The sequence below is a fragment of the Drosophila eugracilis genome, unplaced genomic scaffold (genome assembly GCF_018153835.1).
Source record: "Drosophila eugracilis isolate 14026-0451.02 unplaced genomic scaffold, ASM1815383v1 contig_1197, whole genome shotgun sequence".
Classification (NCBI taxonomy): domain Eukaryota; kingdom Metazoa; phylum Arthropoda; class Insecta; order Diptera; family Drosophilidae; genus Drosophila; species Drosophila eugracilis.
The window spans coordinates 2,627,386-2,768,659 of NW_024571981.1; the positions used below are offsets into that span (position 1 = coordinate 2,627,386).

The following is a 141,274-nucleotide window of genomic DNA, read 5'->3' on the forward strand; positions in this document are numbered from 1 at the left end:
ACTAACTAGATAGCCACCTTACTTGTCATTAAAAATACATAATTAATATGTGCTGATTTCATAAATTCCGTAAACATATTTACCTTGTTCTCATGGTGCACATGTAAAAGGCCAAATACCAAGGTGTGTAGAGCATCCCATGAGGAAGAAACCAGAGTAAACAAAAGGCAATTACGTGACAGTGGCAGGAAAAACGACGATGACGATGCCAACTCATCCTAGAGAGGCAGGATAAGCTACGCCAACTACACAAATACCAAGGACAGCAACACCAAATGGACAACAGCTGAAGTGGCACGTAATCTGCCAATGGGGCGTGGCCAATGTACAGTGGCAGACACTTTTATTGCAAATCATTTCAAATGCTGCAAATGCTAGCAACAGTACAAGACGACAACAACGAATGCCAACAAATAATGGCAGCCGGCGACATGGCATTGTGTGTGGATTGTGTGACCCCCTCCCAGCATATACCCTTTATATCCCTCAAGTTGCATGGAAATCGATTCAAGGTGCAATCATCCTGTCTGTCTGCCTTCGATAATATAACCTGATCGGATAATGGATTAACCATTTGGATAGTTGTGGAAAAGATTGAAGATGATTTGAGGAATCTTCGTTGTGATTGAAGGACTTTCGCTGACGGATTCATTTGATAATTTTAAATAAAAATTTAAAACCATTTATCCAAATAGGGGAAGGCCAATATCCCCCAATATAAAACCCCTCTACCAAATTGACTATCTTATCAAAAACAATTAGCCCACAAAGGGAAGTCATTCATCCAAAGACATCTCCCAACAAAATGTCTCTCAAACTCACACCCCAATTGGCACATTCATTCCAACTGAACGAGCCCAATTAAACTTTCGGGCATATCGGCATCAGTTTTTAACAGCTTTTCCTCGCCCACTTCAGTAACTCTCTGCCCACCGATTTGTATGAGCAGCTTAACCAATCATTGTCTGTGTGCGTTTGTGAATGGGTGTGTCAGGTGAGGGGGGCAATCAAAAAGTTTACCTGTGCCGCAAATTGATGCCTTCTTATCTGTGCGAAATCAAACATGAAACTTTTAAGCCCCAGACAATTGGGCTAAATATGCCAAAAGTATCTTTCAGATACCAGGCGATGACATCCCGAGCTACGTACTACAGATTAAGTGAAGCTGAAATTATGGCAACCAAAATACGGAATTAACCTCGATGTGGACTAGACTTCCTGTATTAGTATTTCCTGGGAAATCTGGATGTTGTTTTCATTAGATGACAAATCTGATTTATGTGACGTTTGATGGCGAAGATAGCAGGTGGGCACTTCTTTCCGTCTGCTCATTTGCGGCCATTTGTCGGCTAGCTAATAAATCTGCGAAGTCATCTCCTGTTATCCCTATATTCCTTATCTTGTATCTTCCATCCTCGGCACTTATAATTTGTTTGGCTTTGTCCTCGGTATTTATCAAATGCTCTTACTTCGTTGGCAGCTTATTAGTGAGGTCCAGCGAGGGCGAGGCTAAGGTGCGACTTACGGATAAGTCCTCAGATATTTTCTATTTCTTTTCCGGCTTTGTGGGTCTTGAACTTTTCTTTGGGGTTTAGCTTGTTGATGTCTACAAAAAATATCTTTAGAAAATGTGGGGAAAATGTTAAAGCTGATTTCATCTTTTTCGCCAATTTTAAATAGATACATTTACTTATATTGACAAGAACATTCTGAATTATATAAAAAACTACCCAAGGAACCCTAGAATTATTTTAAGCTTTTAATATTTTGCTTTAGTTGACTTCTTAATTTCCACGCCTTTTTTTTAAGCTTTGTACGCATATCGAAGCATTGCGTCTTTTGACCGTTTTTTCAGCATTTCTACTTTTTGGGTAACTGCTCCTTTTTTACTGCTAAATGTTTTGTACGATGTTCCCTTCTTCTGTCTCGATTACTTTTTTATTTGTCGTCGAAGGTTGTTGTCACGTTCGGCGAGAACATTTTCACGTATTTGAAATATTTTCTTAAAATTACCCAATTTTCTTTGTGTTGCATCTAACAAAAATAAAAAGGAATACAGAAAAAGTATCTTCTTACAACCGGACAGGTTATCCTGCCATGGTTTTGCGAAATAATTGAAGCTGGCTTAATGTGGAGTTACATAAATAAAAAGACAAATTCCAAGGAAGGTAAAAATAATATATATGAGTTGGAGAAGGTAAACAATATGAACATCCCTCTTCTTAAGATAATGAAATAAGGAGTCTGTCTTTTGATTTTGAAACAAATATGTTTTATTAATGAATTTCCACTCGTTTACTTCACAATTCTTCTTTCAGTTTTTGGATCGCCTGCGAATAAGGTTCGCACATTGAATGAGGCTTAAAGATATTTACAGAGACTTCTCATCTTCGTCTGGCATTTAAATTCAGTTGAAGTTACTTTATGGCATTTGATTTGAGTTGAGTTGTAAATAATTCCTATCAGCTTACGTGGCAGCTTGTTAGGTTTGAATTGTTTACGGTTTCACATAGAGTTTATCGTATAGATTCGAATGCATTATACTTTTTACTTTTATTTTCTTGCCCATTTTATACATCTAAAAGTTGTTATTTAAATACACAAATAATTTACACTTACAATTACCACACATTTATGTTTTGTTTTTCGAATTAACGTTAATGCAATTTATAGTTTTTTATTTTTGTTTAGTACATTTGCATTGTTTTTAAATTTTATTTTTAGTAATTTTCGTTTTAATTGCAGTTAATGGCATTGATATTAAATAAGACTTAAAAAACAGTTACAGTTGACAACAATGCAGATTTATATAAGTGTGTGGGTGTACAATATATACTATATCTATGCTTTAATTGCCATTCATACACGCACTCACCAGTTCAGGCGTTCACAATTGTACTCAATTAGCATTTGAATGTTCGCTCATCGATATTTAAATGTATAATTAATATTTTTTCATTTGTTTTTCGCTTATTATTAAAATTGGCTCTGGCTTTTTGTTTTGTTTCCTCTCTTGTGATTTTTGTTTTGCTGCTGCTACTATCTTCTTAACTCTAATTTAGTTAGCTCATAATCATATTTACACACAGAATTTATGGACATCAATGGGGAAAATAGTATGGAATCCATGGACAAAGCGCCTTTCTATTTACACAATAAAATCCATTTCATTTCATTTGATTTCGTTTCATTTCACTTAATTTAACATCTGAATTGAGTTCAACTTTGTTATTAAGGCTTCATCACAATCATTTCGCTATTGTTTAAATTTGCTTTTTTTTTATGCTCCTTTGACTTTTGCTATTGTTTCTAACATTTGGCTAACTAAACGGTTTACATTTCCTCTGGATGATGGCTTAGTCGAACCCGGAATGTTATTAGTTTTTCCTTTTTTTCAATAAAGGATCAAACACACACAGAAGCACGCACTCGCTTTTAGTTAATACCCATTAAGACTTTGGCAATTCATATAAATGTACGATATGTTTTTGTTAGTTTTAAGACTTTTCCAACAGTCACCAAGTTGTAATTTCTAACTTTGATTAGTTTTTCTCTTCTTCCGAGTTTTTTTTTTATTTTTTTTTGTTTTTTAAATTAAGTGCTTTTTTGGTTTGTGTTTATGTGATTTCTTATCTGTAGCATTATTCATTATTAAATAATTACAATTTTACAACTTTTAATTCATGCTCACCGAACAACGAAAATTTTATAGAAAAATCATCTATTTAGAGAAGACATCTTTTTTTATTTTGGATGAACTTGCGTGGTTTTACAGTACTTAACGAAAGACCAGTTATTACAGATTTTTTATCATAATTTTTTTTTATCTTTTATTAAACTGCTAACGTTTATTTTAGACACATATTATAAATTATACTTTCATTAAGGACTGTAAAACATACACTTAATTCAGCCTGTATATTTTCTTAAAACCTTTCTTAATCTCCACTTAGCTAAGATATTCTTACCAATACTTTTCCTACAAAGTTATAATTATTTTCATTTTTCTTTTAAACTCGTATTTTGCCTTGACCAACTTTTCTTGAAGGATTTTCCATTCATTTTCCCTTCTATTCCGTTCTGGTGATATTTAAATTCTGTTTTTTTTGTGAGTGAGCTTAACAATTAATAACATACAATACAGTTACATAAATATATATATTAAACATTAACTATTTACAGTTGGTTTATTCTTTCGACACGAATTTTAACATTTCCGTAGAGAGTTAAAACATTTGCACGCTTTTCCACATACAATTTTCCTCGTTCTCACACAAGTAATTGTAATTTATGCTCTAGATAGTATTTGTTTTCCTTTGTTAAAAATTAAATTCATGAAAGCTTTTGTTAACGGCATAAATAAATAAGCTGAATTTCTTTCGATTTGCTTGATTTTCATATATATTTTTTTGTTCATTTCCTGTTTTTGATTTTCAGTGAGTTTCTTTTGTTTGTTTTTCTATGCAAAGCGAAGACGGAAAAATCGGTGAAAAGTGTGTGTGTATTGTGGAGGGAAATAGTCGCCTTGTGGCTTAATGCAGCTACCGTACAGTCAATGCCATTTTTTCCAGCTGCGTCGCGGATTTTCCTGCTCTCGTCCTGTAAATTTCCTCCTCGCGGTCAGCCAGCAACTCATTAGCCTCCTGGGTTCCTCCCGTTATCCCAATCCCTCCAGTTGCTGTCCGATCCAACGATATCTTATCTATATCTTTGGCGTTATCCTTCGCCAGGGATGCCACCACCACCGCTAACGCCACCAACAAAAGAAGGAGGGGCGCAGGAGTCGACTGCGGCGGAGCCGTGGAACTGGCTGCATTTGGATGGACGAACAAGAGCGATAAGATTTTGGTCACAAATAATTCCCGGTAAGACGTACCTTGGACGGGATCGGCGCGCGAGTTGCTGGCATAGACCGTTTCCCGGGACTCGAGCGCGGGCGCCTTCTGCGGCCGGTCGCCCTCCACGGACTCCTCATTGCTTCGCCAGTACAAGGTCGACAACTCGGCTACGCACTGCAAGATCCAACAAATTCTGGTTAGCTAACTATTGGAATGGAATACTGTCGAACTTTCTAGACTTCCAAAGTGCCAAAAACAATTACAATCCGGTCATACAAAAAAAAAGTATACGAAGTCTTAATATTTATTTTTAGAATTATTTCTAGGTATAAGGCAATTAAAAGCCTTTTTTCTGGAATATAATAAAACTTATACATTTTTAAAGATTTAAAAATTCTGAAAACATAATTATAATTTTTAACTGAAAATAAGAAAATATGAATAATGAAACACCAATTAAGCAAAACAAAACTTTAATAACATTACAAATTAAAATAAAATTACAAAATTTGGTTATTTTTTTTAAATCTTCACAAACTGTATACTAAATTGATTTTGTGATTGTTATGAGCCAAAAAAGTTCGACAGTTAAATATAAAAAATTATACTACTCACCTTAAGTTTCATATCGCCATTGCGGAAATGTTTCTGCTCCACCCGGAATTGTAGTCCCAGTATAGAGGTCTCCAGACCCTCTCGACCCGATACAATGTTGTCATATTTGCGAAGTTTCTGCAGTTCAACTGGTTCTCCATTTACTTTCCAGGATAGTTTAACGGCGGGCTTAGAGCGTCCAGCGGTGCAATTTAGTCGTACATAGTCACCGATCTGGTAACGCGGTCGTCCGCCACTGATTTTTGGTTCGGAGTCCGGAAGTGCTAGAAATCAAATTGAAATAAGTAAAAAACATCAGTTTTAAGGCAGCCAACAAAATCAGACCAAGGGAAATTTCATTTACGGCCGCCGGCATTTCGCGGTGACTGTGGCCGGGCGGGAGATTGTAACTGAATTTTGCAATAAACCTAAGCCACCACAGAAACAACAAGGGAGCAGGGACCGCTCCAAAGGGACAACAAACTCAACGGAGCGCAGCCGGAAATTCAATAAAAGTTCCAGCCGCTGATGCACTGACGGACTCTGGACAAAATGGCAAAGAGGCAAAAACGAATGAAAAGTACGATAAAAATAGAGGAATACCAATAAAAACGGTCTGGCTGAAGTGTCAACACTCTGAAAAATACAGTAAAATAAATTAAAGATGTTTACAAGAATGGGTTTAACATTTTCTTGCTTATTTTGGTAAAAGTTTAAAAACTTTAAATGTTGTTTTGACAATTATAAAATTATTAAAACAAATCAAGAGTCCTTCTTTAAGTAGTAATTTAATTAGTTTATATTCAGATTTTTTTTTATGGACGGGACAACTTTTCCTGCTAAATTTATATACAGCAGAGCCTGAAGCCCCAAAACAAATCTAAGTCTAACCAAACAGTTAAAACGACCATAACGAGAGATCCCTAGGAATCTCTATGGATCTCCGGGCTCTGCAAACGGAAACGGAAATGGTTTCGACTTGTTGTTGCTTGGCAAAGCGGCCCCCGAAAAAGGCATCTGTGGGTGAATTCCGGAATGGGTGGGCTGTGGGCGGTGAGTTGTGAGCAATGCCATATGCCCGGCTCGTTCTGTTGCCGAAGCTTTTAAAAACTTTGATTGAAAGCCAAACAGAACCAGCCGGGACGGGACCGCAGTATGAGCAGCAACAAAACAACCGAAAGCCAGAAAACAAAAGCACAACAAAGCCCCCGGTTAGAACAAAGACACAGTCCACGTTAAACAATAAAAGGGAGACAGCCATTGCAAAAAAGGGGGGCGCTCTGGTAGGGAGAAGGGGCGTGTTGGCACGCCCACGCAAAAGTTTTATAATTGAACAAACGAAATGTCAACGCCAGTTCAAAGCGCTTCGCACTGCACGTGTAATGGTGAGTGGGGATACAGGAGGTTTGAAATACACTGTCAAAAGTGATTGGTTTTTGAAACTATTTTTTATATTAGTGGAAATAATATTAAAAGTAGCCATCAATGATATAGATGGTTTCATCTCAACAACAAGATAGCCAAAATTTTAAAACATTTAAAACAAATTATTTAATATTCATCATCCATAATATGAAAAACTTTGTCAGTGGCAGATTGCATGTGTACTTCTATTTCAAGCTATTTAATTTTATTAAAAATGTTCAAATTAATAAATATATCTTTCTCTCTGTGCATAAAATGGGATGGAGAGATAATAACTCGTACCTATAAGCTCATACTTTAGTTTTTGTTTTGTTTGCATTTTCATTTGTGTGGCGGCGTCTTGAGGAAATTTTTGGCATTGCCCTGCAGGAATTTTGGCCAAGACAAGAGCCAATGGACCCGGGGACAGACAACTTCCAAAATTGAGTTAAACTGTTAAGCTCTGACAAGTTTTGCCTGGGGTGAATGTGGGTGTTTGAAGGAAGTTCAGTAAGCTTATTTGGCATTAGAAGCATGAAATCAAATGAAGCCTGTCAAATGCACTGCGAATGCTTTTTGACTAAGTAAACACAATTCCGATTGAATAAAGCTGATTGGGTCAGGCTGCTGGAATCAGGTGAAGTTACAGCTACAGTTCGGGGCAAAAGTAAGTTAACGGGGCCAAGGCCAAGCTTAAGTCAATGGCTCGGCATGGAAATCTATTGGTCGGCGATTAACGGGCTTCAGTGTGTTTACCCGATTAGTTTCTTAGCTTAAAAGACAAACTTTTGTCGGCGATTTTATGGCTTAGGTGTTAAACAAAGCGTAAAATTTTCGATTTCCTTCAATTCATTTTTTTAAGGCAAAATATTCAAATTAAAGTTTTCCTTTCAGAATTTCAATCAACCGTGGCCGAAACACGTTTTCCTTTTATTTATCCCAGCTTTTTAATTACTTTCCATCAGCAGGATTAACCTTAAAGTGATTATTGAGCTTGGAATTCGTTTTTTCATTACGAAAAGCCGTTTAATAGAGATTTTCTTTTTTTACAATAAAGAGTCAGAATTCAAAATTCTGTCTTAAAATATTAAGAATTAAAAGAAAATAAAAAGAGATAAAATTAATGAAATAAAAAAATTCAATAGAAATGTTAAAATTGACATCATTCATACGAAATGAAAAACACTTTGGAACATTTTCAGAATCCTAAATACCCTAATTTATACATGCGCTTATAGGGTTAATCGTGACTGCTGCCATTCTGTGACAACTTTCAGGAGTAAAAGTCAAAGTCAGCGTCAGTTACCCACCGACAGGACCCCCTTTTCCCACTTTTAGCCACAGCATCTGGGCCAGGAACAGTCAGCGCCAAATGGCCGCAATTTCTAATTAGAGTTATAAGTTTTCGCCCGATTCTCCTTTATATAGACTGTAGTGGTAGGGAGAAATGTGGGGATATATATACATGCTACTTACACACAACAGTCATGTCGCCGTGCTCGGTGACCGTTTGGAAGGAGGGTGCCTCGCCAGAAACCTCGCACCGAAAGCGGCCCGCCGACTGCAGATTGACGTTGCGCAGCGTAACAGTCGCGTCGCTCGAGTTGTGCAACTGCAATTAAAAACGAGAGCAGAAAATAACGGTCAGAAGGTGGGGGAATATCAGATGGGGAAATATAGTTAGTGAATCGGAATATTGAATGCCCTAGGCACTAAGAGATTCAATCAAAAAATTCGTAAGTTAATGTAAAATTTATTTGGGGAAGTTTATAGTACTCTTAGAAGTTAACTTATTTTAACATTTATCTACTAAGAATCTGCATTGTTTTCTGAAATATTAATAATAATAAGGAAAGAATAATAACATTAATATAAGTAGTTGTCTAAATAATGCTAAAACAAGAGGAAACGCTATAGTCGAGTGCCGCGACTATAAGATACCCGTTACTGTTTTACACAATTTTAAAATATAAATTTTGCTAGTGGAAATTCACAAGGCGCCACCTATTGTCAGAGGAAGTATGTTGAGTATGCTTATAGTGACGTCACTGCCCATGTGGAGCCTTATAACCTTAATTTCTTCATAAATAGCGAAATAATGTTCCGATTTGAAAAATCTTTTTTGTAAGTCGATAGATATTAACAAAAATAAGTTACACAAAAGGTCAAACGAAGGCATTCATAATAATATTATAGACTCCACAGTTTTCCGCGGTTTGTGGGCGTTAGAGTGGGCGTGGCCGGATGCAACTTCGTGGCAAGTTGCAGAGGCATCTCCTAAATACGTGTTCTTAAGCAAAATTGTGTAGCTTTTATAGTTTTCGAGATTTTTGCATTTTTGGTTTTTCGGGTTTTTGTGGGCGTTCGAGTGGGCGTGGCGTGATTGGAAAAAAACAATTCGCATTGGGAGCATTATAGAAACATACATGCTTGATCCGAACTTTCTATCTCTTATAGTTACCGAGATATCAGCTTTTCTAGAAAATCCGAAAACCGTCTTTTGAGCCTTGTGGGCGTATGGGTGGGTGTGGCCGGATAGTAGTACCACTATAAGAATTTCAACTTTCTAACTGCAATAGTTCCTGAGATTTCAGCAATTTTAGTTTTTTGCGATTTGTGGGCGTTAGAGTGGGCGTGGCAGGATGCTGTAATAAACTTGCGCTGTCCCGGGACCTCAAGAATCTTCATGCTTAATCTCAGCTTTGTATCTGCTATAGTTCCTGAGATCTCAGCGTTCATACGGACGGACGGACGGACGGACGGACGGACGGACGGACGGACGGACGGACGGACGGACGGACGGACGGACGGACGGACGGACGGACGGACAGACGGACATGGCTCAATCGACTTCGCTATTGATCCTGATCAAGAATAAATATACTTTATAGGGTCGCAAAAGCTTCCTTCTATCTGTTACATACTTTTCAACGAATCTAGTATACCCTTTTACTCTACGAGTAACGGGTATAAAAATAAAGAATCTTAAAAAATCTACGATTTTACTCTCAGGAAATCAATTTTAATAAAACAACACGTTCTTTGTAAAATAAAACAACCCGTAATTAGGGTAAAAGAGACGTCGTTGAATCGAGAGAATTTGTTGAGTGATGGCGACGCAGGAGAAGGCTGGTTAAAATTAATGTAACGAAAAGTGGGCAGAAAGTTGCAGTAGCCCCGGACAAACCCCCCTTTTTTACTGGAACTCTTGGCGTTGTCATTGGCAGTTTCAATACCCTGAGCCAAGGGCGTTGGAAAAGGGGGCTTCGAGGGGAAATGGCTCCTGCAGCCACTTTGGACGTTAATGTAACGTAATTGCTTTTGAAAACTGCCGCAGCTTCGGTTGTTTTTCACGTTGGCCTTCTTTTTTTACTTCCCCATCTTGTTTTTTGTTGTCCGTAAATGCCTTTTAAATGTCCGAGATGTCCAACGCCTCCTGCACCTTAAAAAGAAACCCCCTCGAAGGGTCAGCGCTGAATGTCTGACCGACAAAGGGTTAGGCAAATATTTCACTTGAACTTTAAGCCATTAAATCCGGGTCTCAATGTGGGCGGGGATATGGGTGGGTTAAGGAGATCAGCTGCCTGTTGTTTAACCCTCGAAAGCCTCGCTCCGCCCACACTTTGTTATCTGGCCAAGCAGAAAAGTGCACTTTGTTATCTTTTATTGCGCATTCTTTGCCGTCTCAAACACCCCCGCTTCTTGTTGTTTTAACCTAATTTATAGTTTACCACATAAACACACGGACATCAGAGAGAGTTGAGCCCAGGTAAACCGCACGTCTAGATCCTAAGTTGGCCGGAGTAACATCCAACTATTGGCCAACTGCAATAAAACAACCCAAAACAGCAACAGCACTAGGCAGAGGGCTGCCATCCTACATTCATACACACATACTCGTATATCTCCCCACCGCAGTCACTCAAATCGATTATGCTAAAACAATATCCAGCAAACGGAGCTAGAACACACACTCACATCAATTGGTTATCGCTAACTGGCATCTTCTGTAACTCCCATCGTGCTCCCTCCCATCCTTCCCATCCGCAACATCAAAAAGTTTACCGCCAAGCAGCGAAATGAGCAGCGCACTGTGGGTGCATACCTGAATGAAGTGCTTGAAATTGATCTAATTGGCAAATCTGTTTGGGTCGACTTAAAATAACTCTAAACTTTGAATTTAGAAAAAATTCCTGAATGCAGTTATCAGGAAAATTAAATTACGAGCTCAACGAGGTCAAAATCGATTCTCTAAACTTTGTTGAATGTTAATTTTTGATGGGAAAAAAAAACTTTTGGAAAGTCTAATATTGCTAAAAATGGACAAAAATTTCTATTTTAAAGTCTGAATGAAGTTTTATTAGAAATTGAATTACAAGCTCAACGAGGTATAAACATTCCAGATTTCGACCATTTTTGGCTTTACTATGGTAAAAATACTTACTTAAGGCGAAAGATCAGGGTGAACTAGCTTTTAGCCTTTTTTTACTATCATTCATTTTTGTGAACAAAATTTGATTCAGAATCCACTGTAAGACCGAACGGAAATCGTTTAGCGGTAATGTGAAGCATGGATCGCACAGAGTGTGGAATTTTCTGCGGCGATGGCAACGCGCTTTATGGACACTCCGGCGACCACGCCCACTACTGCCAGCAAACGCAAAAGCGCAACTTGAAATATTTATTGCACTTAACGAGCGACAGAGACGGGCTGAGTTGGAGCGGGATGCATGCATGGAAAAGCAGATTTCACTTTTTCGGTAGCCGATTAGAGGAAAATGCGGGGAAACTGTGGAATTTTGCGAAAGGAAAAGGGAGCATGGCATGTCGAATGTAACCATCAACTGGCTGCGATTGTCTGCTCACGTGCTTATCTATAGCTGGCATTTCTCAGCCCCCTTTTTCACCCACAGCATTCCCTTTTCCGCTTCTCCAGCGGTTTCGGGGGGCTTCGGTGGGTTAACGTCTAGTGCATTGTGACGTGCCAAAGTTTTAGTGGCTAAAATAATGGAGCAACGCCAGTAGAAGTGCCCCGAACTCATTCTATTTTTGCGGTCGATTAAACAGTTCGATCTGCGAATGTTTTATCTTTCTTGGCATATGTTTGACATGCCATCTGTATCAGCTCTTAAAACTTTTAACTTGGCTTGAAGCGTTCCACGAAGTGGATGTAAGGTAAGATTGCTAATGCCTAAGACAAAGGAAATTTAAGACATAATAAACTAAAAACTTTGTTAGTTTTTAGGAGGTATATATACCAGTGTATGTGTTGTTTTATTAGTGTGGATCTTTTGCAGAAATATAGTACAACGCACCAAGTAGATAAGTGAAGGTGAAGTTTTGGCATTGAAAAGTTTTTAAGCGATATAATAATCTTAAATAACTAAGCTTCAGGCAGTTTTTAAATATCTTTGTCGTGTTAGTTTCTTGCTATCCACAAACTTGGCACTTGCAATTTATTTAACAGATAACTGGCTTCATTAGGTAATTAGTTTCAAAACGAAAAATAATTTAAAGAAAATTATTTATTTTGCAGCTTCTTTAACATTTTTAAGATGTAATTTAAGGATCTGAAACGAAGGCCAAGTTGCCTGCCTTGCTATCCAAACTCCCAACTAAGAGAACCCAAAGCTTGGTCTGAAACTTCTTTTGTTCTTTAGTTCTTGTTCTTTAGTCTCCTCTCAAAAGATATCGTATTGTCTACTGAGACAAGAACTCACCTATCCTTCCTGCTGCCTTTGCTTTTCTGTCCCCAATCACCTTTACCATAACAACTCGGCTTTCTTTCAACACACATGGAGACCATAGGAGAAGAGGGAAAATATGTACACAGAAAAAATGTATTTTGACAAATCACCAACATTGAAACAAATATATATAAGGACTAAAAAAGAGTTATTTAAGAATTTAAGAATTTAAAAAGAATATTTAAAGAAATATTAAATAAATAAATCTTAAATATATTTAAATGTGTTAATAGTTGAATTTACTTGGTACTATAATTAAATGTTTCTTTCTATGTAAAGATAAAAAGACTTTGGTGTAGGAGAAAAGCTGCCGCACTGCTGTGTTGTTTCGGCAGGCACCACAAAAGTATGCAACGTTGTTTTTAATGTTTAGTTTTAGTACGACACCAGGAAAGGCAGAAACTGTGCTTTTGTTCTTTTTCTCAGTTATAAAAGGGGTGTATATGCAATACTCACATCGACGCTAACACCAGGCAGCAGGAAGGTCTGAGCAGGAGGCATGTCCCGCGGCACATAGCGGTAAAACTCGTTGCCATCCTTATACCATTTAACGGAGTAGAGGGCCTCGCCATCCAGATCGTACAGACACTCCAATTGCGCCGCGGTACCCTTAATCACGTACATCGGTATGCGAACCTCGGTCAGTTTCAGGCCAGCAACGCTGAAATCTGGAATTAAATTAAGGAAATAAGAGTAAATGAATTAAAAGGGCGTTTAACCATATAACTTTACAGGATTCAGGGTATATTTTTTTCATGAAGGGGAATTGTGTATTAGATTACTTTTTAAATAATATTAATATCCAAATACAAGGCCTGATGTTTCAGATTTCACAATTGCAGAAATATTAATAATATTTTTAAAAGCTTTTATAGTCATTTCTACCTTATTTATTTATGTCGTTTTCCACATATATATTTTGATATATTATTTGTTGATACTTCCATCATGTTGAAACACACGAGAGTTGAATTACTTAATTAAATGTTAATGCCTTCGGGAAGAGGACATTCAATAAAAATGAATGCATGAACTCGCTGGCAAGCAAATCGAAAAATGTAAACCTTTTAAATTTTATTTTTGTTTTGTTTTTTCAGGTGCTTAAAAACTTTAATTGGGGTTGGGATTCAGATGGTAGACGCCTGATTGATTTATGTAGCTGGAAATTTTTAATTAATTACCAAAGCTTATTTTCACTCCAGCCCGTGTCAACTGGCCAGCAAAATGAGCGATGGACTCATCCCAAACCCTTTTGTGAATAATATATACTTGATATAATTTAAAATAAACATTTTGCACCGTTTCATTTCGCAACTTTTTTTCGTTTAATGTGTTAAAGTGGTGCGTATCAGTGCGGTCTTGTTACGTTTTATTAAATATATTAATAAGTCAATGCGTTGACAGGAAATGTTGTTTTGCTTCGGCGACATGATTGAAAGGGTCTCCGATTCATATATATTAAGTTGGGCGGGGCGGAAAACTTCTGTAGCTTTTACCACTGGCCCCACGACTCGTTTTGTCGAGTCTTGTTATATTTTATGGCAAACTTGTTTATTGTCAATATTGACAATGAAACAAGCTCACACACTGTGGGCGGGGCTGAGATATATAGTATAAGGAATATGGGACAAATACCCACTCACGCCCACCCACTCTTTTCGGCGTGATCCACATTATTACACCGCCCGAACATGAATTGTCCCTTGGCTTTTCCAGCCCACAGTTTTCCCAGCCAATCGTTGCACATTACAAGTGTAATAAAATGTGAGAGGATATTGTTGTACATACAGGCAAGGAAAAGGCAGAACACACACAAGCTCATATCAATCTGAATGGGTACAAATCCCTATCTTTACCGATATCCATCGCTATGACTTGCAATTGTTGTCGCTCCAGATGAGTTAACTTGAGTTGAGTCGAGTGCAGTGTCATGCCCAGACGATGATAGAAACACTTCTGTGGTCAAAATATGATGAGAGACCTTGTGACATCGACGTTTTCACTGATTTTCAATTAACTTATTGATAAGCTATTCAAAGTGAATGAATTACTCTGCAGGATAAGTAATTTAAAGGGCACGTAAAATGTCAGAAGGTTGAAGGTCAAGGGGATTGGATAAATATATTAACAGAGTTCCATTAAATATAGTAAACAGAGGTCGTTGAAGTTGTACAACCTCTAGCCTTCTTTAAGTTATAATCAACTAATTGGTCTTTTTTTGGTCTATAATATTAGGAAATAAGAAACTACCCAAGTATTTAAATCAGTATAAGTCGAACTCTATTTAAATTATTTAAAAATATAACCATTTATAAATAGATGTTTAACAGCCCAGAAGAATTAAACGTCTTAAAAGGCTTATGTTGAAGCAAACAACAAAGCTGACATCAAGATTGCCAATAAACATGAATTGCACAGCTGCCAGGATATTCGAACTCATGTATGTACCTTTATATAAATGTCTCCCTGTAACCATGGAAATGCACAATGACACACCGACAGGTGAGAGAATACGGAGTACTTTAAGCAGCCACTTGCAGCAAGTACTTTGCCACAATTTGCAGGAAAAGTTGCAACAAATGACAGTCAGCTTGCGAGGGCAAGTCAAAGGAGCAACGGATGGAGAAACCAAAGGACATTAATGAGACTGCATGGGTGAAGTTTTTGGTAGAGATTCTCCCCATAAGCACCATGTCCTCAATGCGAAATGAACTCCTTTGGTGCACGAGCTGGCCGGCATCCAAAAACAAAGAAAAATGCGCACGAAAAAGAGGTAAAATAAATACAGGAGAACGGAAAACAAATAGAAAAACTTTACTTTTATTTGGTTTTCCAGCGAATTTAGGTTACAAACATCCTAACTCCGTGCTCTTCTCTCATTAATTCTGCTTAAGAGTCGATCTGCAAATGGAACTGTGTTCCAAAAGCATTGGCGTAGCCAAAAAATTTACAACAGTCATTTCCCCAGATATAGGAATTTCATTCTAATGTTGTATATAGTATATCTTTTCTAAGGGAACTCTAATGAATTTTGTGTTCACATAGTAGGGAACGTTTTTAGGCATTTGTATTTGGATTTAATATGGTTAAACTAGTAAAAGCCTGTAATTATCTTACAGATAAATATATATTTAAAGGACTCTTATTAGCGATACTGGCGTAATTTTATTATTTAACGAGGCCTTACTGTAAGCAGCAGAAGGAGCATCCTAACATCTGAAGCATCAATAGCGGCAGCAGCAGTTTCAGCGAAAGTTTTGCTTTCGGGTAATTTCAGTAACTTTGTCATTTGGGCGCCTTGACACACTCACCAACACACTTAATATACGCCAACACAGACATATACATAGACACATACACGACCATGCAGAATGTCAACAGGGCACACAATAGCTGTTCCTGTATCCTTTGGTTCTTGCCTGAGTTGAAGTTCGGGTTTGAGTGGAATTAATATGCTCAGGCTGCGACCTTTGCCAAGTCAAAAATCAATTTCCCCATAACCCACACTTTAACAAAAATGTCTAATTAAAGTTAGTATCTTACAATTCAATACTGAATAATGGTTTAATAACACTTTCCTCAAAAAACTTAAAAATCCTAAAGCCAAGGTATGGCAAAGAAGATATAGAAAGAAAAAATATTATATAGTTTTTTCCGATCTAAATAACTACTTCTTTTCCTAGCAGTTGATATATAATACATTTTTTTCTGTGCACTAGCTTTGAGAAAAGTGACTTTCGCTCTTCTTTTTGCTGCTGCTGCTTTTTCTTCTGTCAACTTTTTCTGTGGGCGACAAAAGTTTCCTTTCATACTTCATTGGGGTTAAGTGATTAAATTTGCAAAGGACACAGAAATACCAAGAAATATTCTTCGTTGAAGTAACTAAAAGGGGGTGTGTATAGCAGAATGTGAAAAAGAATGAGCGGTAGAGTAAGTAGAATAAACTTTTGCACATATGACACGAAAATATATGCGGATCCACCGCCTCTTATGCGAACTCATCGCCCCTTGTTATAGGATGACACGCGAGCATAATTGCTAACAAGTCGAAACTTCTGACGGCAAATGGTCTCAGACAGCGTTTTTGGCGTCGTTAAGAAATACCTAAGATGAATATTTGATTTAAGAAAACTAGTCCTTCAGCATGCAATTGGATGTAAATCATGTTATTTATAAAGTAGTCAGTATTGAACAAAACACTTGTTAGCTTTCTTTATTATACTATTCAGTAAATTATATTTAAATTATACAAACTATACAAATTTTCGAATTCCTATTAAAAGTCTAAACCATTTAGACCACTGTGCCTGTTAATAGGCGACAAATCATGTTCGATTCCATTTTGCCTCAGGCGCTTCTCCAAAAAGTGTCCACAGTTCATCTGTTGCTGCAGCGGCCCCTGGCGGTGCTTGTTTAAGCTGTCATCGGTTTTGGGTATCCTGAATTTTCAGATGATGGGCGGGAGAGTTTGGGACCTTGGGGCAGGTCCCTGTATCCGTATCGTTACACTATTGCCGGACATCTTTAATCTTTGGCAAAAAGTTAGCCTCGTTAGGGAGTTGGCCTTTTTCTATGGGCGAGCCGCTTTTTTTTTGGATCCTCGGGGCCGATTCAGTCTTAATATCCGCTGCCAGCGCCATTGTTGTTGTTGCTGCCCGTCTTTGGTTTATTAGTAGTTTGTGCCAGGACACCAAGGAAGCTACGATGCCAGGATACCAGAATAACAGGGCAGTAGATGAAAGGAGCCGGCATCCGAAGCTGTTTGCCTATGTAAATGTCTGCACATGAGCCCGAACTGTGGACCATCCTCATCCGCATTTTCATCCTGCCAGGCAGGACAAACAATGGCAGTGCGTGTGTATGGTCCTGGCTCGACTTCTTCGTTTTCCCCACTGTGGCCAGTGCCCGAGGTAGCAATATTTGCTTTCTCCGCTCTCATCATTTGCATATAATGGCTCTGTAAAAGTTCATAAGGATCTGACCAGGATACGGCGGTCGGGGATGCGGGGCAATGCCTGCAATTCGATTGCGGAATTTAATAAAAACCCGTTGCAGGCTATGCATTCCCTGGGATTGAAAAATAGTACAGTGGAAGCTCGCCAAGAGCGAACAGAGCCAGTGGGGTTTCTATTTGCTTGATTTATCGGTGGGAGTTCCATGAAAAAATATTGTACCTTTTGCCTTTCTAAAAAATTTTTGCAGGGGGAATTTACTTTTAGGGTTAAAATTGATGCAGATACCATAAACATTTTTAAATTTCTAAAATAAATCTCCAAAATCAAAAGGCTAATAGGAATTATGAGAAACATCTTGAGGAATAATTAAAATTAAGAGAAATTTTACTTGGAAGTAAATAAGTTATTATATTATTAAAGACGAAATCGACAATGTAAAGCAAAGTATACGATCAGGCTACAGGCTTGTCCAAATAGGCTTGCGCAGTCTATATTATAAAAATATCACATAAGCAATTAACGATTTCGACTTATTGCATTGTTACTATAACCTAAAGCGATACAAGAAAAACTTCATCCAAGCTAACTGAGCTAAAACTGAAATGGTAAAGAGTTAAGCGTTGAAGGGCAACCAACATTTACTGAAGGAAAAATATTTTGACCGACTCAGATTCTGAACCAGCCAATGCTATCTGTTTGCGGACCCTCTGGGATGGGCAAATATTCGCGATTCTCGCTTGGCCTGACTTTAATGTGTCTGGGGGCCGCGGGGCGGCTTCTGCCTGGAGGGCGTGGCAGGCAGCGCAACAATTACTTCAGCCCTCCCCGGGGCAACATCAAAAACTGGGGTGGGGCTTGAAAAAAAAGCAGAGGGAAAAATTGTATGGAAAATGAAAAGAAAACAAGGCGAAATGATGATTAGGGGGAGGAGATTGGGCAACTGGACCCGGAACTGGGATTGGGATTCCGCAGGGCCTCGGTGCAAATGGAGGTTAAACTGGACCATGACTGTAGTCCCCATCTTCCCCCACTCCGTATATTCCCCAGCCCCTCGGCTGCATAAATATTAAATTGCTGAGACAATAAGATAAGAATACGGCCTGGACTTGATTAGGGCCCGGGAATAAAAGAAAAGGGGCGTGCCATTGTATATCCATAATTTTTGGGGAACGGTAGCTTTTAAATTTGTGTAAAATTTTCGGACGACCCCTGTTTTGTGAGATTTCTCAAAGGGATGAGCAATAGTAGCCCTAATTAGTTTTGGGTGGGATTCAGTTTATTTGGTTTAACTGGCCTTACCGACGAGTATTTTAATTTTGTTTAGACATCTAATTTGGGTTGGAACTTTTGTTTGAATCTATTTTCTATGTACCCCCAGATTTATCACTTACTTATCGCATATCCCAAGTTATCCTATCTTATATAACCAACTTTACCAGAAATCCTTTATTTTTTTGGGTATTCTGATGCTCCATCATCATTTTTATTCACATCCTCCTCCATGAATTTCAATAAACCTATCCCAACACATGAACAACCTATATATCCTTGCCTTTGTCCATATTTATCGATAAACCATGATTTACGCTCATTATTTGCTTTACCCACCCACATGCACACATAGACAAAGTAAGGACGAGTCTATTTGCAATTGTGTTGGTGCTAAGCAATTTTCTCACACATCAATGCCAACAGCCAGTGAATGAGTAGAAGCAACAGAATCAACAAGGAGTACAACAACTGAAACAGGCTGGCCGTCATTTGAGTAACGCCATTATATTCATTAGCAGCACACACTCACTATAGTGCACTGAAAAAAAAGCGACGAACACATTCATGAATGTCAAAATTTAGTATCTTTAAGGGAGAAATTACACGTGGCTTTAAAACATCAAAATCGGACCAGGCATACAAATCATTCATTTTAGGATTTTCGCTTGTTAACTAATAGTTACTTTCTCAGTGCAGAAAACGGCTCAGTAACCAAATTGTTGCTATTGTCATGCATTGCACATTCCACTTTCTATATCTGCCATTTTAGCTTCCCTCTCCTTTGAGCGATTATATTTATACACATGTGTGTGAGCTGGTTTTTCCTTCCTTTGGCTGTGTTTATTTTGGCGCTTTTCCCCAGAAAAGCCCCCGCCCCGAATTTTCCATCCATCCTCCTCAGTTGCTCAGTTGCCGAAGTTTGTTTGCGCTACTGTGTTTTCTTTTTGTTGCTGCTACTGTTGTGTTATTTTCGCTGACTGGCGTTAGTAATTTGCTCCTTATTGAGATGTTTGTTTATTTACCGAGCAATTTGTATTCATTGTGCGGCTGAAAGGGGGGTGGACTTTAGCGGCGGTCTAAGGGGGCTTGTATTCCTCAAGTTTACGATGTGCTTCTGTATTGGCCTTGGTAAGTTATAGTTTCCGCAACTCATTTGACCGCTTTGGTTGGCTAGAATTGATTTTTATGCCGCCATCAGCTGGTCAGCAGTCCTGCCGCGTTCCTTTTTGGCCAATTTAATTGTTTATTTTGGTGGTTATCTCTCAGCGCATAGGAAGAGATTTAGCTTAACCATTAGCCAGCGGAGTTAATTTATTTGCAATTAGTAGGATATTTCGTTTAGGGGTCAAAAAGGATGAGCAAATTGCGGTAGTGTGTTGCCTTTAAATACCTTTTTTACTCAGGAGGATGGCTTGATGAGGAAGCCTTAGTTGCTTAAAATAATTTTGCAAACTCAACTCATGATAACCATCTCATTTTCCTTTAAATTTTCCACCACCCCTCTCATTTTCATTTATATACAAATGAGCTTTGAGCCTTGAGGTAAGCTAAAAGTTTTTACTCGAAATTGTCCAACCAAAAATGGTTCCAACTCTATGTAATATGCAATTCATATAATACAACGCCCAAAACTTTTGCTGCACTTGAACTTTGGTCGGAGTGTGAGAGGAAGAGTGCTACAGGATGGCCGAAAGAGAGGGACTTAGAGGTGTAAAACGAGAGGGGCTGAGTTGCACACGTCGCCTCAGGGCTGAAGCTGAAACATTTTGCTAATGGAGCTTAAAATTTATGTAAGCTATTGTCGAGCTCTAGCCGGGCATCTCCCGATTCCACACACACTCCCCTTTCGCCCACTGCCCATGTCATGCATGCATAAGTGCAGTGGAGCAGTTAAAGGGTTGTGTACAGGGGGTCCACAAAAACATATTGCATACTTTTGTGCATGCAAGCTGAAAATTAAAAGCGCTTACGTTGGCACAAAAAACATGGGGAAAAGCCAAAGAACAGGATGAAACCGAATAACGACAAACGAGAAGCAAATGAAACGAATGCGTAGCCAATGCAAAAGCCCCCCTTTTCACCATCCCCCTCAACCCGCTGGCAGTAAATGAAGCTGTCTTGCAATGCGCTTTTCCACAACCAACCGCTATTTTCTTCATCAGGGAAACCGCAGTTTCTGCGAAAAAGGAGGGAAATTATATTTCGAGGTTATTAATGACGGGCCAAGTCAAACTAAAGGAAATCACAGTGAGGACTGGCTTAAATGTTCTTTAAAATGTTATCACATAATACAATCTTAATTTAAAGAAATTTTATATAAACCATTTCCTCTGCAAATGAGGAATAATATATTTTTAGAAACTATGTTAAATATGTTTAATTTAAAAAAAATATATCTAAATATTTTTAATCCTTTAAATTAACACCCAAATATAAAAGGTAAATGCTTAATTTAATTAATACCAGTTTCATAGCCTTTCTTTTAATGAAAATACTTCTGTGGTAGTAGGAATATAGCTGCTATAATGAGGGTATCTAAAAAACAAAAAAGAAGAAAGAGTCAGAAAGAGGGAAACAGTCTTATAACAGCTTTTGACTTTTGTCAGTATTTTTGCTGTTCTTCTTGTTTTTCTTATGACTTTTGGCACGAACTGCAGCTGTTGGACCTGATGATACTGATGCTGATGACGATGCTGACGATAATGTCGCCGATTTGCCACATGAATACAAATACAACAAAGGAGCCACGGAGACACTGAGCTCATCCCATTTTTCTATAGGGGCAGGAATAATTTAGTGCTTTGTTGGATAAATGTTTCAGTTAAAATTTAGCAATTCGTTGCAGATTCAAGTGAAAAAAAAAGAAGAAGGGAAAGGGTGGAGCCAAGAGGGCAGCAGCCCGGAACCAGTAAAATTGTTGAATTTTTCATTCCGCTTTTCCACTCACACACATATACAGTTAGAGATGGAATCACACACTCACACAGGCACATGGGAGCCTTGGTTATCCCGTCATCTCTCTTTTCGTTCTGGCTTCTTGTTGTAATTACTCTACGGATCTGGCTTAAGCCATTTGTTTGACTTGAAATTTATCTGGATATTTGCCTGATACTTCAATTCCTTCACTCACTTTTTTTGGGTTTACGCAAGTTGTATCTTATTTAATTTGGGAAAAAGAATTAAAAGGAAAGGCCAAAGAGACGAGAAACAATTATTAATCTATCGGAAGCGTCTAATCTGGCAGTTTCCGATCGATAAACACTGAAGCATAAAATTGTGATATCAATATCTAGAAGAAGGTAGAATATTTCTAGATACACTTTAATGTTATTCTAATCTTGTATCCAAAAACAACTTACGACTTTAAATTAATCCGTATCCCTTTATTAAATTTATTATTCTTAATAAAATCTTACTAGTTATCTACCGAAGTAACCAATTGGAATTCCATTTAGAGCAAACCAATCAGAATTGTTGAATCGACTAGATACGATTAAGATTCCTGTTGCTCAGTGTAAGTGGAGGGCATTTTGTGGTAACCTCAAGGCCCCCAGATAGCCATCAGGATTCGGAAAATAGGGTGGGGCCATCGAGGAAGTGCGTCTTGTCGCTGACTGCTTATTGAGGCTTAGATCCGATTTGCCAAAAGACAAGCCGCCCATGAAATTGTTTGTTTATTGAAAAATGATTGTAAGGGGAGTCGCAAGAGGAGACATAAGTCGGAGAAGGAGGTTTTACCAAAAGGAGGATTTGCAAAGGAGCTAAAGACAAGAAACCGAAACCAAAACAGAGAACAAAGGCAACAGTAGCAGGAGTCACAGCAACAACAAACAATCGATACAGTGAGCGGATTATATGGTCTTCTTGGGTTAATGTATGGACATATTCCAGAAATTAGTATAAGTTAATATTATTTTCTTATAGTGAAAGTATAAACATTTTTAGACTAAACTATTATTAATTTAAGCATAATGATATTGTATCAGTAAAAAAATATTTTTTTACGGTGCACGAAGATGGGTGGCTGGCAAGCGATGCGATTAAGCGATAACCCGACAGCGAACCTTAAGCCGCCAAATGGTCTGTGAATGTTGGAATGCTGCCCAAGTCCCCCGATTTCCGATCCCCCCTCGATTTATATCCCTCCGCCTGTTCTTGGCTCAGGGCTTTTGTCGGCTTTTGGGGCCCATTATCATTTTTGAAATCAATCTGTTTACATGGCATAAAACTTTATGCCTACAGATGTATATTTCACTGGCTCTCTCTTGGTTTCTGATTGTATTCTGATTGCTTTGTCGCTGTTTGAAAAATCGTTTGTTGATTTTTCCATTTGGGCCTTAGATTCTTGGGCTGTGTGTGTGTTGTATTTGTTTTTTTTTTTTTGCCCACTTTATCTTTCCCACTATAAATTTGTATTTTTTCTCAGTTGATGAGTGCTTTATGTGTGTGCGTGCTAGCTGAAGTATCTGTGCGAGTATTTGTGTGTTTTTGAGTCGAGTGTTTGTGGCACAAAAGGCGGCGACTGTTGCTGTTTGTGTGCATTGATTGAGTGCATTGAGTTGTTGAAGTTTGTTGCCAACAGTTTTCCCCCGACCATGCCCACAACCTGGCCACCGCCTCTCATAAACAACAGTTGGCCAAAAAAGTTTTCTGCCTTTTTGCGGTTTTGTGATATGGCCAACAAACAAAAGCACACAAAAATAAAAAAAAAAAAACAGAAATCGAGTAGAGTGGGAAAAAAATGTTGACAACAGATTGCATTGGGCCATGTTTAAATGGCTCAAATGGGTAGAAAAGGGGGTGTGCGATGGTAAAAGAGATGGAAAATAGGGCACAGAGAAGGAGAATTTCTGCCTGTTGAACATCTGGCTAAAAACTTTGACGAGGGCTGCTTAATACGTTTTGTCTATAGCAAAGCATATTTTTTACATAGTTTCAGATTAATTAATACACGGATAATAGGGAATTAGTTTAAATTAGTTAGGCGAAGTTAATAATATTTTATAAATAAAATGTTATGAATCAACATTCACACAAAAAACCTGTAGAAGTAGTAGTTTTGGTTCATATATATCCCTTAACAACCATTCTCGTCCTCTCCACTTAAAGCTCTCTTTGACTGTTGTATCAACAAATAAAAGAAGGCCTCTTGAAACGTTTGGAAATGTTTCCAAAAGAGGCAATTCATATTTTTAGTTTTTGCAGGCAGGCAGAGGGTTCAAAATGGTTTGTTAGAGTTAATTGAAGTTTTAGTTGAAACGTAGACCGAACTGTTAAAAAAATATGGCGACAAAAACACCAACTGCGATGGAAACACACACCCAATACCATAAAACACTAAGGTCACACCCATGGTAACGCCTCTTTTGCAGCCACTCCACCACAAATTGCATCAGAAGTTGAAAAGCCTTGGAAAAGAAATGCCTTTGAGGAGGAGACAGTGTCGCACATTAATGTAAATGCGTCGCCAAGAGTCTACGATTACCGCAACCCAACCCGAATCCCCTGACCACCCGATTCCTTTTGTCCGCCTGAAATGACACTTGCTCACCTCTTGACTAATTGTATTAGATAAATTGTGAAACCTTAATCATGTGGACGCCTCCGTCTTTACTTAGCTTCCAACCATTTCCCCCTCGATTCCTGTCATCAAGAAACTGCAGTGGGAGATATATATTTATATGCGGGTATACATAGGGGAAGGGAAAGAAAACCGACTGACTGACATTGCTCCCCTGAGGTGTTTTGGCTGAAAATTTGCCGTGTGCATTGAAAATTATATGTCTTCGGGGCTCATCCATCCAATTCCAGGGTGGCGTTTTCCTTTTTACTTATACTACCTCTGAAGCTCCTTTCTTTTGACCTTTAGCTGTGGGTGAATGGTTTTGAAAGGCAGTCTTGGGTATGCATTCCGTAGGTGTATGTTAATTAAAATAATTTATTGCCTAGAGATATTCGAATACTTTTTTACTATTTTGCTGACTTCAAAGGTATAAATTGTATCCAGATTTCAGTATAAAATAAAGAAATACTTGCTTTAAATTAATTATGCCGCGGTATATTCATTTTTATTACTATGTATTGGCTCAGTGCATATTTGCATCTACTAATCCATTTAAGGGGTATCAATGGATTCATTTTTTTTATAATTTATTTCCACTAGATCTCTTTGCTTTAAGCTTGTCTTGGTTTTATATTGCAGTCAGTCTTCCTTTGTCTTTGGTCCCATTTTCTACCTGAGTCCCACCTCCACCTTCTCCTCCTTTTCCTGAGCCCCCTTCTCCTCTTTCCACCCACACTGTGGCCTTTATTCAATTTCAAGTTTCACTTTACTGCTCTATCCTCCCCATTTCTCCGTTTCGCTTTGGTTTTGTTCTGGGTTTGTCTTTTCCTGTTTTATATTTAACTTCTCGGTTTACCTTTTTTCTTATTTAATTAATTTCACTGTCTGTTTCTGTATGTGTGGGGATGGGTGGAGAGTGGCTCAGTGAGGGCGTGAGTGTGTTGGACCTGGGCAAAAGCCCTATGGCCTATGCCCGGGAATTCTGGGCTGCGGGTCAAAAAATAAATTGTATTTAAGCTACCTTCATTTCTCATTGTCCTTTTTCTTTCGCTCTTTAAAGCTTGTATGTTTCATTGTTTGTAGTTATAATTTCCGTAATTATTCTCTCACATATGATAAAATTTTAATTATGAAATAATATTGTCATATAATCGTATGCAAATTTGTGTTTGGTTTTTTTTGTGCACAACTCCCTTCATTTATCATTAATCGACAGTAGTTTCGCTTGAGGGTATTCAATTTTATCTAATGTTACTGCAAAACTGCCATAAATTATGCAAATTTTTAATGAGCACTAGGAGAAGGATTACGCTCGGATGGAGGTGGCCTTTTCACTGCCAATTAGAGAGTGTCTCAAGGCTTTCGGCTGTCGCAGCTGTGTGGCAGTCAACATCCGCCCACCATTTTGGGGCCACAATCAAAACATAAAAGTCACTCATACGTCATGTAGGCCGCCCGCCTATCAAATGTGCGTTTGTACTGTGTGTGGGTGTGTTTTGTGAGCGTTTATGGCATTTGTGCACAGCAGGAGTCCCGCTGATATGCCACTCCCTTTTCACTAACATCCCTCCCACTTTCTACAAAGCAGTGGTCACAGGCGTAACGGAAATTGTTGCCTACTTTTGTGGGCTGCTCACTGTGGGAAAATATGTAAACGAAAAACGCATCAAATGTTGAATGCAAATGAAGGGCATAAGGAATGTTACACAATATAATTTATGGGTATTTGCCTTGCTCAAATATTCGCTCAACGTTTCTATTTTTGCTGCACCAATTTTTGTGAAATTTTCAGGGAAATAATTAGAGCTAAAAATAATTGTTTTTCTGTTTACCCTGGAAAGTTATTATTCAATTGTAGAATTTTAATTAACCCTTCATTATTTATGCACCTAAGTATTCCCAATTAATATGTTTGTTATTTAATAATCTTTAGCAGGAAAATATGTGGCATTTTATTTTAAAGTCAGAGTATCATAATCCCTTTAAAATGTCGAAAATGTAATTTTACATTAATGTTGGTTAGCAGTCTATCTATCATTAAAATAATGAATATATTGTTAGCCACAAAGCTAAAATCTCAAAAATTAATTTAAAAAAATACCGAACTCAGTTTGTTGCTATAATTGTTCTTTAATCTGAATGATTTAGCAGCTAATTAATTAACAGAAATCATATCTAGCAACATTAGATAGAAATTAGCTTTTATATTTTTCATATCCTTTGAAATAATTTGTGTAGCTTAAATATACATATATATTATTTATTTGTATTTTTGGCCCCAGCCCTAAGCAATTTCAATTATCCATTTGGGTTTTGTGGGTTTTTAATGCATAATTTACACTCCTCTCCCATGGTACCTGTCCCACATTACGATATTTTATTTATACGAGTATGCCAGCATTTTTTCTCCATTTTTTGTTTGTTTATTTGTGATAGCAGCACACGCAATTCTCCTTCCAGTTTTTTAACCCCTCTCGCCATTTGTTTGCCTTTGCCTTACAACGAAATATAATTTGCGCATTTCTCTTCCATTTCTCCTCCTTTTTTTTGTTGTTTCTGGAGGAGCGACAACTTCTTTCACTTCCGCTATGGGACGACACTTTTCCTTGGGAAAAGGAAAGGGGTACAGTGTGTGTTTTACTATGTAAATGTGTGAAATTGCTACGCGCCGTATGAAAATTCCCACATGAGGCGCCACACGAGACTTGGTTGGTAGTCCTCTCCGCTCGCTCTGTTTGCCTTTTGTTATTATTATTTCCCTTTGCCTTCAACCTTTTCACCTTCTATCGTAGGAGTTTCTGAGTGGAAAGCTTCTCTGCACTCAAAAAAATTGTATATTATTGTGTTTAACATCTAAATTTTCAAGAGAACTTAGAGTTATTAATCAAAAGCTTAATTTTTTGATAAATAACTTTTTCATCATCAACTATAAATCTCTGTGTAGCGTCGTTGGTTTTATTTCACTTTTTTTGGTCCTTCTTTGTCCTTTCGCTCTGCGTTCTCTTTTCTTTACTTTATGATTATTATTGTTGGCGCTGCCTTTGCACAGAAGTAAATATGAACGTCTCGCCTCGAGCTAAATATGTTGTAACTATAAAAATGCTCGTTGTTGTCTCGCTGCTGTTGCTGTTGTTTGTGTGTGAATTATTACTGAGGCAAACTTTTAGCAGTCACTGTGCCAAGGGGGTAAACATCGAAATGCGTTTAAGTCGACTGCACGTTTGGCCCGGGGCTTCTTAGATCTTAACTCCTTCTCGGACTTATACCAACCGTGGCGCTTTTCCGAATCCCTTCTTCGACTCCCTTCTTTAGTGCATTCTGCTGTTGGTTCACTTTGAAGCCGTTTCTTCCCTAGTTAATACTCCTTCCGCCGATACTGCTAGCCCTGACAGAAGTCTAAGCGGTTTAGGTTGCAACTGTGGCATTCAAATGAAAGCTGACAACTCGCGACGAGTCAAAGTTCAACAGACTTGGGACGGGATGGGCGGTGAGTAGTGTGGTGGGCGTGGCACATTTGCTTGCTCTTACATTACAGCAAAGCAAACAAAAGATGAGGAGGACGAACAACAGACACTGCAAATCCCTCAGGAAAGTCGCACTCAGAGCTGGGAGGCAGCCACGCCCACTTGATATCCTAAAAACAGGGGCGACAGTGTCTCAAATACTTTTCTAACAATTCTCCCAATGTGTGTGAGGGTGTGTGGCATAACATCAGCTCATCAAGTGTCTAAAAGAGAGCATAGTGAAGTGGCACGGAAAAAAAGAAAATATAAAGGAAACGAACTGGGAGCTCAAAGCGCTGCAGGGCGGCATGAAAATGTTCGAGTGTGTAAAATGTAGAAATTGCATAATATTTTTTCACACACACACACACTCACTCGTAAAAACAAACGGAAGGATAGACAAGGATCTGGCTGCCTTATTGTCGCCAGACGCTTATCGTGTTAAGAAAAGTAATCCCATTGAGGCTTATTTTAGGCACATTGACTATGAGATACCTTCGAAAGGCTTAAAAGTTATAAAACAATATGATAACGCCTATATCATTTTTGTAAAAAAATAATATATATTGTTAAATAAATTACATTACAAAAAAATTATTTAAATGCAATATATTTAGATTTTTAAATGAAAAAGATTTTAGAAGTTTTATGACAAGTATAGGAATCATTTAGTGTTTTCTGAACACATAATCTAGCTTAAACTTAAAATACTGTTTTGATAAAAAAAATTGTTTTTATTGTTTATTTTTAAGAATTTGTTTTCAATTATAGAAATTTAATGCAACTCATATACCTCACTTCGCTTTAAGTGACAATGGATGACTGAGGACAAAATAACTTGCCAGTTCCAAGAACCGCTGCGAGCTGTGCGACATAATCAGATGACACAGACAAAAGAGCGGGGAAAGGGTAAAGGAGGGTCTGGGAAAGCGTTGGTAAGGAGGAGGAAAATTGGGGGGCAGCTGAAGCTCAAGAGCGAAATTGCAGTAAAAAAGGCAACTCAAGTGCGCAGCCCTTAAATGAGGAAAGTTTAATGCTTTCATAAGCACAACAAATCCTAAAACAAGCCCCTCTAACCCGCGTCAAAGCCCTCAGTTCCACCACACCTCTGGGCAATGCTTCCAGCTACCATTTCTTTTTTTTTAGGAGAACAGACCAAGTGAAAAATAGACGAACGCTGCGTGGCGCCTTTTTCCAGGCATATCTTGGCGTTTTATGAGCCAGCTCTATCCTTTTCCCTCCATCTCTTTCTCACACTCACCCTCTCACTTTCACCATTATTTTCTTCATTTTTTTTTTGCTGCGGCTGCTGCAGGTATAAAAATCAAGAGTTTGTTGTCTTTGGCTGCGGGGCAATAATTTTTCCTCCATTTTTGCATTTCTTGCCTCCTCGAAGACCATTCTCTCCATCGTTACTCCCCCCTAGACCCATCTTCATCCTTTTGCAATGAAAGTGCACAAGTTTTGCGCTTAATGGGTCATTTGTCTTTTTTTATAGGGTTTAAGGATGGGGTTTCGGAGTCGGTGAGGTAATGGTAATAGAATAAGGGCCTTGGGTAGGTGGCTTCCTAGAAGAGCACACTGTTTCTGGTCCTTTGCACATGAGCCAATTATTCATTATGACCTTGTGGAATATATCGGCAGTCATTGCATACTTTCTGGCTTACTATATATTATTATGGTAAAATATTATTATATATTTTCTGCATAAATATTCTTTCAAATGAGAAGAATTGGAAAAAATATCAAAAACACCACTAATTTCTATATAATGCATCAGACATTTTAGAACGATTAGGTCATGGGTTCAACTTAAATTTATTTCTATGCTGTTTTAATTTTTGCATTCATCAATACAGGCATTAGCAAGATAATCCTTTTCTCGTTGCCACGGTTATATATTTCATTCATTTTAATTTTGGGGATATTCAGAGAGGAGAATATGCATGCCACAGCTTTTTAAGCCAAATCAATTAGAATCCAGACCTCGTCAACCTAGCCACAAACAATTTGGCCGGGCTTAATGACCAAAAAGGCGTGGCATGAGCGGTGGGTGCATTAGAGTCATGCCACCCACTCGACCACAATTAAACGCACGCAAATTGTGGGGCACACACATAAAACAAAAAAATGCTGAGCAGAAATTATGGTCTCAAGTAAAAATTAAAGGCGAGCTTAACGAGCTCTCCTACCATTTTTTTTTTTGCGTTCACTTTTTCTGGCCAAGCTGGAAAATTGATGCAGCTGACAGCACAAGAAGAAGAGGCAGACGAAGAGCACCATTAAAATGCAGGAGAAGGAAAAGTCGGCGGAAGGAAAAGCGGGAAAGACCGAAGTGGATATTAAAAGTACACGCAGCAAAGAGCAAACGAAATAATCATAATTTCTGCTAATAAATTTTATATATTGCCGGCTTGTGCTTGCTTTTCTCCTCGAACAACTGACCAACGTCAAGTAGGGATACACTTATATAAATACATATATATCTATATATATCCACAAACTGCTGAATCGGCTGAAATGCTACCGCTTATGTGGCCATAAAACTTGAAGAGTTTCCTTCTTTTTCCCCCGTCATGTGTGTATGTTGAGTCTAAGCTGGGAAGAATGCGAACTGAAAAGCAAAAATAAAATTTTAAACATTTTCCTTTGGTCTCTCTGGCACAAAATTAACTGCCATGGAGGAACAACTTGGCTGGGAAACAACAAAATGGAACGAAAAAGCGTTCAAATGGGCATCACAAGGGAAAAATGATCGAGAGAATAGGTCACAAAATACGAACAAAATAAAAAACAGAAAATTCTAAAAAAAAATGTTAAACGGTTGGAGAAAATGTTTAAGAAAGGTTCTATAAAACAATAATAAAAAATGTCCTGTTTTTTTTTAAATTTGATTTTTTAATTTACGATTTAATTTACTACTACTTAGTGATGAGCAAACGTTGTTTATAAACTGGCCAAGCATAAACTTCCCCTATCTGTCGCTGTTCCTGTGCTGGTATTTGTTTATGCTGATGTATTTGTGTTTGTACACGTCGGTGTGTGATTTGCCTTGCTGCACGCCAAAATGCAAAATGTTACGTTTCATAAATTCCGTTGCTTTAATTACAAAATTTGACTTTGCTGCTCTGCTGTTGCACAGATCTCCCATCACCATCTCGTGACGGACTCCTAAAACAGCGGGGAATTCCACGCACACAGAGGCACCAAAAAGTGGGAAAGCGGGTGGATTTCAGACTACTCGGCACTTGGCTGGGCATTCACTCTAACGGCATGTAATTAGTGTGGCTCTATTAAAAGGCACCGCCTGTGCAGCAGCAGCAGAAAAGGAGGAGAATATACTACGTTTTTGCTTCGTTTCATGGAAATTAGTGTTTTAATGTATGCTAAATGTGGCCATTATCCTGTCATATCCCTCGCTAGAAACTCTCAACAACAATTGGCTAGCAGTTCCAATGACATTAGGGATTCAAATCCCAGCAACATTATAAATCCACCCGATGAGCCTCCAATTATCCTTGACTTAGACCGCATTAATCCCAGCTTACTCATTATAAATAATTTTCAATTAGCAGGTACTTCTCTCTCTCTATCTTGAAGGCAATTGTCTGGTAATTGCTTTAGTTGGGCGTGGCATTTTCTAATTAACCCCGGTATTGTAGGGTGAGCTAATTGTCTATTGATTAGGCCACAAAAGTCGAGAGTCACCACTTCTTGCGGTAGTAGGCCACAACTCTATGTGGTAATCGACTAACACGCCAAGACTTAAAGCCTTTTAGCTTTTTGCTATAATAATATGATTAAAGCTTTAAAATAATATTCTTTTAATATACTTTCGTTCCCTTTTTTCTTTAAAACAAATTTGATAATATGAACTCAATGATTATGCAAATCTGTTTATATGAGCATGTGTTTTTTCCTTTTCTTTTTTTTGAATTGCTTAATCCCCTGAAAATCTCAATAGAATTCCCGCTGAATGTCAATGCACATTGCAAATTCAGTGAATTCCGAATTATCTCACAGTCTGATGCTCTATGAAAATGTCACAAAAGAATTTTTTCTTATTTTATGCCAACGTATGACAAGTTGCAAGCGAGCAACAAGCTGCAACAATTGGAGAAGGAATCTGGAGAGGAGTCCTCCAAGGATCGTACAGGAGGGGAATTGTTTTCTCAATGGTTACCATGGAGCCGGTTGGAAACTGGGGACAAACTGTCTGAGCTTGGAAGATGCCCAACTAGCGATAAGCCAGAAAAATCAAGAGAAAAAGCAGGAAAAGCGTGCAGCGGCGTGGCGGTTGTGCTAAATGAAATATTTATGGAAATGGCAAAGGGAGGAGCGAATGAGGAATGTGTGTGTCCACAGCCAAATCGAGATATCCACTGCAGTGTGCACAGTCTCCCTATTTATGGGCAATGCCATGCCACACAGATGCTGCCACAACAAAATAGCGAGCAACAATTTTATTTATGAGCCAAAAGTGCCAAACGGAATTATGGACACTTGGCAGAACGCTTCTGAGACGAGGCAATTGGCCAATAGCTGTCAATATTTAAATGTAAGCATGGCGGAGGAATGGACTTTTGAGGAGAACTACACTTAAAAGAAAATACTGAAAAACTGTAGAGAGATTTACTTGACTAAACTGCATTTTGATTGATAATTATTTATAATTAATGATTTGTTCTGTTGCCTATAGGTATTTTTGTAATCAAAAAGCAATGAAGCTCCTTAAGGAAAGTTCAAATAAATGTAGCCATTTTTTTTATTTTAAGTTTGCTTCTACGAAAATCTTTCTTATAATCATATTTGAGAAACATTTTTGCTCAGTGGCCTAAAATGCAATTCCGACCCTGACTCTGGCTCTGATTTTTGACTTGGTCTCCGGCTTCCCAGTTCTCCGTTCTCAATTCTCCGCCTTTCATGCTCCGTTTGACTGCCTCGCTGTCTGTTGCAGATAAGATACACACACACACTCTCGAATTTGGGGGCATCAACTGCGTTCCCTAAGTAGCAAAAACTTTAGCTCGGATCATTTCCAGCTACTTCATTCATTACGGGTAAAATACATATTTTTTGCGCTGTCTTTTGTCAGTTGAAGAATATTAAGGAAAGGGAAAAAGAGGGAGGCAGTCAATTTTTCTTTTCATTTTTTTGTGAAATCAATTTTAATTGATTTATGGCTTAGAGTGTTTTTTTCGACTCGGGTCAGAGTCAAGTGCTTGGCACCAAAACGGAGACTGCAACTGTGGTTCCTTGATTGACAGGCTTCTCTGTGGGGTCTCGCGGTCACTTGCCCCACTCACGCACTTCCTGAAGCCCCTTTCCCCCATAAGATAAACCGCTGTCTAAACCCCCCTTTCGTCTACCCGTGACAGCTGGTTTCTACCGGAGATTAGTGACGCATAAAGTTGCATCTTAATTGCACTCGGGCACTACGGGTGTTGATACTTGACCTAGCAACGCAGTGAGGGATATGATATAGAGAGTGCCAGAGATATCGCTGGGAGTCTTAAGTGCTCATCGCTTGGTATCTCTTCAAGTTCAAAAGTGTAAAGAATCCATTATGATAAGGAATTCGAGAGTTGAGTTTTTTCTTGTGCTGCGTTCTGTTCGATTTTGAATCAATCAAATAAGTTATTTGTTAAGTGAATTAAGCTTATAATAGTGAAGTTCTGATGTATTCAGATATAGCGATTATGGGATTGAATATTCTATCTATAAACGACTCTTTAGCATAAGCAAAACGTAAATTTCCCCTGACCTATTCCCTTTATTTTTCCAGTGACATAACTTCACACTCCGGACTGGGACATTCCGGACCAAGAAGTGAAGATTTAATCCCAGGACGAAATGCCAGAGATGGTAAATCCCTTAAAATTCCTTGTACTTAGTTAGCAAATCTCTCCAATTGGCCTTCGTTTTAGCCAGCTCTTTTTTTCCGGCATTGTATTTTTCCTTAACCCATGACTGCCAGTCAGTTCCATAAGTTGCTATTGTCGAGGTGGAAGAAGCGAAGAAAACAAAAAACAGATAGAAATAAAGAAAGGAATGAAGAGAAGAAGAGTCCGACATTTCGTCGCATGTTAACTTTGTTGACAACACAAATTAACACTCATAAAAGTTTTTCTCAGCCTGCAAGCCAACATAAACAACAAAGAACAACGAGAATTTATGTGAATACTTTTTGTTCAGAACTACTACAAAAAAGGGGTGAAAAAAGGGGGAAGAGTGGAAAAGGCGTTGTAGCTCTTGCACTTTCCTACATTGCAATTTCGTCTAATTGACGCATTTCGTGGCCTGACAAGCATCCACAAGATACTTTCACACACACACTGGCACGCAACTTGATTTGGGAAATGTCGGAAAAACTAGGCGAAAGGGGGAAAAAACGGAGGGGAAAATGTAAGGGGAGTGAGCGAGATGGAGGCTGGTTAGCGGTCATGCTGGCAACTGTAATTGAAAATGTCTTACGCTTGTCGAACCGCAAGACAGAATACGCATACAAACACAGCCGCACACACACATTGACACAAAAGCGGATCGGATAAACACGGATACAAAGCACACACAGATACACTCAGACAAATACAGATGCACGTACTTCCCTCAGCCATTTGGGGCTTTATTCGTGAGCCGAAACAAGAATGGGTTGAGGACTCAAGGATGGAAGCACTGTGTACCCTAGACTTCTAAGATAAATGTGGATAATACACCAAAATGATGTGGGAAACATATTCAAAAAGACTCCACTAATACGGCAAACATTCCTAATAAATGAAATATTTCCAATTCCAACATTTTCCAGCTGACACTCTGACATTCTGTCTTAAAAAGTTTCTAATGAGGTGAATTGCTTAAGTTCCTCAAAAACTCCTTTGAAATAATTAAGACGGCTTAGAAAACTTCCAAAAGAAAACTTAATACAAATAAAAATAAGTCAATTGATGTCCAAACTTCTCTTAAAGTATACGAAACCGTCTTCAAGGGTAGCAAGTAATCTCCAAAAAAAAAGCCACTAGCGCACCGACGAAGAAGTAAAATCGCTGGGAAAGGCGAAAATGAGCGTAAAGCTTCGAAATGACAGGTCAGAGGCGGAGGAGAACGGGGAAGCCCCTCTGCATGCCACTAGCAGGGCTGCCAACTTGTTTATCTGGCAAATGCACATAGCTCCCGGAAAACCGAAACCGAAAAAGAAGTAGAAATTCGGGAACCCCCATGATGATGACCCGAACACGGACTCCGTCGCTTCGTAATTGCCCCATGGTAAGAGACAATCCCAGGACAGAATCAGAAGCGGATACCCGGGAGCAGCTTTGGCAACTTCATTTGCACCGATCCTAAGCCACCTCCCTGAACGCCTCTTTTCCGACTCCCCCCGCAGCCAGTCACGTCATTTTGATGCCTGCAACAGTTTCTTCCTTGGTTTTTCTGCCAGTTTGGGGATGCAGCTGGCTTCAGAGATGAGGTCAACTAGTTGACACTTTTTGCGCCTTCGCCTTGTGGCGTGTTTTGTGGCAATTTCCTGAATTAGACGAGGAGCATCCAGCGGTCTACCAGAGGGCCAGGGAATCCAGGCCATCTTGACAGACTGGAGACCGTGCAAATATGCGGAACAGTCAAGCCAAGACACCAAATTGATTTCTATCTTAATAAAGTTGAATCGAATAAAAAAAACTACCAAGAATGAAGCAAATTAAAGAGGCGTCAAAGGCGAAACATACAAAAGTGGATGGAAATAGTCCATCGGATGAAAAATTCTTCTGCGAATTAACTTAATGGCTCCACCTCCGATTCTATTTTATTATTCCATGGTGGCTAATTCTTAGAAGAAAATCTAATCATGAATCAACACAAATTCTTCAATATTATTGTTACCCTACAGTCAATCATAGTTGTGGGTGTATAAGTTCTTTAAATTATACAGGTCAAAATATAAACTGAATTAAGTAAGTAGAAGAATTTTTGTTCTGGATGAAACTCAACGTTTTGAAAATGTTTAGTACAGCACTTAATCGAAAAACAATCAAGGGTATCCTAAGGTCTAAAATCTATAAAAAAAAGTTCTCTAAGTTTCTTCCATTGAATTTCATAATTTATTATTAATTGGTTTTGGGTTCTGACCCACAATAGCAATTCATGGGGGAGTTACATGGCCAACGAAACCAGTTCAATGAACATTTCAATTAACAGGAACAATTGGACCGAGGGAAGCCAGGGAGAACAAGAGGAACATATTGATCAAATCACAATCAAAAGCAAATAAAAATCGAAATTGCACATAAAATTTGATGCAATTTTATGGCCCAAAATGAAAGTCCCAGAGGAAATAGAAAACGGGGAAAAGGAAAGAGGAATCCCAGAGATTGGAATTATTGTTGCGTGTGAAAATGAAACAATGAAATGACCGCAAAAGGGACAGGGGATAGTATGGGATTCAGAATAGAATTGACATTTACGCTAAATTCGAATTGGGAAAAAGGGGTTGGGAAACAGGGTTTGGGTACAGGGAAACAGAGTTGTGGGCGTCCAAAACAAACACTGCATTATAGTTTGTAATCGTTTTTCGATTTAATAGCCAAAGTCCTGAGCTCCCAATGGGAACTGGGAATTGCAGAAAGCAGACAGCAGACAGGAATATAGACCAACGGGGTTGCCAACTTCATTTCCAGGGCGGCTTGCCGTGGGGGTGGCAAATAGTGGCTGTAAATAGAAATGTCCGTTGCATGAGACAGCCGAAAAACATTATGGTCGATAAATGCCTTTTGTTTGAAACCGAAAATACCCTTACCAATTAAAAAAGGAGCAATTTTTTTTATATTTACATAGAATATACTGTAAAAATATATTTCACCTTATTTAAAGTCGTTCTGTAAATTAATTTTGTTTACTAGTAAATCAATTCATATTTCAAGGATCATTTTTAATAAATATCTGTTTAAAAAAATTTCATAAAGTCCTCGAAATTTAGGACCAAGTTACACATTTTCTTTTTATCTTCAGTTTGCAAAGGGTATTTTCCCCCTACCAAAACGGTGCGTTCAGTTGACATCCTTTGGGCCAGAAAAGCTCTTTGGGGGATTCCCGTTTTGGGCCTTAAATGAGTTTGCGTGCCTCTGTGTATGCTTCTGTGGGTGGTATTGGCAAGAGGTTGTGTGTCCGGGTATTTTGGGGGTCTAACAAGGTCCACACGCTAATGTATTTCACGCTTGGCTGGACATCATTCAAAGTGGATAAAGGAGGGTTACTAGACGTAGGGAAGGGGGAGTGGCTGACCGGTCAAATAAAGAGAGCAATTAAAGCGTATTGACCATGAGGAATTTATAATTGAAATACAAAAGCGAAAGCCAAATAAGTCACAGCCCAAATCTGGATGAAAGGTCACCAATTAAGGGAAATCGGAGGAAAGGAGGGGAATTTGATCTGCCTCCGGATTTCCCCGCCCTTCTTTCATTCACCCACGGTGTCATCTTCGTCATCAGGGTCACGTGTTTGCTTTATTTAGCCCGACATCGTATATGTTTCGGTTATGGTCATTTCACCCACCCTCTGCTTACTGGACAACCCCTGACCTGTGACCCCTGACCCCTCACCAGATCTCTTAATGCCCTTGGAACAGATGTTTTCAATTCGAATTCGATTCTTTTGTTCTTTCTGTCTAGTGTCGCATCAGCAGATGTGGGAGGCAGAGTTGCAATCGGATGAGCAAATAACTTTTCCCAAAGGTTATTTTCCTAACTTTTTTTCAAACTCTTATTTAAATACTATTTATAAGTTTCCTACTAACTACCTTAGCGAAAGTATTCTATTCCAAAGAGAAAATCCACACCAATTTGCAAATTGTGTAAATTAATATTTAGTTATTCCCAAACATATATTAATAAATAAGCATTCTGTTCATTAATTTAGTACATCTGTGATTTTAACAATTTGGTCCTTGCTCCATCAGTTATCAACTTCCTCGAACGAGACATTTGGTTACCTACCTTTGCAACAATTTCATAAATTTACCTAATTAAACTTGTGCCGTTATACCAAACAAAGGCAAGCCAATATTAGAGAATATCTGAATGTTGAATTGCTCAATTCAGAATCAAACCATCACTGTTTTCAAACGCTGCAGCTGTTTGACTTCTCCAAACTGAGCACAAGACACCTGGAGATGTTGTCCAGGTAGCAGGCCGTCAATTTCTGGCCATATCCCGCTGAGGAAGAGCTAAACAGACAAACAGTCAGACTGACTGGGGCCACGTGCTGATAAATTTATTAAGGATTAATGAGCACGACATGGGAACAGGTTCGATGCAAGACATATATTGAAGAACAGCTGACTTCTGTCAAGCATATGCTGTGCACCCAAATTGTGTAATGCCCAACTAAATTGTTATTTTATGTGGCATCATCATAATAAGCGCATTACCACACAGGCAAAGGGAATATGGCCCGTGCGTTTAAGGATATATATTAGCAGAAGGACGCTCACACGTCACAAAATTCCCAGAGCAGTCATATGGAAAACTACGCACGTCCAACTTGGCAAAGGGCGAAAGGAAAAGGATGTAGACGAAGGATTCTCACAGGTCTCAGTTGTAGCTGTCATTGAGACGATGCCTCGGGGACATTGAACCCTCCTCATTCTCACCAATTCCTAGCAATTCCCATTTTTGGATTCAGTGTTGCCATGGATATGCAATAAAAAGTAGATAAATTGGTATACATAGTAGTAGTTGTAAATAATTCCCTAATTCCTAGTTATAATTATTACCATAAATAAATATTTTCTTATGAAATTCTTCTAAATATGTTCTTAAAAGTGTACTTTACCCCTAGTTGGCTAGAAAATATCTAAACTAACAGCTCTATTAAAGCAACTACATCGGGAAGCGTGCCGAGAGTTCCCAGTCTCAAAGGTGCAGACGTGTGGCTCAACCGAAAATATAGATACTTGGATATATTTCAAAGCTAAGACGAACTTCGACCCTTCGCTAGTCGAGCATCAAAAATTATAAACATTTTTTAAAACACTTGCCGGGGAATTTATAGCCCCAGCTACGTGCTGCGGTCACGCATCAATTTTCTGGTAGCTACATCATCCTCCGAAGACAGTTCGCTTTTAATAAACTCTCCTTGTGTCAGTTTCAATGAAGCCGGTCAAAAGTTCGCCCTTTGTGTCAAGTTTGAGGGGTCGCATTTTATGGAATAAATACATATATGACCAGTTAAACGTGCTTTGAAAGAGGGCACTGTAAAATATATAGGTAGTGGTTCTGTTTAAATATTGTGACTTTAATACGAGTCGTTTTCATTTTGTATACATTGAATATATCAAGCAATTTCAGAAATATTTCAACATTATTTTACCTTTACCAACACCAATTTATCTTTATTCTTCCCCTTTATTCGAATTACTTAAAAGCGGGTCAACAGAACTCTACACGGATTACACATCATTACACGGAATCGATGGCTCAGAATGGATCACGGGACGGACTCAGGTTTATTTACATTAAAACATCATCAACATGTTTATATCAACATCAAACTCATTTTACGCATCACCAAACTTTACGTAATCCTTTGATCCTATGAGGCGCCCGCAAAGAAAAAAAGGTCGCAAAATAAAATCAGAACCAATCCGAAGCCAAAGGCTCATGTGGTGACCAAGGATGAGGGCGGACCTGGATGGCTGAAAAAGGGTTTTATGTGTCCCGACGACCTCCGGTTGTTGTCACAAATCCGAAATAAATCAGTTAACTTCCCAAGTCGAGGGCTTGTTAATTTGAAATTTATACGAAAAACAATTTAAGCATTTCAACCGAAAATGTTGGCCCGAAATTGGATATGAGCCCCAATCCGTCGCCCTTTCCTTTGTCCTATTCGATGGGTCTTTGTGTGTGACCTTGAGTGGTGTGTAAAGTGTTGGGATAGGTCTAGCTCTGATTGGAATCTCTTTCGCACTTGAGATCTTTGATTAAAATGGGTTTAAATTTGTTGCCTTATTGTGGTTGATTTTTTCTTGTTTTCAGGAAGAAATTTGAAGATTAAGGATTAACTTTGATTTATATTAGCACCTTATTCAAATTATGGAATATATATTGAACTTGCTATTACTTCAAATTTGACAATCGTATAGTTCGAATATTAAAATACTTGGAAAAACTTTTTAACTAAGAATTTTTTGATTTATTTGAGACCATAGTTTGGCATCGATATGAGAAAAACTTCTTGACGATTAAGGGAAAATATTTTACCCTTACACCACACAAACAACTGGGAAATTCTCGGAAAAATGTCAAACTTTTGCTTAACCATTTATCTACGGCATTGCACTTTGAGGAGAATTTTGTATTTTGCCAACTGCCACACATTTCCCTAATGAACCGACCCCAAACCCATGGCTGCAAATATTTATCTACGAGATACCAGACGCACATACTCACTGGTACATGACTTGACATTCTGGGGAGACGAACTTTCGAGGCACCTGGTAGTGACTGGAGCCACAAACAGAGCAAACTTGACAGTTTCAATTAGCTCAGCCGTCTCTTTCTGCCCTTCGGTGATTATAAGGATTCAGCAGTCTCATTACGAAATATTTAATCATATTTTAGGGCAGAGAATGCTCAGCCACAGCCACGCTGAACAATGCAAACAAATGTGCAAAACCTCAGATATCAGATGAAAGGATTCAGGGATGCACGGATGCAGGGATGCAGGAATGCAAGATACTTGAATACAGATGCAATGATACACGGATACAATGAAATGGTTCGAGTGTATTTGCCAGTTGGCAATAATATCAAATTGCACTAGACTTGTCTTCCCCGATGAAAGTGTATCCAGGGGATACACAAATATCCTGCAAATGCCAACAAATGTGCAAACATGACAGCCTTCCTCCCTTCCCTGGCAAATATTATCCAAGACTTTTTGCAGTCGGGTTAAGCCCCCTCCACCTCTATATCACTAGATATATATATATATACATTCCAATCCCCTTCTGGCTCAGCATTTTTGCTTCGCTCGTGTTGACAAAGTTTGTTTCTTGTTATTTGATATGCTGCGCGGTTATTTGATAATAACAGCTGTCTGCGGAGGCGGCGAGAAAGGGCGGGGCAATCGGTGTAAGGATCCTCCTGAATAGCTGTCCCATAATATCAATCGAAGTCCTTCGCCTGCTGATGAGGCATTCAATTGTTTGCCAACTGATTGTGCGACTGACTTTGAGTGCGGAAATTCCGCGCGAAAATGGAAATGGAATGGTTGGAATGAATGGGGAAAGTTGTATGTGGATGAAAAAGCGGGAAAATGTAATTCACTTTTGTCTTTGCTTGCAAAAGGGAAAGGTATTTCAGAGATTTTTCTGTCCCAAAAGGAAATCTGAAAGCCATTTTATTACTCTTCTTGTAAAAATGTTTAACCAATTTCGTTCCAGTGAAAGAAGCTACTACGCCGAGAATCCGAAACGGATTGTCATTCAGTTAATGCTTAATTTTAAACTAATCTTAGATCAGTTTTGAAACCATCTTAAATTTGTAATGGATCACACTCAAAGTCGAACCTTAGGTTGTCTGTCAATTAGGTTCAATTGAAATTAATTTAATTTTGAATTTCCCAATTTCCCCATTTTCATCAAAACTCAAAGCTACTCTGATAGAGATGGAGAGAGAGACTAAAGTCACAACTTAGACCAAATATAGAAACCAGGGCAATGGCAATATTCTGGCCAAAATCAATAGGACTCAGCAAAAGCTTGACTTGTCTTAGCCACCAGAAGATGTATCCATTGAAGTCCGATGACCGGTAACAAATTCGTTCTGCTTCGCAGTGAAAGCCAAATCTCATTTGCACTTTCTGTTTTCCTACTGTCGCAACATTAGAAATGCATTTGGGTGGCTTGGTATGTAAATAATTCATGGCTACCACAAGCCAACATACATATGTGCTGTCAGCTTAGCATATGTGTCTGGGGGGACAGTGAAGTCTCCCCCAGATGGACACTTTAGGTGACCGGATCAATCAATTCGTTTCGACTTAAAGTCGACATAAATATAAATAAATTTTTCAGATCTGATTTCTTCTTAAATTACAATACTACAAATTAATAATGTTAATAATGTTTCTTAACGTTTTTTTCTTTTTTTTTTAATTTTCCCTGTTTTCAGTCTGCACTTTAACAGTCTATATTTCGCCCCGGAGCTTTCTTCCCCTGCGCCACTCAATGTTCTTTCATTCTGCCATCGATTGACATAGTTCCACTTCTAATGGATTTTTTCACGCCAACGACAACGACACAGTTGTTCAGAGGGCACAAAGAAGTTGAGTGTTTTCCTTGTTTACCTTATTTCGGAAGATGGTAGAAGTCGATGGGGTAGCGGTCGGAAAAGTTCTCAGCGACTTACCTGAAAGACAAAGAAAAGGGAAAGAATAAGAGAAATGTTGATTAAAGTTGCAGCTAAACTCAAAGTTAGAAATTACATTTAAAGTTTGACATTAAGTTGGAATTCTTTTCATTATATTTTGTAGAGTACTTTTGAAGGAAATCCAATATGAAATTTAATAATTCATACTAGTTCTGAAATAAAATTAATAACACTTTTTCTATTATCGTAAGAGAAAAAAAATACATTTTCTATAGATGTTATTTGTTTTGTATGATTTTCTTTATCACTGACAGTCAGAACTTATACTTAAATATTCTTTGAAGACAAATGGATTATCAGTAGAGCAAGTTCTTAAACTCTTTTTTAGACCCATTTTCTATTTGTGTCTGCCAATGACACATTAAAATGCATATAGGACTTTGATATATTTATGGGCTAGTTGAAATGGAAAAAGTCATATTTAAAATGAAAAGACTTATCAGCTTTGGCTGATTTCTAATTGGAAATGAAACAGAAATAGGTATGGAAACTCTAGTTTATCGCAGCTGTAATCTGTCAGCCGGAAAAGTCAGTTGGGGTCGCCCCAAGATGGTTTAGTTGCCATAAGAAGTGCACTTCTCTATCTTGGGGCTTTCCCAGTTGCTCTTCTTGTTTTATTATTAAAACCGACAGTTTTATTTGTCAGCAGCATGCCCGTCTCGTTTCCGATGAGTTGGGATGCTCTTACCATCCTTATGACACTTTTTCCAGTGCATATATATATTTTATTTTACATTTTCCCCGTTCCCCTTTCTGCTTTTGACACATGTCATGTGTTTGCTACGCCCTCGGGCTGAAAAAAGGGAGAGGCCAGGGATGTTTCAGATGCACAAGTGTGTAAGACAATTGATTTTTTGTTGTCTGCCCTTAAATCTATAAAAATAAACTCCGATTTCACTTCCTGGGAAAGGGGGAAAATGCATGGCGGGCAAAGAGCACGGTGGTTGCTCGGTGAAAAGAGGGAAAAGTGTTGAAAATTGAGTTGAAGTGGTTTCGGTCCGGTTTTTGCTGGGGCGGTCAATATTTTAGCAGTAGTTTTCGGGAAAGTAAAGGTAAGGAAGGTATAGAAGATAAATTAATTTTGTTTTTATATAAGGGGTGCTAAAGAGCATATTTGGCCATATGGATACTTATAAAACAGCTATAACTTAATATCAATTAGTAATTTTTAGGATTTAATAAAAAATTAAATTATTTTTTCAATATAAAAATCTGAAAACTATAGAAGAACTTGCTGACATTTATATTTGTCCCTTCCTTTTTTCATTTATTTTCCGCCTTTCATACAAATTAATTTTGCTCTTAATTAAAGTCAACGCTGCCATTGAGGGATTTTCATTTATAAAAAAGGAAAGAGGGAGTAAGTGCATGAATCAGAGGAGATCTACACTCAATGCTAGAGACTCCTCCCCGCCACTTAGCCACTCTGACAGTCCCCCATGTTTTTATTGTCAGTTTTATGAGCCAAGTTGGACGCCTCTGGAAGGCTGCTGTAGTTTTTAAATGCTTTCGCCGATCAACGGTTAATGCCGCCGGGAAAATTTGGGGAAAACTTTCGAGAGGGGCACCAGCTCTTTTCTCACCTTCCCGTTTCATTTGTGTCTTCTCCCGCTCCGTTTTTCTTTTGCTTTTCTTTTCTAATATTTTTTTTTGGGTCACTGGTGGCCCATTGCCTATTAACTTTTTGTGGTCGACGGCATCCGTTGAACGTTGACAAAATTAGAAAGGCGTTGGAGGGGGCTTGACTTTATGTCAAATCGAATTAATAACATAAAAATGTCAAACCTTAATTATCATAAATAGGCGAATGACAACAAGTATTAGGTGAGCCATTTGTTGTTTCATTTTTGAAAATGCGAAAATGAAGATTCCTCCTCTTAGTTACAAGCCTAATTATATATATGTATTTTCCATATATCTTTTTATGGCTGCTCATTAGTTGGAATTGGCTTGACACTAATTCGCTGGCGTGACAATCAAATTTATGAAATTACAACGCCTCTCGCTTTTTGTCCCCAGTTAGCCACCTTCCGATTTTCCGCTTGCCGGAGTCTTAATTAATTTGTTGTCGTTTTCATGAATTAATTAATAATGGGAAATCAAATAAGGCTGATTGTTGTTCTTATGGTTTTGCTTTGTGAAACAAAAATAAATAGTTCTTTTTGTGGCTTTTACATGCTTTAGTTAAGGGGGAATTTATTGGTGGTTTTCATTTTTATTTAATTATGTTTAACAAGATTTTTATTTTTAGTTTTTGCTTTACTTTAGAGGACTTAAGTTTCCACTTATTTGTTTTCGATTAAATTGGGCATAAAATCGAAAAAAGAACGAAACAACTTTGTTAGTTTTATTTTTATGTGGACTTTATCATTAAAATTCACTTTGCGCCTGCTTTAAAATCAAATTTTCGGAAGCGTAACGAGAAGTGGAAGTTGGGGATCTGAAGGGGTGGTGCCATAGTTGTTCAGCATATGCTGGCTGCTTGTGTAAAATTATGTGGCGCAAAATAATAAGAGAACAAACTAACGCAGGCAAATTTATGCGTTGTGAAAAGTTTTTTCCCTTGCAGTTTGCTGCCAGAAGACACAGCATACTTATGGCACCCACTGTCCAGCCTTTGAATGGAGTTTTTTGGTTTTTTCTCCATCGTTTTTTTTTTTTTGGAGGCCCGGCAAATAAATTTTTTTTTCTCGGCCCCACATCTGCCTTTTATTCCCGCCTTTTCTTCTTCTCCATGGCAAAATGAGGCGCAACGAAGCGTATGACAAACAGATTTTTCTCAAACACAAATCTGTGCGCTGAAAAGAAAAGAAAAGGCGCTGGCGAAGGCAAGAAAAAGTGTAGGAATTTCCATAAAATTAGAATAACAGCAGCCGGAGCTGCGAAGTCGACAGAGGCAGCGGCAGTGATTCTTTACCGCCGACGGACAGTCCCAAAATTTATGAGCAGCGCCGAAAAAGAAAATATGCAAGGAGCAAAAACAACAACGACGACAACGAGACTCAAAAAAAATGTGCAAAGCCTAGAAAGGAACACTGTAAAAATGGTTAGGGAGGTATAAAAATAAGTATATAAAAATATATATTCAAAGGTAAATATTTCTAAAACACTCAGTTTTCATCTACAAATATTATGAAGTAAAAATATCTCATCTAGAGGGCTGTGGTAAATTCAAAACAGTACCTAACAGTCATTTGCTTTCGTAAAACTCAGTACAAAGTTGAACTGTGCAAAGGACACACCTAATATATTTTATATTCATCTACAAAAAAATATTTGGAAAATTTTTAAAATTTTTTAGTTTTAAGTTTAAAGTGATCATTAATTGTTAAGTGTTTTGTGTTAAAGAAAATAATCGATTGACCACATAAAAAATATATAAAAATGTCTAGACAACTACTAAGTCATAAATTTCGTAAATCACTGTTTTCGTCCGTTTTCCATTAAAAATCTGCGGTCTCGTTCGGAAATGTAAGTTCATATCAAATTAGAAAAAATCTTCACTCATTTGAAAATTTTAAATGAAAATTTATTGTAGCTACTTTAAAAATCTACAAATCTGGTTAAATAATAATTATCATTTTAGCTCACAGAAAGAGTTTTAGTGCTTCTGCTACAGTTGAATCAACATTAGTTTATTATTACCATTTTCTGGCTTGTATAAGGATAGAATCTTTATTATTTGGAATTCGAAAATCAAAATTAAGGATGTATGGATAAGGTACCGAAAACCAGTGACCTTGCAACTGCATTCTCTGGTATCTTAAGGTAGCTGTCACTTCCCCAAGGAATCATCACTCGTCGCCGGGATATCTTCGGAATTTATTTTCACCGATCAACTCTGGGTCTATTGGAGTTGGGCTCTTCCACTAATGCAGATGTTTAGGGGTATGTTGGTAACCACATTTAACCATTTAATTTAATCAATTTGCACAACCAACTGATTTTTTTGCAGAGATTAAGGAAGATCTTCTCGTTTACATTCGCATTCTCACTTCCCCCATTTAGCGAATTAATTTTGGCTTTCTACTACTTCAAAATTGTGTGTACAAAATTTCTGGCATACAACTTTCCGATTAGAGACAAAAACTTTCCCAGTACTCTAAAACTTACTTACTTACTATAAAAGCCGGAACAGTTATAAAATATCATAGGATGTATGGAAGTGAGTTCATATTAAATTAATTTAATTAAAAATTAATTTATTTTCGCCCACAGACCGATTTTGGTGTTCTGAAAAAAATCTTCCGTCTTATTTGGAGTTTGAAAATTAAAATTAATAAAGTGCATCTTTGGCCAAATCAAAAATATTGGCTTTTGTCCTTGTTGGGAAAACTGTTGCGATTTTAGACTGGTTTTTCTCAGGTGTACCAAATTTCTCTCAGTGCATCCACACTAGTAAAAATGTTAGCTCAACGCCAAAAGAGACAAGAAAATTGTGTAAAAAATAATTGAAGTCGAATCTGCGACAGATTTTACACACGCACGACTGTTGGGAAAAATCTGGGAGGCGGATAGGGGCCGGGTGCCAAATAAAATATTAGGGCAAAGGCAAAACCCTTTTTTGTCATGTCCGCCATCCCTGGCTCCCACTCATTCTAGTATTTTCGTCTCTGGTGGGTTTTTTTGTTCGCGGAATGCTGAATTTTTTATTTTTCAATTTGTTCAGCGCCAAGTTTTGTGGGAGAACTTACGGTAAGTAATTTATCTTGACGGTGCCGGCTTAGAATCGTGTGCGCTAGAGTGTACGCTTTGTCCAGAAAATAAATTATTATATAAGTTATATAATTTATTTTTTGAGTTTAAGCATTTTTCTAACCAATTAAAATATATGATCCGCTTGGGAAGATTAGCTTAGTAAGACTGATTAGAGAAATATTTTACTAGCTAGAATTATAGCCCGAAAAATAAATATTTCCCAAATGGAATTTAGCACATTAAAAAATTAGTCATTAATACTTTCGATTCATATTTGGATAATTGATGTTTCTTTCCAATATACAGGATATTTTTAAGTTGAGACCTTTATCTGCAATTTATTTATTTGTTTTTGCTTTTCGACATTTCAGCGTTGCACTATTTTCCCTCGAAACGTAGTTTTTCACTCGCTTTCCGATTTATTTTTTTTGGTTTATTTATTTTAAAGGTTTTTTGCTATAGTGCTAGGTTGTTTGTGGTATTTTTTAGTGATATTTGCTGTGGTGCAACTATTTTTCCGCGCTCTATCTTTCCCTTTATTTTTTATAATAATAATTTTTTATTACTTTGCGGGCGACGACTCTTTTTCTCGGTTTTTTAGTTGCCGGTCTTTGGTTTGTACGTGTGTGAGAGAGCTTGTGTGTTTTTTCATAAATCTCCAAATTGAGATTTATGTTAGTTTTGCATATTTTAGCCATGTCCGAGAGCGGTTAGCATGGCCAGCAAAAGGACGAAGCCAGAAGCTTTAAAACTTTTAGTTTTTCGCTGTGAGGTGAAGTGGAAGGGGATTAATAAATTAGTTTGCGGTCGAATTGTCGCTCTTCTGGCTCTTAACTTTTTGATTGCCGTTGGCGGTTAGCTGACAGATGGCCAGCAATTAGCTGTTTTCGGGAAACCAAAGTTGGTTCCATTGTGCAGTGCGATCTTTAAGTGGAAAAACTACAAAAGTGTATTAATAGAGTATTACTAGCTTGATATTAATGGTTGAACTTAAAAATCATAGATGCCAAAATTACATTATTGACCTTGAAAATAATATGTTTTTGGGAATCTCCTAACTACCCTTTATTTATTTTCAAAAGAAACAAATTTATGGAAATTGTTCTACATCGTTTTTACGAGTTCTCCTGTCTATATTTTTGATTTCCAGTTGATGATTTAGATATTCAAACTGTTTTCAATATTTATGCAAATGCCTAATCCACTGTCAGAACTTGAGCTCATCGCATAAACATAAGTATTTCTATTGGGACACGCCCTCTCCCCTGGCAAATCCATAAAATCCTCCAAAAGCTGCCAGATGTTTTCCTGACGCAATGGAAAATCATGGCAAAGAGGGAAATGGGGAGTGAGAGGCCTAATAATCTGTACGATTTGCCTTTTCGCCTTTTGCCAAGAGATTTATTACCGCCTCGTTGCGGATAAGAGAAGTGCAAAGATAGACGGACTGAGATCGGGGGACTGTATAAGATATATATATGACTTGGGGACTTGTCTTCTTGTTTATGAATTTCTGGTGCCGCATCCACTGCAATGAAGTCATTCTGGGGCACTTCTGTTTCGGCTGCTACCGCCTCTGCTGATTTGGTTATTTATCATTATTTCTTTTATGACGCCATGTGATACAATATTTATGTGCTACGAGGGCTGGCCAAAGAGTTATGGCCGGCATTTGACATTGACATAGTTGCATAAATCAGGGGGTCTCTGGGATATCCCAACCCTTTATCAATTACCGAAGAGAAAAATTCAATCTCATTATGAGCTGTCAGTTACGCAGGCCAATCAACGATGCCATTCGTATCTAATTTGATGAGAAACCCACAATCAGTTATCCCGAACCCCCCTTTCTTCCCATATTGATTTAAATATGGGGGAGGGAAAAGACTGATTCAGGCATAAGACAGCTTGACAAATCTGTTAGAAGCTCGAAAAACTATTAGCATACGAGGGCTTACATGTGTGAGCGGTCGTCCCTCGATAAGAACCCATCCCCTGCTCTATCCATCTAAAAGCCCCCCAAGGCGCTGACAAAAAACTTTCAGACAAGTTAATCATTTGCGGGATATTATCAATCCATTTTTGGGTTTTACCAAAACGTTTTTCACTACCCTTAGACAACAATGAAGGGAAAACGAAATGCTTATTCAATTTGTTTGGCATTTTGGAGAAAGAAGTATAACATATGAACATATACCAATTACCTTTAAGTATTTGTAACCACAAATTAATATTAGTAAGTTTTAAAAGTTCTTTCATATTATATAAACTAAAATAATAATAAAGATTTATATTTATTAATATTATAACTATTAATACATTTATACTTTCTTTCATTAAAACAAGTTAGAGTATCTGTACTTTGATATGCTGGAAATGTTAAACAATTTCTTTGTTTTACCCGAACCCCTCTCCGATCCATTCTCATCTCGGCAGATGGAATTTGGATTATAGTTTGCCTCTGCGTGTGCGGGATTTGAGCACATCATTACAGAAAACTCCCAGATGTAAGCTGGGGCTTGGGACCGACCTTTCCTTCTATTTGTGGTTTACATTATATGGGAAGGAACAAAACCAGAGGAGCGGAGGACGAAAAAGATACGGAGGCGGCTGCTATGGCAACCATAATAAAGCTTATAACACTTTGCATTTACTACACTAATGCAAATACAATAGAACGATGTGAGCAATGTCTGTAGGAGGAGGGGATTTTCACTTGAAGAAATACAGTTAGAATGGAAATCCATTTGAAAGTTGTTATAAGGAAAGAAAATGTTAATTATTTTCAAGAGCTAAATATAAAATATTTGTATAAACTGATAAAACTGAAAAGTAGTCTTACCAACTCTTAACATTTTGCCACAGTGTAGAGGCAGAGAGCGTCTGCTCTGCATCCCATTTCGACTTCAATTATGCCCACATATGTCGGTCGAGGCACAAAATTTGTTTAAGCTTCACTCTGGGATTAAAATTTGCAACTCAACGAGCAGGGTGAAGGATCAGGGTTATGGCCGGGAACTGGGACCCAGGAAATGGATTCGCAACTAGGACTAAGGTCCAGGACTTCTGCCTGTGCCTGAGTGTGTATTGGCTTAGATAGCTCTGGTTGGCTTTGGCCATTTGGTTACTGCGGTCTCAAAAGTTTACTGAGGCCTGACTCTGCGGCCCGGTGCTGGGTTAAAAGCTGGTATCAAAGGGGTGGGACCTCCTAACCTCATGTACTGAGAATTGAACTCATTACAGCTAAAGGGATTGAGATTGAAACGGAAGCCTGGGGCCAGGCCTATTGCTTATTGTTCTACGCCAATTCGAGAAACAGGTATCAGTTTAACTACAGTATTTACAAACTGTTTTCATATTCTTTGAAAATTTGCATCAAGGATAATTTCGGAACTGGGTTACTATGGGAAGATTTAATGTGTTTTTCCTATGATTGACAGTTCATAAAATGAGTTTAGTTTTGTGTTTTTACATTCTCAAATTTCGCTGGCAAATTCTTAAAGGTTTTGCTTTTCCCCGTTTTCATATTTTTGCATTCCTCCCACATGCAAGCATGAAATATATAATAATGTGATTTGAATTTGCCGCCGTGTGCTTGGCATATTTTGTTTAACCCACCCACCCCCTTTAACCCCTTTCAGTGGCATTTTGTGCTGATTTAACACTTTAAGCCTTTGCCACAGTGTGGCACTCAACAAGATGATTTATGGCTGGCAAACGAGAGAACAAGAAACGGGAAAATGAACGGCAGCTCGCAAAAGTATGCAACATACAAAAAATAGGTTATAAGTGGGTGAAAGTATAGTGAGAAGGTGTGTACACAGAGAGAAATTTAACTCGTGTTTGTCAATATAACACAATTTTTATCTTAGAACTAAACATTTTGTAAAAAAAACACATTAAAATATTTAATTTTCTCTTTCATATCATTCATTTATCTTCTCTGAAATTTAAAAAAATCTGAGTTTTGTTTTATGTGTATCAGTTTGCGGAATGTCGACAGCAAGTCACTTAAAAATGGCTCAGCAAAAGGTGAAACACACACAGCTGCGGACATGGCCGAAATGCACTTAAAATGCGAGGAAGAAAAGCAGAAAGAATCCAAGAGCGACATCAACTGAAACAACAGAAACAACAAAAACAACAGCCAAGCAAACAGCATCAACAGGAAAAACAACAAAAATTAAAGCAACATGGGAGTAAAGGAAAGGCAGTAGGTGAAAAAAGGCAGCCAAAAGGAGCAGAATCAACACATCTGCAACATGGCTGCAAGTTCCCTTTAAGCAGCAGCACAGTGACAGCTAAAAAAACAGCTACAAGGCCATGGGAATTTATAAAAAAAATCAAAAACGCATTCCAGAAAATGAAAGAATGAGTTGCCAAGAAGAAGACTGAGCCATCTGAGCTGTGGAAGCGACCAAAATAAAGCAAAATATATTAAGGAAAAAATAAATTACTTTAAAAACTTCAACCTGAAGGCAAACTAAACTCAAGTGATATATATATATATATTATCCTCACAAGTGTGGGAGAGAGTGTTGGTTGTATGTGTGTGAGAGTTTGGAGTGCCATAAGCAAACACTTTCAAGTGCATTTAAAGTGCGGCACAAACAGCAGCAGCAGCTACTTCAGAACTCCCCCGGCTTTTCTGACTTTTCCGACCCAGCCACGAACTGTTAGGCCCAGACACCCACTTCATCCGCCCATTGTCAGCCTGCCACGCCCCCTTCTGCCACTCTCAGTGTTTGTTGCCAATAATATTTACACTAAAAAATGTGCAACGCTGCCACCTAACAAAAAGGGAAAATAAGTAAAGTGCAACAGTTTTCTGCCTCAGAGAGAGAGAAAAACGGAAAATACGGGCCACGAAAAGTAGGCAAAAATTCCGGAAACGGATTCCGACTGTGCCAAGTTTTGTGCTCGAGCAACAGTTAGCTGGCATTTTGTGCCTAAATATTTTCCAGCTAAAAGATTTCCGGAAAAGCTGTTACTATCGCCCACTATAACCCTGATCCTGTTGCTGTTGAAAAACTATCTCCTCCGCAAAGCTGGCTAATTTTGAGACCTAATTTGTGTCATCCTCTGTGTATCGTTCTCTCTTTCTGGTTGAGTGGATTTCTGTCTCATGTGGTGAGCCAACGGATAATTCGCCATTGTGTGTGAAAATGGAAATGAAAACCAGTTGAGGAAGAGAGTAATTATCTTATCTTATGGGAAGTATCAAAAGGATAAACTCAATGGTGAAGGCTATAAGGAGGTGTCATTATCTTTTGACATATTCTTGAAATGAATTAAGAAGAACCTATTTAATCAACCTATTAAGTTAAGCAATTTAATGACTAACAAAATTGATCTTGCTTGTCCGATGTATTTCTAACATTTTATCTCTTTATAAAAGAACTGACATGTGTCCCTCATTTTTTCGTAAATATTCATTTATTTTGATATATGTTTGCAAAATGACTTGCTTTGATTTCTTGGCAACTCATACCCAAAATAAAGAATCCCTAGAATTTTTCACACGACATTCGTTTTCAATAAGTTGCAGCTCTTGGAATTAGGGGAGCCCAAACACACATTGATGCACATGGATTGGTACGGAAATATTTTTTTTATAAATGTAAATAAATACGAACATAACCCTCAACTGGAAAGTCACGCTGACTCTGACTAACCCACCCACCAAAAAGAAAAAAGGAAAGAAAAAGAAAAGTTTGTGTAATGCGAGGCGTAAATTGTTCGCAGTCAGCTATGAATATCCAACATTCTCCTGCCATTTTTTTTTACCACCCCCTAGCTAACGAATTGAACTACCAGACAACTCCACCTTTTTCGCGTTTCGGATTCCGGAGCAGCCTCAACAGATTGCGGCAACTTTGTGACGTTGCGGAAAGGCAAAAAATAAAACCCAAATGAAAAAAAAAAAATAAGATCATTGGAGCTGGAAAAACCCCAAGGAAGGTGAAAAAGTTGAGGAAAATATAAGTAAAGTATACTCGCCCATATATGTAGAGGACTCGGTATCATGTGTGAGAGCAGGGGAAGATGTTGGCTGCTATAAAAATTACTTTGTTTGCCAGCAGCTCCTTCGTCGTGCAATTTTATTGAGCCTCGAACAGTGGCTACCAAAAAGTTTGCAACGACAGCGCCGAGTGGAGGGAAGCTCAGTCCATTTACTAGCTGAGATTTCTCAGTTGTATTGGGCTAGTTTCCCATATTATTTTTCCCTCTTTATTGCCATATATACTTATATGGTGAGTATATAAACCAAAATCGTAAAAGTGATTTTGTGACGATTCAGCGATTTTTGGGTACAGGTAAAAGTACAGTCCTCTTTGATGGCAAATGGGGATGGGGCCTTGTTAGTGAAGAGAAATGGTTCAACTACCGCCAGGTGATTGAAGAGAAATGATGCTATTGGGGAGATCGCAGGGAATGTTTTTCGAGTCTCGAATAGTTTGACTTAAAGAGTTTTCAGTTGGGGAGAAATTGAGGCCATAAAGCTGAGATTGTTGGAGTTGCAATGTTTGCTAGGTGAGGAAAATAAGTTCGGTGTATGTTCGATATGTTTCTCAAAAATGGGTACAGAACTACAGCCATTTAACTTTAACCAAAAATTGTATTATTTATTTATTTTAATAAAGTTTACTAATAAGAAAAACCAGTAGCAGTTGGTTTCCGTTGTTTTTAACCCGTTTTGTGGTATTTCTCTGACCTTGACTGGTTTCATTTCAGTTGCCATTTGCCATCTGACTTCACCACGGTCGTCTAATTAACCCGTTCGGGGTTAAGTAAACTTCAATTTAGCCCAAGCCAACTCTTTTTCTCCCCTAATTTTAAACTTTCCCTGTTTCTGGCGTTATGTTTTCCACTCTCTGCGTGCCTTGGGTCATGGCACATATGTTTTTAATTATAACTTGAGCACTCACTCCTCGTCGAACCAACTCAGACATTGCAGAATTCTCCTTGCTTGGCTCACTCAGTTTTTTTGTATGGCTTCTGTGCCAGAGGCTTTGTTCCACATTTTACTCTTTCTCCGGCTTTCTTTTGCGTCCTTTTCTTTTGGCCTGCTATAATTTTTTGCAAATTTATGTTGCGTTACATTCACAACAAACGAGACATTTTATAGCAGATCATCAATCAATTTGTCAGCCTTTCTGGCGAAGTCTTTTGCTCCCACTTCTGATCAGGGTCGGGACCACGCCCTATATGTGTAATTAAACATTTGGGCCCTGCAACCATCCGAACATAAACTTATTTATAATACGGCCGGGAGCAGCAGCCGGAATATGCTATAAAGTATAATTTTATGGCAGTGAAAACCACAGGCGCCTCGAGCCAAAGCCAAAAAAAAAATTAAACAGAAATGTCAAAAACTTTTGGATGATGGGGTATGAAAATACGGGAACAGTTCGTCAGCTCGCTGCAGTTGCCATGCGTTGGCAAACTTTTGCCACATTAATTTCAGCCGCAAAAAAATGCGTCTCGTTGACGGAGTCTGTCAATGTTGGTTCCTGCTGCTGTTGTTGCTGCTGAGCATGTTGCTCGCTGCTGCATGTTGCTTCCGCAACAAAGGCAAATAAAGTGAGCTGCTGATGTTTCTGCTGCTGCCACAGAATGAAGACAAATGGCAGCCTGCTGAAAGCTGTGTAAAGTGTGTGCCGAGTGTAATTAGACAAACATTTGGTCAGGCCAAGAGCGAGGCCAATTGCTAATTGCCTCAATCAACAAAAGTTTTCATATTTACGCCAGCGACAAAGTTGACAAAAAGTGTTTTTTAATACTCAAGCAGGGAGAGAAAATCTGGTACGTAATCTTTTTCGAAAAAGTCAATTTTTATCAAGGAGGTCAAAGAGGTTTGAATTTCTTACTTAAAATTAAAGCAGACAGGACTGTTAAAATAAAAATAATTAATTTATATTGATTAAAAATAATCTTGAAATAAGTTTGCAAAGTAAATAGTACCCTTTTCTTCTTATGTTTCCATACAAAATAAGAGATTTTTCTGAGTGCAGTGAAAATTGCACACTTGTCTGCTTCCGTGTTCCTGCTACTGATAATTTTTGTCGCATTCTGCGTTAATGACAACCGACAAGCGACGAAGCGCGGCTGTTTCTAATTGTTTTAGCACTCCCCGTTGGCTGGAAAAGCGGGGAAATTAGAAGGAAATTGGGGAGCAGCAGCCATTGTTAATGGATATTTGGCTCGAATGCGGCTGGGCAAGTTCAATTTTTCGGTAAAGTGTTAGTTACACCAGGCAGCGACAAATTTGAAAGATTCCTCTATGCCAAAGCTGACAAATCATTTGTTGTGGGCTGGGAAATTCTGTGAGCGGAGGGGCTGGCAGTTGAGGTCCAGAGACTGCGGTTTTAGCCACCGGAGACCAGCCGCGTTTGACAAATGTGTAGACCAAACATGGGGCAGAGGAATTAAGAGAAAGTAGCTGTGGAAAGCGGAAAAATTATTGGGGGGAAATGGTGGTGAAAATGCCCCCAGATGAGGAAGCACTGAAAATTCCCCGGTCTACTCTCGGCTGGGCAATTTAATTGCTGCTGCTGATGGAGACGTTGATGAGCTTGTTGCTAGTGTGCTAATGCTGTTTATGTTGCTGCTGTTCCTGCAACTGTTGCTGCGGTGTCCATTGCTAATGCCATTGGTTAGAGTGCTGCCTGTTGTACTCGAAAGTGTTGCTTGTGTGATTGTTAATGTGGCACACAAACATAGTTAGAGTGATTTCCAGTATTAAATGAATTAAATTTTTTGAAATGCTTTTAGTTCTCGATTCTTGGTTTCTTCATCACTATCATCTAGAATTTCCTTGTTTTCATCTATTCTGACTTTTCTGTGCAATATAAAAACTAATTTCAAGTTTCATATTTTAAAACTTTTATTATTTGCAATGTTTACCATATTGGTCATGCATACAACAGTCATAAAATATGTCAGATATTTGCTCAATATTTATGTCCATCATAGCTTTCTCATATATAACTAACCAGGGACAGATACTTATACAATACACTAGGTCACATTTGCAGTATGGTTATTCACTCAACATCAGGCAGCTTGAAGTGCCCTCAAATCGTAGTCACGTTGCCAACATTGCGATAATTGCGTCTAATAACTTTTGATGGCTGTAATTAATCCCCAGTGGCCACCTGCCTCTGTCCTCCCCCGCTCACGATTCATCAATCCACCAAAGGATGTCAACGATGAAGAGGAGGAGGAGCAGCGCATCATCATCTCGGGCTATTCTGTCAGCCATGAAATTGACACGTCTTTGGTATTAAGTGGCACATTGAATAGTCCAAATTAATACCCGTGCTTCATGGTTGTTATCCGCGTTGTTCAACCATTTTGTAGGATGGCAGTCTTGGTCGATGGACTGAAAGAGCGGTACAGAGAGGTGACCTCTGATAGGATTATATCAAAAGGTTAATACAATGGATATCTGCTTTTTTTTCTAATCTTATTTATTTCTTAATCCCAGACAGGCAGCATTTGAAATCTAAAAATCTTTGAAGAACATCTCATTCTAACTATTCCCAAAGAACAAAAGATCTTCAAAGACTCTTGGGTAGTCTTCTCTCACCCTTTGTCTTGTAATTTCTGCACTTTCCAAAGCAATTAAATCGAGGGCACAACCCTCAGCAGGGGGCGTGGTACGAGTGCAGAAGGGGAGTGGGTGGCTGGATGGGTGTGTGGAGTCTTCAGCTGGGCGAAAGAAATGAACATAAAGTGAGCAAATGTGCCATAAATTAAAACTAAATGCCGGCCGAGGCTGTCAAAGGCAGAAAAACGTGAAGACGAGCGGCGACTGCAGTCGCAGTTAAGATTAACGCACACACACATCCGCCACGCCCACAGTTAGGCGTTGACACCCACACACGTACATAGATACACATACGTATACATAGAGACTCTCTCATAGATGTCAAGCATTGGTCGCAATGATTTACGGCTTCGCATAGGGGAAAATTGCGCATACGCCGCGTGGCCGCCACCAAGAATTTGTTTGCCCATTTTTTTCCGCTGTTGTTCGCTGCTGCTGCCTGCTCATAAATTGTTCGCAGGAAAAGTATTTCAATGCAAACGAGAGGTGACGTTTTGAAAAGGATTCGATCCTTTAAATACCCTTTAGAGATAAAGTTTACTTTAAAGTGAAACAAGATTGGCAGTTTCAGATGATTTCAAATCAAACAGCTTTAATATAATTCATGGGGCCTTTACTTTTAGTTATAATTAAAAGAGCATTAATAACAGAAGTATTTTTTTAAAAAAGTAACACCTAATAGACTGAACAAATTTAAAAAGTTATATTCCTATTAAGCGTGTTTTTACACTTAAGAAAAGGCCAGAATGTGAGGGTAAAAGATGAAGACACATTGTTGTTTAGAATTAAATTCAGCCTACGTGAAAAACTGAACTGCGTCGCTTTGGGTGGTCGCCTTCGTTTCTCTGTTGCCGTTTTTGGTGGCGACACTTGGCAGACATTTGGTCATTTGTTGGCACAGCTTGTTGCACGCTGAAAAGTGGAGAAAACTACGGAAAAACCAAGCAGACGTTTGAAAAAAGTTTGCGCCACATCATCTTGTTAGCATTTTGTCAGCCAAGTTGTCACATTCGCTTTAGCTAAAGATCTTCAATGTTTCGCCTGCAACAAGTTGACAACAGCAACTGCAATAAGGAGGGGTAAAGGCTGGAAAAGGGGGAAAATTGGAAAGAAGGGAAACTGGGAAGAGGTTGAGGTAGAGTACTAAGGAGACTTACGGTGCAATGGTTTTCCTTTGCACACTTTCACCCCTATCCCGCATGCACTTTACGCCTCACTTGACTTACATTCGGGGCAACGACAACCAGAGATGAAAACGCCTCCGCCTTGTATTCCCCCCTTTTACGACCACCCTTTTACTCCTTTCAAGACCACCCTCTCACTGTCGCGCAAAATCTTTAATTGTCGCGCAATTTTCCAGTTACTGCATTTGTCGCCTCGCCCGCACTTCCCATTTCTCACACTTGCCTTAAAATTGCCAAGGAATCCATGTATTCATTCATTTGTCCAACGATAAGCACAGTGGGATTGGTTGTACTAAAGGCAAAGAATTATTTTCTCAAGCCTTAACTTAGATAAATGTTTTATATCGCCAAGCGCTCATAAAATAGCCATAATATTTAAATATTTTTTATAGCCTTTAATCACTGTTGGCCTATTGGGAGAGTTTAATTTTATGTTCGATCCTAAGAATGTGGCAATCACCTGGCATTTATTCCAATTTTTATAGCAGACAGCTAAGAATTAAAGTGGAACCAAAAATTCCCGAGAAATTCTAAATAGCATATAAAATTCAGAAGCTTATTTTTTAATAATTCCGCATAAATTCCAGCGGTCCACTGTGCCCATTCAGTCATCCATTCACTCATTCATTCTCGATTCCCATTCGGGATTCTCATCTTTCTCAACTCGTTCTTCGCTTTCTGCTGGTTGCTTTCATTTGGGGCGCCACTTTCCGATGCAAGTGATATGCCTCCTGACCCGGAGCAACGTCTCCTTTGTGGCCACTCCCACTGCAACTACCAATTAGGTGGGCAGAAGGCGGTTGCAATTTCAATTAAGAGAATTAATTGCGTGTGCGGCAGTCAGTTTGAAGAGTCTCCAAGCGAAACCAAAAAAAAAACCTGTCGAGGAATGGGAATTCTTAGCTGGATGGTCTAGATAAGTGACACTTATCTAAATACATATTTACCTGGCTGCAGGGAAAAGTTAAGGAAAAACGACTACGAAAACTGTAGCTAGAGGAGGAGGGGTATAACTTTGTATGCAGCCCGCATATTGTCAAAAGCGGAAATTGCAGGAAGCTGCAGATTTTTATCGATGCAAGTTGACAGGCGCCAGTAGCAGTACTCGAAGGAAGTTTATCCGAGTACTATGTATACAATCCACCCATTCACCCACCCTACCACATAACCACCTGCACCACTAACATCTTAAAATAAGAAAAACCAGAAAAGCTTTCCTAACCATTGCTTCCGTTCATTTTCAAAAGCAATGACGAAACCGGAACAAAAAGAACTCCATAAGAATTCCAATTAGGGAAAGATCAAACGATCCAGAAATCGGAAAACTACCACCAGCATAAACATAAGCAAATTGTTGAGGGAAAAGTAAGTGGGGGTGGACTAAAGAAAAGCCATTAAATTTAGTCAATCGATAAACGAAGTCACAAGTTTTTCATCATCAATGGTGCAACCAAAAGCCAGCACGAAAAACAATTCCTAAAAAGCCTTGCACCATAAAAAATACATTTTACGATCCTCACGCAAACTATATAGCTAAAACGGGAGACAGAGATAGCATCGGGCAATGAAAGAGAAAAGGAGATATATATATATATATTAGGGGACCTGAGACAACGACACACTGCGAGTGTCAATGCTGATGTAAAGTGTCACTTAAAACGCGCTCAATATTTGATGGCCCGAAGACAAAATTGAGCCACCTCCGCAATGCAAATGAAAAAGAGATATGCCATGGTACACACCGTGACATGAGTTTAAAAGTCAGTTATCTGACTACGGCAAAGTTAAAAGAAAACCTAAATTCAAAGATTTTGGAGAAAATTTTTGCTAAAGGTAATAATTATTTGTTTGAAAAATATATAATAAAAAGAGTTTTTCTTGGTTTCAAAGAAGGAAGAGAAAATCGAAAGATTAATAATAATAATTAATAAGTTATTTTCTAACATTCAATGTGTTTCCAATCTAAATAAATTAACGAAATATATTTAAACTATTCCCTAAACAAGCCAAAATGATGCGAAACCGAAACGCACTGTTCACATACTTCACTTACAATATGGAACACCTCCCCCATACCATCGATTCCCTTCCCAGGGAAGCTAAGGAAAAAACCTCTAAACGATCTTCGAGCGAACAACGTGAACGCATTATAAAAATGTTTTACGATGCTGAACCCAAAACGGGAGAGTAGAAAAACAAAGCAACAGAATAAATGCTGAAAAGCGAGGCAGAGCGAGTTTTATTATGTCGTCGAACGTTGGCGAGATAAGGTCAGTTCTTGGGGGTGGGGGCGGGAAAGTAGGTATGCAGAGGGGCTGGGGCAGGAGGAGGGAATAAGGCCAAAGAGCAGGGGCCCAGTGGATTGACCGCTTTGCATGTCGCGCGCTGCATTAAGCGAAACCAAAAACAAAGCCGATGACAGCCGAAGGGAGAAGTATATGAAAGAATAGTACACGAAAAAAAAATCAAAAAAAAATTCAATTGAATATTACATGAATACAGAATTAAGTTATTAAAATATTATTTTAAGTGTGAATTTATAAGAGATTCTGAAATTTCTTCTAATTAATGTTATATTACAAACTTTACTTATAAGAGCATTTATTTTTTTCAGTACATTTCAAAAAAGGGAATGAGAACTCAGAAGAAAACCTTGGAGAACGGAGAAGAGAGAGCTGAGAACGGAGTAGCGACGTCTGGACATGAGCGCGAACATGAATCGCTGACGGCGGCAGCTTAATGGATATGGATATGTTGTATAGGGATGTGTTTTCCATGTGGATCTGCCGACTCCCAGCTAAAACTTAAATGATGAACCATTAGCTTAGATCTACCCTGTAAAGTAATCTTTTTAAATTCGCCAAATAAAGTTCAACAAAAGAGTATTGAAGTTCAATAAATAAAAGCGTGCATATTTGAATGTAAAACCCATAAATACATTTGGGATTTTTGGTTATGCAAAAATGACTTCATAAATATTGCAGAATGCAAATGGATGCAGCAATGGCAAAATATTGAAGCGAATATATATTTAAAAATGGCAGTTTATGTTGTCGCTGCAAACATTTCTCAGTTTAGGCAAATTAAATAACACATAAATAAAGTTTAAGATAAATAGCTATCTCCATTTATATTTTTATTTTTATAGTTACTTTACTTTACTTTTTACTTTACTTTTCAGATAGTTCAGTTCATTACATTTAGTTCTTGAGATAAAATAAATATGGACTTGACTTGATCTATTATAATCTCTTTTTTAAAGGGTATTTCAATAGTCCAACCTCCATTTTTGAATCCCTTTCAATTTCGTTAGTGTCTTTATATTTTTTGCCAGCTCCTTATATTTTTTCAATTTCATTATCAAGTTTAATGCTTGGACCATCGGTTTACTTAGCGTTTGGCTAGACGAAAATAAAAACATAGAGGCAAAGGTCTCCCGCCGACGTTGACCTTTTTGCAAGATATCGAACCCCAGTCCCCATATATTTTTCTCCCAACCCGTATGTGAAGCGCCTTTTAGAGCATTTTTCATGTTGTTGTTTCAGTTGTTTGTTGGGCAATTCAATTGAATGTTTGCGGCTGGACGACAACTGGCGACTCATCAATGCCACGTCATCATCATCCTTTTTTTTGCTGTGCCAGAGTCTCGGATAGGGGTGAAATTCACAAGGGGTTGCAGGGGTCGAAACGTCCACGATTTAACGATGGTTGAACATATGCAACAGCAACAACGCATCAACATCGCCAATGAGCAAGTAAAAATAACAATAAACAGCAGACAGCAACTTATACAGTGGCAAATTGAGTTGTTTGTTGTTTCTTTTGCAGTTTGGTTGTTTTTTTTTCTTGTTTGCATTTTCACATTAAGAACGCAACGCAGCTGCTGAAGAAGGTTAATTGTTGTTCTGGCCGCCGACGTTGTCATCGATATTGATTATGATATTTTTTAATGGAAGCCTGAAAGATGAAAGGCCCCAAGAGATGAAAGGAAAACTTCACCACGATTGAGACACACAATAAAGAAGCGATGTGTGTGTGAAAACATTTAATTACCGGGTTAATAAATTATAAAATATTGATAAATCAAGCAGACAAATTGTTTAAAAAATTCAATCAAGTTTCTGCTTATTGAAAGTGAAGACAAAGTTGTTACGTTAAGATTTTTGCATTTATATTGTACCTTTAAATAAGGTTTAATTTTACTGCAATATAAAATATTTAAATAAATATTTTTCACATTCAAAAATTTTATTTAAAATTTTAATAAATTTCCAACTACTTAATTACGTTAAATTACTTTGTAATAAACCACTTTAGTTTTATTATGTGTTATATTTTATTTACTTTTTCTCTGAATCGAGCACTTTTAAGCCACTCGGCCACTCATTCCAATGATGCCAACCGTAAGTGCACAACAATTCGCTGGCCAACAACTTTTAACAACAACTCACCCACAACTGGCGCACTCACACAAAGGCAGCGATAACAACGATAACATTTTAGCACATAAATTACAAATTCATGAAAAATTTTATGCTCGTGTTGTGCACTCGATTTATCCTTTTTTTTAACCTTTTTGTCCAGGTTTCCTTTTTGCATTGTTTTTGTTTTAGTTTTCTGTTTTTGGCGGTAAACGCAACGAATGTTGCTGCTGCCATTTATGTTGCTGTTGTGCCAGCAACATGCAACGTTTGCCTGGAGTCGGGGCAAAAGTTGGACAGATATCGCACATACGTATGCACCTGGATTGGGATTGGGAATGGGAATGGGATTGAGGTTCACCCAGAATTGTCCGCAAAAGGTGGCGGCAAAGGTGCAGTGCGGTCAATGCGTTATTTGCAATTCATTGCAGCCATGGGAATCCAAATGGGAAAAGGCAGGAAAGTGGGTGGCGAAACAGATGGAGCTGGTCAGACGACAGATCCACACATACTCACACAGAAACCCACCGTTCATGGTCCGCTTTCAACTTTATGGCTTAATTTTTGGTGCCGCCGTAGTTGCTGTTTGTGCCACACACATTTCGCAAGCAATTTAAATGCTAATCAATTTGCCGCGTTTCACGCTCCGCCAGCAACACGGCACCATGGCAATCTGCCCCACATGTGACCCACCAATCGCAACAAATCCAATCCAGCCACCCACCCATTGAAACGCAGCATTGCACACAATTCAAACAAACAAAGTCGCCAAGAATTATGAAAAGGCAGCAATTTCAGTACAGGGCCCAAAGGCAGAAGCCAAATGAAATAATAATCACAGGCTAGGGAAATAAATATAGACCAGGAATAGAGAGAAGCCAGAGGAATGCAATTTGCACTAGGAAAATTGTCGATATAAATATTTGAATATTTCTTTCCAAGTTCTATTAACTTTATATTTCATTTTAATACCTCTAAATTGCTTTTAATTTAAACTTAAATTAAATATATACATTTTTCAAACTAGTCATCGCATTCGTTTCGGTTTTTTCATAACTCATGGAGTGATGTTTACTTGTTCTAACCAGACCAAAAAGCACAGCTAGAAAATGCCCAGGGAAATAGAGCCGAATGGTCAGGGAAAAGTTATGAGCGATGTACAGGTTGCAGGCTGAAAAAATGCAACACGTAGCATTTGAATAAAATGTGTGAGGAAAATATAAGCGCGAGCACAGATCGGGGGATTTTTTTTGTGATAAGCGGAACGGGAGAGGAAGTTAGAGATAACAGCCAGGAAAAATAAAATATAGAACAAAGTTTGATTTATGGCTTCTGTTGGGAGATTTGTAGATGCAAACAGAAACTAAAATCGAAATCAGTCGCACATAAAAAAGCCTGATACAATATGGGAAAAATACAATTGTAAAAAATAAGTTCTAAAAGTGCTTTACTAGCTAGTAAATTTCTGCACATAAAATATTTTCCATCTAATCTGAAGTGAAAGACGCGAGGAATTTTATAACTTTTCCAATGATTTTTAAAAGCTACGTACACCTTCTTAACAACAACCCCAAAAAAAAGGTGGACTTTAATAACGATAATAAAAAAAGGCCAGCAGCAGATGGAGTGGCGTAATATGAAAAAATTCAGAACCAAGATGAAATTGCATTATGTCGATTTTGTGGATTTTTCTATGCTAAGAGAAATATGCTGGGGAAAAACGACGAAAAAATTAGATAGAAGGAGGAAGCTCGAATGGCTGCAAGTGGCTCAAAAAGTGCCTCAAGATGTGGCAACATTGGTCCAGGACAGCAGTTACTTTGCATCTTTTAAGCTCTTCTCCTCGGACGAGACACAAAGATGCAAAAAAACCATGCCAGTGGAAAAATAGAAGGTAAAGGGATAAAAAGTTTTCATTGGTTTCGGCTGCGGGCTGATGAAGCTGAAGCATCTTAAGGTATCCCCATCCTCATTCCCTTTTATCCAGGCTCATAAAAATCATTCATTTGCAAAAAGCCAAGGAACTGGAGTAAATTGATAAAAAAAAAATTAATGCAGAGTTAATACTTAGAATCTTATATATTTTCTGGTATTTCAAATCTAGATTAGCACTTAGATTTGATTTTTCATGTCATAAAATAGGTAAATATTGTTACAAGAAATCATTACAAAATCTCTATGAAAATAATTTTTCAAACATTTATTTTCGTAATTTTCAAAAGTTTATTTCTTCTAGTTTATGGCCTATTGATATGTTCACTAATAAAAATGCCATCAAAATGTCAAATAATTCTTTTGAAGTTGATGAATTGTGTCGAGAGATTATAGAATATTATTAGAGAACCTTTGACATGGTTTTAATCTTGGGGAAAACCCATAGTAATTATAAAATTGGGAACGCAATTTTATGGATTCTCTTATGTAAGAACATGGAATAAATATTGTTTTTGCCTTATAAAGCTAATCTTAAACGCCGTCATTTGCAAACTTTAAGTGAGAGGATGTCTGTCTTGAGCCACTTCTACTTGTTTTTGTGTTTAATTTGCCAACACCAGCCTTGATTTCGCCACCCTTTTCCGCAAACTCGAAAACCCAACCACCCAAAGACCACAAAAACCCCCTTTGGGTTTATCCGGCTTAAATTTGTGTTTATCTCGGCACACGACTCGATTAAATTTTAGAAAGGGTAGGAGTAGCCAAAGACGTCGACCGGGCGTGTTTTTAATTGCCAAGGACAATTAAAAACAATTTTGCAGGCACAAAAGAGTTGGCAATAAATTTAATTGGCCCGCTGCCGTTACGCCCATTGATTATTTTTGGTGTGGTGGGCGTGGCATCGGGGAGCACTTTCACACCTAGTGACAAGGTGTCTAGGGTAGCCCACAGCCCAAGAAATCGGGGTGGCGGATGGTATTTTCTGGTTGGTTTCTCCAGCTGGAATGGGGCGGCAATTTATGCGGCTGTCAGTTGCAGGGGCAGCTTGCTTGGATTTTTATTGGCAACCGGCACGCAGCCAGAACTCGTTCAGCTTCCTCTCAAGTAATTGCATCGAGCACATAAATCAATTGAATTGCATTTTCATGCGACAAGTTTGGCCAACCCTCGATTGTCTGCAAGTGAAGTGAAAGAAAAAAGTAGTTTTCCTTCGGGCCTGTCTCTCATCTTTTTAGCTGGCCCCTCGAGCGTGGCGTAATCAATTGAAATTGCATGCAATGCGTCACTGGCAGAGCTAAAAAGCCCCACAAAGCTCAATACCTCAAAAATCCAAATCGAAGTGGAAGTCAACCATCCCCTTGAAGAGTAAGGAGTATTTCGCCCCTCAAAAACTACGAAAAACACGTTGAAAGATTATAGACAACTTCGTTTATGGCTTATCAAATTAAATGATTAATGTCTCAGTTTGTTTTCTCTTTTCCATTCGAATTGGAAAATGTCATCAGTTTTAAGTTCGGTGTTTTCTGTATTTCATTTCCCAGCCCGAAGTTCGAATGGTTTTCGTCCTGTGGTTGTCGGTTTGGTTAAGTTTCTTTCAGCATTTTATTGAAAAAGTTTGTTTGTGGCGACCTTTATGTTTAGATGATTTGTGGTTGGGTAAATTGTTTTGAAGTATTTAGTGTCAATAAGAGATAAGGAATTAAAACTAACCCATGCTGTCGTTTATGGGAACTTCAGTTGAAGTGGTGTTTTGGATGTAGTTATTTACGAGAATGCAGTTGACAAACTAACCTGAACTCTCCCATTTATAATTAATTTAATAAATTGCAAAAAGTCTTTCTGATCAAAGGTTCGTAATTTCACTTACTCCAAGTTATCCTTTCAATTATCTTCATCCAATCATGATTTCATTTCCTTCAGAGCCACACACAAAATTCTCAAAATTCCATCAGCAGAAGTTTTCATCATCCACAAAGCTCATGATCCACGCACACACACACACACACACAAACAAGCACACACGCATCACATTAATCAGTCAGGACAGTGGGACAAACAGACAAATACGCACTCGAAAGTATAACTCATCAGGGCACAAATTACAAAGACAAACGATGACTGACAACCGCAAGGCTTTTTTGGCTCACGCATTGGAGGAGCAGCGGGAAGCTGGTCGGGGTCACCACTTAGCACCCACAATCCACAGGGCTGCAGCTGAAAACTGTGGAACAGTGGGACATTGTGACAGAGGGTGACAGAGGGGCAGGGGCATCAGCGTTTTTGTTAATTAAACAAATGCCGCAGTGACATGTGCACATCACGAGAGATGTGATGACTTTGCCGGGGTTTTGGTTTGGGCCGCTGCGGTTTATGCATCTGCATTCGTGATGGGCAGGGGCATGGGTGTACTCGTATATATGTGCACCATATAGGGTCGGAAAGTCGAATAGTCGGGTGGTTTGGATGGTTTTTGGGTGGCGCTGAATTCAGTACCCACTGACAATTCCGCTTGACAAAAGCGCACACAAATAACGGGGGAAAACAGGCGACATCGCTGGCAATGGCTCCGCATGCAATTTAATTTATTTCAATTGCAACGGAATTATTACGACAGACGACAAAGTGCCGTCGCAGAGCAATTTACCGAGCATCCCTGGGCGCCGCCTTCTCCTTTATCTCCTTCCCTTAGCTATCCCCAAAAACCCAGCTTCTTTATCGCTTTTTTAGGGAATTGTTAATAAACAAATTCATGTGCGAAGAAAGTAAGCGCAGCCAGCGTCGATTTCAATTAAACAGACGCGTGGCTCCCATTGGCGCGTTCAAGCTGATAATGACCACAGAGGCAGATGAAGGGGTGTTATTATGGAGAGTCTCGCTGTACTCAGCAGCAAAAAAAACCTCCACTACTCAGCGGTCAGGAAGTTGAGGAACTTTATTCCATATGGCACGGACAATGGGACAACACAAAAAGAAGGTCTAATAAAACATCTATTCTATTCTGACCTGATGAGTACAAACTTTTATTTTCTGAATTACGTTTTATTAAATTTATCTTAATTTTCACAATTACGCTGGCAGTTTCATGCGAAATTCGAACTGCAAAAACCATTTATGAAATATAAGAAAACCCATTAAAAATTGCGATAATAATTAATGTTTTAATGGTTACTCATAATTTAACCATACGCCTGTTAGCTTCATTTATTATCGGAAAACTTCAGTGTGCTAAAGCCAATTTCAAATTCCCCGTTCAAGACACCCAATTCCAGGCTGCAATTTTTGCAATTCCAACCCATCGTGGGTGGTTTGGGGCATTCAATTTCGCCACTGTTGATTTCGTTGTTGTTGCGGCAACAAAACACTTTTATTTTTGCTGTTGTTATTGCAACTGCTACTGCTGTTGCTGTTGTTGTTGTTATTGTTTGGCTTGGCCAGTTTCAAGTGTAAATTAATTTATGAGGCACGCCATGGAGCCGGCGCCAGGCTGCGGTCACAGACAACACCCCCTTTCACACTCCATCCATGGAGCCAAATGTCAGGGAGAGTGTGAAATTTCATATTTGAATACTCGCCAAAACGTTGACAAATGAAGTCTGCATAATTGGCTAACATTTGGTCATGGAATTGGAGAGCTTTTACGAATATGAATGCACGCAGGAAAATTATGAGGCATTTCATAGATTAAGTACTAAAAATATTAATAATAAATATTTTTTTAATTATTATACCACGCATCTGATGTAGATTTTTTCATTACATCATGCATAATCCCATTTAGTTTTAGTTTATATATTTCATTTAACTAAATTTAAACTGAAAATAATTTCTCTTAGTGTATTTATGAAAAAACGTGTACAATTTGAGTTGATTTAACTCACCTTTCAGTGTGCCGATGAAAAACAGAGCGGCCAGCAAATTGAGATGGCCAAACATGTTGATTGTTGATTTCTGTCGGATTTATGTTTCGAATGGCTTCCTGCTCCTTCTGATAGCTGCAAGGTAGAAATGTACAAAATATTTAAATATTTTATTTATTACTCTAGACACGCCCATGAGTGAGTCAGTCACTATAAGCAACATAACAGAAGGCAGCAATTTGTTTGCTTGTTTGGCCGGGCATAATAGAGACATTATTTGGGATATGGAGGGTGTGTGGGCTTGGTGTGATAGACCCCACCCAGGGAAACAAGTGCGGAAGAACGCCAGCTGTCACCTGTGATCTGTTACCTGTTACCTGTTACCAGTCACCGGTTCGCTGTCATCATTCGAATGTCATTTTCCTAAGGGGACGGGAGCCACACAAATTGCCGATTGACACGGCACCTGACGCTAATCAAAACTACACATGCACTTTTGGGTGGAAAGCCCTTGGTTCATTTCCCTCACCCTTTAGCCCTTGGCAATTAAGTCTGGTTTTGTGTTTTAGGCCTGCTAAATTTTCATTACTGTGGCCATTGTCTGACCCAGGAACTGAGGGAATTTGAATTCGATTTGGAGCCATGGGTAAACCCACCTTTTTCCCCCTTTCCCCAACGTTTTTCAATCGTTCAATGATTGTCATCGTAGGTGTGACTAATTGTTGGTCATTTATCTTCTTTGCTTTCTTCTCGAATTTGATTTTTTTTTTTGTGTTCCTTGTTCTCTGGCCTCTTTGTTTTTCGGTTTTCCATGGAAGTCATGAATAATTTCCGTTCTAAATGGAAAGGCCGGGCTTTCCCTTTCTCCACGTCTCCTTCTGTCTCCCTAATTGATAGATAATTGAAGGTCTCGGTGGGGAAAGGGGAGAATTGATCAATTGGCTGGATATGAGGCAAGTAAATGATGAATGAAATCCCTCAGATTGAGTGAGATATAAGATGGGGCTGAGCTTGATCATGAATGGTAATTCGTTTGATTGGATGATGTCACCTCGGAATGGGTTGACTAGAGATATTCTGAAAACTGTGACTCACACTTCTTTTAAATTATGAAGATAGAAAATATAATTTGCAAGAATACCATTTCATATAATTAAGTTTTAGTTTAGACAGAAATGTTGAATTCTATTAAAAAATATTTAATTCTTAATCTAAATCTAAACTTCCTTCATTTAAATTGTCATTCAGGGTGCCAAAACTCCATTATAACTCCATATAAATGAATTTAATTGAATAAAGTCATCTTGTTGAAGCTGAAAAATTGATAAATAAATTCAACAAATGATAAATATTTTTGAAATTTAATCAAATTTATGCAGACAGCCTTTAATCTATATCTTCAAATTTTGTTAAAAATTCGTTGCAATGTGTCAGGCCAAAACCTCCTGTGCCACCAAGCAAAATATATAAAATCTCTAACACGAAGTTTTATATATAATATATATTCTCGTATCCCAAATGGGTCACTGAAACTTTTTGATTGACAAATGCAGAAGACATTTATGGTGCGGATAGAATAAAATCAAATAAATTAGAGCCTCGAATGACTGTCAGAAAATGTTCGCATGCAGATGTTAGCGCCTGGGCCATTTCACTAAACTCGACTCCAACTAGACTGTGACTATCCCGACTATAATGTGACTTGCATATCCGTGTATCTTTTGTATCCTTGTATCTGAGCTCCCCTCATCCGTTCACTTTATATCTGTTAGCTGGAACCGTAAACAAGTCAACAAGGACTGACTGCCATGGGCAACAGCCCCGCCCACTTTTTCCAGGTGGATTTCCCAAACCAAGCCGACCCCATTCCCCTTAGACAGGTGCACAAAACGGGGCCCTAACATCGTCACACACGTCTCATTTTCCCTCCGCTTTTAGCTCCTTTTTTTCGGTTGCTGGCAAACTAATTTCAAAGCAAATGCGATACTGTCGCAAGTGACTGAGACGACTCCCCAGCCTGTTGTTGGGTTTCCTCCGGTGGTTCAGGTGGTTCAGCTTGAAAGCGGGGCTCTTATGTCACCCTGTCAGTACCCTCGCTCAGGTTAGTCCTTAGTGACCTCAAGTGTTGGTGGAAATATAGGTTTAGTATTTATTTATGGGGGGCTTGGTGTTAAATTATATGTTTAAATATAAACTTAACAAATTTGTAAAATTATTTCAAATGAGTTAGTATTCAGCTTTCCACTTTTCTATTTTTCCAGTGCATTACAGCCAAAGTCTTATCACAAAAAACAGATCTTTAACCTTGCACCTTTAACCTTTAACACACACATGCTGATTTGTTTTGTCAGCTTAATTTGAATAATTCTGTCGTTAAATGGCGGAAAAGTGTAATCGAATGAACGAGTAGATAGTCGAGCTCAGGGAAATCAAATCCCAGAACTGCACTAACTATTAGTAATTATATTGCACAAAGAAAAGTACAGACAAAAATTAAATTAAAATTTTTGGGCAATGGAAAATTTATTTGAGCAAATGAAAAAACCTAAAATGTATATCTTCCTCCCTTGGCAAAGGGTCATTATGGTAAAAACTCAAAAGAAGACAAATGGAAAAGCCCTACAATTCGGAAAACAATAGAATAATACACGAAAAACTTTCGCTTTTCACAATGTGGTTCATTGGGTATTTGGCCCCTCTTAGAGCCTTGCAAGTGAAATGTGTGAAAATTCTATGGGAAATGAAATGTTGCCGGGGTCTGCACTCTCCTGCCAGTTTGCCCTTGGCTATGGAAAATTGAAAAGTTATCAATTACCTTTCCCTTTTGAGTGATTGACTTTCCCAATGCCCGCCCATTTTTCGAATAAAAGTCTAGCATATGCCAAAAATGTTTTTATTTTTTTCGATTTTCCCCTTGTTCATATCACATTTTGCGAGTTGTTCTTAGCTCAGGTTTCAATTTCATGGCCAGGAGCGTGTGGAGGTAATTGAATTTTGGTTTTTGGCCAAGCAGCAGATCAAGTGGTAATAACTGGTGTAGCAAAAATTCTTAAATTACCAGACGAAAAATACACACATTTTTGAGGTTGATTAAATTTCTAAATATTTTTGGTTTATTTCAGTTCATTTTCAGATAATATATTAGTGGTCGGATATATTGCTGAATAATTTTGTTTAATATTACCTTTTTTGATAGTCATCATTAAATTAGTAATTAATACTCAAACTTCAAAATACCTTATTTTCTCACAGAGGCATAATTATAAACTGCATCGAATCGTTTTCCATTTATAAAATTTCAATACTGAAGCCCAAAATCAAATGCCAATAAAAATTAACCCATAACAGCGCCACTTAAATGGATTCACCCACTGAAGCACTTGACTTGATTGAAGGCAGATTAAATTACCCAAATAAAAACCGACAAAATAACAATGATGGGAAATTAATTAATAAGTCCATACCATAAATAGGCTATTTATATATAGATAGGGAAAAGCGGGAATTCCATTGCGAGGCCGAATAAAGAGGAATGTGTTTTTTTAGAATTTATTACGTTCGTGTGGGAGGGCCACTTTCTGGGTTGCCAAATCGATTTCAAAACTTAATAAACAATCCAGTCTAAGAATTCCCCCTTCGGCAGCATTTGGGAAATCTTTGAAATGAATCCAACATTTATAAACAACAACAAAATAGCTGCAGTTTGTAGGCCTTAATTTGTTTATTTTGTGCTAAAGAGCAACACGCATCGAGTGCCATAAAAAATCAACAGGCAGCATAAAAAGCGAAGTGGCAGGGGCAAAACTTACAGAATTTATAAACTGTGCAAACTCTGGCCGAAAGAGGCAGCCGTAAAAAAGGCAAAAACTGAGCCGAAAGGGAATATTTATGCAAACGTCAATTGGGCTGCAATTGAATTGAGCCACGAGGCATGGCGCATGAGGAATGAAACATGAGGCATGAGGCACGTTCTTTCAGATGCCCCATCGATAAGCGGGATCTTTGGAGAATACTCTATGTTAAAGGGGTTCTTCTGATTGCTTGAATGATTTCATTTTAGTTATTTTTAAATGATTTTCAAATTAAAGTGTTAATTGCTTTAATTTTGCGCCACACTTAAAATGCCATTATTATTTAAAACACATAATTAAGTTAATTATCTGCTCATGTGTATAAAACCTATGCTTTTATTCAAATATATTTAGACTTTATTATTCGTTGGGTGAGAAGCTAGCCCTTCCTACTATGACATTGAATTGCATTTCATTAAAACCAACCAATTAATATCAACAAAAAAATTCTTTATAGTTGGACAATGACAACTTTAATTGCCAACTAATTTCCAAAATCAGAGCATTTCCTATTCGTTCGATCAGTTTTCATTTGTATCTTTTATTAGTAGCCCGCCCAAATTGATATACAAGTCAGACAACGTGACGTATGAGTGATGATGCGTGTGCGCCTCGATTTTCAAGTCCCTGCCTCTTCTCTCCTTCACCACCCACCGTGTAAACATTCGTTCCAATGGAAGGAGCATATGATTGCCATATTTGCCATATAGCGCCAGTTCCGAAAAGTGTTCGATAAATGGGAAATTAGGTTGCAACGACGCCGGCGCCAATTCAAAAACGAAAACTGTAAGAAAAGAGAAACAATTGGAAAAGCGAAAAGAGTTTCCACTGGCTTGTTTATGCCCGTAGCAGCCACTTGAGGCTGTTGGAAAATCCACCTCTTCCCAACTTTTTCACCAATACCTCCCTCTCCACTAATGGCCAGCGTTTGATTGACTGACGAGCGAACGAGTTGAATGATTGCCTGCTGCACATATTGATTTGCATCTAGTGGATCGCCCATTTGCCGTAATTTGCCTTACACAATGCCATAATTTATTTGATTGATATGCCATATATGCGCACAGTGTATATATGTCATCCTTTCGAATATATATGTCTATATATCACATGAATTTTAAAATTATTTGCCTTGGCTTCTCGCCATTTGTTTGCTGCTAATTTGACTGTCAATCAATCGGGGAATGCAGAACTTTTTTTCTGGGCCACATAAATATTTTTCCGTTTGTGTAAATTCGACATATATATATATATATAAATATAAATACACACATTGGCCATTTGTTTGATATAATTCGCTGGCATTTTATGTTTGATTTCAGTTATGATATGTATATACGATGGGATTTAAGAGCAATATCATTCCGACATTAAACAAATTTAATTTTTTTCACCTCTCTTTACATGAAATGGATCACTTTGCTTTAGATATTGTTTAACAATAAAATATTTATTAATATGGTAATTTTTTAGAGAGGCAAACGCTGAAAGTTTATAAGTTAGTGAAATAAATGTGTAATGAATCAATATTAATATGGTAATTTTTTAGAGAGGCAAACGCTGAAAGTTTATAAGTTAGTGAAATAAATGTGTAATGAATCAATGTGTTAAAAGTATATTGTTCGCTATAGACATTATTAATACTTTGCCGCAAACGTTTAGACCAAAAATCAAGGAGAAATGGGTTTTTTAAAGCATCCAATGGGTTTAAATATTAACTTATAAAAAGCATTTTCCTCACTTACTCCATCAAAAGCAACTAAAGAAATATTTACATTAAGTAAATTTCAATCAATTCCGGACCGGCCACTTTATGCATAAATATTTCATTGAATTTTTGAGTTTTATATTTATATTAAATTCCATACGGTAGATCCATTGAGAGTTGAATGCTCAAATTAATTGTCGGTAAGAAATCAGAGACCAGGAGTCATTTCCTAACGAATTTTTTTGGGGGAGAACGACAAACAAAGGTTTTATTTAACTTGGGCCCTGGCCATCTCGATTGGGAATATGCCATAAATTTGCAGAGAAATGGGAAATAAGACCAAGGGAAAATACGATTTTACTGTGAAAAATATATATTTTTGTGTGTCTTCACTTTTTGGCCCGTAACATCGTCGTCATCGTCATCATCATCGTCTTGGCCATCATTTATTCATGACAATTTTTGCTTCTCACAGCTGCAGCCTGGAAAATGTGAAATGAAAATGGAGTCACAACTATGCCGAGTGCTTTGAGGTGAATTTTCCTGCAAATGAAAAACCCACTCATCGATAATGCAGGCGAGAAACCGCTGGAAAATGGGGATAGAGGAAATGTAAAGCAATATTCGGCCCATAAATGAATGAGGAATATACATACTTTTTGGCCACAAATATATCATAAACATTGTTAGAGCTCGGCTTACAGGGCAAAGGTCCCTTCTCCTTTTCGAAGTAAAGAAAAAACAAATTTGCGTATTTTCCATAACTTTAGCTAGCTGACAGGGGGAAGCCCAAAATTCAAACTGTGCAAATGAGTTGGCCACAAAATGTCAGTTACAGACACCTCACCCAACTTTATTTTGCCCCTTTTACGAACCGCAAACGCGTCGAAATTTTAGGGGGAACGACAACAACGGGAAGGAGTTGGCTGAAGTTTTCTCTTCTTTTTTTCCCATTTCGTGCAAATAAAATCAATCAATTTTCGGTTTGCCAAGTGGCAGTAGCAACCAGTGGAAAGCAGCAGCCAAAGCAGCATTCTAAGTGCTCGTCCGACACTGAAATCTATTTGCCAAGGTGATGACAAAAAATGTGGAGCCAGGGGGTAGGAAAATTGGAAAAGTATTAAGGGGACCGTCGACTACTTTTATGCTCTTTGGGTAGATCCATAGATAAGCTGGAGGTGCTTAAATTGTTAGCTAAATAGTTTGGAAACGATTGTCAATGCTCGAAATGTTTGCTTAAAGTTTGGCAGAGTTTTAAGAGCAATAAACATTTTGAAAGAGAAAACACTTTTTTGGTAAATAAACATTTTTTAAAGATTTTCGCCATTTCTCATTTCAACTTTCTCTTAGTAGATAATATATGTTAAGAATCTGTATTTACCAAGCCTAGCTTTTAGATTTTGAGAAGCGTTAATTCGTTACTTTTATCCACAATCCAATTTAGAGCATACAAACTGCACTCAATTCAAACGAGACTCCTTAATAAGTCTTCGATTTCCATGGCAGACGGTACAAACCCACTTTTGAGTTCGGTTCTGTAATTAATAGAATCAACTGGAGGAGGAAACCCTCAAGTGTTGAATGATTTAGCAGGGTGCCTTCCCCAACCCATTCGGAAGACGGCGGGGAATTTTCATTAACAAAAACCGCAATGGGAATGGGAACACAGCATTTTCGAGGCCTGTGTCGATTTCTGTGTAATGCCCGAAAATAAAAATCAATCAACACGTTCGCTTAATAGACTATCGACTCTCTGCTCAGATGTAAATGTATCTGCAAGATACATCTCCAAGTATAAGTATTGCATAAAGACAAATTGCTTTTGTCTCTAATTTTAACACGACTCTGACGGGCTCTTCTTCTCTCCAGACTTTGCTTTAATTTGTTTGCCGTGGGAGTGGAAAAATGTTCACACGGTTAAGGGTTTTCTGTCTACGCTATTTTTTATTTTTCTGTGTTTTGCTTGAGTTCTGTTTGGAATTGATTGGCGCACGTTTTGCGCGTGGCTAAGCAAAAAAAAAAACAAAAAACATAAAAAAAACATAAAATAAATACAAAGAAAAACTTTACCCAATAAGCAAACAACAAACGAGAGTAAAAGTACAAGCGTTTTTTATGGGGCCTTTACGAAAAAGTGCATTTTGAAAAATTTCTCATTTACATTTTTGGGTTTTTCAACGCTCTGCTTTGTCTACTTCGAGGTTCTTCTGCTGGTTTTTCAATCTTTATTGAATGTCTGGTTGGCGTCTCCAACTTTTTGTTTTTATTTTTTGGGAGCATCAGCAGCACTTTGTGGGTGCTTAAAACAGCTGACAGGCCCCACTGACAGATTGATGTATGTTGATTCTCCCTTCTGCCTGCTCCTCTTCTCACTCTCTGGTGAATATTTTCCACACTCTTAATGAAAATATTTCTGTTTGTGCTATTTTCATTTGACTTTGCGGCCTGTTCGAAGATTTATGTCTTTGCCGGGATTTTCGCCCATCTTTAACCTACGTTAATTTTTATTGGGGGGCAGCTAATAGGGCACACACCTCGACGTCTCTTAAATCGTTGACAATTCGACTGCATTTGGGGCAAAATGTTTCTACGTTTTCGTGGGGCTCTTTGGAACATAGTGTTTTACAAATTTTGGATTTGTTTGACTGGCGAAAAGGTCAAATGCGGTGTCTTTAAGGCTTTTGAAAGGAAAATAACATCCACACGAAGAGTGATCAACTTTTGGGGACTAAGCTCTATTTTCCTCGTTCCGTGGGGAACTTGGAGAATATTCGGGTGCTTAGCTGGGAAAGCAACTAGGGGAAATGGGTGGGAAAAGAGGTGTAGTTTCACATGACTGGATAAAGACCCTAATGTCTTTGGGTGTTCGAGGTGTGAGAAGGATTTTGTCATATTTAAGTTTACAATAACAAGTAATAAAAATTAATTAAAATCTTTTTGAGCACATTTTTCAAGAAAATTTAGATCTTTGAATTATTTGAATAATTATATAAACCTTATTTATTTATTTTTAAAACCTATATAACCCTCATTACACTTCAATCAACAATAACTCATTTGATTATCTATATACACAAATCGTTGTTATCAATTAAGAATATGTAAACTAAAGCTTCTTTTGTAAACAAAAATTTTAATCTGAGCTTCCGCTGAGATTAAGACATTTGGACAGATGTATATTTATTCAAACCCATTGGCAGTGGCTTGATATATTCCCACCGAGGACTTTGGCAAATTTTAAACCCATTTCCCCCAAAACCCAAAAGGCAAAACCAAAACTTGCCAACCCATAAACAAATATGCCAAAACCAGAGTAAAACAAAAAATGTGTGGAAAATCTCGCGCGCTTACAGAAAAAAAAACAAAAGAAAAACCCACAAAAAAATGAATCAGTTCCATTTTCTGACCAAAAAAAAAGGAGTGGAAAAAGGATAGCCTCTGGAAGTGGGAGGTAGCTTTTCAGGGCGTAACGCTTACCGCCATTCTGGGTATTCGTGTTTATCTGAGTAAAAAATATTTGTTTATTTACACAAGTGTCCTCTTTTTTTTGCGCTTTTTGTTATGTTTTATATAAATATTTACACTGTCCAAAATTGGAATTGTTTTATTTAATTGGTCTGACCTGCTTACACTTACTTTTTGTGACTTTTTTGGGGGGAATATGATCAGCCTTCCTTCCTAAATAATCAATTTGGTGAAAACACTTTTATCTAGATCACTTTGTTTTGGTTTTATGCTGTTTTACACGCTGTTCATCAGCTGTTTTTGATCATATTTCGTTTGAAATCATTTCGAAAGTGATTTTTCGAACTATCAACTGTTACACTAATCCACTTTTTTGACCACTCATGCACATGTGGCGTTTTTTGGGGGTTTTAATTATGTTTTTTTCTGTTGACCGGTCCACACACTCACGCACACTATCACACACACACAGTTGACACTGAGGGCAAGAGTACCGTTAATCCAAGCGTCCGTGACCTGCGATCCGTTACAATGCTCGCGTCGAAAAAGACTAAACGTATCTTTCAGATACATTCGCTTAGCAGTTTTTTCGTTTCTAGCCGAAATGTCAAACGACCACAAACATGTTGCCCTCGAACATGTTGCAGGAGTTTCGTGTTGCACGTAAGTATCCTGCTGATTGGTTGGCCTCACTTCGTTTTAGTTTCCGGCTGCAAATATAAATCATCGTTTTGAAAATTAAACTAAAAAATAATTATTGGATCTGTAAGAAATGTTTATATTTGGCCCAATATCTAAACTCATCGGTTTAATAGTGCGTTAAGTTCTTACCAATTTTTATTTGTTTTACAATTAATATATGTTACATGTAAAATTATCAAAAATAATGTTATTTTCAAGAACTGTAACCTAAAAAAAATAGATCCTCATATGTTTTAAAAACTGGCTAACCCTCTATTAACCCAATTTTTTAGTAAATTTCGGATGTTAAAGCGAATTGGAAACGAAGCATTCCGAACATTTACGAACTGGCGCCCTCAAGCGTGTTTTCTATGCAACCTTAGTCTTATACGCAGTTAGCAGAGTTCTAACAGCACAAGTTTGATAAAAACTGTTTGAAGAGGAGAAGCGGTTCGAGGTTGCAGCGCATCCAGAACAAGTTCGCTATTTTCTAACAAAAAAAAATGCAAAAAAAAGTGCATAATGCTTCAAAGGCAAATGGACATTTTCGACCAAATCTTGGCAAATGATGGATGGTTAATAAGCTAGCGAAAGGTTGCAACTCCAGTTGATTTTAGTCGATTGGTAATTAGACGACTTAGGAATACGTGTGTGTGGTCGTAGGTCAGGGATAATGAGAGAATTATGATACGATTAAAAATGATGGATCTTTAAGTCGAAGTTGCCAGTACAAATTTATGGATTTTTGAATATTTAAACATTGGAATGAATTAGATTTTACTTGAAAGTAGAATTTATGGGCTTGTTTTATTTATATTTAATTTTACACTCGATGAATCCAGATATAAATGAATATGTCAAATAAAAATATTATATTTTTTATGATATTTACAATACAAACTAATTCTAATTAGAAAATGCTACCAAACGTGCCACGGTTTAAATCATTCAAGCATAAACATGAACATGAAAAATATTTATCCTACAGTTTTATGACCTTTTACTGATAAACAGGTATCTCTCAAGGGTTGTATAGAGATAGACCTTTGTTAGGTAAAGATGCAGATGTTCTTGTTTACCAATCCAGATACAACTCAAAATTTTGAAAATATAAACACACAAACTTAACATGATTTCTTCCATATTCTAACTAAGCAAAATGCTAAACCAAAAATGAAACTACAACACCTTGAGAACAAAATTCCATGGTCACACATCTGAGCATAAACTCAGCCACTTTATGAAGCACCTTGGCATCGTGTGCCCCAAGAACTAAGGCGATTGCCATCATGCCCCCGAATTCCCCATTGAGACAGGCCGCAAGAAAATCTCCTGACCATATCTACTTATAATGTAAATAGCGGCACGCCCATAAAACAATTTGCCCCGGCTTACAAATAACCCAAAGAAAGAGGCAGCAACAAATTTAACACTTAATTGTATTAACAGGCACAAACATACAGAAAAGAAGGGATATATATATATATGTATATAGAGGGCATGGGTAATCCCAGGCAAAAACCAAATCCGGACGCGTGTCCAGTTTGTTGTTGTTTGCTTAGACAGTTTAGGGCCCGCACAAAGGGCCAATACAAAAAGGGGCTATAAGGCCAAGAAAACAACCCGAGAAGGCTGTGATTGGAAGGGGGTTGGAAGATAGGGAGAAGCGCCTTGGTTTGATTGATGATTTTATGACATTGTTTACTCAAGTGATGATGAGAGGAGTAAGCAGATAGCCGGTCGGCCATACCATCCTTTGTGTCCTTTCAAGCCGGTGTCGAGTGAGGGCCGTTCCTTGGACGGCTCCTAATAATTTCCCCCAGCCCAGCTCCCAACGACACTCTCTCCCTTTTTTATGGTTCTTCCCCGGAATGCTATCAATCTTTTGCTTATTAGGGATAATATTACAATTACTTGTAAGTGAGATAAGCCCCAGGGTAGCCCAGAGTCCTTAGTCGGAGTTGGGACTCGGGCTCGCCTTGGGTTAAGTGTTCAAGTGGTCGCTTTGATCTCGGGATGTGTGCTGGTGTGTTGTGTAAATAGATATCAGTTCAAGTGAAGAAGCCAACTGATTGACAAGATGAAGTAGGGAAGAGTCTTCCTGGAGAAGAGTTCTCCCTTTCGAGGAATAAAGAATTCGAGGCGCCTAAGCTGATTGTTCTGACTAAAATATGCCGCCCTTTAGCAGTAATTTGATTTCACAGTGTTTAAATATATTTCATTACCCAAAGTAATTTCATTTTCTATATTGTTTAATCTAACAATTTTAAATAAAATAGAAGTTCTTTTTTCATACACTTTATTAAACTAAAAACTTATTTATTCCTCTATTATTATACTTTTTACTTTTATTATATATAAGAGATAATCGTTTTCAAAATTAATTCCCATTTTGCTACTGATCTCCTTCTCCTTAAACATTTCTGTATCGTCTTCCAACTTAATAAAAAATAAACTCCTAGCACCTTTGTGGACTCCTCTCACCTGTCTCATCCCAGCTCAACCTGTTTCAATTTAGTCATAAACTCTGGCACATATCCCAGTATATAGTATACCTGCAGCCAGAAACACCCGCAGGTTTCTGTTGAGCGCTGTGTTTTGTGTTCCGTCGGTTTGGTCAGGAAGCCAGCTGGTTCCATGGTCACTACACTACACAGCCGCATGTCCTTTATCCTTTTGTCCTGGCCTGGTTTGATGATAAATTAGACAGAAGGACACGGGACGAGGGCGGGGCCGGCAGCATTTGCGGCTCTTTAGTTGGCCTCACCGGCGTTTACCTTTCCTTCGCCTTTCTTCTTCTGGTTCCCTCCATTTTTTATTGCTTTATTATGGTCATCTTCCAGGACCAGAGTCCTGTCTTTTTCCAAGGACCTCTATGGCAGTCGACGTGCGCTTGTGTGTTTGAGCAAAAGTAACGGAGCCGATGAGTGGTTACATCACCCGTTAATGGCTCGGTAATTGGCTACGGAATTTGTTAGACGTTAACTTTCCGACCACTACCTGGATTGGTTTTTTTTTAATTTGCTTAATATTTTTGTTAAATATATTTTAAAGTTTAAATATTTAAAATTTGATCAATTTTACTACATAACTGTCTAATACCGAAAGGGCTTAATAAATAACTAATATGATATATTTCGAATAGAAGCCGGATAAGATGATCCTCATGACACGTGTCCAGGAGCAATAAGCCCATGGGTGTTTTCCCCCATTTGTTCTCGATTTCTCATCAGCTGCTCTCTTCCCCAGCAATAAAAAAAAAATAGATCAACCTTGAACCGCAGAACAATAAAAATTAAAACACGTTTTCGATCCGTGGCAGGACTTTTCCTTTTCGAGAAGGGGATGGATTTGGTATTTGAACACATGTCAAGCTGTCAATGTTTATCTATTTTGGGGGAAGGTGCCTATCACAGCCCCTCTCTCTTCCTATGGCTCTGTCTCTATCTCTATCTCACTTGCAACTCGCCACGTGAAGTGGCAGCCGTGAATTGAGGATTATCGGGCGTCTTGTTGATTTATGGCCAGGCAAACACACACAAAATGTACCAAAATTCGAGTCAAAATGTGATTGAAAACTGATAAGCCACACAGGATTGCCTTTTGGGGGAGTGGCTTCAAGAGGGCGGAGGGTGTTATGTGGGTGCAAAGCGGGAGGCGGGTGGGGGTTTAAGATAGGTGCAAAGGGGTTGCTTTGGGGGTTATTAGTGTAACTGTCAGCTGGGCGAAAGTGTTGAGTGCACGTCCATCAAACTTGGTCTGCTTGGTCAGTGGACTGGGATTCAGATTGGGGATTTCACAGAGAACTGAGAGGCATGGCTATATTCCCTGGAGTTTGTCATGTTTTGTTGAGACTGTACACAGGCGAAAAATAAAGGGATTTAATCTTTAGAGAAAGCTTTTGAGAAGCTTAACTATAAATTGATTAAAATTATCGAAATTAAGTTAGAAAATATTTATTATGCTAAGATAAATCTAAACTGCAATACTGTTAAGTATGGTATTTATCAAAATCTAAGTAAAACTTAGTCAACTGAGCTTGTTTCCAGTGCTCCCAATGTGTAAACAATGCTGATGCCTTAATTTACCACTAATTTGTGCTTATCTCGCCGCATTCCCCTGACAACTTTGTGCCACATGCTACGCCCGACTTGGGCGGCAGTTGGAACTGCAACAGAGGCCTGGGAACGGGGTGTTCATTGGGGAAGCTTCACTTGCAACCGATGCAAATCGCTTTAGCAACGCCCGTTTATGGGAAATTGCGCTCGGGTAAGCAATCTTGAAGCCCAACCAAGCCCCAAGACTGAAACTGGTCATAACTCAAGCATTTATCAAGAATTAGTCCGTTCTAGTGAAGGAATTTGGGTTCTGAGAAGCGAAAGTCTTATGGTGAGCTTGGTTGCAACTACGGCCTACCAGGTGATTAGGAAGCTTATAATAAATGGATTTATAAGAACTTAATTTCTGACAATTAAATTTATCTTGGAAATACCTTGTCATTCCTAAAAAAATATATATATATCACTTTTTTATTTTCTAATTATTTTTTATCAAAAAGTCCGAAATTTATTTTTGGCGTGAATTTCCTTAGCAACTGTATTTAAAATATTTTACTTAGTTTTTTATAATAATAATAATAAAAAAAACCCCATTAATCATATTTTAATCAACAACATTTTGAAAAATATACAAAAATAGGAATTTATTTGATAACGTCTGGGGTGATAACGATGTATATGAGCGATGTAGAAAGTGAGTGTTATTTGAATGCCAGTCTCAGTCTGAGTTTGAAGTGAAAACATGAAGCGGTTCTTGGCGATCGGGGCCCTTCTTTTAGAATGTGCTTTTTTGGGCAATGCCTGCCCATATTACTGTGCCTCCAAGGAGCAGTGCTTACAAGAGGCAACTATTTTCGATTACCATAGTCGTGATTGCCCGGATCAACAAGTTTGTTGTGGTATTCTGAATAATAATGTAAGTTAAAAAAAATTATGCTTGATATAAAAACATTTAATTATTAATAGAATATTTATTCGATTCCGGAAGAAGTAAGTTTATGAAAATGTTTTATGATTAAAAATCAACTATTTCTTTTCGTTGACAGAATCCACAACTACCGCAAGGTCCTTCTAAAAATAAAGAGGAATGTGGCATGAGCAATCCAAATGGCTTGGATTTTCAGTTAATACCTGGCACAGGTGACACAAAGCCTGGCCAATATCCTTGGGTAGTGGCTCTTTTCATCAATGACGATCTCTCTGGAAGCGGATCCCTAATTAGGCGGGATGTTGTCCTTACATCAGCTCATATCGTAGTGTATAAAAATGCAAATGATATGGTGGTTAGAGCTGGCGAATGGGATATGAACACCGAAGCGGAGGACTTTCATTTTGAAGAGAGACAAGTAGAGAGGACAGAAATCCACGAAAAATTTAATTATACTGCTGGTGATAATAACGTGGCTCTACTCTTTCTACAAAAGCCGTACGATTTAGGTGAACATATCAACACTATATGTTTGCCAACGCCACGAACATCATACGCCAATCGTCAATGTATCGTTACCGGTTGGGGAAAGAAACAGTTCTGGAATGTAGGATATTCTGCCGTTCTAAAAAAAGTGGTTTTGCCCATGGTAGACAGAAGCTGGTGTCAAGAACAGTTGAGGAAAACTGCTTTGGGATGGAAATATGAGCTTGCCCAAAGTCTTATTTGTGCCGGAGGAGAGGCTAACCAGGATGCTTGCACAGGAGATGGAGGATCCGCGCTATTTTGCTCTATTGGCGCCGAAAGTTCGAGAATCTACGAGCAGATTGGCATTGTGAACTGGGGAATGGGATGTGGCCAGAAAGATATGCCTGGAACCTACACGAATGTGGCGATGTTTAGGGAGTGGATTGACACTAAGTTAATAGCCTTTTTTTATAAGAAATAATTAACATTTATAATTAGAAAAGGTCTTTAAGTGGAGCTACAAATAAATTTAGTATTTCTCCTTTTAAGATTAAAAATAAATTCTAGGGATACAAACCAGCAAAAGTATTTGCAAACACTTAAAGTTTGTTTGAGCCATAAGTGTCTTTGTTTAGTTTTCTGTGTAAGCCTTTTAATCAACTTTATTAATATTAATAAGCCGGAGAGCTGGCAAAAAGGAGAGGCAAGAAACAATGCAAAAGCATTCGTCAACAATTATACAATTACACTCCAGGCCAAATTGCCCGGAGAGAAGCTGAGAAGCGGAGCGAAGCTCTTAATGGTAATTCACTTAAATAATCATTAGTCAAACAATTTCAGGGGCCAACGGCAGGAACCCTTTCCCCGGCAACCGCAAAAAGTGGAATAATGTGGGGAATAATGTATTCTTTTTGTTCGTCTTGTCCGTTGTGGCTCTTATTTATAGCCCGAAATTCGGCCAGGAATTGTATTTTATGCTCTTGGGGGTTGATTTCTGGTCCAGGAGCTTTGGTTTTGTATTTTGGGTTATGGGCTTGAGTTCTGGTTTGGTTTGAGGCCACTCCAATTGAAATTCAAGTGCTCACTTCATTTCCACTTAATTTCTGACGCAGCGACGCGTTGGACTCAATCAAAATAATAAAAATAAACGGGGTTGTCCTAAAGGGATAACTGACTTCCCTCTTCCTTCAGATGTTTTACTTTTTTTTTAATTTTCATATATTTAGCAATATTATTTATGACTCAAGAAGAAAAATACACTAATCGTCATTCAAAATTACAGCTTTCAGCATTTGTGTGATCCTTTTCATTAACTTATATGACTCTCCCCATGTCAAAATGCATTTGGTGGGTGCAGCTCATATCAAAAAACCAACTTGCAATCATTTCGCCATGAGTAACAAAACACTTTTTCCTCAATTTTCATCGTGCAGCAATTATTCAATTATTTCGAATGGCCATAACCAACCCCAGAAACCACTACAAAAGCTCTTTTGTTCTCATTATCATCAACTTTGGTCTCGAACCGATTCCTGGCAGCCCAGACAAACACTTTTCCTTTCCTTGACTGTGTGCATTCGCTCTGTTCTGCCCACTTACCGGATTCCACTCCCACTGGCACTTTCTCCGCCCCTCTCAAGGACACAAACACACACACATCACATGGGCTGACTAACCACAGGCACGCCCACAGCTGTAACCGCCACCTCCTCGTCCGGTTTTCCAGGGCCAAAGGCACGCGACAGACCAAATGACTCAGCAATTGTAAAGTTCAACAAACCTGGGACTGACCATAAAACTATAAAAAAACAGAAAAAACGAACCGAAATGAAGAATGGTAAAGCAGGAATCTAAATAGTGGCAAACATGCATTGGGAATTGACATTTATGACCCGGCATAAAAACCATATTTGTGCCGACCTAGCCATGTGTTGTGTGGGCCAGCTTGGCTTTCGACTTGGCTTGAATCCTCGTCCTGGTCACGCGTCTTTCTAAATTTTTTCCTCCCTTGGTTTTCTATTTGGACCCTCTGGCAGCCAGCCTTCAATGAAAGTGAAAAATATACCCAAGCATAAATAGGTAATGTAGAAAGATTGATATTCGGTTTTTAGATATCCTAGATAAAAATGAACATAACATTGAAATTTACTCCCAAAATATATAAATTTCATTATTAACATCTAACTTTATCTAACTTCTGCACTCGTATACTAACACTTTTATGATAATTTAACATATTGCTTACCATAGCCAATATACCCTAAAAAACATAGGTATGTTTTACCTCAAAAAACTGCAACACAATTCATATTTAAGCAGGGCCATAACACAATGGAACTGTGCTGAAAAAACCGAAGGCAGACTAACTGCAAAGTGTGTGGGTGAGTTGAAGGCAGGAAGTACATAAGGTGGGTGAGAGCGAGAAGGACAGAGGGATAGATAGAGAGGGGACATGTGACGTGCCGACAGGGTGTGTTATATCGCTATCCCTATCCCCCAATCGCCCCTCTCCCGCATACTGCCTCTTGTTGTCATGGCATTGCAGACTTAATTAATTTCAGCACGCAAAAAGCTGCAACTGCCACTCAAAAGTTATTCATAATAATCCAAATGATTCATGACAATAAAATGCACAAATTGAACCGTAATTTTTTCTCGACTTTTCTCATTGTGGTTTTTATTTGGGGTTAACTGCATAAAAAGTAGCTATATCAAGCTAGCAGGCATTGTTTAATGTTATATACTTTTTTAACAATTCTTTTGGCAGTAAGTAATTTCATTCAGAAAAGTATTTTAAAGAAATATATTTAAATTACTATTTTGTCACTATCACTTCATTAAAATTTCAGTAATTTACAAATATTGAAAGAGGAGTATGTTTTAAATTCAATAGTCTTGTATGCATGCAGAAATCCGTTTATTCGTTTACTTTATTTCTGCACTACAACTCAAAATGCTGTCATCAATATAGCCCAAAGTAAAATGATACTCCACACTATTGCCAGCATTTTCATCCATCATTTCGTATTACACAACATGTGCAAAATTATACAAAAACACCAAAACTGATCCCGTCAGAGGAGGCAGGAAAAATTTACGGTAATTTAGTGCAAAGGCTTGACCAGACCCAAAAATAAAAAAAATAAATAAAAGGTGTTTAACAGCCGACATTTGTTCAGCTTCGGTAGCAACGGCAGCTGCCACTGAAATTAAATCCTCCAATCAATTTAAAACGCAACGAAAATAAGAGAGAAAAAACGTTAAATCCACGAGGGGAACCGGTTCTTATGCAAAGCAGCTTGCATGTGGACTGGTCCCTGTTCGCGGGGATTCCCCTCTTCGAGAGGAAACTCTGTCTCAATGTCTCTCTGTGTGCCCGGTGTGCCAAAGGTGTTCGTGTGTCGACAACGGCAACAATAAAAACCAATCATGGCCAACAACAACGAGCCCAAACAACGAACAACAATTGGCAACGGGCGACGGAATACATTTGTGCACCTGATGATCCGTGGCCAAGACGCGTGCCAAATGCGACAGCAAAGGATTCGAATGCACATCGATGGTTGTCTGCTGAAAAGGGGGCAAACCCATAAACGAGGCACTAAAGAAAGTGGGGGAACATGGTGTTTTACTTTTGGTACATATGTCTGAATGAAATGGAAAGTCAAACCCCTAGCAGCAGGTTTCCCCCTCGTTTTCAGATGGAAGTATATACATATATAAAGGCAATAAAACCAAACCACACCAAACTACTGGCTGATGATTATTGCTTATGGCGTGCTAGAGATTTGAATGCATTTTCAGACTATCACAGAACTTTAACTGCAGTTGATAAGTACTGGGAGTAAAATTCATGAGAACAAGCTTTGACTTTCATGAAAACGCTTTGTTTTATTTCAACTTTAAATTCAACAGATTGCAAGTTAAATTTTAAATGAAATATAGACAAATTTAAGTTAAGATATTTGATAATTATTTGTTAATTTCTTTTCGTAAGTTTGTAATTTTAATAATATGTATTTTTCATTTCAATTCAATTAGTTTCGATTGACAGCTTTTCTGCTTGAATAATTGCCCTGAATGTGTAGAAAAAGTCGTTTTAAATTAAGCGTACATATTGCCTTTGTATACATTTATAATTTTTTTAGATGTAATCAATTAATATACTTCCGTTTTTTAGCTAAACTGCTCCTAATTATATTTTTGTGATGATTTATAAATACATACTAAAATACATACTAATCACCTATTTATTCCACACTAATTGTAAGATAATAAAGCCTTAAAAAATAATTTTCAATTTACAGCAGTTAATTAAGGAGAAAAATGTTTTTATTTTCTCTATGGCAATAACAATATCCGAAATTAATTAATCTGCTTGATTTTCAATTAATTGCGTTCGCTACCTTTTGGGCGGCTGCTCACCTAGCTATTGTTATTATATTAAAATACATTATGTATGCACGGCTAGCAGCGATTTGGAGTGAAAAGTCCGCAACATTAACGAACCATTAACAAGTTGGGGCCAATAAATTTTTATTATGGCCAATTAAAAGCGAATAAAATCGGCAACAAGGCGGTATAAAAAATGAGCACAAATGCCCAACAAATTTCGATTAGTCGAGCGGGGCGAGAACTTTTTGTCCCTAAATGTCTGTCTGTGTGTGTGTTTTTTTGGTTTTGTCCTATGCCAGACCACGCCCACTTACCCCAACCAACGCCCCTTGCGCCCACTCATCAACTCCACTTACACATTTGCGCCGCAAAATGTTGCCACTGTTCGCCGCTGCAGCACGTTGCATTGATTTATTGTGGCTGAATTAGAAGTCAGCAGATAACGAGCCACGAGCGGCCCGTCGGAGGAAGAGGAAGAGGAAGAGAAGCGACGGTCCAGAGCATACAGTGGAGCATCAGACAAGGACGGCACCATCAGCGGACAAGGAGCGATGCCAGACGGAGCAATGCCATTGTTCTAGATACAAAATAGGCGGCAGTTTTGGAACTGGGCACAGTGGGATCATCTGAAAAAATTGTCTACAAAAATTTTATAAATATAAAAATTTAAAAAAAAATTAGTCTTTAAATTAATTAATCTTTAAAATACTCAAAAGTTGAAAAATATCCCTGCTTTTGGATCTAATAATGGATTTGGAAAGAATTCTTCTGTTTTTGCCATGATATCATATAATGTGAGAATAAAAAAATGTGGAAATTAAATAAATAAATTATTTAACTTTTATGTCTCATAGTCTATACCATTTTTATTTTTAATAAATCCAAATATTTGCTTTCTCATTTTTGATTAAAATAAACCTTATCTAGCCCACTGTCCCTGACCCGGGACTCAACTCGCTGGCATCGTTGGCCCGAAGCAACTTAATACGCACGCGTAATCGTATATTTATTTAAATTTATTGCCGCCAGCTAGAAATTTAGCTACCGTAGAGCTCGAACTCTCTCTGTCTTTCTGGAAAATGTGGAAAAGGGCGGGAAAGTGGGGAAAATGAAGCTGTGGATGGGAGGGGTCCAAGAGAGTCGAGGGAGATCGTGGCCACTAAAGTGAATTTCTTTTGTGCGCTCTCGACGCGTCTACGTGCAGCATAAGAAATATTCAATTAATCACACTTTATGGTTTAGTTCAACATTTGTTGCAATTTTTCTTGCTTTGCTCTTGACGCTTTATTACAATTGTTATTTGCCCCAAGCCCCTTGACCATCCTGCTCTTGTAGTAAGCATGTTTCCAACTTGTAAGCAATTAAATTTGTGCGTATGTGAGGAGGAGCAAAAGGATGGGATTGGATTGTGAGCATGACTTTCAGCTTTGCTTAATTAATTGCACTCAGAGTAGAAACTTCAGCTCCTTCGGTGTATCCTCTGGCCAGAGTACTTCTGTCTCATCCTCATGTCCACTTCGGTATTTATTCTGCTCGGTTTTAAGACATTAAGCATTTGCGAGAAATACGATTAGAGCTTCTTGGCCAAAAAGGATGGAGCTTAGAGCACAGAGACTGCGTGTGGATGGCACTCTGATTGGCAATGAAAGTTAAAACGTTATTTTGGCCACTTTCCTATATGAATTGCATTGCTTGAAAGTTTTTATAGAGATTTAGCTTAAGTTGTGGATACTGCCCAATAAAAAATATAATATTAATGCCTAAGTTAGTGATTCTAATTAATTTTTCTAGTGTTAATATAGTTGTGTCTAGTTTTCGCATCTTTTCTTAATTAGCAGAGTAGAGATTACATAGTCTAATATACTCTTCGTTTCCTAGAACCTCTTAAACATTTCTATCCCCCATTTCGCTGGCTGTCATAAATTAAATACATTTTCATAAGCCCCAATTGAACAATCAGTTCCCGTTTACTCAAAGTCTGATTATGTTGGGGTCAATATGGTCTACAGAGAGAGAGAAAAAGATGTAGGGAGTGCCTCAGCATTTCCGATCCGATCGCTTGTAAAACTGTCGCGTGAATCACGCTAACGTGCTAATTTCCCTCATTTTCGCCAGCTGCCAAAGCCCTTCCTGGGCACCCGGATGATTTGCAAAATTTTCATGCTACTTGCTATATGTTTCTATAAATTTTTTGCGGGTGCTGCCAGACCGCGCCTAATTAGGCCCCACTAATGGCGAGAGTCGCGCAGACTCAGCTGCAAGTCACGAAACGCCTATTTAGGCCCAATAACCTCCTGCCCAATTCATTCCCCTTTATTTCCCCACTCAGACTGAGTTGGCAGTTTGTTTCCCTGCCTCATAATGCTAGATTTGCATGAAATTCGAGCGAAAAAAACCAAAGAAAAAGTAATGAAAATTACTGGCAAAAGTAAACACAAAATTTCAGCAATTTATGGTGAATATTAAAAGGAATTTGAGTGTATTATGCATAAAGTGATTACCTTTTGGTTAATTTATATTAATAACTGAAAATTTAGTTTAAGCAAGAATGGTTTCTTTTACTTCTTAATTCATAATTTGTTGAACTTTTTTTCTGATTTTTTTTTTTTAGCAATAAGTGCAACGAATCTCTTCTTACAAATATTTAAAAACATAGAGAAAAGTTTCTGCTAACACAGTTTCCTCATCATACATTTCACGTATTTCCAAACCTCCAAACGTCTTTTTTTTTATTATTAATTAATGCTTTTAATGCACTTTTAATGTGCGGCAAATGGGAAATAATTCAGGCGCTTATCAACACTGATAATGATTAATTTTTGGTTGCATTTGCGGCTCCATTTTTCCAGTCTTTTTCCCCATTTGGTTGTTGTAGATTTGTCAATTGTAATTGCAAATTAAAGCCAACAAATATAAAAAAAAGCTCCATAAAAATAAATGACAAATGAAAGTGGTTATTTTCTGTGTGACATGTGCGTTGTTGTTGGGCTATGGAAATATAATTTTGTAATTGTAATTGCCATGCATATTTAAAATGGAGGTCAGCGTTGCGAAATTGATTCGGGGAGATTAATGATTGAAATACAGAGAAAGAACGCAGTCTGAATGGGAAATATTATGCTTGTTTTATCGAGTTTACTGGGCAATGAATGTTGAAATCGCTTTATGAAATATTCATTCTGATTAATATTGATGGGCGTTGGCAAATGTTAAAGGGGAAAACCCAATAAGATTTCCTTTAAATCCCAAAAAAAAGTTGTACAAAGCTTAAGCTAGCATAAAAAAACCTTTCATATGCTGACATATGACATATGACAAATGAAATATTTTTACACACTTTAAGGACTTTTAATTAATAAAAATTATATAATAAATGGTATATTTGTTATTTCTCTTTGGTTTAAAGTCTATTATAATCCACTTTCATGTAAATCCTCTGTAGCTATTTAAATCAAGATATCAACGGACCTGCCACACTTTCCTTTATCAATTCTCCCTCCTTTGGTTTTCATTGTTGATTGACATTAAACCAATTTTGTGCGCATATTGATATGTTTATTGACAATTTGTGGGAAACGGTGTGTATATGTATAGCTTTTTTCGCGGAGAGCTTTACCCTTTGTTTTGGGTGTTATGCATATTTGACTTGACTTAAAACTGGACTATAACCTATATTAACTATATTACATAATTTAAATAGGATTATTTAATTAATCAAATTCAAATTAAGTTATACCATTAAAATTCTTGTTTATTTTTAATCACGCTTTTTAATTATTAAAAAAAACATAATTCATCGAGCTGGAAAATTTTTTTCAACGGATTACAGAGTGTTAAAAGGTTCCGCCTACCTGAAGCCATTCCTCCTTGTTTGTTTGTGGCTGCTACCTCGTTACGATTGCGATGGATTCGTAGTCCAAGTCAGAGCCAGAGTCAGAGGCAGGCTGAATAAATCAAATTACCGGGGGGAATGCCAACATTGGATTGGGCTTTTAATTGCGCAACAAACATTTACAATTGTTGCCTGTATTGACTTACCCAAGGCCGAAATCGGGAGGTGAAATTTCAGTCTGGCAAAAAGATATGGAAAAGCCAAATGGCCAGCCGCATAAATTGCCACGAAGTGCAAAAGTTAAGGCTCATTAATCATAAATGTTAAGGCCTTCCGTTCGCTTCGGAAGCTGCTGCGTGGGTGGCTTTTTTTTGGTGCGTTGTCAAGTGGGTGGCTGGGTGGTTTAACCGGCCAAAAAAGACAGGCAGAGGCAACTGTAAATTGTTTGGCATTAATAGACGATCCTCCTCTTTCCCTCTTAAGTCGGTACTCTCCTTCTTTTTTTTCCCCTCATATGCCAGACTTTCCGCTGAAACAGGCTCAACATTTTTTAAGGATTAACGTGTGTGAGAGGCAGAAAAAGTTTCACAAAATAAATGTAAATAAATAAAATAATTGATGGCCTGCTCGAAGTAAAGGTTACGCAGATATATTTGCTGACAGATGGATCTATAAATATAAGGAATGTGTGCGAGTATGTGAAATATTAAAGGAGTTTTTGTAGCCATTTTATAGATTTAGATGTTGTTCGGTGATTGATCATATAACTTTTGCAGGTGATAAAATGCTCAAAGAAATAATATGTATGAGAAATTGCTTAGCTGGAATAATTCGTCTTTGAAATGGAGAAGGTTTGAAAAGAACTTGGTTAAGCAATTGAAATTAGTATTCATCTAGGTTTCACTGTGCCCAAGTACCTTCGCATCCTGATATCTTTATGACAGAAAATTCTCCCTCCATTAAGTATACTTCAGATCCCTTATTAACCTATTAATTTCAATCGCATTTCCTTTTGGACTTCAATTTTACAGTAAATGAATTGTAGATTAAAGGAATGTCAACATCCTTTGGGTTCATATTCCATTTTACAGGGCTGTGGGGGAGTGGCCGGGAGGGGATGGGTATGTTCAAATTGAGTAACTTCATCAACTTTCTCTTTCCAAAAACTCAGCAACTCTGGCCGAACTTCGCACAGCGGGAACTCTTAACCCACTCGAAAGAGCCCCCCCGCACACATCCACACTTTTTACATGGCTTATTTAGCATAATTACAGTCCATTACCTGGTCACGCTGACCCACTCCCCGCAGTATACCGTCCGTGTCCTCGAGGGTTAGGCAAATTGCCTGGCAGGCTTTCGGCCAGAGGGTGCCATATGTTGTCAACTGGAAGTGGCATGTTGACCAAAATGGCCAGCCGACACCACCCAACCCACTTCTCTCCCTCTCCACCACCAACAACGCCCTTGGCGCACTTTTTACGTTGGTAGGTGGTAGGGAAAATGTAAATTTAATGAGAGAGTCGCAGCATTGCAACGGAAAATATTTAGCAAACATTATTTACATCAGAGTGCGGCAACAGCTGCCACAAACAGCCACTGGAAAATTCAGAGAAAATGGATGGTTGCAAGTAAAATGCACAGAATGGGATTCAATATAGAGGGCGTATTAAAATTAATCAGCAAAAAGAAACATTCTGAAATATGTTTTTGCTCTTCAAAATATAGTTTTGTGTTTTTCGGGACATATGGCTTTCGTTCTTATCTTGCGACTAATATTTATATTATATTTATGATATTTTTAAAATATAATAAATTTTGATTATCTCTTCCAATAACTCAATTAACTCCTTTGCTTAAAGTCAACTGCGGTCAGTTGGTCAATGAAAGGGTCGAATTCCCAACATCTCACTGGCCATTGTTCCAGTCAGAAAGTCAGGCAAAACAGGAAAAATGGGTAGGGAAAAGGTGTTGGTCTAGCATTTGACATTGGCTATGCTTTTTAGCCGGTTTAATTAAAATGCAAGTAGGCAATTTATATACACTTTCGGGGGCCTCGCAGGACCAAAATAGAAAGGAAAAACAAAACGAGGGGGGAAAACGGTAGAGAAGGGTGGAAAAGAAGGGAAAGAGGTAACTTGAAGGGGCAAAGCTGTGTGTGTGGTTATTAGGCCAGGTCTTTTGATTTATGTTTTTACACGCTTAAAATGAACTGTGGCTCCAGCTTTCTCTCGGCTCTCGGCACTCGACCAATCAGCCCAATGGGAAATTTTGCACATGAATGATTTAAATTTTACAACGACAAGAAAAACATAAAATAAAAAAATAGAAAGCTTGTTTAAAAGCGGAAAATATTTTTTGTGCCAAAGATGGAAGAGATTAAAGATTCGTTTGCCATCCAATTTGGCTAATTGATTTGTCAGGTGAAAATCACGAATTGACCTGAAAAGATTATTATTGATACTTCTTAAAATTGAAAACATTTAACACATTCGGTAACAGAGAGAATCATGCTTGATAAACTTTCCTTAAATTAAGTTTAAAGCTTACCTTTCCAATAGCTCTATTTGTCGAGCCAAAGCAAACTTTAATCTCAAAAGACAAAACGTTGATATTTAAACCAATAATAGTCTTTCTTAAAAGGAGATCCATACTTGTCTATCGGAAATAAAACAGACATTACCCAGGCGACTGATGCCATTTAAAACTCCTGACCAAGTCACACAAAAGAAGTTTTGGAACAGACGATTATTTATTCGGCATTTTAATGTTTTGTTTTCCTTTTTTTTCTTTTTCACCCTCAGCACGCAACTGCCTTGCCTGACCTCTGACCTCCACCCACTCCCAAATCTGAATCGAAATCGATGGATTCAGGGGGTAGAAACGCAGCTGAAACGAGCCCAAATGCATTGTCAAACTATCAAATTTTTAATTGCAACTGACAATCAAGTCACGTGCAGCACACAGAACCACAAGTCATGGAAAATAGGGAAGAAAATGAACAGCTTATGGGGTGCAGCTTTTAGAAACTGGATTTCAGGGGGTTGTGTTAACCTCAAAGGACTTTCGCGTTATACGGTTTCGCTTTTGGAAGAAGAAAATGTTCTTGGTGATAATAGCTTTTCAGACATTGATTGGGTATTTTTTTTACAAGATTTTGTAGCTTTTGTACATATGATTTTCAATATAAACATCATTGAGTAGCTATCAGAGCTTGGCTTAATTTTATTGGATGTTGAGCAAATTTATTTTCCTTTCCACTAACTATTTCTGTGTATAAATATTTATGCTTAGCAAAATGAATGAAAACAATCTTTACTTAAGTAGGCCCCCAGAAAGTAATGCCATTTTGAAATATATATATTTACGAATCAACTTTCTTAGTTTCAGGCCATCGTCAAATAGGTTCGCTTGACCGAAAACAAACAAACAAAAACGACAAGGAGCCAGCGATGAAAAATTACTTCCAAGGGCAGACCTTGACGCCACTTTCATTTTCTTAGTTGGAGTAAAGTTTCCAATTTGCACCGAGATATTTAAACTCTAATTCGAAATGCAGAAGCGTGCCAGAGGGTCCAAACTAGGCAAGAGAAGCCACGACCACCAGGCACTCATTCTTATTAGATAAACAACTTTTAACTCAAGGTTGCGAGCTGCCCCGAAAATATTTATGTTACAGGTCTAATTGAATTTTCATCCAGACGCGTTACAAATGCCCGGCAAAAACTTGAAGCAAAAATTAACAAGTACAACCAAACGAGGAAATGAAAATCAATCCCGAACCATGCCAAATGAGGTGCATACAAAAAATATGGAGACATTGCCGTGTGCTGAATAGAAGTGTGCCAAGGGAGTAAAATGCGAGAGCAGGGCGGCATAGGACCTGGTAAAGGAACTCATTATTGAAATGTATAATATAAAGAGAGGATCTCCATTATACCTACCCTCTTTTGGGCCTAGTGCATAAATGAACCCAACAGACATGCATTAGAATATCTTTCCAGACACACACAAACACACACACACACAGTACTCTAGCTCCTCAAAAAAGATATGTACAGTATCAAAAAATAGCCAAAACAAAAAAAATAGAAAGGTGCTAGAAAAATGAAAACCCGACGGCAAAATGCTTCCATCAACAATCAGATTTGCATGTTGCTGTTGGTGGAAGGGTTTTGAAGGGGTCCCAGGCAGTAGTGGCTATGTGAAAAGGCATGAAGTTAGAGTGTTGCCGTTGATGCCTTTAGTTTGTTCAGCCCAGCTGCTAAGTTTTGTAGTTCTTATAGATGACATTTTTAGATATCAGCCTATAAGATGTGTATTTAGTTAGTTAACAAAAAATAAAAAACTAAGAATTTCTCAATATTAAAGTTTCCTACATTACAACAATATTTCAATTTGGTTCCATCTAAGAATTATTTATCATTTTCAAGTAAATATAAGTATTTTAAACTCCACAAAAAAAAAGACATTGGGATGGGACCACACAGATTTTTTTCAGTATGATTTCTACCCTTTTAGCTATAAACTAGCTAACATCCAAACATCCTTTCCGCACACAATAACATCCTGTATAAGAAGTTCCACAAGTGCAATTGCATTTTCATGAAAGTGGTCCTGGCTTTTACTATAGAGAACCCTGAATTCGTTTTTTTCTCTTTCTGTATTTTTGTTTGTTGTTGTTTGATTTTGTTGGAGGTGATTCCTCTTTTTGCAATGTAGTCTCCTTATATAGCTTTTAAATTCATACTAATTTTCTTTCCACGACGGAAATACTGAGTAGAGATACACACAGTCACTGCGGATAAAGCACATCTGACATTGTTTTGGACAATATCACGTGCATAACGAATTTGTTACCAAATCTGTTTTTTGATTTATTGAACAGCTTGCACTTTTCTTCTCCTTTTAAAATTATTTTTGTGATTTTGCATTTTCATTGTTGATCACGAGAACTTGAAATAAATTGAATTTGTGTCCAGAACTCAACTAGCACTGCATAAAATGTGACCTATATTGACAGTTGTAGACTATAAGATATTCTTTAGATGGTTGTTGAAAGAACAACATTATTACTATCAAACATTAATTAAGAAATCAAATACCACTTTCCATATTTCCTTACTTGAAGTGTAAATTAATTATTATTAAAATTATATTCAATATAGTTCATCTCTTTACTAAAATTTGTTGTATAAAGAAAACTCTTTTTCTTAATGGGTTTTTGAAAATGTTAGTTACTGGTAATCAGGCTTTGGGCAAAGCAACTTTTTACAGTTGCGTTTCGGATCAAATCAGCATTTCTGGCTGACCGATTAATGTGCTTGTGTCAGAAATCGGTAATTCGTCGAACAAAGTTAGCCCCACTCGTTTTACTTAGATTTTACTTCGCAGAATCTCTGGATCTTTAATTTCTGCCCTTTCTTATGTCCATAGTTGGGTGTAAATGTAGCTGAGTGGACTATTAACACGTCCACTTTATCAAATCATCTGTGGCGAAGGAAGAAGAGTTCATGATGCAGTTATTGTGCGGCAATTACTTGGCTGGTACATGGTGTGTGCGATGGTCAGCGCTGGGTGGAAAAATGGGGCGAGGTCGTGAGCACGTGACCTTTGCCACGGCCAAGCTCGCTTTAAGTTTTCCGCCCAACGTCATTATCGTGTCGTAAACAAGTTTCCTTTGCCCGAAAAACTTGTTCCATACTCGTGTATCGGTTTGCATTTCTTCACCTGGCGATGGTGGCTGGGTGGGGTGGTGGTGTTGTTCAGGGGTTGGCGGCTAAATTGCATGGGTACGGCCCGGGGTGGTGGTCAGCTGACTGCTACGTCGGTTATAAATGACATCAAAGCGCCAACAAATGACATAAATCTAACCGATGCACTTTTTTATACACGGCACGGCAGAAGGTTTTCGAGGAAATCAGAGTTTACTTTTTAAAGAAAATTATTAGGTATTAAGTAATAATATTTTTATATGGAGAAAAAAAAAATTTTGTTTATACATTATGTGAGCATATAAAACTGTTTGCAAATAATGATCAAAATGTATTGTTTTCAGATGAGTTTCAAAAATATTTTATATAAGATCTGTGATTATATTTTATATATATAAGGTTGTAAGCTCATTTGGTTTATAGTATCTCAGGCAATATTATTTTCTAAGTGCAAAAGCACACAAGCTGAATCTTACTCTATGAATAGGGACAGCTGTCGGCTGTTAAATTCCGCCGGACAAGAAAGGATGGAGTCCGCCCCGTTTGTGACATGCAAAAGTGCAGTCGAGCTCAAATTTTACATGCAGCTGCTTTTGGGTTTGGTTTTAGTGGCTTGTTTTTATCAACTTTTGCAAATTGATAGTTAAGTCACAAAGTCTAAATCAACTTTTAGCTTTCTCTTTCAGAAAATTATTACTTTTTGGTGATAAAACTCTTTAAAATTATAAAAGATCTTGTCACATTTTTCAACTAGATGATAAATCTCAAATAAAGCTTTAAAAGAATCTGTTCCAAGTCACGGCGAAAAGCTCAATTTAAACTCTTTGACCCAGTCCAAAATAAATGGTGAAATAAAAGCGTAGATGGGGGCAGGTTCCTGGACAAAATTGGTACAACACCCTCCGTCAATAAGAAAATATTGCGCTCTTAAGCCAACACATGGCCAAAAACAAAATAATTTCAGTATTTTTATATTTATTTTAGCTTCTCTGTACGTAAATTTAATGCCAAACTTGCCGAAGTCGAAAAATACATGAAATTACGACCATTTTGTTATAAGTTGTATGGTTCGTCTACTATATGAAGTATGTTGTTTAACTTTCTTTTCTTTCAACATCGTTCGAAAAGAGTTTCAAATAAACAGTGGCCAAACCTGCACAGATTTCGGTTTAAAATTTGTTTCTGTAAATGAAAAATTAAGGTAAAATGCAAGAAAAACATAGAATGTTGGAAAGAGTGAAAACTCGATCAATACCGATGGGTTCGGTCGGTCGGCTGTTTGTGCTGAAGAAAATCAAATACAGCAAAATAATGAAAGTATTTTTCGTATTATAACATTTTGTTTGTTTTTTTCAGGTATTACATTGTTGGACAAACACTCTATAGCTCCACTTTTTCGACTTTGAATCAATGATTTTTCAAAGGGTTTTTATTTACTACAATTCACAAAATTGCCAACACAAAGTTAAGTAAATATAACAATTTAAATTTAATCAAAACCAAGCAGTGAGTGTATAGTGCTACAATAAATAGATTATTAAAACAGTTAAATGTTGTACATCAAGAAGGAACCTAGGTTTCAATATCTTAGAAAGTAGCTACACGACTATCCCTAGAATAATTTTCCATGTATTCTTTGGTATGACTTGATGAATTTAATTTCTTTAGTCCTTCAGTGAAAGTTTTTACCAAGTTCGGTTCCAAGTTGTGATTATAACCTGTTGTGGAACTATATATTATATATAAGATGTTATACATTCTTGGGGCACTGACTTCAACTGGGCCAAAAGTTGGGAGCCATTTTAATACAATATAGTGGTTTAGCCATGGGATTTTTGCACTAACATGAAATGTTTACATATGCGCATAGATGCATTCACATACTAATCTTTTTCTTCTTCTCTCTATTCCTCGGTCTAAACTTTTTCCGACTTTCATGGAAGGCATCAAATTAATAGGAGGGGTGAGATGAACTTTGTTTCATTCATAACTAAATGAATTATGGGCATGGGGCCCAAAAATCTCATTTGCGTTAGTAGGCAGTTGACAATGAAAAGACCATAATTACATGGGTTATAATACCAGTATATATATTACAGTTTAACACTTGAAATAACAGTTTAGTTTAAAATCCTTTAATTATTCTATAATGAAGTAGTGTTTTTACATATTAATTTCTTTCATTATAAATCTTATAGCCCATTAGTTTTATGACTTCAAGAAGTAATCTATATTAAATTGTAATACAGTTGCCCATCATAAAACATATCAGATTAACCACGCCTAATTTGTACCTTGAGCACTAAAACTGAAAATGCTATATTAAATATAAAATTTCAAGTGTTGTTTATAAAATGATGATAACCCGCGACAGTCTCACCAACCAGACCAATCCAGTGTCAACGTGTTTAATTAGAGCTGCCTAATGTTTTCATTTGGTAAATTTATTTGTCAGTATTCAGTGTCGTTGACCTTTTCTATTTTATGTTGAAGCTGGAAATCTTCCCTTGAAAATGAGAGGTGTTTCAGCAAGTCAAAGACTTGGTTTCAGTTACTAATAACGGTTAAAAAAATGGAAAAACTAATGATGTGGGTTCTGTAACATGGATATTTCAGTGAGAAGTAGCAGCAATTGTGTGTTCAGGATTACAAGTAGTGTTTTATTCTAAATACCAACTCAGGTGCGAAATACTATTCATAAATTGCCAACAGAATATGGACGTGACTGAGATATTTCATGTACACCTAGCCAACGATGTATTATTGCCAAGAGAGAGCCCTCTCTCATACAGGCTCAAATCTGAATGATAGTCCTAAATGCGGAAAGCTATCGAACTATGAAAGAAAAGAATAATCTCCCCTCATATTGGGCATATATTTTCTCAATTATTTTAGCTAAAAATAAAATATTAGGGCCCCATATTATTATTTTAGTTAACTATGGAGTCAGAGCAGCAGGCTAATCAGCAAGGATACGGAATGGGTAAATGGATGGGCAAGGTAATCAGTGAAATAATGGAAATGGGAGCTGAGAATGAATGGGTGGTCAGAATGGAGTGATTTAAATGGTGGATAAACAATGCTGGAATGGAGGTATGTGTCAACAGATGGGCAAATAGAAACCCAGTATGGGTATTTAGTGGGGAAATAGTAACACTTGGGGCTATGACGTAATGGGGCTGGGTCCCAGTAGGATGGGCAGCAACAGGAATGGGCGGCAATGGAATGAGCGGCAATGGAATGGGTCCCGGTGGGATAGACAGCAGCAGAATGGGCAGCAATGGAATGGAGTCCCAGTGGGATGACATGCAATGGAATGAGTGCCAATGGGATGGGTGGCAATGGAATGGGTCCAAGGAGTGGAATGGGTGGAAACAGTATGAATGGTGGAAGAGGCAGATATCAAGTGAAACGGAATGGGAGGCAATGAGACGGTCCTGGTGGAATGGGAGGACCGGGAGGTTACAATGAAGGGTGGGCAAAATGGAATGGAGGATTATTCGGATCTGGGAGGAATTCAAGACAGATGGGAGGATTACCCAAAATCAGATGGAGGACCAAATGCAATCAGGTGGACCCCAGGAATGAATTTGGATCTGGGTGGGCCAAATGGAACAGGACAGAAACTGGCGAGAGCAATAATAATTCGAAACAATATGTGCTTAGTAGTAGTAATCATAAAGGTGGCAACTCTAATCCAATTACAAGTGTTCTTCTCAACAACGACAGATGGATGGTGGTGGATAATACAAAAAAAATATAATATAACGTACTGATAATTTTATAAAAGTTCTATTGTTTTTCATTTAAATGAAATAAATCAATAGTTATAAATTAAAAAAACGTAGTATATTTTGGTTTAATTTTCGAAGATTATTGCACTTTACGCCGATGATTTTTAGATACTCATTGGGAGTACAACTTATTCCTGCAATTTTCCTAGATAGTAATATTCATAGGTAATTATTAACAGAAAAAGGGTGACGAAAAGGGGTTAAACTTTCCCTCAGCTACTTTCCATCTTGAGCAAATAAGTCACCCTCTCGTGAAGACAGAAAGACATGGCTTTCTAATAGATTGCTATCCTTCAGGTGATTACAAGTAACACAAAGAAAGACAAGTAGAGGTCTCAGAGCTGAGGAAAAGGAGCAAGGACATTTTCTGAGTCCATATCCCGACTACGTGCTGCTCTTAATCGCGTGCATTTCCATATTTGTTCAAGTAATGTAAAAATAAAGGTGACCTGCGTGACCCTGACCTTTTGTCATGCTTCCCCGATTCTAAATCGGCCACCCCAAGAGTCCTTTCGGTTTCTGTTTGACTTGGGTGCACCACAACAAACAAAACTTAAAACCATAAATCTTTATTAACTTCCCCAATGGTTTGGTGGAAAAAGAGGAAAGTTAGTGTAATCAATTAAACAATGTCACTTGCTGGCCACACTACCTTACTACATTTACATGACAGAGAGAGAAAGGAAGAGAATTTAAGAAAATCTAGTTCTAATGTGATATTTTCTCAAGAAAAATCCTCTACATTTCTACCAGCCTTTAACCGTGAAGTTTTGAAAAACAGCACATTGAAAAATCTTCTGACTAACATTTGTTTTTTTAATATTAGTTACAACATAAATTTGGTCATCTTAGTTTATGTATTATTTAATTTTTTAAACTTTTTTGAATAAGTATAAGTATTAAATAAGTACATCGGTTGAATTAAATTATTACCATATTCTTGTATTTTTATCTCATATTATATTTAAGTCTTATATTTCTTGCCTCTGCATTTTGTTAAGTTTAAAAGTCAATTCAATAAACAAGCGAAAGTGGTTTTAGCAAGCCCTCGAGTTACGATGATTGATGTATAATAAAGTGGCCTGGAATTACTTCTTATAGTATCCGCGTACTCCATTCGTTAAACCATCTAAGCAGTTTTATTTGTCTCTATCTCCAAAATCCATTACCGTTCCAGTTTCAGGCTGCTGCAAGCGGGTTAACAATTAGCCATCGCCAGACAGTCAATTTCCATTCGTCGACAGGGATCGTGCGTAGGTGTTTGGTGCTCAATTGATGTTCAGTGCTTTCTAGATTTTCCATCGTTGGGCCATTTATAATTATCAATGTAAAGTGATGCCCTACCACGAGTAGTGCAGCTCAATCCCATTTTCCCCAGGACAAACCCTGTTTCTCAGAAGAGGTTTCCTTGCCTGGCGTGAGATGATGGAATAAAGGACTGTGGACTGCAGACTGGAGGAAAAAGAGGAGACAGGGAATGCCGCATGCCACACGAATGCCATCCTGAAATAGCGAAAATACATCCATCCTTCATCCAAACTTTTTAGCATGACACGCATTCAGGTCGAGTCCATGTCAGTCTGAGGTGCTTGGCTGCTTTAAGGCAGCTCTTTTCCTCAGCCTCTCTTTCTGACAGCTTCTGTTTTCTTAATATTACCCTCTGTTATGGGGTTTGTTGGTTAAAAATGAACTATTTGGAAGAAAATTGGAAGAAACTGATTTTCAACAAACAGACTTAAAAGTCAAAAAGCTTATGAAACCCAATCGTACGTTATTGGTTGTCTTTGAATTAGGATAAGTAAATATAAAAACGTTGGTAGCAAATAAAAAACGAGGAAATCATGTAATTAACTTATTTTAATATTAAGACTTAATATAAAATAGTTAAAATAACCAGTTAAAATTTTCAGTATAAGTTCAGGTATCATTTTTCTGTCTTACTCCATTTGACGTGAATCTGCAATATATATGTATTTGTTTTTTTTGCCAGTAGCATTTATGCAGGTTAAGTTGGCCAGTTGTCAATGACTCGCTGGCGGCCTTTGTCCCCGCGCTTACATTTTCGTTTGTGGTGCAAATAACGTCAAAGCTTCCGGCTTAAACACTCCACACGGTGGGCAGACAAAGTGGAAAGAGGAAGGAATGAGGATTCAAGGAACATAGAGCAAGCGCTGACAGCCAGACGGGCTTATACGCCCAATGCAGAAATGCCCAGCAATTACCGGAGACCAAGGCGGAGACGTTGATGCAGCGAAGCCGAAACCGGAGAATCAGTGGAGATGGAAACGGACGGAGACAAAGATGCCGACCATCAGTGCAGCCAACAGAATTTCAACTGACCATCATTTCTTAAAATAGCCAAGTTCTGCATTAAATATATTCAAGGGTTGAGATTTTTTCCACACTGTAGATTAAATACATCATGTATTATCAATTTAAGTGTTTCGGTTTCGTGTTTAAAAGCCTTCTCATAAAGATCAACAATTCAATGTCCTCTAGATAAGAGCCTTCGTAAGGAGGTGGGAAGAGTTGGAAGATTTTCTTGTGTGGTGCCATTTAATAAATGGTCTCAGTATTCGAAAATAAGTTCACAAGTGCAGACCCCGTTTCTTTTTAAATATTTTATTTTGACATGTTAAAGGACATTGTTACGTTTTCCCAGCTCACTTGATATTGTCGTTTTAGTTTTATTTACATCTTTACTCTTTTGCCGTCTTTATTCTGTTTCACTCTCTCAAAGTATTATATAGTGATCTAATTGAATCTATTCAATGATAACATCCCCTATAAATATTCATGACATTTATTAACTCTTCAGTCTTGTGTTATCTTCATTTGAAATAATTGACCAGGCTTAATAATATAAAACTGAATTGCTGAAGCATTTATTAACACAAATTCAAACATTTTGCATAATTATTTGATGATTGCAGAACAATATTTTCGTGGAATTATCTTAAGGTATTGAATGAATTCAGTTTCAATTAAATAAGCCAAAACATTAAGTAAGAAATCAAAACAGAAGGCCGATTGGCCGGAAAATTCTTCGTCTACTTGGATATCAAAAGGAATTTTAATTACGGAAACAAAATGCAAAATAGTTATTAGGCAAACTTTGCTTTTATGTCTTTGTATCATTAGGCCCGATGGGATACAGTCGGAGAGGTCTTGGAGTAAATTCGGCATCTTCTGATCAATGGCGCGAGGAGTGAAATTACCAATAGCAGAACACTTCGAGGTGGTGGGCTAATCAAATCATCACAGCAATTGCTTAGGCCAAGAAGCCATCTCCCAATTTCTAAAAGTGGTGGGGCTAAACTTGCTTAAGAGGACATTTTGTTAATAGTTGAAAGCGAACTTGTTTCAAACAAGTTAATAATAGCTATAAACATTGAGATTGTAATTATTTGTTCTTTAAATTAAATAAATTTAGATACTAATTGAATCAGTATTGTAAATTAGACTTCAGGTATTTTTCATTTATATGACCAAACTAAAGGATGATTTACAGATAGTTGTTGCTAATCCTTTTTCTTAGAGCTAGTATAGAGTTTTGGTACCAAGATTTGCAAGCTGACACTCGATTTTTAGCTAGACTTTAGAGGGTTAATAGTACCATCTGAGTTTGTTCCTTTTACCTCGGATCGAGGAAGTGTTCGGGACTCACAGCCACATGGAATAACTTCCTCACCGTTGACCGACAATGGAAATTTTCGGCGAAGTGACTTGAGAGCTGATCTGGTGGATTATAGATCTCTGCCTGAAAGTTTTTAGTATAATGATGGCTTGAAAATCAAAGGTTCAGCTCGTATTTTCCTGATATCTCATCTCGTATTTAAGCAGAATAAGAGGATCTAAACGGTGTGATTGCTTGCACACTCTGACCTATGGAATTATTTTCACAGCAAACCTCCTCAGCCTTAGTGCTTTTCACTATGAAAGCTATACTCTCCTGAGGTGGTGAACAGATAAGATCTCAACTTTATAAACCGACAAACCATCGGAACTGAAGAAAGAACTTCTTTGTAATGTTGCTCGAGCATCTCGAACTCATCCTCTTCTAGCTTCCTCCTCAAAAGATTCAGGAAGTGGTCTTCATCCTTGAAGAGAATCATCGAGTCTCCTTCTCTTCCCAAACACCTGGCATTTCCCCAATAATTCGATCTATGCCTTTTTCAGTCGTCTTATTAGCATCCAGCTCCTTTGGCAAATCATCCTCGAATACAAATGATTGTCTTCGGTTCCATGATGACGTATGTGACCATCAGTCGCAATCCGTAAGGATGAAAGTAGCTGGTATGTTAACTCATCAAATTTGGCCGCCTTCAGACTCAATTGGAACGCTATTTGTCCCGACTTCAGGATATATTTTACATATTAGTCCATAGTTTAAAAGTTTTAGCTGAAAAGTATTTTTGTAGGAGCTTAGAAATAGCTTCAGAGCCACACAATGTGAACTTGTGTATGCACCTTCAACCTGACGTTTCCATTACGTTTATATGGGGTAAAAAATTCAATAAAACCTTTCTAATATATTACAATAATCATTACCTTTACTTTCACTACTTCATATAAATCTTATTAAGAGACTTCTTTAAGTTATTATTAAGTTCATTACGACAGATATTAATTAATGGTAAAAATAGTTCCCACCTTTCTACACATTAAACCACATATAATATAATTATCAGCAAACAGAGTCTTTAAAACATAAAGTGAACCGTGGTTCCTCTATCTCATATCCCTATGAACAATCTGCCAATTCTCAACGCTTCTTGTTTTTGGGTTGAGGATATAAGAGCTCGATGTACTCGTTGCCATAGATGATGTATTCCGGTACTCAAAACTGATACTTCTCGTACTCTGAGCAGTTTGCAATGCAGCCATCAAGCAAAGTAAACTCATTGTTTTCGATCGTTTTCAGAAGGGTGGGGAAGTTTTCTAAATCTTTGTGAATGGAAGATGTGGATCTTGAGTTTTAAATAATAGCATCTGCTACCGTGTTGATGCTCCATGGTGGGTTTTGTTGATGTAAACATATTCATCACAAACATCACCTCGATACAGGAGGCAAAGGAACATTAAATCAGAGGATTGATAAGAGGCAAAGAGGCAAGCCAATGCAGTTGTAGCGGTTACATTGACTTTCCTGTGGCTGCACCGTGCAAACCTTACTTCACTGCACACCGGTACCTGCTTTCCCTGAACACTGGGATGAGGCTGCAGAGATGCAATATAAGAGCGGGGGCCAGGGTCACAAGGCGCTTTGTAGTGGGAATTGATTGCTGCGCAGTATTTCTGAAAGTTTGCCAACAATAAACAAGCCTTTGAAAGAGTGCATTCAGACACGAGCCCAGACACGGGCAGAAATAATTGGTTAACAGATTGTTTCAAATAATTACATAATAATAAAAGTAAATTGATTGCTTTACCAGGACTGAGGAAAAATATTATATATAATATCAAGATTACCATTCTTTTCAGTCAGCACATACAATTTATCACACTGAATGAGTCAATCATTAATGTTTTATTACATTTTTAACAGTTATAACTAATTCTTTTCGCAATCAATATATTCAATACTTTTAAAATTCTACTAAATTTCTTACTGTGTACACCCATGATACTCTGGCATTCTTATGACGCGAGTCTCTGCTTCTCAGCTCAGTGGATGCATGATAAAACAGCGCCCATAAAAGTGACGATGACGCGAGAACGTATCCTCATTGATCTCCTCCGCTTGTTCCTATAGTCTGATGATGTTTTCCTTTCGCCCCGTTGTGAGGTGATGATGGATATCATCTTTGATCATCATCGTATTGAAAGATTACAGAGGATGCCGGCAAACGGTCAACAACCTGTTTTCCAGTTGCCATTTTCCACCATGTTTTGATTGACTCTCCGACGGAACGAAGATACCCGATGTTGATGCAGCTAAGGAAATTTTCCTTCGATTTACGAAATTGCAGTTAAGCCCCACGATTGCATTTCTTATGTGCATCAATCAGCAACAATGTGCAATGCGAGCCGGATATTGCATTGCGTATCCACAACTATTATCTATGTATCGGCTTTTCTAAGTGTCTGGTATCTGAGTAACCACTCCCCATCCACAGTTGGGTTGCAGTATTGTACACTTCTACGTGCACCTTGCTACATATGCACCCAAGTAACAGCCAAGTGAGGAATTGAGTCCAGCGAACTTAGGACATGGAGGTTTCCTTCCATATCAACTGGGTTTTATGGCAAAATCATAAATTTCCCTCGGCTCATCCCGGTTCCAAATATCAGCTGGAACTGTATCCGTTTCGGTTGCATCAGACTTTTACACCCCACATTTAAGAAAAATAGGAGGCTTAGCCCTTACAATGCATTGAACTAAAAATCCCAACATTCAGATAAAATTTTTACATAACTTTGAAGTTCGTTCCCTCAAATTTTTATGTTTTTATTTACCTTAACATGTCTCTTTACCAGATATAAGCAATTCATTTTCGCATTTTCACATTTAAAATGGTATCCTTTGACTGTCCGTACAGGACCTCCCGCCTGTATTCCAATTGGAAAAGCAAACGGTTATGCTATATTTGTAAAAACTGTCTGCTTTTCGATTAAAAAAGTCAATCAGACCAGTGCAAATTCCTTTTTATTGCTACCATCCCTCCCTCTGGTCCTTCATTTCTGTTTTCCCATGCTTCTGCACGGCCTATAGTTTATAAGATATTTAAAATTTAATTTTGCATTCTTCCCAATACCTATCTCTTTCCCACCCACTGTAAGTTATTGAATTGGTTTATTTTTTTGTACCTGCTAATTTGGAGAGGATTGGGAGCATAGAATTTACTTAAAATAATATATTTATCACTATAGAACAAGTTTATTTAAAACTTTTAATAAATAAAATCGTTCCACTTTATAATTAAATTTTTACATTTTCTAAATTAAAACCTAATTGTAAGTAAAAGAAAAATTTACCACTTTTTATAATATTAAATAATCTTACGGTTAATAGATAATGATTAGTCGAGAATTTTTGTACATACATTTTTGAGTAAGATTAAAATGAGGTTTCCTCTACAATGAAATCGAAAGCGTGAAACGTTCAAAAGAGCAAACATGTTAAGCGTAACCGTACCCCGTTTCCTTCTGGCCATCTCAGTACCGCCGACTGCACCACCCATTCCCGTGCACAAAAATGTAACCCCTGCACCACCCAGCATCCACCCTCAGATTTATGGCCAAAACCAAAGTATATACCTGGATCTTGCAATCCTGTTGTGTTTGCCCTGTCTGCAGTATGTGTATGTGTGCTGGCAGTTACTGGAGCTTGACAGCTTGGCAAACAGTTAAATAAAGTTGGCATCTCTCTACCAAATCCTCCCAAAGCCACCCCTCTGCTTGAGTGTGTGTTAGCCTGATTATTATACACTACACGTTGGAGCGAGTGTTTTCCATTTGGTTATCAAGTTTGCTCTTGGAATTCAAATTGACTTCACTAGGAGGGCGTGGCCAATGTTTTGTTTTAGCTAAACTTCGGTGACTCAAATGAATTATAATTATTCTCGGCAAGGAAAAGGAAAGAAAATGGTTGAGGTGTCAAAATTAAATATATAGTTATTAATAACATTTTATATACTTTGATAAATAGTACCATTTACAATCATAAAAATTGTTGCTTCACTTTTTATGTACTTAATCCAGTTAATACTTTACTTGCTAACTCAATTAGATTTTTAGCAAGTTGTAGCGTACAGATGTTGATTTTAACATAGTTACCACTTCATGCTAAACCGAAATTCAATTAAAAATGGAGTAAACAGAACATAGAAGCCAACAGCGATTGATGAGCTATAGCTCAATGAACTATATTGCAAAAAGTAATTTAATTAACAGCTGCTAAAAGAAATATAAACGAAAATATAGGGTTAAAAATTTGCTAAGATACCTAAGAAATGGCAACTATGAATAGTGGCAAACTTATAATAAACGTGTACAAAATTGTTCCGCCGCTATCTTTAATAATTTCATAATGTTTCAACACTCCTTCAGTCTGATCTCCTTGTGGAACTGGCCAACGAACTCAATTATCAGCGACTTCTCGGCAAAATTACATTTTCATGACAATGACACAATGGGCTAGCTAATGAATATGAATTACACGAGTTCCGCTCCTTTTGGCCCCGGTCCCTGCTCCTGGATTTGTTTGTCCAAAGACCAAACACGAAGGCAGAAGCGACAAGAGCAGCAACAAACAAAGACACAAACAAACAAACAAGCCGTACAAGACAACTGCAAACAAACATTGAGCTGATTGTGCGACAAACAGAGAGGGAGTTAGAGTCAGCCAGAAAGAGAAGTCCAGAGACTTACCCACTTATGTGAGGCAGGAAAACTTATGCGACAAAGTTTCACCTACCTACTTCCATAGTCGGCTGTCTTTTCACATAAACTTGGTAGTAGTTACAGCGAGTTACTCGACTGTCTTTTCACCCTACACACACACACTTTCGCGTTTTGTCCTCGAACCAAAAGCAAACTTCATGGGACAAAACTCACATAAATTACGCGCACAAGCAGAAGTCACCAAATGTCAAATGCACTAAAAGCAACAACAATTGGAATACGCATAGCAAAAAACAAAAACCCAAATTGCAGCCAAGTTGCAGATGAAAAGGAATATGCACAGTGCACTATCAAAAAAATAAACCACCATTTTTTGGAAAGACACTGAGAGAAATGTGTGGGTAATATATACGGTAGTCCATTAATAGCTGTGTCTAAAAGTATGCAGTACTAAACGTTTTAAATAGGCTTTTATATATGAAATTCTTATATAAAATATATATTTTAAGCAAAATATATAAAATATCTAAATACTATTTAAGCTGTATATACCTTTTCAATTCTTATAGCTCTAAAAAAAACAAAACAGTTAAATAAAGTTAAGGGACAATAGAAAAAAACCCCTTAAGGTAGAGTCATCGTCATCAGCCAAGGTCCAGGCGAACTTTCCGCGAAAGGAAATGCGGCCAATTTGTAGACGCTGCACTTCTCTCACCCTTTGGGAACCACCACTTTCCCCCTTCTCCCTTTTTACCATCGCAGCCTTCGAAACTGACAGTCGCCGTGGGCGTTGCAAAACTGAATAGAAAAAGGGCACCGGAAAAAGGGAAAAAAACATGGCCAACCAAAAAGCTAGAATCATCACGCAACAATAAAAAAACGTTAACTATGATTTATGACTGAGAGGGGCACGCAATGGTTTCACTTCTTTTTACCCAGTGTAGCTATTTGGCTCTTTTTGTAATGGAAAGTTTAGCTTTGTCTGCTAATTAAATTATTGCAAATATTTTTTGGGAGTCATTGTGACTAATATATATACGAGGTGTGTTCAAAAAGTAAGGTGACTCTTCAAATTTCGCGAATTTCAAATTTTTCGATTATCGAAACCTTTTAGAAGTTATACGAGGTGTGTTCAAAAAGTAAGGTGACTTTTCAAATTTCAAATTTTTCAAATTTTTCGATTATCTTCAGTTTTGGGAACAAGAAAAAGTCACATGGGGCCAAATCCGGTGAATATGGTGGCTGAGGCATTATTGTGGTGTTGTTTTTGGCCAAAAAATCCAAATCCTTTGATCCATATTTTTCGATAGCAAAAAATCGCCGAGCTCGCAAAACAACTTGTAACTTTACGCCTCTCACAACCAAACAAAAGAGGATGTTCCATTGAAACTTGGTACAGATGTTAGGGAAGAGTGTACCAATATAACAAAACAAAAAAATCGATAATCGAAAAATTTGAAATTCGCGAAATTTGAAGAGTCACCTTACTTTTTGAACACACCTCGTATATTAGATATTATTAGACATTTTTTTGATAATATTTTATAGAAAACCTGCCTGTACTTGGCTTTGTTTTGACTTAAGCCTACACCTTTATAATACACAAATTACTTCCAAGTGTTATCAACGAAAATTGTTCATCATTTTTCGAGATTTTTCTTTTTGACCCAAATTAAAATACCTATTTACCACTATCAAGATAAAGATCCTTTTTGCCAATGACCGAAAGTAGTTATCTGATGGACTTGACCATTTACATTGAAATTAAAATCGGCAAACTGATTGGAACTGGCAAAAAGGGAAAGAAAAAGCAGATGCCTTCAACTCAAATGCCTATTTGTTGGCCTGTGTAATAAGCACTCAGGCTGGAATGGGTCTAAATTGAATGGCCTAAAAGATAGGGGTCCGTCGAGTGTGGCTAAAATGAAAAATCATGCAAATGAGTTTAGAAGCAAAATTGCTGGCGGCCCAAGAGCAAACAAAAAAGCGATGGAGTGCTGGGTGGGATGTTGAGATGCATTCTGCAAATTCAAATCCCTCTTCTATACCCTATCTCTATTTCTTCGATTTTGGAAATAATGGTCACGGAATGAAAACGAATCAGGGCCATTCTGCTCTTACAAAAATTAAAAAATGTTAAAAGGGGTCGACCACTATGTTCCCTCTCAAATGACCAAGATATATTTTTTATTTTTTTTTTTTTTTTGAACAAAACCAAAAAGCCAAAATAATTTTATATTATGAAAAATCACGTAAATTTTGTATATGACAATTACCAAAAAAATAAGTACTCCCTATAAAAATAAAGATTTTTAGAAGTTCCAAGCAAAACAAATACTTTGAAAAACATCAAAACTTTGCGAAGTGGAATTTTCGGGTAAAATCTTGACGACGATGAAGATGAAATGGCCAATAATGAGAAGAACGCCGCTGGTTGGAATCAAAGGCGCTGCATCTAGGCGTGAAAATGCAATTTACTTACCATGCCACAGAGAATCAACCAAAAAGCGGGAAGCAACTGACGAACTATCTCCGGCCAGATTTACAGTCAGAATCCTTAGAAGCAGATGCCTGGCACTTCAACGGCTTTTTGGAAGTCAAACAGAAGCCTCGGGCAGTCTGTTCTTCATCGCTTTCTCTACTAGTCTCCCTTTCACTTGTTATCCGACGGAAAGTTCAACAAGAGCTGGCCAAAACAATTGTAATTAAAGCTAAAGCTAAGGCAAAACAGATAAATATCTTTCTTAAAACAATAACCTACTTTGGGTTTAGCTTGAAAAGTGCGGTTTATTATAATGAAAGGTTTTTTAAATAAATCTTTTGTTATTAAATCGGAAATCTTAAATAAAAACGTATAAATTAAACCGATTTTACACATGATTAAAATAAATATGACATTAACTTATTTTTCAAAGCGCTTCTATATATTAACTCCTACAGTTCATTAAATTTCAAAAGCATAGTCCATAAAATTGTACTAACTGCAATTTTTCTAAGAGTGGTTGACCAGAACTTTTACTTTTTATTTAATGTTCTTTAGTCTGGCAGGAATTAAGACCTTTTCACCAAATCCTGTTCCTATTCTCACCTCTCGTAACCCTGACTAACCTTATGGAATGACCAACTGGGGAGCTGCCATAATACAATTTATACGACAACACTTTAGTGCAAAAGTTTATGCGCAGTGTTTACAACATGCCATAGAAGCCGGACAATGCGTGGTCCAGAATGGGGTTGGGATGGAGGGTGAAAGTTAGGTGAAAGAGGGATGAAAGGTGAGGATTTTGGAGGAGGGAAGATGATGGTGGTTAGTTGGGTGCGTAAAAGTGCAGTTTGTATAAATGGAGCGTTCGGGATCGGAGTTCATTGCCATGTATATAGGGCCTGGCCCTCACCAACTTGCCATCTCTTTCTCCGGCCTTTTCACCATCTCTCTCCCTCGTCCACTCGCCATCTCTTTCACCATTGATGCCCTCTTGTTTGTCGTCTGAAATTGGCAGCTACTAAAAACGAAGTAATAAACTAACTCCAACACACATACTCTCTGGATTTTTGCGGCTAAATACGGTTATGGCTTATGGGTTATGGTCCACCCCAAAATATAACAAATATGTGGATTTAACGGCACCATCCTCAAAAACCCCGCCGAAGCGTCGTTTTTAATGCCTCGACAAGTGTGCGCTGTCATTGTCGGTGAGTGTGTGAAAGGCGGGATTAAGAAAAAAAATACTATCGTCTGAGGTTTGGAAAAAAAAATTTTTAGAAATGGTAAATAATTTGTAAACAAAAAAAATTTTTTTTAAAGTTGTAATATAAAAAAAAAAATATAATCAAAAATTTAAATTTTTAGAGTATTATTTTGAACACATTATAGTCCGAGCTTAAATAAACTCAACCAAACTGATTTCCAGTCTAGCCAAAAAGTTTAAACAAAAGTTTACCAAAGAGGATCATCTGGCGGCACTTTTGGGGCGTCATTCAATCTGTTTTTCAGATTTATTAGGCGCAAGTTGTTTTTATAAGTCCATATTAAATACTTGTTGGGGAATACATGCAAATAAGCTTACGGTTAACATCCTGGATAAAATATTTAAACGGGAATAAACATATTTTTAAAGAAATATTAAATAAACCTTTAAATGGCAGTACCTATATAATTTGTGTGTATGCTAATTCAATTTGGAAAAAACCACAAAATAATATTCTTTATTTATTGAGTATAAGAAACAAATTTGAAGACCAGAATACTTTCCATTTCTAAAATGTTTCCCCCTAAATCAGTAACAGCTTTCCAAAAACTGAGCAGATCTGTTTGTTGGATAAGAATATCAATTTATGTTGATAGATGAGTGGCTTCCACTCATTTCCACCCACCGAACCCGAACTAATTGAGATGACAAACGCCAAACACATCGTTCCATCAGTCAGTCAGTGCAGCCAGTTAGAAATTGCTTTTCTGTTTTTCCATTTCTTTCTTTCTGCTTTTCCGACTTTCCCTGGGATGTCTCTTCTTCTCGGTTTTAGTTCCACTTTTTGGGAGCCTTTTTCCATTTTCTCCACCCGGTTCCGTGGTCGTCCTGGAAAAGTTCTTGAACGGAAACGGACTCCGAGGGAGTGGCAGACTCATCGCGAGTGACTCGATTTCCACTTGAGTAAACATTAACGTGCCGGACGCTCCATTGAAATTCAAGCGAGCAATTCATTTCCACTTAATTTTCAACGCTCTTTTTCACCGAATTTTCCCTCTTACTTTTTTGTAGCCCATTCCTTTCGGTTTTGAGCTTGGCTGCCTGATTTTTGTCATTTCCCTTTTGCCTCCGTTGATTTTCTTTCTTTTTTTGCGGTTGCAAAGTTTTCCTTGTTTTTGTTTTTATTTGAGCGAAATGTTTCCAATTAGTCTGAAGTGTCTCTCCAAAGGCAAATTTATGAAAACTTTGAGGGCGATCGGTAATTTGTGGCACTTTGAGTGGCCAAATTGAAATCAATTAAGGCGGTCCGGCACGTGTCCGTTTTTAGATTTGATTAGCTTCGTTTCGGTTACAGTTTCGATTAAAATTGATGGCCTTGCAAAGGAAACTCCCGTTTGCCACATTTTTCCCTAATATAACATAAATTTCCGGCCACAATTACGAACGACTGGGGGGCTACGATATATCAATTTGGTTTGTTTAACCAAACGATTACACGTCTCCGAGAAGAGTCAAAGAGCATCTGTCGAATCCATTTTCAGCCATTGAAAACTGTTTTTATTGTTGATTTTACAAAATTTGTTGGCGACAAATAGCTAATTAGATTTCTCCTTCGTTTCGAGGCCTAAGGCTCAATTGGCTCCTTTGGTTTAATTTGTCACCTGGCCAGACAAATTCATTAAGTAGAATCTGAGAGCACGTTGGGCCAAAAGGCCGCAGGTCTTTTTGGGGTCTGGTTTGATTACATTTTCAATTTTTGGGTGAAATTAACAAATCATTTGAGTGGCTCCCGGAGCTGATAAAGGTTGGTCAGTGGTTATGTTATTTTCCATTTAATTCTATTCAGGAAGATATTAATACAGTGGAAGGGAAGTGGATTCAAATTTTTGAATGTAATTTGATTTAATTTAACTCATAGTCCTATTATTAGAGATATTTTCGTAGTTCAAGTTATTATATATACATTTAAGTAGACTAACCAACCCTTCATTTCACCTTTTCAGATGATATTACCGTTAAATCTAATTATTTTCAAAAGCTAACAGCATTGAGAGAATTTTCACATAATATTTCGGACAAAGTTTTGACCACCGGAAATGAATAGGGGGAAAAGGGGTTATAACCCATTCCCCAAAAGCAGCCGGCACTTAGAAAATTTAGCTGGAATGGGCCTCGAAAAACCTTTTGATTTACTGGTAGGTAAATGTTATTGTTTCCGCCGCAGCTGCCACCGAAGTTGTGCTCGATATGCTGCCGCTGCTGCTTTTTGCTGCTGTTATTTAGCAAAGTTTTCACAGCAAAGTTGAGTTAATTTGTATCCACAACTCAATTGCAAAAAGTTTAACCGAGCAAAAGATTTATAAAAAGTTTATATGCAATAACAAGTCAAAAAGGCTTTGGCAGTGGTAAAATCACTACCAGTTGGAAAAAGCGCCACCAGTAGCTGCAGGAAAGTTCCTGCTGAAATAAATAAAGATGACTGGCTATGTGGCTAATTGAGTGCAATAAGTTTGCCCACAATACAGAAGGAACACATCAAATCTTCGAACACAAAAACTCTCAAGAAGATATAACACGCAATGTGATGGAGTACTTAATACCTTATTACTGCTACACACAATTAAGTCCACATAACGAAATTATTTTATTCAAAAAGTTCTTTCATAATCTTTTTCTTAGGTATTATTAAAAAAAGAGTATATTCTATTTACTGTTTTATCAAATGAACAGTTCAGCTTATACTACTCTTACTGTCTTCCAAAAGGCCAAGAACAGAAGAAGAGAAAAGGCTGGCCAAAGGATGGCCAGCCAGGTGGGCATTTGCAATCAGCTTTTGATAAGCGCAAATGGCCAGTCAAATGATAACGAGTCCGATTCCCATTCCCAATCGGAGACCTCCCCTACGAGCTGGGCGACACTAATAACCGAGCTGGAATGGAGGCAGAAAAAGTACAGACGATTCGCCGCCGATTGACTTTTATGCCACTTACTGCACTCGAAGGACGATGCAAAATGAAAGGGAACGAGATGCCAGCCAAAATTAGTTTGGCCTGCGGCAAAAAGTCAATTTTCATAAAATTTCCGACTCTCATAATGAACCGTCGGTTTTTGTTGTCGATTTTGCTACATAAAGAGGCGGTGAATATAGAAGTTGAAATATGCGGAAAAACATCCCAGACAAAATGCGGAGAGTTAAGATTTAGCATAGTCAAATAAAATGTATGCGTATATTGACTTATAAAGAGATAAAGAATAAAATTGTTAAGGTAATAAATATTAATGTTATTTAAAAAAATGTTTATACTTAAATAAGAACAAGAATATTCAAGAATATTAGTGTAATCGTATAATTTAAGCCAAATTTCTCTAATCATATTTCCCATCGATTTTTTTACATGCATTATTTTCCAGTTCCTCATTTGTTATGCCCATTATTCAAATCCAGGGGCGTACCTTGGTTCCTTCTGATTTACCGTGCAGCTGCGACCACTGTCTAAGGTTTTCCACGCCACTTTTTCATTATTTACACACTTTTTGTTTGTTACTGCCTTATAAAATATCTGCATTTTGCATTATTAAAAATGGAAGGGGGCATTGTTAGTGTCTGACCTGTGCTGTTGTGCGCAGGTGGCATTGATAACGGTGAGAAGCTTTCCAGCCGCAGTTTGGCTCGCGGCACACGCTGCGTAAGGGTAATGTCACTCTGCATATGCATAAAAGATTTGGGCTCCGCGTTCGCAATTGCTGCTGTATAATTCCGCATAAATTCCGTTGACATTTTTAATCTATGTTGAAAGTTTTGGTATGTATCCGCTCCTATTTATATTCGTACATATATATATAGTTATGTTTATTCCACCCATTTGCATAAACTCCCGGTACCATTTGCACTTTGCCTTTCCTGTCTCAATGGCCAAATAAAATATCTTCCTTTCTTTGCTCCCTCTTAAGATGCCTTCAGCTGGTTGCACTTTAGCCCCTTCCAGCCTCTCCTCTGGCTCTCAGGATTCATAAAAGTGTATGAAGCGTGCCAAATGTTTTAAATTTATTACAATAAGACGAGCTGAAGTCGCGTCTCGGGTCCTGGCGAACGCAAATGCGACATAAAAACGCTAAAAGATAAAGCAAACTAAGCCAAGGAGCATGGCAGAATTCCGGACTTATGTGATTGGTAACAATTTGAATACCCTAAAATCTAATATATCCCTTTTCATGGGTTAGAATAACAATTTATTAATCCTAGAAGTACATTTTTAAATATTGTTTGTATGTCTTAAATATATTATATTTAAACGATCTTTGAATAATTTCTATAAATAAGTTTATACCATTCTTTTGACTTCTTTCATTTGAAAAAGGGTATAAAAAGTCATGAATGACGGTGGGACTAAAAATAACTGAGGGAAAGATAGCCATTCCGATGGCTCAGCCACTTTTTATGCGCTTTCAAAGTGCGTCACATAAAAATGACGACGCATGGAAGAATGTGTGTACAGGTGACCCCCGACCATTCAGCCATCTACCTTAACGCAACCCGACCTTTCCCTTTTTTCTCCGCTTCTGGAGTGCAATGCGAATGACCAACACTCAGGGTGAAATAGGTGGAAATGGGGGCGGAAAAGTGGGGAGACAGTCACGTGAACGTAGAAGCTGATACATGTCCTTGTTCTGCATTTATGGCCAACGGCAAGAAAACTTACAAAGTCTAAATTAAAATAAACGGAAAATTTTTAAACACTAAAATAAGCTAAATTATTTATAAAATTATATATTATAAAATAAATATATAAATTATTATAAAACTTGTTATAAAAATAACATATAATTTTCAACAAATTTTCCATTTACATAATTTTTAAGCAAAAATAATAAAAAAAAAAGTTACTCAAAATTATTCAGTTAAAAAAATAGAAAAGAGTAAGACTAAATAATAAATAAAATATTTCAAAGTTATTGTTCTCGAGCGCACTGTTCGTCTTCGTTCAGGCTTTATTGTGTTCCCTTTTTCATTTGCCCGTTTTCTCTGCGACTGTTCATCAGTGGCGACTCAGTTACTTCCAACCTGTCCATCGTCGCCCTCCCTTCAAACGCATTTATTGTTGCTTTTGAGCCAGATTTTTTCCGGCTCTTTAACTGAAAAATTGGTGCATGGCGCATCGCCTGGCATGGCAGCCGTTTTCGGCTTTTCTTTTTATTTAGCCACACTCTTCCTGGGTCCCTTTGTTGTTTTGCTGCTGCTACGGCATTGTCGAGTTGGCCGCGCTCATCGTGACATGGCTCAGAAGTTGGGGTCGTGGGTGTGATGAGCTCAGTAGTCGGGGGTCATGGGTCCCCGTCTCTGGCAGTGATGTGGTCTGCTTAGCAGCAGAGGAATAGCATTATGGAATGCCACAAATCAGCTCAACGTTTTCTTTATACCCTTGACACCTTACAAAATAAAAGTATGGGATGCTCCACACTTATTAGAAAATATTATCATAATAAAATTAAAATGATCATATCTTAACCCATATGATAACATTACTTACAAAACACTTTTCCAGCTTAAATACAACTAGAGATTCCACATTGATTCAATATTTAGGTCAATTCCCAATTAGAATTCACCTGAATCTAAACCCATTCTAGGGCATTCGCATTGTTCATCATTGGAGCAGACCGTTGACCTCCAACTTTCACTGAATGCTCATTGAAGTGTTTTCAAAATCAATTATTAGCTTGTCTTCCCCTCAAAGTTGGGTTTCCAACCAGAGGGGAAAGTTTTACGCATGGCTTCGGCTTGTTGTCATGTGCAAAACAAACAAAATTGAAGGCCCAGTCGACCATTCGACCAAGGGGCAAATCAATTTCCACATCCTTGGGAGCACTGATTTCCATTCACATTGATAATGAGATCAAAACATCCGATATACGAATAGTTGATTTGGTTCAGGTTAAGTCAATATTTAACCCATTTCCAGCTGGACCACAACACACACCATTTTTATGCCGCATTGCTCGGATGGGCCTTGGACCTTCATCCTTTTCCATATTTTTGGGATTCCCCCAACTCCACTGGTATTGTTCTGTTCTGTTTGCCTTGGTTTGCTGAGTAGCAGAAATTTCATTAAGTTCGTCTTGCTGCCAGTGCAGATATGACAAAGGGAATGGGGTTAAATGGAACCAAAAACGACCCCCAAAACTGTATGCAAAACTGCAGGGAAAGGCAACGTCTCTAGAGATATATTGTTTTCTCTGGGGGAAGCCGAATTGCAGTTTTATACAGTGCCAAGGAAGAAATACGAAAAAACAAGGGCCAGAAAGAAAAATAAAATAAAGTTATTTCGCAGAATTTTTTACAGGATATTAACTACATGGTTGGAAATTGGAAATAATTTTTATTTTCCAATATTCAGATTTTTAAAATATTTCTAAATTAAAAATTAAATGCCAACAAAAGTATATATATATATAAATATAACCAAAAAAATATCGAATTTCTTGTTTTGTCTGTATTCATCTACAATTTTGTTAAATAGTTAAAAGAAGATACCTTGACTCAAACAAACTTTTACAAAAACTTTCCTCAATCTTTCAAATCTTCATTTCCAACTTTCTCCTTGAATTAATTTTAATACGCTAAACTTGTACAAAAATTTCCTCGCAGCACTTCATTAAACATGCCGAACTCGACACGGAATCTTGCAGACCCGGAATCTCAATGTGCTCAAATGCCGTCAACTGCTGGGACACCTCTGGGGACTTGCTGCTGCAGTGACAGGTCGCACTTGGGACCATTACACGGTTTGTTACCATCACAAACGAGCAAAATGCAATTACATTTTCAGCTTTGAACGGAGCACAGAGGCGATGCCGCCTTTGAAATCCGATTTAATATTGTTAACGTGCAAACTTTGTCATTTCATTTTGCCACTGAAAAGCAAACGGTTTGCGAGTACTGAAACACTAACCAACAAGATACCAGTATCAAAATGTTGGAGACGTTTGGCAAATGCAAATTGCAATAGCATTGGCGTTCTGCCACCGCCCAATGCAATACTGTGTGGCTACCCTCGTCCTCGTTGGCACCCCTCGAATACCCTTTAAATGCCGCTGTAATGCCCTCCAACTAATGAGAGCCTACATTAAGGAAATTCGAGAACGCAGCAATTTCAGAGGCACCTGCTGCTGATACACTGTGAAAAAAAAAAATGTATAATAATTAATACTAAAGCATTTTATTTAATTTATTTGTAAATAATACTGTTACAAATTCTTCATTTTACAAACAAAATGTAAAATATATTGTATTAAATGTATAAAGATGGACTTAAAGAATTTCAGAATCTTTATTTGTCCCAAAATTGCTATTTAAGTATCAAAATATTTCTATATTTCCGTGTACCAGTCAAAGGCAGCTTAACGTGGGTGAGTATTTGCAGTTTGTCACGTAATTTATTAAAATGCTATACACACACACATATACCTCGGAGGCGTGGACATTGAAGAGCGGTGGTTTCAGCTTAGAGGGACAATTGGCGTAACATCGTTTTGCCATCGTCACAATCAACGATGCCATTGTATATGCCTCGGCGGCAGCTCATTGATTTGGAATTATGGAACGTGCTACATTTGGTGAGGCAGTGCGGATATCGCCCCAATCCTATCAATGGAAAGGGTTTCGAACCGTACATCTCCATTTGCGGTTTAATTTAAAAAGCCGACTTACGAACTATTCGGCATACAATGACCATTAAATTTGTCGCTTTTGTCTAAGTAATCCAATTAATTGCTTTGGCCACTTGCATGGTGTTTAACACGTTGTCTTGTTGTCTAAGATGTATCTAATTGTTAAATCGGATTAAAATGTGTTTTATTCTATTTAAGATTATTATTTATTTAATGATTTATAATTATATAATATTTTAGTCAAAATATTTATTTAATAAATACGTCTTCAATTTAATATATATGTTATATTTTTGTCAGAATTTTCCAAAAAACATTTTTTTCCTTAGTTCAATAAAAAACTTCGTTTAAGATCCGCTTACTAAAATCTGAACTTTAATTCCATAAATTCGTTTTGCTTTCTTGTGGTTTTACTTCCATATTACAATGTTTAATTTTATTGCTATTTTATTGTTGTAATTTTGTGAAATCTTCGCCTGTTCAAGGCGCTTTTTTTCGCTGCTCCTGTTTTCTTATGTTACTAAACTTTGGCACCCAGTGTGTGGGACTTGCTATCTTCAAATTCCATTGTTTGTGTCGTGTGTATTGGCCTTAAAATTAGCCTCATTTTGTTTGGCTTTTGTTATCTGTATGACATTTGAGTGGTAATGCGGGGGGTGGGCCCAGCAGTAAATCAAAAGTTGAAAATTATAATAAAAGTCTTTACTTTTGCTGTAGCTATATCATGAGCCACTCCCCACTCAAACTCATTCTAACTCTCCATCTGTCTCTGCTCAAGTTTTATCAAGTTCAGTTGCCTTTGTAGCAGCAGCTAAGAGCAGAAACAGCTCAAGCCACAAAAAAACTTATTTCCTCCTGCTGGTGTGGCTAATAAAGCCAAAACAATTTAGGTTTTAACCTGGTAAAGGGTTTTTTTGTTTAACCAGTGAGTGGATTTGTCCTTCTTGTTGTTGTAGTTGTTAAGCTCCTTGAGCTGGTGATCTTGTAAATGCCCTGGAAATTAGGCAACACTTTTGTGAGCCCATCTAAAAACGGAAGTCATACAAGACCAGGCGTTCTTATAAATAGTAAAAATCAATCTTTAGGAGGGGCGTGCCGGGACCAGCAGCTGCTGCATTGCGAAAAATAATGCTTGAATAATTACAAGGAACATGGTTCAAGCAGATTAAATGGGTCGAAAAGTATGAGTTAGGTCAAAAGAGGTGTGCCAAAAAAGACAATTAAATATTATTATTATTATTATTAAAGGCAATAGGTCTATTATAATATTTATTAATTGAGATTCGGGACTAGCCACGTCTTTTAAATTTCATTATTACTACTTGTATTTCTACTAACGTTTGAGTGTATGATATATTTGTTACCTTTCTATAATTTACATTATTAAACTTCGTGAACCACCCTTGGTAGCTTTGCATTTCGGAATAAGGGGGTCTTGACTTCCCGTCAATTTCTTGGACTTCCTCCTCCGAATCTCGGAATCTCGTTCGTCCTGTGACATTGACTTGCTTTCGGGGCAGTCCTTTGTGTTCCGAAATCGGTTGAAATGGCCACTCAATGCGCTCCGTTAATTTTGCTCCACCAAATGAAACTGGGACTTTGCGCAAGGGCCCAGGCCGAGCTATCACTAAATGCGCTTGAATTATTTATAAAAAGCTATTCCTATGAGCACTGGTCCACTCACCACCTGTAAGGTAATTGGGTGACTGTGAATCCAAGGAAATGCAGGTGGGAATAGGGATTGGGAATGAGTCCTAGGAAACGAAATGTTAATTGGTTTGAACTGAAGCGAAGCTGCTTGACAATGGCATTAGAATGTCCCGAAGTTTTAGCCCGGCCATCGCTTACTCTCTCAATTAGCACGGTCAGTTCTCTAGCTTTTTTATCCAAATCTCGGTGGGCGGGAAAATTCGTAATGGAGGCGTGGCAATGAGAGCCATTAGATGGAAGCATCAACTGTACATTAACTTGTCTGTTTTTGTTTCATTGCAAGGACAGCAAAAGGGGCTACACTTAGGGCAAACGATATTGCTATGCTTGTAAAGACTTAATAATGTTTTATAATATTGTCAGAATTTATCAATAAATATTATTTAAAAACACTACTGTTAAGATATTTTTGAAACTAAAAATTCTTTTTTTTGTCTAATATATAAATAGAAATAAATGTCAAAAATTAGTAATCACAAAAAAATAAGTTCTAAAAAGGGATGTATCTACCTTGATCGACTTTTAAACCATAATAATTAATTTTTTTCAACGTGTAGTTGACTTTAGTGGACTGGACCGTATCCTGCGGCTTCTCAAGTCTCAAGTCCTGGCAACTTGACAGCGGCAGACTCAGTTAACGCTGCAACAGCAGGAGGCGACCACAAGCCTTAACAAAAGCTGGTAAAAGAGACCAAAGGCGAAACCGAGGCAGAAATAATAGGAGACAAGGCGACATTGCGAGAATGTTATTTGGCTTTTGCATATGGAACGAATGATGATGGCACTTTCAGTGGATTGCCATGGAATATCGAGTGCGTATGAAAGATGAAACGCACAAGGGAAAAAGGAGCGATAAAATAACAAGAAATATGGCCAATCGATGAATGGTCCTAGGTGCACTGAAAGTGCAAGGTAAATAACCAAAGAAAAGGAAAGGCAAGGTAAAATGAAAAGCTGGATCAACTTTCAGCAGCCTTCAGATAAAGTAAATGTGCTCTTTAAAGGATGTGTCAGCCAAAGAATATCATCAGCCTTTTTATTAAACCCAACATTTAATTAAATTTGGTAGTTTAATATGAATTTTAAATACAAATATATCTGAAAAATAAAACTATTTTCTGTTTACTACTTCAATAATTAATCGGTGTACCTAATTTGATATATCGTTATGGAAAATTAATTTAAACGTCGTATTTTGTTGATCAATCAAAGAACGAGTGGCGTTCTTGGAACTTTACGCATCGGTGGCAAAGACAACATCAAAAATGTATGGCAAATGACGTTTTTGGTGGACATCACTCAATCTCCCCTCGACTCCAAGCTCACCGCCCCCTTTTTTGGCTTTGTGCGTGTGACATATGCAAATATTTATACATCGCTCCTTTGGCTACGCATTTCCCTCTCCGCAGCATTCGCTTTTCCTCCGTACAGTTGTGCATGAAATTATGTAAATTCTTTGCATTCACAATTGAGGTCATATTCATTAATCTTTCGATTCATAGTTAAGCTTCTTAAATTATTTATTCCTTAAATTTAGTAGTAAACTATAAATCTAATGCATTGCACTATTTTTATATCTAATTATAAAATTATTTTTCCTTTCATATCATATATTCCTATAATGTTACCAAATGCTATATGTGTTTGTTAAAAACAAATACACTGCACAGTAGCAAAGGCAGAGCCATAAAAGTTAAGTAAATATATAAACATACATTGGCTTACGCTTGCCTGCCTGTCAGTCTCTTTATTATTGTTGGTTGTTCTGTGTTGTTGCCAGTGTTGTTATTGATATACATGAATATATATATATATATATTATATATATATACTTATATATATATGGATGCATATCTGAGCCGCACACACGTAAATCAAAATGTTTGTAAGTTGAGTAAACAACATTAAAAATCAGTTATGTTTTACTGAATTATAAACTACCCAATAAAGAACCCCACCGCTTTTGACCTCTCTGTGCACTCCTCCATGGATTCGAAAAACATGAATTTACCGCCCATTTTTTGCGCTGACCTTTTGGGTAATTTTTGCGATAAATTGCGCGTGAATGATGCATAAATCAAATAAAGTTGAGGAGTTTAATATACGAGTATATTGCCCTGCCAAATGTATCGACCGAGTTACAATTTACATAGCATACTTTTTTTATCCATCAGGCAATGAAAATATTATACATGTATAGGTGTATAAAAAAATATGAAAAGGCATGTGCACATGCATATTAAGCCTCGGATTTAAGTACAAATTTTATAAAAATGAAGCTTGGTGCAAAAAGTAATATCAATTTGGATTGACAGCATTAACGGGTTTTAATTTGACTGGCAAGTCAAAGAACTTTTTATTTAAAATTAATAAATAATATAATTTGATGTAATTTTTTTGGAATTTTTTAAGAAATCAAAACTTAATGGATTAATGGATAATAGTATTATTTGATGTACACATATATTCTTATTAAATTCATTAATTTTATAAATTAAAAGGCGGTATTACAGTGACTCAAATGACTTTTTATTTATCACAATCACCCAGATATGTAGGTTCCCCAGATCATTCGCTTGGACTTATTCGATCCCGGTTAAGATGAAAGTAAGCCAGAAAGAGTATGAAGACGGCTATACCGATGACTCCCCACCAGAAACCAAAGGATCCGCAATTGAATTCATCGCGGTAAACCTCACAGATATCGCCGCCAACAATAAGATTCAGCTTCTCCTTCACTCCAGGTGCTCCAGCCATGGCATATTATTCTTGGTCCCCAAATTTAAGCCACAAATTTTGAAGCATTCCAGAAGGCCGAGAATGATGTGTTGGCCAAAGGCTCCTGGGATTAGCTTAATCTACCAATATCCCAAAAAAGTCGCCCAACAATGATGAAATCATCGGGACGAACGGGCAACAGGATGCCTGCAACATAATTGAATTTTAGTGCTAATGATGGCATTGACGATAGCACATAATATTCGACATTAATTCAAGCAGACATTAATTGATTGATTATTTGATTGCATTATTGTCAATATCACAATTGCAATTTGGCCGCTCCGCTTCAACGGGTCGGCCTGTGTTTCTGTATCCTCGTTGTCAGTCGAGTCTGACACATTCGCGATATTGAATGTTTGTCATCCAGTAACAACATTGATAATAATAATTTAGCACAATTTACATGATGACAGCCATAATTAATCGATGCAGCCGTGCCTTCAAACAGGAGTCGAATATATATCCTTGAATTAGGCCTCGCTATTGAGGATGTAAATTTAAGCGGTCTGATGGATTTGTTTGGTAAGTTGATTACTGAAATATAACCTTTCCTTTCGATACCTAAATAAAGAAATAATAAAAATATTCCTCTTAATAATATAATTAATAAACTCCTTAAAATATTTATTTTATCCTTTTCCACAAACAAAGCTCCTCAACTTTTTATAAAAAGAAATATTTTTCTTAATTTTCATTCCTTTTCATGTTATTCACTGTCCTACTTGTAGCAGGTGAATATTTGCCTTAAGAGCCAGATAAAACACACGATTTGCCAAAGAAAAGAAGAAGTGAAATATTTAATTTACATTTAACTTTTCGTTGCGCCCTTTCCACTCGGCAATTATGTGGCCCGGGGAGATGTTCTAAGCGAAATTCTGTTCGCCCTGCAATTATACAAAAATTCATCTCGGTCTCGTTTCTTTCTCGTATTGCATTATTCATGGGCCGGGGCTAAGCAAATTAAAAGCCAACTTCCCCGCCCCAGCTGGCCAAATAATTGTTTGAAGTTCGCTCTTGGCCTAGCCTGTAATCTGCCGCAGTTTTGGCCACTAATTTCGCCTTGAGACAAAACCGCCTACCGAAAAGAGTACTCCGCAAGCACTAAGCTCAATTGAAATTGCTTCTGGGATAGGGAGGCTGAGAAAAAATATAGGAAAGAGAAATGCTGGGAAAGCCGCAGAGTAATTGAAATATTGGCAGCGAGCTCAACTCGTAAATTATGCACTCGAATCCAAGCAAAAAAGGGAGAAAAAAAACAAGAAATATCCACAGAAGTTTGCTGTGTAAACTAAAGATATAGAAAGGAGCTAACTTTTCGTGAGATTCCCTTTAATTTATAATTTATCAGTTTTGTGCTTTTGAAGCTGTTTTTGGCTTCCCAAGCAGCAAACTTTGATTGCGGTAATTAGCAAATTGTGCAACCTCCTCAAAGTCTGCGCCTGTTTTCCCTTTTTCACCTGAGAGTCAAGCCAAGAAAATAGGGAAAGGGAAAGCCTGCAAATGTATATCTTTGTATTTGGTTAGTTTTACCAGAAAATATTTTATTTATTTTAAATATTCCTTAAGAATATTTTGGCTCAACTATAAAGGTAAACCAGCTTCTTAAACTACAATTTATTTTACGTGTGGCAGTGGGAGGCCAACTAAAGTGTGGTGAAAAGGGTAAACCTAGGTGAAACTGGGTAAACCAATTTGCCAAGGGTCCCGAACATATCTGTCTAAATATATGTATCCTCGCACAATGAAATTGCCTATGCGGCAATATAGTTTCCTGCCAGAAGGACATCTTTTTTTGTTATTTTACCCGCCCGCCTGGCTTTTATTATTGTTACTTTGAGGCTGGCACAATCCAATGCCCAACCCCTGCTGCTTTTTTGCCAGGTGAAAACCTAAGCTAAGCAAACATACAAAAAAGTGTTAGTATGCTCAACGCGACACTCGCCACCATATAACCACCCAACAACACCCATCCAGCCTCTCGGCCATCACAAAATGTCGTTTTAGCAGAGGACATATGTATGTACACACACACACACACACACATATGCGTATGTAAAAATTTCCGACGTGATGTAAATTTCTATTGAATGCTGAATGGGCAGAAAAAATATTTTTAATGGTCTTTTGGTCAGCCAAAGCGAAGAGAATCCGGGAGCCAGGACAAAAGACCAGAAACCGAAGGCCCCATCAGAATGGTCGACATTTGAATGAATTGTCGGTCAGATCGGTGGGGACAGGTGCTATCCTGTGGTCTGGGGTCGCCAAAAACTATTCTACATATGCCAACTGTTTCACAGCCTGATTATTTGCGGAATAATAATCAGGATTCAAACTGAAAGCTTGCAGTTTGAGATGAAAACATAGGACATAAAGAAGGGTTTAAGCAAGCGAATAAAGTTTGTTATTTTTATTGGTTAGGATAATTGCATTTACTAAATTGGAAAGGCAATTTACAGATATTGTTTCTCAGTATACTAAAACAAAGAGCTAATAGTTTATTGTATAGAATTTGCCTTTAACTATATGTGTAACTATTTGGCAAGAATAACTCTAATTAATTTCCTAAATACTTCCATAATCCTAACGAAAATATGTGCATTAAGCATTCAATCGAGTTCGATGCCCATTTTTAATGGAGAACAAAAACACATGTCGGCAAATCTATCAATGCCAGAGCAGACCAATCAATTTATCCGATTTTCCCTCCGCCACTTTCCCATTTCCATCACTCAAAAAACAGTTTAAACCATTTAGGTTTTGTCATAATTGCAAATTCCGTTATCAGATCATCACGAATAAACAGACACTGCTGACTGGCACACACAGAAAAACATGACCTTTATCAAATCAAACTTAATTCCCATGAAATCCGCATCAACAGCATGCAACATCGTTGACCTTGCTCCCCATGCCAAGCAGCGCCAACTAAAAACCATTGAAAATTCCACAATTTCACACACAATAACAACACAAATAAATCGAAAGATAGGGCAAAAAAAAAGATAAACACAGCGTGACATGTCATTATTGGGGCTTTGACAGGCAAATTCCAAAATTCAAGTATTCCAAATCGATGCGAATGAATTGGGGAAGGGGTGGCGCAGGGCCATGGGCGGACACTGGGATCAGTGTCGGTGTGTATTTTATGGAACTCCGAGGAAATATTTGAATATGTATGGTATATTGTATTCTTGCATAATTTGGCATGTAAAACATTCACAACAACAATGCAAAATCCAGATGAAAAACGTGCTGTAGGATCAGAGGAGGAAAAATTATGGAAATATTGCATCATGTGCCGCATGCCAGTAAAATTGTGCGGCTTTTCTATTTTGATTGCAGTTGATTGTTGTTGCGAGTCAAATATCATGGTGATTGTAGCTACCATAGAATAGCGGGTATATGCTTTATTTTCTGCAAAATTGAATTTAATTTAATTTATCAAAAATACTAATAAGTCGATGGCAGTCAAGAGGTATTTATAACAATGAAAATTTAAAATAACAAAAAAATTTTCAAGACTTGAACAATAAAATATTGTAATGAATATTTTATAAAGAGCAAAAAAACAATCATAAAGTAATTTTAAGTTTTGTTTTTAATTAATTTTGTTTGCATTTAAACATAATTTGATAATGTTGCCTTAAATTAAAATACAATCTAATTGCTATAAAATCATTCATAATTGAAATACATATGTTTATTTCATTGTTTTTTTAGGGTATCAACAGTGCTCTTTATACCTTTTTCACCAATTGCCCTATAATATCGGGTATGTAATGGATTTTGCACGTACTAAGACATCTCCTATTGTGGCTGCATAATAATTATGTATATGTGCATGTGAAATAAGAAATATCAAATATGGATTGCACTTATACAAAAAACACACACAGCAGTGGTTCGGTTTTTTACCTGTCCCTCGGCGAGCTTGTTGTTTATGTTTTGGTGTCAGGGAGCAAAGCGCATTCGCTTCTATATGCAAATATGCCAAGTTTAGAATGCGATTTCGAGTGTTTTGCGTTCTTGGTTTGGCTAAGATGTTAGTCATAGCTATAAATCTAGGAACGACCAAAAATATTTTACATTTACAAACTTCATTTAACATATTTCTAAAGTGCTCTTCTTTATAATAGCATGAAGTATATAAAGAATTACAAAAATACCATAAAAAACCACATATTCTTTTGACTTTACTCATTTGAAACGTACTGTGGAAAACTCTTTACCTTAGCTTGTTGTCAACCTGTTCTTACATTTATCTTGTGCGAACATTTTTTTGTCATATTTATTTATCAACAGCCAACGAAATGCGGCAAACTTCTTTGGCGTCATCGCAAAACGGCGTAACAAAATAATTCCATTCCCGCCCGAAAATTTATGTCAGCTTAGATATGTACTGCGCATATAACCAAATGTGGAAAATCTTCATGTAATCTCTGGAAAACTGTGTTCTCTTCTTTACAAAAATTCAAGGTGAACATCTCAGCTTAAAGTTGTCTTCAGGCTTTTGTTTATTTCAATAAAAAAGCAATTTATAAAACCATGTTCCCCTGATCTGCGACCAAAATGTACCTTCCTTCCACACCCACACTTGTCTACCTGAGTTATGCAAATATCTATGGCGTAACCGAGAATTGCGTCTGTCATATGGGTCATAAAAGACACTTTTTATTGCTCATTTGACAATATGGCTGCACCCAGACTTCGCCTCTTTTGATGCCAAATCTAAATAATTTGGCAATTTCGTGCTGATTTTATTACAAGCCACAAAAGGGCAGACATTAAAAGGTACCTAAAAAAAATAATAGCCAGCCAAGAACGAATATTCCTAAGAGGCCTGGGCATGTCGATAAGGTTTGATTAAAAATGTTCCCTGTCATACATGACGTATGCGCAATTTCCCTCAAGTCGTAGGTGTTGAAGTATTTTGAAAGTTGGATATCTTAAATACTCTTAAGCTATTGAATAAAATACTTATAAAGTAATATGTTATCTAATCTTTATACAATTCCGAACAAACCAAACTCAATTTCTACCGGTTAAAAACTTATCTAGTCTTAGGTTTATATTAAAGCCTTTTAAACATGATTTCGTACCGGCTTCATTTATTGGGACATAAAAACTCGTGCTTTTATGTGAAGAGTACACATTCAAAAATTAATTTTATCTCTGTCAAGGAATCCTTTTCATGTGACTTTTTTTATGTTTTGTCCAAAAGTTTTTACCCAGTCGGCTGATTAAACTTTGCTGCTGCACTTCACTTAAGTGCAAGACAAGATGGAAGAAAAACTGCATGCGGTTGACTTAATTGCAGACATAAATTTATGCTGGTGGGCTACTCGAATACCTGGGGCCGACGACTTCAACTTTTTCGCAGAGGAAAGAGAGCGAAAAAGTGAAATTGTATTTTTAGCCGCAACTTTGAAGTGGAAAATTTCTGAATTTTTCTGCAATTTAACTTGCCAGGGTTCAAACAAATTGCATGCACAAAAGAAGTTCATTCTTTCACCATCCTAGCTCTTTTTAATTATAAAATAACTTTTGAACATGTTTTTTTTATTTTGGTTTTTTGGCCAACAGGCTGGACAGGAATAACAAGTGGCATTGTTACTGCATCTCTGTATCTGGTCGCAATTGATGGCCATGCCGTGTAATTAGCCACAAATTGTTTAGGCCTAGTTGAACAGGACACATTTGCAGGGCAGAAAAGGGATATATAGAAAGGATAGAGGGAGATGGGGTATAACACGAGTGGAGCGGAAACCGAAATTTGTGTGCGCAAAACCAAAAGATGACACAATTTCGGTTCCACTAAAGTGCCCCGGCTTGGGCGTGTATTTGTGTGCACTAGAGATAGGCGCGTGACTGGGCTTTTTATTTCGTGACACGAAATGTTTACTATGTAAAATTTATGGAAAGTAATATTTAATAGATATATTAAAAGCATAGATAACAATTACAACATTTGATATAACGTAAGGATTTTAAATTCCCTCACGTGTTCATCTCGAGAGTGCATGAAAATCCTTTCACCCCTTTTCACTTTATTCCCCTTCCTTTTTGGAACCCCCTTCTACCAACACAATTAAGTAGGCTCCCCATGTCCTGGCAAATTAAAATAAAATTTCCTTTCCATTTTTATTTGGTCGGCTCTTTCGGGCTTAGTCTGACCAACAAAATGACGTTGCACGTTGCATGCGCCATGCTGTATGCCACACGTGTCGTATACGCAATTACATAACATTTTCCGGGGACTTGTCCAACTTGTAATGCAGCGCGCAACTCTATCGATGGGGAAAATGTGAGGGAAAGCGAGGGATAGGAACCGCATTTTGAGTTGCTAAATTTGAGCGGATTTAGAGGACATCGAAAATGTAGTATCAGTTGGCAGTGGACTAATGGAAACTGGATTTTAAGGTTAGTACTTTTAGTGCTGAAGAGGTACAAAGTTTGCTATAAAAATATTTAAGAATGATTTAAGAATTTTAAGAATAAATTAAACTAATTGATGAAACATTCAATTTGTTTCCGTAATATTTTTTGTACTTCTTTTTTGTTAATTAATAATTTAAAAAATTATTAAATTTACAAAAACCTATCCTAACAGTGTAGTTTTGCTCTCTTATTTCTCCTTTTCAATTTATAAAATTCCTACCAGATTACAATCCATATTTTGCACATGACTCTGACATCATATTAAATATAAAACAATTTTTGGCTTCCAATGAAAATATTTTTGGGTTTCTGAACTTGTTGGGAAGCAGAGGGAAAATTGCTAATAAATTGCATTGAAATGTTGCGCATACGCAACGTGGCACAAGCCAAAGACAAACAAGTTTACTCTCCGGCCATATCCTTGCCTTCTTCATTCGTCCTGCCTTTCGGTCTGTGTGTGCGTAACAGGTGCAGTGCGAAAAGAAGAAGAAGATGGTGAAGAGATAGAAGCTGAGTTTTGTTGCCGTCTCGACTGCTGCTGCTGTTTTTGCTGTTGATGCTGCCACAACTCAATTTATTTCAACATGTACTTTTGCAACAATGAATTTCACTTTAGTTGCTAATGGATTTCGCATAGAAGGCAGTCAGGCTCCAGTAGTACTAACTGTACACTAAGGAAAAATGTATCTTTAAAGAACTGAAAAAATTATATGGTAAAAACTGCATAAATGTGCTTAAAAGTGTACATTCTATACGCTGAATAGTTCTACATTAAGTTCTACATTAAATACTGTTAATTTTCTTAAGTGTATTTAGTGGGTGTGTCAGCATCAGTGGCCGTTTGTCAGCCCCTCAAGGGTTGAGTTTTTTTTCGGGTCAACTGCTAAGGAACTGCGTCGAGTCCTTGTCCTTTCGCTCCTGACTTCGGTGTCCTCGTGTCTGCCGTAATGCATTTTGTTTGCTCGGCTGCAGCAACGCACCCACAATGACAAATGAAAGTTGACGCGCTGCCTTATTGAGACAAACGAGAAGGGACAATAGAAAGGAAATCTACGGGTATAAGAACTGCCTTTTGTGCTCTCTCTGACTATAATCATGCAAATGACCGAAAGGTTGCCACAAAATGAGGCACTTTCTCCACTCCTGCAGCATAGTAATTAGAAATGCACCGAAGGAATAAAAATGGAGCCCGAGGCAGAGGAGAGCGCTTCCTTAGTTATTCACCAATTTCTCGAATAGTTTTTTTTTTTGCTGCCTGCAGAACACTTAATTAATTTTCCTTTAAATTACATTTGCCAGGACACTTGTATCAACATTGTCCTGGCCACGACTGATGCTCATTTCGAAGCTCCTAGACCGGCATTCAATTCATTGTTGACTCGATAGAGTAAACTCAGCAGCGCCAGCTTCTATTACTCTGTTTCTGGTCCTTGTTTCATTGCTGAAACAGCAAGTATTCCATTTCCATAGTCTGCCGTCTGCAGGACATTGTTCTTGCAGCTAAGGACTTTTTGAGTTGTCTTAGTTTCTGTTTCAGACTCTGCCCATGGACCATAATGTCCCCCATTTGCCCCAAAATTCAGTTAACAATTGCCTATTACACGGCTGGCAAAATTGTGTCCAGCATTCCGATTTGCCTCGGGGGTGTGTGTTAAGTTGAGAAAGGATTGTAAATTAAGCTGGAAACATAAATGTTTTCTGAATTGCTTGAATAGTTCCGGGGTATTTTAAAGTACAAGACGGCTCAATTCAACTAAATTGAATTAATTTAAGCAAAACTTTGCCTTGAATAATCGATTTATTTATAAATGTTAAACACATGCTGCAATTTGTTTTAAAGTTTTAGTTAATTACAAAAGCTGTCACATATTAATTAGTATTGCCCTGTGAGTAACATTTTAACAATGTCAATGAAACAGTAAATAAAATAAATAAATAGAATTTTATGCCTACGAGCTATTGCAGATGTGGGATTTCCTTAACATGCCAATGAAATGTACCTAATGCCTTTCTCGAGCAGATCTTATCAATGTTTTCTTTAGAAGAACATCACTTAATAACCCATTTGTTTTTCTTAGCTTAGTTTATTCTTTTGGTAATCATTCCAAAACTAACTTGTGCAATTTGCATGTAAATTAAACGTTTATAGTCCACATTAAATGGAATTAATGGCGGAACACATACTGTGGCATTCTATCTACTCAGATGCATTTAATTTCCCCCCATTTGCAAGACAATTTCAGTGCATTTCACTGCGGGATATTCATCAGACCGCAGCTTCCGCTTGTTGCTCTCCAGGTGATTTCCCTTGCTTTCCGGTCGCTCTTGCCATTGTTGTTGTTTGTGCGACAGGTAGCACTTTTGTTGTTGTTATTACTATTGCTGTTGCTTCTGTTGGATGGTGGCGACTCCTTAGTTACACATGACATGTGTCAGGTGCAATCAAATACGGTTTCAAAGCTTAAACGCTTTTGGCGCAATGCGTGAGAATTTCAAACGGTTTTCGGTTGCCACAGGAGCAGCCATTCTCCTCACGTGTCCCAATATTGTAGGCTCACAGCTCCATGCTCATTCACCATCCCCTTAACTGCTTCCCCTTACCATTTCAATATTTACTTCTGTGGCATTGCTTACTAATTGAATTTATGTACAAAATTTTCAAACAAAAGTTTGTTTAACTTGAAGGAGGAAGAAAGTGGCGAAAGATTGGGGTTGAAAAAGCGAGGGAAAAAGGCGTTACATGTGTACGATTGAAATCAGTGTTGGCAGTCGCTATCTTCCCTCCTCTCTCTCTCTCTTTTATTCATTCAATTTGAAGATTCCCCTTGCCACATTTTCATAGTCTCAGCATTTGGGCGTTCTTTTATCTTACAAAAAAATTTTAAAAACAATTTGCTCCCTTAATTTCGAGACACGTAAAGTTTTTTAATTGCCTACGAATTGGCAACATTTTCAGGGCAAAAAAACAATATAGGCACACCATATCGACTATGAACTACTCAGTTTTCTGTAAGTCTTATTGATAACATAAGGAGTGAACATTTTTATAATATAAATTTAAAAACACAACACAAACACACTTTGCCATGAAAAATTAATGCTGTATTTCATAATAAACAGGATATTTTTCAAGCATTTTCAAAAGGAATATACCCATTAAATTTCGCAGTATAAACGGAAAAACGAGAGACATTGAAAAGTCGTCGACAAAGTTGGCGTCACATGTTGCACTTCTCAGCCTGCCATAATTGCTTCTAATTGAAATGCGAAACCCGCAACGAAACTGAACCGAAATGCCAGCCATTAAGTTCAAGGGAAAATTCCCCAATTTAGTTGCAATTATTTGAGGTACACAGATACATACACACATGTGCGTTAATATAAATTTATGTTCGAGCTTTCCAGAACCAAGAAAAAAAAACTAATTTGCACTTGGGAAATGTGAGAAATGTGTGTGAGGATAAACCGCAATGGTGAGGTTTGTCCTCGGGCAAAATGGGATTTTTATGCAACACCAAGCTGACCACAAGATGCAGCTCACACACACACATACGGAAGTTAGCAGATTGTGGTTGCAACACTTGACTCCTGACGGATTTTATTGCCTTAAAGCTCATTATGGACCCGAGGAAATTGCATCTAGCGCTTAATTAATGCTCAGCTTACAACATGCGTCAACAGACATCAGAAGCATTATTTTCCGGCTGACATTGTTATTGCTATAAGTCTCTCCAAACCCCCTACTCCAGTTTCCCCTATTTACCCCATTGCCAATTGTAAACATAGTCTACAGTCAACTTTTGTGGCTTGACGTGTTTGCGAGTGCGTTAGATTAAGCTCAACTGATGGCTGGGAAAAGGGAAAAACAAATATGAAAAGGGAGTTGGGTAACTGCAAAATAAATTGCAACTTTTGCAAGTGGAATAGTTCCCTCGTTGGATATAAATTAGCATTACCAAAAGCAATTCAATAAGGAGAATCCATCTAACCGTAAAGTGGGAAAACCTACAAGAGAAAGTAAATAGAAATAGTTTAGGAAAGTGCAAAGTCATTGTTTACATGGAAACATCTTAAGAAAAAAGGAAATTTGAATGAAAGTAATGTTTTTAAGTTTATATTTAGCTTAAACTTTGAAATATTTGGCATTTGTATCTTTTACAGCGATTTCTTATTAATTTTGTGCATAAATATATTTTTATTTAATATCAAATACGCATTATACACAAAACTTAGGTCCCACATCAACTTGTGGATTTAGAACTTATCCAGTGTGAAATGTCCTTGCGGTGTCCTCATGTTGATGAAGATGATGACGATGACTTGGACTTGACTGCGGTGACTTGGCGATGGCTTCTGGGCCTCACTTCCACTTAAACTTAGCGGAGAAGTCGGCCTCGCAACTGAAAACCCTTTGGGCATGGTGTCTTCGGGTGCTTCTGCGGGGTGGAATGGATCTCAGGGGTTCCTTACTAAGTGTGTCATTGAGGCAAGGGATTGGGCTGAGATGAGAGGACGAGTTGAACCGAGCTGGGGCATGTCCTTGTCGTCGCATGAACTTTTAATTTACAACTGCGTCTCTCTCTATTTTTTCCCCTCTATTTTTCTCCGTTGATTTAATTTATTATGCAAATGTATGTGGAAGAGAGACAGCAATCTGCTCTCGGTTGCCTTTTTCTCATATCATCATAATTTAAGGAGAAAGCTACCAAAAAAAGTTGAAAAGGAAAAATGGGATTGAAGTAGTCGACTTTGCATTAGACTATAAAATAATAATTTTCAAGCTGGTTATAAATTAAAAATTTTTAAGAAGATTAAAAAAGATAAACGGATTTTTGTCTAAAGCAATTCTTACTCCATTTATTTTTTAGTTTAGTAAATATAAATTTAATATTTATGTTAAACATTATACCCAATGAAAGGGCATCATAAGCTGGCGTCTAAGTGAGCGCCACAACAAATGACGGCAATGTCAAAATTTTCTCACCTCGATTTTTCATCTCATTTAGAAGCCGTAAGACGAAGACATGTGTGTGCTTACTTGTGTTTGTGTTTGGGTTTATCAGTCACATAATGCCAGCATGCTGACATCATAACTTATAACTTGATAAATAACTATATGTGTGTTATCCCTCTTATCCTTTTTTTTTGGGAGCTCCCATGCAGACAAATGACTTGACTGAAAGCAAGACCCTCGCAGGGGGTGGAAAATGAGGGGGTTGAAATATTTATCCCTCTGTCAGAGTGTGTGTTAAGATTATCCCCAGCTTCCTTTGTCTGGAGCTATTTTTTTCTCAGCTTCTTTTGTTGCCTGACTCTTCAGTTGCGAGGTTTCATCCTTTTCTTTAAGCCCATTTGTTGATTCTTTCTTCTTATCTTTAATTTAACACGGTAATTGTTTGGATAATATTTTTATACATTTTTTTTTAACAACTTTTCCATGTTATTTGAATAAATTAAATTTGAAAGCCTAGAGAAAATATTCCCTAGTAATATTTAACTTTCTGTGTTAAATTTTCCGTCGCTCATTGGTGCGTGGTGGAAAAGTTCAGGCCCAGACAACGTGACGTATGATCGTTGCCATGATATGTGGCCACAATGAACTCAACCTTGTTCCTTCTACCCCCCTTTCAGCCTTCAGCGGCACATGCCACGAATGTGAATAAAGTTTGAAAAATATTTTACACATCAGCTTTGGACATGGCCGAGCTGGAAACAGGTTGCACATGTAGTTAAAGCCCTCATGCATCCTTCAACACAAACAAACGGCCAACACGTACACACACTTACACATATGCCAGCTTCAGAATATAATAGTGGGTGTATGACCAAAAATCTATGCAAAACAAGTGAAAATGCAATACATAATATTGCATTATATCAGTTTTAAGGGAGATATAAGATAGAGTCATTTGGGATCCCAAGTCTGTCCTTAAAGTAAATCCAAACAAATAATAATGATCTTAGTTAGCCAGACTTACTATACTTTTTTGGCTAATGTGGAAATAGTTCATTTGGGACTGAGTGAAAGTCCCCTGGTTGAGGTCTGGCAACCAAGTTTTAATGAGCCTTGGACCGAGATTTGACCTGGCCAACTTTTAATCCACCTAATATGAGGCACTCGAGCGGGAAACACTGCACTACAGAGTTATAAAATATGCAGAAACATTAAAATGTTTTTCACTACTTTTCCGGGCAAACATTGGGGCTAGTCGGAACTAATGAAATGAGTTAGTTATGCTCGGGGATTGTGCATTTTCCAAGCATTTTTCATAATTGCCCGGTTCAAAGGCAAATGAAAATTGCCAAACAACAGGAAAGTTTTCCCTTAACCCCAGAGGATATTGCGATACTTTCAATAGAGGCACCGAATAAGGGGGTCGGCTAAATAAACAGTATTAAAAAGTTTCCATTCTCGTTCAGTCACTCACTCTGCCTCTCAGTGAAATCCACTTAAATGTGTTTTTCCAATTAAAAAACTTTTTCCTACACTTGAAAATTTTCAAGCATGTGCGAAAATCTTTTATGCGAATTGCATTCGGCAAAAGGCAACAGTCAGAGGAAGAGAGATAGTGTGGAGGTTGGCCAAAAGATAGAGAGAGAAGTCCGCCACAGAAACCTAATGAAAAGTGATTACAAACATGATAGATAAATGCTGACTGGCCACAGTCTCGGTCTGCTCTGTATTTCCCTCAACTTCACTCCATTTACCCAGGACTTCTTACTTTCCAGTTCAGTTTCTTGAGTAAAACATCTTTCGGTTTGGCATTTGCCACTAAATGGTCAAATAAACTTTTTGGCACTGCTATCGCTGTAATGAACTTCTTAAGAGCTTTTCCATTCTACTTCCCTCTGCCATTGTCTTTGGGCTCCCCTATCTGGCTTTAAACTTAATGAAAATCCATTAAAAAGTCCCACATTGTTGTGGCATCGCCAGAAATTATCTCACTTTCGTGAGTTCGCCTTTCTATCGTTTCTCCCTTTTCTCCCAGCACTTCTCTTCGTGTCTCGCACGTGTTCAACGTGACGTATGCGTAATGTGCTTCTGCCTGACTTGAGTTGTGCGCTAGCGGTTCGTTTTCTTTTTTTTTGTGCCTTGCAGCGGGCCATTTGCCAGCCATCAACCGAAAATAGCAAGCCAAATAAGCCAAATGGACAAATGGCTGAACAGGTTCAAGGCAAAAGCAGGCAAATCGTAAAAAAAAATAGATCAAGGAAGCAGGAAACGAGATTTACGAGTGGGTGAAAAATAATTTGAAGGCCAACACGGTAAGAATCAAAATCTATATCAAAGAGCCCCACAACGGAGCAGACAACATTGCTATTAGATAAGCAAATCAGTTAAAAATGGTACCTTAAACTTTCATTTTCATATTTTATACGAAATAAAATAAAACTTCTTTGCAAATCTTCAAGCTTTTTAACTTTGCTATTTCGTTTCTAAGAAAAATACGATTTCCCAGATTAAAAAATTTCTCTCTCCTTTTCAAACGAATTCCTGGTCAAAGAATCATAAAACAAACAGGAAACTCAGTAAAAGTCGAAGTGGATTTATGCCCAAGTGCTTGAAAGGCAATACCACCATTTTTTATACGCACCATTTCAATATTTTTAAGACGGTTTCAACAGCATTTAGTTACACACCTACTCAACTCACCCACCCACAGAAAACCTTTAGTACAGATTCAAGGATCAAAAACAAAGGCCGATTCATTCACTTTGAAGCTGCTGTAAGCACCCAGAAGTGTCCTTTTTGTTGGCCATTTCACTGAAATTGCTTTTGTAGGGGATTTAAATCACTGAAACACACATAAAACCAATAAAAAACTTTAAAGACCTGAAAATGTCACATGCATTTGTTCCCCCAAAACATTTGAAATATGAAATTGTTTTTCCAAAGACAAAAATATTGGAAAAAGGCAAATATGAAAGTCGTAAGCTGCAATTCATTGAAAAAGGGACAGAGAAAGTTTTCCATCTTGTAGTTGAATTGAGTTAAGGACCCATTTTTAACTTTTTTGTTTGATACATTTTTCCTACATTCAAAGTAAATATTGATAAAATTCCAGTTGATATCATATGTTGCTTAACTTGTTCAACAGCACTTTAAGCTATTTAAGAGCTTTAAGTGAAGTACAAATCCTTGAAATAGGATTCTTGTTCAAGTTGTATCTTCCGCTTCTCGTAGCATTGGCAAACATGCCACTTTGGCACCACTCCCTAATACCCAATCTCATTTCGGCATAATCGAAGCACCTGCCAGATATATGTATCCCCTCCATCGCTCAGTCAATATTGATGCTGATGCATTGCCAAATACCGCTGAAGATGTCGCTAAACTGTTGCACTCTGGGTAATCGAGGGGGGTTGTTGGTTGGAGGGGCCTAAAGTTGAGAGAGACAAGCGGAAATGACAAACAGTGCAGCGGACAAGGACACCAATGCAACTTGCATGCCAAAAGCATCCTTAAACCAAGCGGACTTCAAAGGACACTGAAACATAAAATTATAAGATGGTTGAATTTTTGAAGTTTTTGCTAAAGAAAAAAAGTAATTTATATGTAGAGTGATTATTTCTGAACCCATAAACAATAAGATATAAAAATACAATCCCGTTTGTAACTAGAATTCATTATTACTGTTGCACGCCTTCTTCTGACACGCTTTATCTTTTGTTGTACAGTGTAGTTTAGTTTAAGCTGTGAAATCTGATCCCGAGACAATGGCAAAGGGTAGCACCACCGCAACCCCCCTACATCCAAAGTCCAATCTCTACCAAGAACACCCCTCTCGCGGAACCGCAGAATCTGGTCTTCTTTGGCTAACCTGAGACAGCTACAATACTCACACCTGCAAACACAAAACACTCACTCTCACGCATACAGAAGGCTCAAGAGTTTCAGGTAAATTTACTTTAATCACTGTTAAGTGCAAGGGAAGGGGCCGAGGTGGGCAGCAAAGAGAGCAAAACACTTCAAAGAGCGGACTGGCTTTTGTGTTATGGTAATTACTGGTGTCACAGCAGCAACAAAAACAGCCACAAAAGCAACAATATCACACTCAGAAAATATATATAATATTTTAATTTTCTTTTTATATTTAGGACGTACTAAACTTTTATTAAAAGCTAAGTTTAATAGAAAACCTAAAGATAAGTTTCTTAAAAAATAAAACAATTGGAAATTATTAGATATAAATATAAAATTTTTGTAAATTAATACCATCATTTAATACTTATGACATATTTATAGATTCATTTTTTCAATAATATTTAATTCGAGATTGTTAAAAAATATTTTTAAATTTCGCTTGAGTGTACAGCAACAGCAACAAGAGCCGTGAAAAAAGTCGCAGCTTTGAGTGCACACTCGTATATCCTTTGAGCTGCTTCCTGCGTTCCTGGGCCACGCCCACTCCCTCTCCCTGCGTGACACCCACTAAGCCATCGTGCTTCACCTTAGCTTGAAATTAAAAACCAACAGTGGCCAAGGCCCAGTGGAAAGTGGAAAGTCTCAGTGCCCGCTTAACCTACAATAACAAGCAAAGTCTTGTTGACATTTTCCCCATAATTACCCGTGCGCAAAGTGAAGCCAAATTGTTGATTTTATTTTGCATTATGCGAGATGAGTCTTTTTTTTTGCTATCGTCATCCCTATTTTAAATTATATGCCGGAGAGCTTACTGCAGTTCTTTGACAGCTAAAAGCTGCTGAAATTTCATTTATTCTGTTTGTCATTGAGGAATTTAA

The 141,274-nt window shown here is 37.6% G+C and overlaps 3 protein-coding genes and 2 long non-coding RNA genes across 7 annotated transcripts; 3 read left to right on the forward strand and 2 right to left on the reverse strand.

Annotated features, from left to right (window-relative positions):
• Positions 1-1,748: 1,748 nt before the first annotated feature.
• LOC108118467 lies at positions 1,749-77,566 on the reverse strand. Of its 2 annotated transcripts, XM_017231190.2 has the most exons (7): positions 77,203-77,566; positions 68,029-68,142; positions 13,040-13,251; positions 8,313-8,448; positions 5,454-5,716; positions 4,877-5,012; positions 1,749-4,810 (listed from the first exon to the last, which is right to left on the reverse strand). In XM_017231190.2, exons 2-7 carry the CDS (start codon positions 68,081-68,083, stop codon positions 4,542-4,544), a joined length of 1,071 nt encoding a protein of 356 aa, XP_017086679.1. In that variant the 5' UTR covers positions 68,084-68,142; positions 77,203-77,566; the 3' UTR covers positions 1,749-4,541. The 2 variants fall into 2 exon arrangements, with proteins under 2 accessions (XP_017086679.1, XP_017086678.1); XM_017231189.2 differs by having other exon boundaries at positions 1,749-5,012.
• LOC108118468 lies at positions 45,573-46,600 on the forward strand. Of its 2 annotated transcripts, none has more exons than XR_001772936.2 (4): positions 45,573-45,770; positions 45,970-46,187; positions 46,255-46,464; positions 46,518-46,600. It is a non-coding gene; the product is annotated as an uncharacterized LOC108118468 (long non-coding RNA). The 2 variants fall into 2 exon arrangements; XR_001772935.2 differs by having other exon boundaries at positions 45,574-45,770; positions 45,886-46,187.
• Positions 59,443-60,020, forward strand: LOC108118469. Its single transcript, XR_001772937.2, has 2 exons — positions 59,443-59,627; positions 59,801-60,020. It is a non-coding gene; the product is annotated as an uncharacterized LOC108118469 (long non-coding RNA).
• Positions 77,567-82,493: 4,927 nt separating the features above from the next.
• On the forward strand, positions 82,494-83,647 carry LOC108118411 (phenoloxidase-activating factor 2-like). Its single transcript, XM_017231087.2, has 2 exons — positions 82,494-82,686; positions 82,817-83,647. Exons 1-2 carry the CDS (start codon positions 82,513-82,515, stop codon positions 83,645-83,647), a joined length of 1,005 nt encoding a protein of 334 aa, XP_017086576.2. The 5' UTR covers positions 82,494-82,512.
• A 41,171-nt stretch (positions 83,648-124,818) lies between these two features.
• LOC108118420 lies at positions 124,819-125,135 on the reverse strand. The gene has a single exon (XM_017231096.2). It carries the CDS (start codon positions 125,066-125,068, stop codon positions 124,880-124,882), a length of 189 nt encoding a protein of 62 aa, XP_017086585.1. The 5' UTR covers positions 125,069-125,135; the 3' UTR covers positions 124,819-124,879.
• Positions 125,136-141,274: the final 16,139 nt, after the last annotated feature.

Bases quoted from the DNA above. Each gene is read 5' to 3' on its own strand.
- LOC108118467 (XM_017231189.2), bottom strand. From the start codon at position 68,083: ATGTTTGGCCATCTCAATTTGCTGGCCGCTCTGTTTTTCATCGGCACA. The intron at 13,252-68,028 runs GTGAGTTAAATC...ATTTAATTCCAG, and splicing joins TTTCATCGGCACACTGAAAG to ATTTCAGCGTTGCTGGCCTG. The intron at 5,717-8,312 runs GTAAGTAGCATG...TTTGATTTCTAG, and splicing joins CGGCGACATGACTGTTGTGT to CACTTCCGGACTCCGAACCA.
- LOC108118411 (XM_017231087.2), top strand. From the start codon at position 82,513: ATGAAGCGGTTCTTGGCGATCGGGGCCCTTCTTTTAGAATGTGCTTTT. The intron at 82,687-82,816 runs GTAAGTTAAAAA...TTTCGTTGACAG, and splicing joins GTGGTATTCTGAATAATAAT to AATCCACAACTACCGCAAGG.
- LOC108118420 (XM_017231096.2), bottom strand. From the start codon at position 125,068: ATGGCTGGAGCACCTGGAGTGAAGGAGAAGCTGAATCTTATTGTTGGC.